This window comes from Lipophrys pholis (genome assembly GCF_963383615.2).
Source record: "Lipophrys pholis genome assembly, chromosome: 5".
In the NCBI taxonomy this organism is placed as follows: domain Eukaryota; kingdom Metazoa; phylum Chordata; class Actinopteri; order Blenniiformes; family Blenniidae; genus Lipophrys; species Lipophrys pholis.
In genome coordinates, this window is record NC_137628.1 from 748,199 (window position 1) to 874,025 (window position 125,827).

At 46.8% G+C, this 125,827-nt stretch overlaps 7 protein-coding genes across 8 annotated transcripts; 5 read left to right on the forward strand and 2 right to left on the reverse strand.

Moving 5' to 3' along the window:
- Positions 1–15,733: 15,733 nt before the first annotated feature.
- ddt (D-dopachrome tautomerase) lies at positions 15,734–24,217 on the reverse strand. The gene is made up of 4 exons (XM_080462999.1): positions 24,113–24,217; positions 22,567–22,789; positions 16,903–17,078; positions 15,734–16,086 (listed from the first exon to the last, which is right to left on the reverse strand). The coding sequence occupies exons 2-4, from the start codon at positions 22,672–22,674 to the stop codon at positions 16,014–16,016; spliced, it is 357 nt and encodes a 118-aa protein (XP_080319125.1). The 5' UTR covers positions 22,675–22,789; positions 24,113–24,217; the 3' UTR covers positions 15,734–16,013.
- A 2,506-nt stretch (positions 24,218–26,723) lies between these two features.
- Positions 26,724–30,202, reverse strand: chchd10 (coiled-coil-helix-coiled-coil-helix domain containing 10). Its single transcript, XM_080463009.1, has 4 exons — positions 29,981–30,202; positions 28,455–28,683; positions 27,007–27,148; positions 26,724–26,922 (listed from the first exon to the last, which is right to left on the reverse strand). The coding sequence occupies exons 1-4, from the start codon at positions 30,019–30,021 to the stop codon at positions 26,903–26,905; spliced, it is 432 nt and encodes a 143-aa protein (XP_080319135.1). The 5' UTR covers positions 30,022–30,202; the 3' UTR covers positions 26,724–26,902.
- A 7,728-nt stretch (positions 30,203–37,930) lies between these two features.
- LOC308109754 (uncharacterized protein) lies at positions 37,931–59,251 on the forward strand. Its single transcript, XM_080463554.1, has 9 exons — positions 37,931–38,348; positions 41,022–41,152; positions 41,503–41,691; positions 49,487–49,544; positions 50,528–51,293; positions 54,114–54,376; positions 56,347–56,423; positions 56,522–56,795; positions 58,198–59,251. Exons 1-9 carry the CDS (start codon positions 38,060–38,062, stop codon positions 59,145–59,147), a joined length of 2,997 nt encoding a protein of 998 aa, XP_080319680.1. The 5' UTR covers positions 37,931–38,059; the 3' UTR covers positions 59,148–59,251.
- A 1,343-nt stretch (positions 59,252–60,594) lies between these two features.
- LOC308110262 (uncharacterized protein) lies at positions 60,595–69,499 on the forward strand. The gene is made up of 4 exons (XM_080464461.1): positions 60,595–60,961; positions 62,917–62,993; positions 67,190–67,304; positions 68,264–69,499. The coding sequence occupies exons 1-4, from the start codon at positions 60,709–60,711 to the stop codon at positions 69,265–69,267; spliced, it is 1,449 nt and encodes a 482-aa protein (XP_080320587.1). The 5' UTR covers positions 60,595–60,708; the 3' UTR covers positions 69,268–69,499.
- Positions 69,500–77,031: 7,532 nt separating this feature from the next.
- On the forward strand, positions 77,032–97,848 carry LOC308110261 (uncharacterized protein). 2 transcript variants are annotated; one of them, XM_080464460.1, is made up of 8 exons: positions 77,032–77,523; positions 80,076–80,176; positions 80,244–80,361; positions 80,945–81,060; positions 88,355–88,448; positions 88,751–88,857; positions 94,483–94,849; positions 95,913–97,848. In XM_080464460.1, the coding sequence occupies exons 1-8, from the start codon at positions 77,232–77,234 to the stop codon at positions 96,485–96,487; spliced, it is 1,770 nt and encodes a 589-aa protein (XP_080320586.1). In that variant the 5' UTR covers positions 77,032–77,231; the 3' UTR covers positions 96,488–97,848. The 2 variants fall into 2 exon arrangements, with proteins under 2 accessions (XP_080320586.1, XP_080320585.1); XM_080464459.1 differs by having other exon boundaries at positions 77,045–77,523; positions 88,730–88,857; positions 95,913–97,844.
- LOC308110494 (uncharacterized protein) lies at positions 88,865–89,532 on the forward strand (the record flags this gene model as incomplete). Its single annotated transcript, XM_080464803.1, has 2 exons — positions 88,865–88,896; positions 88,983–89,532. The coding sequence occupies 2 exons, from the start codon at positions 88,865–88,867 to the stop codon at positions 89,473–89,475; spliced, it is 525 nt and encodes a 174-aa protein (XP_080320929.1). The 3' UTR covers positions 89,476–89,532.
- Positions 97,849–105,615: 7,767 nt separating the features above from the next.
- On the forward strand, positions 105,616–121,109 carry LOC308110263 (uncharacterized protein; the record flags this gene model as incomplete). Its single annotated transcript, XM_080464462.1, is given in 5 exon segments — positions 105,616–106,026; positions 106,153–106,379; positions 119,393–119,607; positions 120,227–120,916; positions 120,918–121,109. Coding segments are annotated over 5 exon segments (1,326 nt in total). The 5' UTR covers positions 105,616–106,024.
- Positions 121,110–125,827: the final 4,718 nt, after the last annotated feature.

Sequence of the window (125,827 nt, forward strand, 5' to 3'; positions counted from 1 at the left end):
TCACATTTCTACTGATTTCTCTAGTAGAGTAGAGGCATAGCTGTGATGGTTATTGTCTGGATGAGTATTGTTATCCTCTCTGACCAATGATATCAAATAATCCAGAGTGTAGATACAGAGATTTTCCCTCTACGGCCCGGTTTACACGACAATAAACACGAGTGTATCCTTAAAACTTTCTTCACTTTTGGGGAGTCCGTTTACACGGCACCGGCACACTGTATCCGCAAAGTTTTTATACAGCTCCAAAGGTGGAAAGATTCTTTCACGGTCGCTATTCCCTCTTGCAGAGACTGATGGAGGCTACAGAGCCTGTTACTGCGCATGCGCCTCTCTCCGCCTCCATCCCCTTCCTTCTGCTCGTCCACTTGTAAACAAACATGGCAAGTAATGACAAGTTCAAGCAGTAGCAGGTGGTCTTCTGCAAGACTGTGGCTGCATTGCACATGCACTAGCAGGAGGGCCATGCATGCCTCAATAATTATAGGCATCTGAAGAATTTGCAGCCACAGTGTGGATAGTGAATGGTAGGCTAGGAGTAGGGGACGGCAGTGACTTGGAAACAGTTTGCCATCAGTTATTTTCTAAGTGGGTCACGGCGCTTTCAATCGGGCCATCGAGCCCTGGACCTGTTGCAGTGGAAAATACCTGCAACACGCTCCCCAACAAAAAGTCATTTTCCATTTGTGTGTGTGTGTGTGTGTGTGTGTGTGTGTGTGTGTGTGTGTGTGTGTGTGTGTCCTTTCGGAGGAAAAAGAAGGAGCGCCCGGTTCTGCCCGGACAGAACGTGGGTTCTCTAAAGAGATTGATGTGAGGCATCACTAGAAAAGCCACAGACAAGGTTCTAGAGAATGTCTCCTGATTAGCATATGATAATTGGTTATGCTTCGAACGTTAATAACTTTAGTTCATTTGTATACATTTATATTTTGCCAGTTAGAAATCAATCAACTTAGATCATTTTAATCATGGACATTTTTCATAGAACTGTTTGGTGTGACAATGATGCAGCTGAAGAAGGTTTATGCATTTTGGTAGTATGTCCTTATTTTCGTCTGTCTGATGTGTTTTTGTTTTTAAGGTTTATGTTTTATTTGTATTTTAAACTGCCACAGGGTTAGTGTTCTCCTACTCGTCATGGTTGGTTGGATGGTTGATGGGGGTGTGAGAAGATCTTCCTGTTGTATGACATGACTACAATACTCCTATTTTCTGTCCTTCAGCCTTTATTAGTCAAAGAAAAGGAATTTTTAAGAACTCTGCCGCCACTTGTTCTGGCAACGTCGCTCGGTCCCCCAAGGTTGCTTGGCCTTCCTACACCACTCGGCCTGCCGCACTTTCTTGAACTCCCGACGCCCCACGGTGTCCTGGAACTTCTCGGCGTGCTGGAACTTCTCGGCGTCCTGGAACTCCTCATCCGTCTGACGCGGCTTGGCCTCCTGAAACTGGTTGGCGCGTTGACGCTGCTCAGCCTTCCGATGCTTTTTGGGCTTCTTGGGACTGTCGGCCTCCTCACGTTTTTCGACTTCCTGACACGGCTCAGCCTTCTGATGCTGTTTGGCCACCTGAGGCCCCTCGGCATTCTGATGCCATTTAGCATCCTCAAGGGATTCGGCCTCTGAAAGGTGTTCAGCCTCCCAAAGGTGTTCACCCTCCTGATACCATTCAGCCTCCTCACACGGTTTGACCGCCCGAAGCCGTTCAGCCTCCTGATTCTGTTCAGCCTCCTCAAGAAGTTCGGCCTCCCGAAGCCTTTCGGCCTCCCGAAGCCTTTCGGCCTCCCGAAGCCGTTCGGCCTCCCTCAGCAGTTCGGCCTCCCTCAGCAGTTCGGCCTCCCGAAGTTGTTTGGCCTCCCGACGCCGTTCGGCCCCCTCGCGCCGTTGGGTCTCTCGACACAGCTCGGCCATCCGACGCTGCTCGACCTGTCGACAATTCATGGTTTGCTGACGCCTCTTGGTTTGCTGACCCCTCTTGGGATTCTGACGTTGTTCGGCTTTCTGAGGCTTCTCAGCCACCTCACGCTGTGCAGCCTCCTGACATTGTTCGACCTCCTCGCGCCTTTTGGCCTCATCACGCTTTTTGGCCTCCCGAAGCCGTTCAGGCTCCCGAGACCGTTGGGCCTCTTGAAGCCGCTGGGCCTCCTGAAGCTGTTGAGCCTCCTGAAGCTGTTGGGCCTCTTGAAGCAGTTGGGCCTCCTGAAGCCGCTGGGCCTCCTGAAGCTGCTGGGCTTCCTGAAGCCGCTGGGCCTCCTGAAGCCGCTGGGCCTCCTGAAGCTGTTGGGCCTCCTGAAGCCGCTGGGCCTCCTGAAGCTGTTGGGCCTCTTGAAGCAGTTGGGCCTCCTGAAGCCGCTGGGCCTCCTGAAGCTGTTGGGCTTCCTGAAGCCGTTGGGCCTCTTGAAGCAGTTGGGCCTCCTGAAGCCGCTGGGCCTCCTGAAGCCGCTGGGCCTCCTGAAGCCGCTGGGCCTCCTGAAGCTGTTGGGCCTCTTGAAGCAGTTGGGCCTCCTGAAGCCGCTGGGCCTCCTGAAGCTGTTGGGCTTCCTGAAGCCGTTGGGCCTCCTGAAGCTGTTGCGCCTCTTGAAGCTGTTGGGCCTCCTGAAGCCGCTGGGCCTCCTGAAGCTGTTGGGCTTCTTGAAGCAGTTGGGCCTCCTGAAGCCGCTGGGCTTCCTGAAGCTGCTGGGCCTCCTGAAGGCGCTGGGCCTCCTGAAGCTGTTGGGCCTCCTGAAGCTGTTGCGCCTCTTGAAGCTGTTGGGCCTCCTGAAGCCGCTGGGCCTCCTGAAGCTGTTGGGCTTCTTGAAGCAGTTGGGCCTCCTGAAGCCGCTGGGCTTCCTGAAGCTGCTGGGCCTCCTGAAGGCGCTGGGCCTCCTGAAGCTGTTGGGCCTCTTGAAGCAGTTGGGCCTCCTGAAGCCGCTGGGCCTCCTGAAGCAGTTGGGCCTCCTGAAGCTTTTGGGCTTCCTGAAGCCGCTGGGCCTCCTGAAGCTGTTGGGCCTCTAGAAGCAGTTGGGCCTCCTGAAGCCGCTGGGCCTCCTGAAGCTGTTGGGCCTCTTGAAGCTGTTGGGCCTCTAGAAGCAGTTGGGCCTCCTGAAGCCGCTGGGCCTCCTGAAGCCGCTGGGCTTCCTGAAGCTGCTGGGCCTCCTGAAGGCGCTGGGCCTCCTGAAGCCGCTGGGCCTCCTGAAGCAGTTGGGCCTCCTGAAGCTTTTGGGCTTCCTGAAGCAGTTGGGCCTCCTGAAGCCGCTGGGCCTCCTGAAGCAGTTGGGCCTCCTGAAGCTTTTGGGCCTCCTGAAGCCGTTGGGCCTCCTGAAGGCGCTGGGCCTCCTGAAGCTTTTGGGCTTCCTGAAGCCGTTGGGCCTCCTGAAGCCGCTGGGCCTCCTGAAGCAGTTGGGCCTCCTGAAGCTGTTGGGCCTCTTGAAGCTGTTGGGCCTCCTGAAGCTGCTGGGCCTCCTGAAGCCGCTGGGCCTCCTGAAGCTGCTGGGCCTCCTGAAGCCGCTGGGCCTCCTGAAGCAGTTGGGCCTCTAGAAGCAGTTGGGCCTCCTGAAGCTGCTGGGCCTCCTGAAGCTGTTGGGCCTCCTGAAGCTGTTGGGCCTCCTGAAGTCGCTGGGTCTCCTGAAGCCGCTGGGCCTCCTGAAGCTGTTGGGCCTCTAGAAGCAGTTGGGCCTCCTGAAGCCGCTGGGCCTCCTGAAGCTGTTGGGCCTCTTGAAGCAGTTGGGCCTCCTGAAGCCGTTGGGCCTCCTGAAGCAGTTGGGCCTCTTGAAGCAGTTGGGCCTCCTGAAGCCGTTGGGCCTCCTGAAGCCGTTGGGCCTCCTGAAGCCGCTGGGCTTCCTCAAGCCGTTGGGCCTCCTGAAGCCGCTGGGCTTCCTCAAGCTGTTGGGCTTCCTGAAGCCGCTGGGCCTCCTGAAGCCGCTGGGCCTCCTGAAGCCGCTGGGCCTCCTGAAGCCGCTGGGCCTCCTGAAGCCGCTGGGCCTCCTGAAGCCGCTGGGCCTCCTGAAGCCGCTGGGCCTCCTGAAGCCGTTGGATCTCCTGAAGCAGCTGGGCCTTCTGAAGCCGTTGGGCCTCCTGAAGCCGCTGGGCCTCCTGAAGCCGCTGGGCTTCCTGAAGCCGCTGGGCCTCCTGAAGTTGTTGAGCCTCCTGAAGCCGTTGGGCCTCTTGAAGCTGTTGGGCCTCCTGAAGCCGCTGGGCCTCCTGAAGCTGTTGGGCCTCCTGAAGCTGTTGGGCCTCTTGAAGCTGTTGGGCCTCCTGAAGCTGTTGGGCCTCTAGAAGCAGTTGGGCCTCCTGAAGCCGCTGGGCCTCCTGAAGCTGTTGGGCCTCCTGAAGCCGCTGGGCCTCCTGAAGCTGTTGGGCCTCTAGAAGCAGTTGGGCCTCCTGAAGCCGCTGGGCCTCTTGAAGCAGTTGGGCCTCCTGAAGTCGCTGGGCCTCCTGAAGCTGTTGGGCCTCTAGAAGTAGTTGGGCCTCCTGAAGCCGCTGGGCCTCCTGAAGCTGTTGGGCCTCTAGAAGCAGTTGGGCCTCCTGAAGTCGCTGGGCCTCTTGAAGCCGCTGGGCCTCTTGAAGCCGCTGGGCCTCCTGAAGCCGCTGGGCCTCTTGAAGCCGCTGGGCCTCCTGAAGCCGCTGGGCCTCTTGAAGCCGCTGGGCCTCCTGAAGCCGCTGGGCCTCTTGAAGCCGCTGGGCCTCCTGAAGCCGCTGGGCCTTCTGAAGGGAATCCTGACGCTGGTGTGAATAGAGAGATAAATAGAGGATAGAGGATAAGATAGGAGAAAACAGGTAGAGGATGGAGGATTGACTCAGACCAGCACTGGTGAAGGCTTAGGTCTGAAATGCATGGCCCGCCACTGCAGAATGCACATATACAACCTACTGTAAACGACAGTGCTATAGCGGATAGGCACTGTTGCAGCAGGAGCTCAGAAATACCCCATCATTTATTTAAGGGGGTATGAAATGTTCATTTAAGCATTCATAATACTGGTCTAGATTCTGTCTGGACTTAACATACTCGTCATAAGTTGTATTTCCAGCTAATTATTCATATTCTAAACGGTACTTACCTGTGGGACATTGGTGGACTGTGGTCCCTGTGGGACATTAGTGGATTGTGGTGCCTGTGGGACCCAGTACTGAGTAGGCTGCGGCACCCAGTACAGAGCGGGCTGCGGGACCCAATACTGAGCGGGCTGCGGGACCCAATACTGAGCGGGCTGCGGGGCCCAATACTGAGCGGGCTGCAGGACCCAATACTGAGCGGGCTGCGGGACCCAATACTGAGCGGGCTGCGGGACCCACTGAATGGGCAGCGGGACCCAATACTGAGTGGGCTCTGGGTTGATGAAAGTCGTGGTTTCCATTGTGGTCATGCTTCGTTGACGATCTGGTCGAAAGTTCATTGAATGTGTGAAGTTGATGTGGCATGTGAACTTAAGTTGATGTGGCATATATATACTTTTTTATCATCAAAGACCAAGTTCTGCTTTGATGTCAGTGATTTCATCATTCTTTCATCTTGGACGCTCAGCCTCTGATATGAGTAATTGGGAGCCACATTGTGATGTCATATGCAAATTAAACCACGCCCCCAGCCATAATGAAACTCCCTTGTTGCCACAATTCAATTCAACTTTATTTATATTGCACCAAATACGACAGTCATTTCTAGGTGCTTTTAACAGAGAAAAGAGAAAAACCCAACAAATCCACATGAGCAAGCCGATTTATTTGTGACTGTGGAAAGGAAAAACTCCCTCTAACAGGAAGAAACCTGCAGAAACCAGACTCAGAGGTGGAGGCTTTCTGCTGACCGGTTGGGGGGAGGGGCTAGAGGAGAAGAAAGGATAGAAGAGACAGAAAGATAGATTGAGGGGGAGATACAAGCATTGGAAACCCACCCTGGTTCGGGTAGGGGAGGTAGAGAGAGAGGTAAATTGAGGCACAATTACCTGAAAAAGTAATCTGATTACTGATTACTAGTTAATCCTTTATAAATGTACTTAATGAAGTTAGATTACAAGTAAGTACTTTTAGTTACTTTCAGCAGCTGCCGACAACACTCCCCACTGTCTCAACATCAAAATGACAACCGGTTTTGCCAAAAACTCTGTGCTGATCACTGCCTGGCCTCCTGCACCATGTTTATGCATATTTAACCTTTGACCTACATTATTTGTTGTATTTGTATCTGATTCACACTTTTATTATCAGATTTTTGCTATTATTGGTATTTATTTACCCGGTGATGTAATTGTAGTCAGTTGTGGCAATATCTATCTTTTTATTTACTAGCCCTGCCGGCTCTATGCAAACTTTTAATCGCATATATACTATTGGCTTTCTGCCAAAGTATCTTTTTACTGAGGAAATAAAAATATTTGAATTGAGAAATGTTTTTGTATCGAAGCTATTATCTTTGATATTATATCAGCAGTCACAAGAGATCTTTATTGTGCATTTGGGGGTGTATAAGACATGTGACCATATTAAGATTGTCCCTCTCAGTTTGGTGTTATAGTTACCTCTTGCACGCAGCAACGTAAACCTTGTGGAGTAGTGACAGGCATTAGTGTGATGTTTAATGTCTGTGGATACTGGAGAGTTTTCCTATACCTTGCTGTGTTCCTGCATTGTTTCTACGGATTCACAACAATACGGTCGGTGTGTGTACAGCTGCATGATGTCACATAAACATCGAGTTAGAAAGTCAAACATGTGAGAGGCGATGGGGAGTACTCAGACGCCAGCACTGACTCCTAACATGGGACAATATGGAAGCTGGCCCTGATCATGTGGACTTGGAACAGTTAAGAGTTGCATGGCTTTACTTTATTGTACATACACTGTGTGTACTGCCAAACAGCCAGTCAGAGTGAGGTTATTTATGTATTTATACTTCTTTAATCCCAGTTTGACACAGCAGGGTCTGATTCCACTGCTTTCTCACCCCGCCTGTCTCCATCCAGAATGGCATCACTACCCACCAACACACTGTGACGCCTCACGACACGATGCACCATCACTTTAAGAGCCTCTCAGCCAAGTCATGCTTCCCAAATACTGGCCACAGACAAACACGGTGTTTGTGAAATTGCACATGATTTTGTAATGTTGATCCCTCTCACCTTGTTTCAGCTCAAGGCCATGTTGCTATCTTCCCAAGAATTAGTTTTCCACACAGGGGCTACTTCTTTTTTTTTTTTCATGTTTTTGAGATGAGGCTCAAATTGGTTGAGAGAAGTCAACATGAAGCGTGATGACTTGAATTGGCTAAACTTTAGAGAAAATGGGGGTAGCTCAGCACAAATGTGCATGCATGCCCGTGCATGACACTTTGACCCACAAGCCAAAACAGAAGCTTTAATAAAGAACGAGGAAACGCAGGGGGTTGTTTCCTAGATCTGCCGAGATTGCAGAACATATATTTTTATAGTTTTCTCTGACGAAAGCCTCAAGCCTCATTTGTGGTCTTTGGCACACTCCGAGTGGTCCTGGACCATTTTGACTGGGAATCAATTCAATTCAATTCAATTCAATTCAATTTTATTTGTAAAGCGCTAAATCACATCAACAAACATCTCAAAGCGCTCTTACAATGATAGAGTACAACAGGACCCAACTAAACCCTTCCAAAGCAAGCAGGTGTAACAAGCAACAGTGGCCAGGAAAAACTCCCTCGCATGGAGAAGTTCAAGAACTCCCTCTTCAGGAAGAAACCGTGGGGCGGACCCTAGACTCTGGAAGGACGGCCATCCGCCTTGACCGGTTGGGGGGAGAAGTACATGGGATAGGACAGGGAGAGAGAGGAAAGAAGAGGGAGAGAGAGAGTGGCAGACAGGCCAGATAAGTACAAATACTAAGAAAAGTCTATGATGAGCGTTGGTCTGATGATGAGCCAATCTCAGTCTGGAGTTTAAGGGCCGTGCCGTTGCGGTGGGGTCCCGGTGCTGTGGTGGGGTTGGGTAGTAGGACCGTCGTAACTCCACTCTGTGAGTCTTGGGTCTGATCCCCTGGATCCTGCTCCCCTCCTGTCAGGATCTGGTGGCTCCAGTAATGTTGTTACACAGAGAGAAAGAAAGAAAGACAAGAAACAGAACCTCCAAATGTAGAGTTCCTCCCTTTAACGGGAGAGAAAAAATCCCCTCAGCAGTCTAGGCCTATAGCAGCTCAACTTAGTGGTCCTATTTTATTCCTATTTTATTCCTAAGGATAAGCTTTATCAAATAGGAATGTTTTTAGTCTACTCTTAAATAAACTAATGGTGTCGGCCTTTCGGACCGAGGCTGGTAGTTGATTCCAGAGTAAAGGAGCCATATGGCTGAAACTCCTGCCTCCTGTTTTACTTTTATGGACTTTAGGGATTACCAACAGTCCTGCATCCTCAGAGCCAAGGGCTCGTGGAGGGTGATAAACTTCTAGAAGTTTCTCGATATAGGACGGAGCCTGGTGATGAAGAGTTTTATATGTGATCAGAAGGATGTTGAATTCTATTCTAGATTTAATTGGAAGCCAGTGTAAGGATGCTAAGACTGGGGAGATGTGCTCTCTTCTTCCAGTTCTGGTTAGTAAACCTGCAGCAGCGTTCTGCACTAGCTGTAAGGTCCTAACAGAGGAGTTTGGACATCCTGACATTAGGGAGTTACAATAATCTAATCTTGAAGTCACAAAGGCATGAATAATTTTTTCTGCATCTTTGAAGGACAAGAAGTTTCTAATTTTTGCAATATTCCTTAGATGGAAGAAGGCTGTCCTGGAGACATGTTTAACATGGGAAATAAAGGACAGATCCTGATCAGAAATAACACCCAGGTTCCTAATATCACTGTTAGAGGTTAAGGTAATATTATCTAACCTAATCAGACTGTCTGAAAAGTAATCCCTGAGCTTTTTAGGACCTAGGATTAGAACCTCAGTCTTGGATGTGTTGAGCATTAAGAAGTTGATAGACATCCAGGACTTAACGTCCCTGAGGCAGGACTCTAGTTTAACAAGTTGGTCGGCCTGATTGGCTTTAATTGATAAATATAGCTGAGTATCATCTGCATAACAATGAAAGTTAATGCTGTGTTTCCTAATTATATTTCCGAGTGGCAACATATAGAGATTAAACAATATGGGTCCGAGGACGGAGCCTTGTGGTACTCCACACCGGACCCGTTCATGCATTGAAGATTTGTTATTTACATGAACAAATTGAAACCGGTCAGATAAATATGATTTAAACCAGTTTAAGGCTAAGTTTTTAATGCCGACGGCATCTTCTAATCTCCTTAAAAGTATATTATGATCGACAGTATCAAATGCGGCACTAAGGTCCAGAAGAACTAAAACCGATAGAAGACCTCTATCTGAGGCCGTTAGAAGATCATTAGTAACTTTTAGCAGTGCAGTCTCTGTACTGTGGTTCATTCTGAAGCCGGACTGAAGGTCCTCTAACAGATTATTCTCGTGCAGATAATCATTGAGTTGTTTAGCGACTACTTTCTCCAGAACCTTTGACAGGAAAGGAAGGTTGGAGATGGGCCTGTAGTTTGAGAGAAGGCTTGTGTCTAAGTTTGGCTTCTTAATGAGAGGTTTAATAACTGCTAGTTTAAAGGATTGGGGCACATAGCCTATTGTTAGAGACTGGTTAATAATTGCGAGTATAGAATTATTAATTAGTGGCAGTGCCTCTTTCAGAATTCTAGTAGGAATTGGGTCCAACAGGCTAGTAGTTGGTTTAGCAGAAGAAATAAGGGAATTTAGTTGGACTAGTTGTATTTGCTGAAAGCATTCCAGATGACTGTTAGGTTTAACCAGTTCCTCTGTTATGGGGCTAACGGACGGTAGGGTTTGATGGATGTTATCCCTAAGCGTTGTAATTTTATTTTGAAAGAACTTCATGAAGTCCTCACTACATATATTGATAGGAATGGTGGGCTCAACGCTATTTTGGTTCTTGGTCAGTTTGGCTACAGTACTGAAAAGAAACCGAGGGTTGTTTTTGTTTTCCTCTATTAAGGATGAGTAGTAATTAGTTCTACTTCTACTCAGAGCTTTCTTATAAGTTTTGAAGCTATCCTTCCAGGCTATATAATCTAGGTCTGTTTTTGTTGAACGCCAAGTTCTTTCTAATCTACGGGAGCGTTGTTTAAGCTCGCGGGTTGATGAGTTAAACCATGGGGATGACTTTTCCTGTTTTTTCATTTTCATTTTTTGAGGAGCTATGTCGTCTAGCGTTGTTTTTAGCATATCTGTCAGACTGTTTGTTAGGTATTCAATGTCTGAGCTAGCAACAGTATACGGGTCAGGAAGATCCACTACTGATTCTATAGCAGAGGGAATTCTTTCCTTGAATTTAGTTACTATGTTATCAGAGAGAGACCTGGTTAACACGGCTTTAGCCGGAGGTTTATAACTATTTAGAACAAAGTCAAAGGTTATTAAGAAGTGATCTGACAGGAAATCATAGTGAGGAGAGATGGTCAGATGCTCTATATTCAAACCATAAGTTAGAATAAGGTCTAAGGTGTGTAGATGTTTATGGGTAGGCCCGTCTACTACCTGAGAGAAACCTAGAGAGTCAAGTGTAGATTTAAAGCTGCACTGAAACTATCATTTTCTACGTCAACATGAACATTGAAGTCTCCTACCATGATAACCTTATCTTTAGTCAGGGCTAGATCTGACAAAAATTCAGAGAATTCAGTTAGAAAAGTTGAATAAGGTCCAGGAGGACGATAAATGATTACAAATTCTACAGAGTTTACTATTTTATTTGACGGGTGTCGCATGGTCATGCTCAGACTCTCAAAAGAACTAAAGTTGGGTTTTGGGTTCATGTTAATTAGTAACTGAGAGTTAAAGATGGCTGCCACGCCCCCTCCTCGACCACTTTCACGAGCTATTTGAGTGTTAAAGGAGACATATCATGCTTTTGAATCCTTCCTTTTTACATATAAATCATACAGTTGTGGTCTATACAACGCGAAACTGCAATGCTTGGGTCTGAATTCCTCATTATTATAGCTCCACAGGCCCCTTTTCTACCCCTTTTCTGATGTGCTTCTGAGAGCAACTGGTTTTGGGGCGGTCTCTTCAAATGCAAATGAGACACTTCATACCCCTCCTCGTCTCCAGGTTGCAGAGGTGATACTCGGTTCAACGCCACCCTGTTCGGCCATCTTTGTAGTTTGATAGAACAGATACAATTATCTAGCGGCGCAGAAACTTTATATTCACACATTATTTACAAAATGTCAACAAGGGAAGATTTGTCCATCCAGCCATACATGTTGGAGCCAGAGTCGGACCCGGCGGAGCCAGATGAAAATGACCATGATGCACCTGAAGAACAACGTCTTCATATGGATGTAACGCAATGGTGTGTTACTATATTTACACTAACTTCTCCATCCATGCCCACTACTACAAAACTGCCTGTATTACAACGACTATTTAACACAGAAGTTACATTATAATCTAAAACGAGCACACAGCGCTAACATATGAAGACGGTGCAACTGCTAATGCTAACAAAACAATGACAGGGACGTCTTATCATCACACTTTTTAGCGTTATATACAGCTTACCGAAGTGCTCTGTTCGTCGTCTCCATAGATAGAAGGAACTGACCGCTCAATCAGACCAAGTCTTTCGGCAAATCCTTCTTTATACTGACGGAGGTTGCTGAAGCAGTCGTCCTTAAAGTGATTCGCACACACAAAAATGACCTTACCCACAGATGTGGGTACATTTCTGTGAAAAATAAAACTCAACCAGGCACTTCGAAAAGGTTCTGATGCTGGGAGACGGTGTAACGAAGCTTGTGGGTTACTACATCCAACAACCGAACATTTCGACTTATCCTCTCGTAACTTCGGTTGGACTACAAAATCGCAGCGAGAAACAAAAATGGCGGATTGCTCGAAATGTCGATGTCCTAATTTGGCAGTTCCGCTGAGAATACTGTGACGTCATTGTTCAAAAAACGTAATAGAGAATAGAAAAATCGAAACCGATCGCAAAATATGACCAAAACAGAATATAAAGATATCAACGGAGCACCTGAAGAGACTACTTTGAACTTTTCTGTACTTCTAAACACTCTAAATATACAACAAAATGCATTTAAGGGCTAAAAAAGTGGATTTAGCATGATATGTCCCCTTTAATATGACTTGGAGGGGAGGCTTCATTTAGACTAACATACTCATCTTTACGTAGCAGGTTTCTGTTCATCCAAAGAGATCAATGTTGTGTTCGGTTATCAGATCATTGACTAGAAGAGCTTTGGATGATAAAGATCTAATGTTTAGGAAACCACATTTAATTTTTTTGTCTTGATTTTGTCTAGTTTCACACTTGATACGGATGAAGTTTTTGTAGTCATTAGAAGTTATTTTCCTAGGTTTAGATAGTTTTATACTTGTGGTGGTCCGAGGGATAGACACAGTCTCTATGGGATGTTTAACTAAGTTAGCTATGGTTGGTGACTGCCCAGAGGGAAACTCAGAGAGGCGTGTAGGACTGCGACTCTGTTGCCTGGTCCCCACTCTGCTACGTCAGGATGGAGGAGCTAAGCTTTTAACTCTGTTTCTAGATAAGAGGTACGCTCCATCCAACGTGGGATGGATGCCGTCCCTCCTGATGAGACCAGGCTTGCCCCAGAAGGACTTCCAATTATTAATGAAGCCTACCGAGTTACTGGGACACCACCCTGACAGCCAGCGGTTAAAAGATGACGTGCGGCTAAACATCTCGTCACTGATGAGGTTTGGGGGGGGGGGGGGGGCAGAGAAAACTACTTCGTCTGAAATGGTCCGCGCGTATGTGCACACTGACTCTACGTTAGCTTTGAGGACCTCAGACTTCTTCAGGCGAACGTCGTTTCCACCGCAGTGGATTACAATCCGTTTAAATCTCCGTTTATTCTTGGTCATTAGCTTTAGCTGGGACTCAATGTCGCCTGCTCTGGCCCCAGGCAGGCAGCTAACTGTGGCCGCTGGTTGTCCTAGGTTAACGTGTCTCACTATTGAGGAGCCAATAACCAGCGTGTCCTTCTCAACCAGCGTGCTGCTGAGTGGGGCAAACATATTGGAGACACTGACGGAGGCCTGCGGGGTGTAGCGGGGGGGGGGGGGGCGGTAGACTTCTTGCTGCTACGTTTACCCCTGGCAGTCACCCACCCAATCACTGATATACTGTGCATAATTCCACTGAAACTTTGAAACCATCACAAAGTGAGTAAGTTTGTTTAATCCACCTTCCAATCACTGTTACCTTAACGTTTCTTTCTCTAAAAGTATATAACTTTGTGAGTTTCAATTATCTGCACACTGAACAAAGCGACTAGGTTTACATGGCAGGTTTTATGGGCCTTGATACTCTTCCGTCAAGTTGAAAAATACAACCTGATCTAGTTTGACAAGACATTATGCACTGTTCATACACCTAATTGGTTCTGATTATTGAAAGTAAACTGAACTTAATGTGTAAAGTCTGGAGAGTGCACCAATAAGTCCTATTACATCACAATGAACTACTACAAACTTTGTGGTTTGACACAAGGGATCTCACCATGTTCACCTTGTAAACCTGTTCTAGAGTGTTGTAGTGTTCAGCTTTCTGCTCGTTTTCACTCCCTTTTCCAGTTCTTGGCTGGAGTTTAGGGTTTCCACCATTTAAAATGCACAATACAATGACGTTCATCTCCTGAATATAAGAAAGTCCATAAGGTCTGCTATATCACAAATAATTACATTTTTAAACGATTGCACTAATCTCATTAATAACATAGAAAACCTATAAACATGATTTTACTTCTGGTGTTTCTATACTAATGTAAACACACTGTTGTATTCCGCATCAGTTATACTTTTATTTAAATTATTTGATTATTTAAAAACATAATTAGGAAGCAGTACGGTTTGGCTCTATCGTCAATATTTTAAAGAAAATTTTTTGAAAAGTTCACACTTGTAGCGGTAAGATTTCTCTCTCTCTCATAGGTTCACACACACCCTCTCTCACCCTCTCTCACCCTCTCTCACCCTCTCTCACCCTCCAGAGTAGCAGTGACGCGCCTGCAGGGTGACTAGTGAACCCGGGCCGTACCACCAGGCGGGTTAAATGGTTTGGGCCCGGAAGGTTTCAGTCACGTGAACAATGTTATTTTGTTTTTTCTTTAAAACTTATTGCCGAGTTTACTGAGGGGTTAATGTGGGAGGGCATAATCCTGTCAGTAAGGGGTAATTTGTATTTAACTATGGCCAAGGTAAATTGGGGAAAATCTATTTATTTATGTATTAGGGTTGGTTTGAAAAAAAAAAAAAAAAGAACTTTGTCAGCGAAAGGTTCCGCCCAGTGGGAGGGGCTAAGCAGATAAAACGGGCTGCGCTGGGCCTGATGGGGGAGTTGGACTCTGGTTATATCCTTGTTGTGCTACATATATTATTTGCAGTTATCACACTGATCCAAATACTTTATAACTGTTTTTGGATTAAACCAGCCTGAGCTGCTCTATCTAGACAGTAAGATGATTTTCTAGATTAACCAGCCTGAGCAGCTCTATCTAGACAGTAACATGATTTTCTAGATTAACCAGCCTGAGCAGCTCTATCTAGACAGTAAGATGATTTCTTAGATTAACCAGCCTGAGCAGCTCTATCTAGAGCAGCTCTATCTAGACAGTAACATGAAGCAGGAACATGAATTAACAAAGAGGCAACAACAAAAGAGGAACATTATTTTTAAAGTTTGAGCAAATGATGACAGAGAACAAGCAACTTCAGAAGCACCTTTAGTGAGGAGTGGAAGTGTGTGTGTGTGTGTGTGTGAGTGTGTGTGTGTGTGAGAGAAAGAGAAAGTGTGCATGCGCGCTAAAGAGTGAACTAATACACTTTTTCACACCTCGCCATGTGGCAGCTACAATTATTTCCCCCGTTATTCAGCTCAATTTATGTTCTTTACCTGCCGTAATCTCCACCAGCGGTCTAAATGAAACACCTTTGTGACCGTGACGTTAACATGAGCCCTACTGTACCTGTTGGCTCCGCTCGGCAGGAAGCTTTCGGCTCAGGTGCTGGAGGATTGAAGAAGTGCTGTTATGGAAAGCTAATTCTGTTTTACAGTACACGCATTGCGTCCTATTTAATTTATACCGGTCCCACACTTTTCACCGTTGACGTCGTTTTCTTTGCTCTCCCTGTCGCTCGTCTCCGCCGGTCTCCTTCTCCATTTTGAATTCCGCGCTTTGCGCGAACATGACATCAGAAGCGGAAGTGGCCTAACCGAAGCATCGAGTCAGAGAATGTTGCCTCGAGGCATTTTACTAATCGAATTACTCGAGGAATCGTTTCAGCCCTACATTAAAGTGTGGAAAACATGCAAAAAAGTAAGAATTCAGGAAGAGGGCAAAGACTTTTTCACACCACTTTATGTTCCAGGTGTGTTGCCTGCAGATTTACTTTCCCTGGAAATACCTGAAATGTAGAGAATCTGCTTCACATTATAAACCTGATGTGAGGCGAACAATGTGACAGTGAGTTTAAAAGTCTTCACTTGGGTTTGTGCGAGATGTATGAGATATGACCGCTGTGTTTAACTCTTTCTAACTGGTTGATTCTTTTGCGGGGTTTGTTCTGACGATAACAAAGCTTTATTCATCACGTGCAGAGGACAGAAAAGTCTTTCATCACAAATCACAGCCTGTGTAAACGGGACCTCGACTCACCGAACGTGCAGATTATTACTAAACATCAATAAGAAATGACCACATAGACGCCAACAAACTGTCTTTATTTCACCCAGAGCTCACGGGGGTCAGCAAAGTTGATTCAAAAAATGAAATTAGCGTCTATATGTTTATGAAATCAAGTGAATGAATTGTGTAAATTCTTGCATAGAAAACAGTGAGAAATCCTGGGTTGTAGTTTAGGAATGTTATTTTTACCATCTTTTATAACCATGGGAGTTTTAGTCAGTGGGACTTCATCTGATATAAAAATACAGCCTGTGTTCTTGAGAGCGTCGCCGCTGCAGATCTTCAGACACTTGGACCTTTACAGGAAGCTCATAACGGTTCCCATCTTTCCCACCTGGTGAGGCTGCACGGCGTGGAACACGATGACGATCCTGCCAACGACATCACAGCCACAATCACACACAGCGACTGACCGCAGGGCGGAGCCACATCACGTTACCCGACTCTCAGCTCAACAGTCAGAAGTGGATGTGTGGCGTCTATTTCACCTCCACTTCTCGGTGTTTGACGTCTGTGGTGACAGTGAATAACGGCGTGAGCTGCACTCGTCTCCCAAGTGACCTTTAGCTAAGCCCCGCCCCCGAACACAAACGAACCAATAGCATTCAACTACAAACTGCCAGGACTTGGACATTCTCAGCTCCGTATAGAAGCATTAGATTTGGCAAAATTGTTGTTGTTTTCTGGACCATTTAAGTCATTTAAGATGCAGAAATGGTCAAACGCTGTGCCTGAGGCACGTGTAACAGTGATACCAGGAATCCTGAACGTTTAAACAACAGGCTTCACTTCATCCCATTTCCAAAACCCGGACCAACGTCTCCTGTGGACGAAGCTCTGTGTCAGACCACAAACTCAACACCACAACGAGAAACCAGGACGTCCACATTGGTTCCAGTAAGACAACGTCTTCTATAAATCTCAGCAATCCGGTCATATCATATGAATCACATGATGCTAGCAGTGATGAGCTTCCTGAAGCTAGCCACCTAGCTTCCCTGATGAACGGTGATGTTCGCCGCTGATATCAACGTCAGCTAGCTGATCAAGTTAGCGAGGTGGCTAAGCACTAAACTGTCTCACACCTTTTGCGTTGTGGTTTCTACACCTAGAGAGCCGCCTTGTAAGTTGCGACGGCTCGTACGAGTTAGCGATGGTAAGTGAGGAAGCCGTGGGACCGAGCTCACCGGTCTTCAGTCAGGTCCAGCTCCTTGGTCAGGAAGGCGAACAGCTTGGCGCTGTGGCCCTTGTTCTTCTCGGCGGTGTCGGTCACATCGATGGCCGCCACCGACAGCATGACACACGGAGAGCAGGAGCCCCCGATCAGCATGGGCAGGCCGGGCTTCACCACCACGTTCATCCTCTGGAAGACAGAAGCACCAGGACGGAGGTCAGACAGAAACTAAGTGACCTCCCAAGATTTCACACATTGATGTGAAACTTAAAGCCAAAACACTAAGAATTGTCGAAACATGTCAAATACCAAGTCCTGTAGCTTAGCATTAGCACTGGAGATGGCCTCTCTGTCCTCTCCTCCTGCCTCTTTCTTTTGCTCAGTTTGTTTGTTTTCTTACTCACTGAGTTTAGGCCCCTTCATATTCAGCCTCCCTTTTTGAACCCATAAGAACAAGAAGAAAATTCGGCAGTGACGTCAGCCAGCTGCCGAAAAAAAAGCTTTTTCTGCAGGACTGTTCATCCTCCGAGAAGAAGCTGCCGAACTTGTGGGCCACGCCCCCTCACAGCAGACCACGCCCCCTCACAGCAGACCACGCCCCCTCACAGCAGCCACACCTCTGTGATGCGGCGTTTAAACTTTTCAACTGCAGTTTATTTCTCTCCTCCAGTGCTTTCAGAAACACATTTCTCTGAACTGTTTCAGTAATAAAAGAGTTTTTGTCCGAGCGCCATGTTGGTCCGGTTCTAACTCCAGGAGCTGACAGCCGTTCGTGATGCGTTCAGGTGCATCATGTAAGCCTGCACTCCGACATTTTAACGAGCTGCGGCGCTCGTACAGTAGCGATGTTACGAGCTAAATATGATTAAAATATGACTGATAGTCATGAGCGAACTGGAACACGCATGAGCAGCACACGGCAGAGCAGAAGGTCCGGCAGTGCGGCTCCTACAGAGTTCGGCCAGGACGGTTGGCAAAGCCAAAACTAATTTCTTCGGCCAGAAGGAGCTGGAAGAAGGAAATGACGTCATTGTGTTCGGCAGGACCCCGCACTGCCGAACTTTCTTCTTGTTCTTACGGAGTATGAAGGGGCCTTTAGCGATCCGGTTCTGCAGCCTACAACCGTCCCAGCAGATGTTCTGCAGTGCAGGGAAGCGTAGTTCTCAGCCCCCAGGATCTTCCCACCATCGCCCGTTCACGTGTCAGACTACTTTTCCACACTCAGCCACACACCCGCTGAGGAAAAGACTCGGCAGCTCCATAGTCTAGAACTTTAGAGTATCTCCGATAGTGGGATTGGAAGTTGATTGTCTGAGCTTCCAGCTCTGACCCGTCTGTAGTGAGTGGAAATGTGTGGTGAATTGATGAGAGAATCCCTACCCCCTACTCCAAACAGGGTTTCAATCCTCACCCACAATCTGTCTGTCTGTCTGTCTGTCTGTCTGTCTGTCTTCCTTACCCTCTCCTCTCTTTCTATCCTCTAACCCCGACCAGAACAGGAGAACTCCTCCACCCGGTTCTGCAGCTTTCTTCCTCTTAGTTTGGTTTTTCAGTCTTGCATGCTTGATCAAAATGAATTGTTGGGTTTTTCTCTGTAAGCGTCTTGAAATGAATGTTTATATATATGTATACTGTATATATATAGAAATAACACTGACTGGAACTGGTCTGTGAGGATGTTAAGCCCCCCGACACGACTCCATGATAAATATTGTTTGTAGTTTCTCACACAGTCCCTCTTCTGGAACCTCTGCCATTTCTGTTATTGCCTTCTAATCTCGCCGTGGCGTCCGGAGCTTCCTGCACTATTGCAACCTTTGGTCTGTATCTATGAGCTTCCAGGAGACGTAACAAACGCAGAACACGTCCGAATGGTTCTGTTTGTCTCCGTCTGTGTGGCCAACCTAAAGCATCAGTAAGCCTTTATCACGATCGGCTGATAAATCCGTCCATCAAATGTGAAAAATGCCCAATCAAAAGCTTATTTCATTGGCTACAGGGATCACATCACTCCTGGGGCATTCCAGACTAATCTAGTAATAGCAATTTTCTAAATAGTAATTCAATCATTTTACCAATCAACTACAATATTTTCTATATTAAAATGAATTGCTTAAACACAAGATTATATGGCATTTGTGTGAAAATGTGACTGATTCTAAAAAGATCCAACAGAAAACAACAAATGTGACCAAGACAAAGATTGATCCGTGTAGTTATTGCAAAAGAAAGTAGCTTGTGTAAAGATTCCTGTGTCACAACTGTACGGCTTAAAGTCAGCGGAGATTGTATTGTTGACTTTTGCTATGCGAGCAGAGAAGGTTTGAATATCAGACCATAAACCGGCTGGACTGCAGGAGTGGCTGCAGAGGAAGGGTACAGGAGGAATGCTGTGATACGTAGAGCAGGGGTCTGCTCTGACGGGGTCAAATTAGATTCACAGATGTCAAAGAAAACTAACTAGACAAAAACTGCAATTTGTTATACTTTAAAGGAAAAACAGAAGGGAACTATTGGACCAGAGGAAACTACAAGAAAGTAGATTGACAAAGTCAATCAGTGTCACCAGTGTGACACTGATTGAAACAAATGAGACAATCAACCAGACAGATCTGGATTTTTCATCCTGAAATGTGTGTGAAGACTTTTGAAGAAGGCTAATCTGAAGGGACTGTTTCTGCACACAAATGGTTGCTTTGTTAACAGGGCAGGTGAGCAAACTCTGGGCATGTGATGACTGGAAACAAGGGAATAGAAAACCTCCCAGCAGATCTGGAGCCAAACTGCCAAAAGGTGGGGGGTGGGGGGGGGTGGGGGGGGGGGGGGCAGAGGAAAGGCGCTGCAGGGGGAAGTTTAAGGGTCAAGAGACTCAAAATCATTTTAATAATGAGCCGACGGTCATCTTTAGTTTGCCTAAGGTCCGGTTCACATGACAACGACAGACCAAACACATTCATGTTTTAGCATTTTGGTTTCAAGGTGTCCTGTTCAGACAGCAACACACTGGATGTGTGGGAAAGCAGCTGAAATCGCTGCACAAATGTACTTACAGATCCACTCAGGATCTGTAAGTAACGTGTCTCCACAAATGCAAATGATGGTGCAGTGAGGAGAAACGTTCACTTTGTTGGAGAAAAGCTGTCAGATTTCAAATAAGCAGCACCGACGCTCTGGAGTGCTCTGGAGTGCTCTGGAGTGCTCTGTTGTCCATACGCACACATGTTCTGAGTTCTACTATGATGGTACTTCATGTGCAGAAGGTTCCAGGAACGTGGAGTTTTCTCTTTACGAGGAGATGCAGTGTTTCTCAAAGCCATTTTTGCTTTGTCATAGTTTGTCATAGTTTGTCGTTTTCACTTGGAAATGCAGAAACGAGGCCTTAATATTGTATGTATACTACGTATTGTTAAAAACTCTGCACTAACCCTTTTTTAAAATTCTTTTCAGCTTTAAGGTCGAAGAGCAAACCGTTTAAAAAGTTGTGCACATTCAATGACGCATCTGAACTGAAGGTAAACCTGCCAATGTTAAAGAATTTCCCCAGGATGAATAAAGTGATTCTGAGGTTTTGATTCTGCTCCACTTTCTCTCTGGTTTTGGATGTTTTGGACAGAAGGAAGTGAGGAAAGCAGCGCTCCACTTTCTTTTCTTCTCTTTTCTTCTCTTTGCACTCCGGTTTCTCTGAGGCGGGGAGCTCGAGCGCTCCGACCCGAGATCCGCAACTGAATAAGCGCTTCATGATCGACCTACACAACTTCAAAATAAAAGTCAAAACAACGTATTTTCAAAACAATCTTCTCCCAACCGAGCGTGTACTTTAAAAAGAATACCGGAAGTGCATGTGTAAATGTGAGAGTGAGCATGTGTAACTGACTCAAACGACCCGGGGAAACTCTGGAAACAGAAATAGAGAGCATCACTAACAGAGCAGCAAAGAGCAAGAGTCTGGAGAGAGAGAGGAATAAAAGAGAGGGAGAGACAATGGCTGCTGCTACATCCACAAGGCTGCAACTTGTAGAAAAAACAGGTACTAGAAGTACTATATGAAGTACTTTGGCTTCAAAACAAAAGAGCACGGTGTCTCCATCAACACTGAAGCTCCACTGTGTAAACAGTGTTAGAGAACACGTCTGGTCCAGAGTGGAAACACTACTAACCTGCTACACTACTAACCTGCTACACTACTAACCTGCTACACTACTACCCTGCTACACTACTAACCTGCTACACTACTAACCTGCTACACTACTACCCTGCTACACTACTAACCTGCTACACTACTAACCTGCTACACTACTAACCTGCTACACTACTAACCTGCTACATTACTAACCTGCTACACTACTAACCCGCTACACTACTAACCCGCTACACTACTAACCCGCTACATTACTAACCTGCTACACTACTAACCTGCTACACTACTAACCTGCTACACTACTAACCTGCTACATTACTAACCCGCTACACTACTAACCCGCTACACTACTAACCTGCTACACTACTAACCCGCTACACTACTAACCCGCTACACTACTAACCTGCTACACTACTAACCTGCTACATTACTAACCTGCTACACTACTAACCTGCTAAACACCTGGAGGACAAACACCCAGACCTGCATAAGGAGGTTAAAGAACGACAAGTAATAATTTATATACCCATGAAAATATAGCTCTTGAAAAAAATGTAAGCTATTATAAATATAATAAATAAGATAAGATATCCCTTTATTTAAGTAATATAAAAGAATATAATATGAAAGTATTTTATTTGAGCCATTTAATGTTATAAAGATTACTGTATAGTAACAAACCATTTAAAAACACTGGTCCTACTTAAGACAGGCTGATCTAACGACATTGTTTGTGTCTTTTTATTTGGAAAAGTATCGAAAAGTATCGGAAGTACGAACTACATTCTGGTATCGGTATCGATACCGCATTGTTGGTATCGGTATCGATACCGCATTGTTGGTATCGGTATCGATACCACATTGTTGGTATCGGTATCGATACCGCATTGTTGGTATCGGTATCGATACCACATTGTTGGTATCGGTATCGATATTGTTTGTTCTCCTTCCAGTTGCATTTTTTAGTTCTGCCACACAAACTATTTTATAGGAATTCAGTACTAATTCTATGGAAAGATACGACTTCCAGTAAAAGTCGTGATGAAACCCTGAGAGAGAAGCTCCATGCAGTTTGAAGGAGGTCTGAGGTGAGGCTGAGTCTCAGCTGCCTCACCTGCTAAAACTCAATGACATATCTTAAACAGGAAACACGCACAGCTTTCACAATAAAAGGAACAGAATTCATACAGATATTTAGAGTTACAAACACTTGTTTTTCATTCTCAAAAGCTGTGGTGCTGTCACGTGTCCCTGGTGTGGAAGTGATAAGCACCAGTGCAGTTTGTATTGTTGACTCAGATCTAGAAGAGAAGGACTCGTGAATTATTAACAACACAGCCGCGCCGCACCGCACCGCACCGGAGCCCCGGAGCCCCGGAGCCCCGGAGCCGCACCGCACCGCCCCGGGGGCTCCGGGGGCTCCGGGGCTCCGGGGGCTCCGGGGGCTCCGGGGCTCCGGGGGCTCCGGGGGCTCCGGGGCTCCGGGGCTCCGGGGCCTCGGCTCTCCACCGAGCGAGGCGGCGGACAGAAGTTACTCACGTCCTCCGGTTTTCCCAGAGCGGCGGCGGCGCAGGAGCTCAGCTTCCTGACGAAGTCCTCGGGGAAGGAGGCGGCCGGCAGGTTGGAATGGAGGTCGATGAAAGGCATGATGGACGCTGAAGACCCGCTGAGAGAGAGAGAGAGAGAGAGAGAGAGAGAGAGAGAGGGAGGGAGCGAGACACCGGGCTAGACGGAGAGAGGAGGGGGGGCTTCCGAGTCAGACCTTCAAAGTAAAATGTCAGACAAGCAGAAAACAGTTAATACAACTGCTACCAGTATAATAATACAATATTAAAGGCGACTGGTCATTAGGTGCAAATAGGGCTGAGCGCCACCTGGTGTCATCAGAAAGGACTGCATGCGAAGTGTGCTATTAATTCTTTAAGATTATCTACAATATTTTCTTGTCTGTGAATAAAACTTCCTCTTATTAAGCACATAATGACTGTGTGAAGACTCTACTCCCTGGTTACTGGTCTCCTCTTGCTGTTTCAGCTTGTTTTCTCCTGATCTACACTGATGGTGCAGTGGTGGAGCTCGCCCCCATAGACATAAACACTAGACCATAGACATAAACACTAGACCATAGACATTAACACTAGACCATAGACATAAACACTAGACCATAGACATAAACACTAGACCATAGACATTAACACTAGACCATAGACATTAACACTAGACCATAGACATAAACACTAGACCATAGACATTAACACTAGACCATAGACATTAACACTAGACTCCGCGCAGCCTGTCTCCGCCCACCGCTCCTATACGTCAGAGCGGCCGCCATCTTGTGAGGGGCAAGTCTGCCCCGTCAGCCTAAACAAGTCTCTGTGACAGCGACGTGTTTTCTGAAGAAAACCAGGCATATATACATTTACATGACTGTGAAGAATCATTGCTTTCTGATTTAATTTTTGTGGAACGAATTTAGATTTTTTTTAACATATTTACACACAATAACATATTTACCTATTATTCTTTCATTTATTTTTACATATTTACCTTTAATATTACATAACAAATAATTGTTAGATATTTGCCTATTATATATTTATTTATTGTGACACATTTATCTATTATTCCATATTATATGACATATTCTCTTTCAGCTCTTCATTTATTAGATTTTTCCCTCTCAGTTCCTCCAGAAGACCCCCCACTGTGCTCTTTGCCCTCCGTTCTCCATCTTTTCATCCCTCTTCTCTCTTCTCAGACTCTCCACCTCGGCCTCGCCGTTTGGTTGCCAACTATAAATCCCAACAGCGGGAAACCTTCAAATTTGCAAAAAGTTAGTCAGTAGCCATCATATATGACCACAGTTCACTTGAAAGCAACTGATTTCCTTTGAAATGTAATATTCTACACACTGCAACTAAAATAGCCTCCGTTAGATGAACCCAATAGACCTTGATATTGTTGTTGTTTGAGGGCGAGCTTAAGCCAGGGAATAGAGAGAATTTTCCACCTCATCTATGTCCCAAGTTAATGTTATATGAGCTAAACACAACAACAACAACAAAAAATATGTTTTTCCTACCTGTGGAAGGTAATCCCACGCAGTCGATTGTCCTTATTTTGTCTGTTTGTACAACCAAAAGCAGAACAGTGATGCAGTATCGTTTCTGAAGTCCTGACAAATGCCCCTCCCAAGATGGCGGACGCACTGACGTATGATCCTGCCAGTCGGTGAGGCGTCAAGTGTATATGTCTATGGTCTAGTGTATATGTCTATGGTGTATATGTCTATGGTCTAGTGTATATGTCTATGGTGTATATGTCTATGGTCTAGTGTATATGTCTATGGTCTAGTGTATACAGTATGTCTATGGTCTAGTGTATATGTATGTGGTTGTCACAAATACCAGCTTGTCAGCAGCTAAAGCTAACAAACAGTTAAGAATCTAAATTAATTAGGTCGATTATTTATGAGTACAAGTTTGAAACACATTCTTTAGCAGAGAAAATTAAAGTAGGTAGTTGAAAACTGTGTGACGCAGTGAGAAACACTTTTTAAGAATCTCATTCATTTGAATGTTTACCGGTGGTCGAGCTGCCGTCTTTGAAACATCATGACCTGGTTTGAATCCTATCATTGATTTTTTATTTTTAATAGAATTTTTTATTTATTTTTTTAGATTGGCTATTTCCAAGGCTCAACATTTTTACGTGATCAACGCCTATATGGTTGCTATGATGTTGTCGCTAAAAGGTAGTGCACACACTTTACTTTGTAATTCAGTATTGTCACGAGACCTGAAATAAAATCTTGCCCCACCAAGTATTTACATCTAGAAACGCCACTAGATGCAGGGAATTCATTTTGGCAATATTGGCGGTGGCGCTGCTGAGCCATTTTCACACGTGTAATTCCCTCTAAATATCACAATTTTCACCGGGTTTAATGTGCATGCAAGGTTTCGCAATAGCGTTAGGGTTAGCGTTAGCATTATTAGGTTAGGGTTATCCTAACCCTAATAATCAATCATCAATGATGATAACGTATATTTGCTGTACGAAAAGGACAAAGAAGCAAATTTGTTATCCAGCCCTTTCCGCTCTGTTGAGGTACCTAGCACCAAGTAACGGGTCTGTGAGGAGGAGCAACAACACAGCTGTCTGCTGATTGGTCGTGATGATCGCCACTCTCGACTTGCACGCAATATTTTGAATATTTCATCGGCCGTAAACCCTTCCGTTGTTGTTTAAATACGCTGCTTTGCATTTTGTTAACTGGGTTTATTGAAACATTGGCGCGCGAGACAACCCTGCGGTCTTTCAACGAGGTGCAGACGCTCCTCTCAGTAACAGAAGAGGAGGAGATTCGGCAGGAGCTGGACGCTGCTGTTCACTATGAGAAAGTTTGTGCTGTGTCACAGAGAACGAGGCTCAAGGCTTTACTCGGACAGCCAGAGTTCAGTAGCGGTGCCATATTTTTTTTTTGCTGGTGCTACAGGGGAGCTCCATCTTTCAGTGACGGTGCTGGAGAATTTGGGGACGTCTAGTTTATTTTCTACTGTAACGCCGACAATATGCACACACCGCACCGAGCATGTAACAGTCATAGCAACTGTTTATACTAAATACAGTAAAGGCTCCGATATTTAAAACAATATTATGCCACACAATACTAGGTATTTAGCCAAAGTGATGAAGATGAAAGGTTTACCAGCCTGCCATCTAAACTCATCACTGAATGGAACCTTTAACAGCAGAATGTCACTGATGGAGCCTCAACAACAGCAGTAAGCAAAACACACAGCAGGTTTTCATTTGGGCCTCACACACAGTTTTCTCCTGCTGCCAGTCACCAAAACCTCCACTGAAAGAAAAATATTTGGTTCAACGGATATAATGACATATTAACAAGCACTCCATAGAGAGAACCAGGAGTCAGAGTTCAGATCTCAAACATCATCCCTCACCATGAGACGTCATGATAAAACGAGATGTTGGTTGTTGTGGTTTAGAGTGAAGTCATCAGTGATTTTGTCACTTTGTTTTGCAGAAAGCGCTCCATGTTTCATTACTATTAGTAAGTTACGCAGTCACCAGGAAAAATGTGCTCGTAATAACATGAAGTTGTATGTTCAAAGGTTAATGCATGGGCTGCAGCGATTGGCTGAATCACGTTACACTGCTTTTTAGTCTTTAAAAAAAATACATAAATACATGTTCTATTGTTGCATTTATTAATTAATCAGGCAACAAATTATAATCGTCAGACATGAGGGAAGTTTGTTGACACCAAGTCCAGCATGTTTTCTCTCAGCAGCCACTTTTGTGTTTCCAAATCCAGTTAACTGAAAACGTCGTCTCCCTTTGGTCCTGGTTGTCTGACCTGCCATCGCCACTGGTAATACTTAGATCTGATCACTCCTTACATGCTCTCACTGCCTCCAGTACCAGAGGCAGGATGATGATACTGCTACCATGTTTATCAGTATGCAGGCTGGCCACCTTCAGCTGTGCTGTCCTTACCAGTCCTGTGGAGTTCGACCTGCTTCAGCACCATGTACAGATTCTGTAAAAACACTACTCAAGTACGCATTCTTCCTTCATGAGGGCTACACGTGTGTCGCGTTAAAATACATAAATAAATTGTCATGTTAAGAAACATTGTGACATAAAGAAATAAAGGGAAAAATAAGGAGATAGCAGCTATTTATTACAAGATCATCACTGTACATTATCCAAAAGCAATCCATACAATTCACAGTCAGTCAACTGAACAGAGCATGATGCTCACTGCCTGACGTACAGCGTACCACGTCTGAATCAAGTCTACAAGATGAGCTCCACGTCTACATGCAGTCCTCCAGGATCTCCTTCAGACCAGCGCCGTCACGCCTGCAGGGAAAAGGAAGGTGAAGGTGAAGGTGAAGGACGTTCAATCAGTGACTCAGACGGCAAGCACATTGAGCGCCGACTCACTGTGGGAGGACTTGCACTGTTTGAGGACCTCGTTGAAGCCTTCACACAGAGTCAGGTCCGTCTGGTTGGTGGCACAGTCCAGGAACTGTTTGACCTCAAAGTGGCAGGGGCCTGACTGGGCTGCAGCAGGCCGGGGGGGCTCCTGGGGGGGATGACCGAAAAATGACATATTGGAAGGTTTTTGCACCGCTGATGATTTTCATCCTGAAAGTACTGACGGGACACAAGGTTTTCTGAAGCCTGAATTTGTTAACAATACGTGTGTTGGTGGAAAGAAAAGAGCATCATGGATCCTGAATTTGTTCTTTTATTCCCCCCTTGCTTTTTTGTGCTTTTGCCTCGAGATATGAAATGTAATGAAGTGAAAAACGTTGTTTTATTATGAAAGTGACCGGCTTCAGGGCACATCTTGTGCTGCAGCTTCCCGTCTGACTGGATCAGAACAGATCTGTGTGAATAACAGACGCCGTAGCGTCGATCCTGGTGGAAATGTTGTTTCAATGACGGTGACTCACACGAGAACTGACCCTCTAAAGCTGGACCCACATGACTTCAACCCTGTTTGAATGTCAAACTTTGTAAAGGAATCACAGGTTAACGTCCTCTGAATTCCTCCATCGTTACTGTTGATGATCTCCTCCCACATGATCAACCGTTAACGTTTCGCTTGATGTGCTCATTCATCAATGACATTTCTCATGTTGGGACGGAGGCGAATGGAAAACCTGATGTGAACTAATGCAGTCATTCAAATTCAGGTTTTCCCTTCTCTTTCCAGACTTCCCTCTCTCGCCTCTTCCTCCATCACAACGCTCACTAATCCACACACACACTCACGTCTACCCGGTGCAGCAGGGCTCCATCTGATTGGTCAAACTCACCGACATGCAGAGCATGAATGCACAGTGCACGGAAACATGTATCACCATTCAGTCTTTACACGGGCCGTGCATGTTTATTATGAATTTCGATATAAGCTGTTATTTTGCATTAACTCTTTATTGTCATCGTGTGTTACGAGGTGTTGTTGGGGAGGATTTAAGAGGGAAAAATCATTTAACAGGAAACCCCCTGACCACAGCTGGAACAGCAGATCGTGTCCACCTCTGAGTCTGGTTCTGCAGGTTTCTTGTGGAATTGTTGTATTTTCTCTGTGAACGAGCCTTGAAATGACTGTCGTATAGAAAATATATTGAATAGATTGAAGCTGCATTTTAATGGCAGGTAGCAGAGGACTAAGCAGTAATAAAATCTATACCGAGCCAAATAGTTCTTGGAGACACTTTAGCAGAAAAAAAACCACGTGAATGCGTCTATAATATATATTTAGTGATGTTGAAAAGAAGGAGTTAGTTAGTCTGAGAGCGAGACCGAAATCAATCCACTGGAATACACGACCAAAACAGAAGAAACCTGCACATTGCAGCGGGACACACTTGTCTTCGGACCTGATATGCAGGCTTGGCCGGCTCCGAGCTGCTGCTGCTGCTGCTGCCTCCACCGAACGCCCCCGTGAGGGCGCTGCCCATCACGTGGCCCACCGCCGAGCCCACTGCCACGCCGGCTGCTGTGGTGGCCATCTGAGCCATGAGGCCGGGCCCCTGGGACTGAGCTGGAGCCGGGGCCAGGGAGGCAGGAGGAGGGGCAGCAGGGGCCGGAGCGTAGGACGGAGCCGAGCTGCAGAGACAACAAGACAACGGAGCACGTTAGGGGTCTGCTGAGGAAACGGAAGGGTTTGTCATTAACGCACACCGCAGGTGAAAACTACTGCAGCTTCCCGCCGCCGCCCGCCGAGCTGCTCGGATCCAGAGCAGCTTCTTCCATTAATTGTGCCTCGACAGTCGGTCGGTCACGTGGACGTGCCTGAGAGCCAACAGCCCCATCGCATTATAAATGATTACGAATTGAGCTCATCAAAACCCACAGAGCTTCAGGACTTTTCTATTTCACCTTTAACTCATCTTTTTAATGGGGCTCACCAACATCGTTGATGCCTGCTTTTATCTTTTTTATTCGTTTGGTTTTATGCTTTTAGAATTTTTACAAGCAGCACTTTGAGATGTTTTTTGATCAATGTAAATTTCTTACAAATTAAATGTATTAATATGTTAGTACTCTTGACCTCAGTGTTTCCTTTACTGTTGAACTGGACAGCGATACGTCACAAGGCGTCTCCAATAGTTTTTCACTTTAAGTCTTTTCCTTTTGTAGGTTTGGAACCTTAAACCTTTTCTATGTTTAACAGCAGTGAAAGAAATTTAACACCAACAAACTAAAAAACCTTTTTTTCCATTAGAAATTCTAAAACCACTTGCGAAGCAGCAGCAGGAAGGAGTTCCAGTCTTGTTTGGATTTACTTTTTTTACACCAAGCCTTCTAAAAGGCCCTGGATGAATATTTGACACTCCTATGTTCGGTCATTTACATGTACCACAGTGAGTATATGGATTTTAATACATGTTGTACTCCTTTTAAATCTCAGTTGTAAAACGTGTGCAGTGGTCAACTGATTGTAAACTAGAATGTTCAGTCTTTTCTGAAGGTTCCATGTGGGTCACAGCTCCTAACTCCTCTCCAATCAACACTTGAGTGCCTTTTGTTGTTGTTGTTGTTTCCCACCTGGACATCAGCACCTGAAGTGAAGTCTTTCAAGAAGCATTTCAATGTGGCTTTATTTCTATTTGAAAGATTAAAGCCTGGGACCTTAACCAAACCGCCTCCTCCTCCTCCTCCTCCTCGTGTCCTTCATGACGCTGACGTAACTCCTGCTCACTTACGACGCACCAACAAATAAAGCCCGAATGAACCGCATTAAACGCGTGAATCACGCGGATAATCACCAGACTGCGGGAAAACCTCTCCGTGCTTCACTTCCATGTGTTTGTGTGTTTTCTGAGCGTCGTTTCTGCTCGGTTTTAGCACTTTTAACGGGCACGTGAACGCCGCGCGCTGAAGTAACGGAGCGTCTGTTTACCTGCTGGGAGCGGACGGACGGCTGCGGCTTCCTCTGGCCATGTCTCTCGGAACACACCGACTGGGAGGAACGGTCGACGCTTCTGGAAAGTGCTGTCTGCACACACACACACACACACACACTTCTACACACACGAGCGCGTCTCTGCTCGGCTCACCGGCGACTGACGCTCTTCGTCACGCTGACCTTGCGTCTGACAGCTGGAGATCTCGCCACTGACCGGACGCACATCTCGCGAGATGACATCGTCACGAGGTTTAGTCAGCCCCGGATGTAGTGGAAGACAGCGTGCGTCCGAATAGTCCTTCCTGTCTCCTTTCCTATCCACTTTTCCTTAAACCCTCAGGATGACGTCCCGGGATGTTAGGAGGCTTCCTAAAGGGGTTCAGGAGATGTTTGGGTCTCACTCCTGCGCATTTATTATATTCTGTAATGTTATGTTATGTCGTTAAATGTCAGGGGTTTAAGGAATAAGGCCCCGGCTTGCTCAGTTGGTAGAGCATGAGACTTGAAATATCAAGGTTGTGGGTCCGTGGGTCCGTGTAGGTCCGTGTAGGTCCGTGTAGATCCGTAGGTCCGTGTAGGTCCGTGTGGTCCGTGTAGGTCCGTGTGGTCCGTGTAGGTCCGTGTAGGTCCGTGTAGGTCCGTGTAGATCCGTAGGTCCGTGTAGGTCCGTGTGGTCCGTGTAGGTCCGTGTGGTCCGTGTAGGTCCGTGTAGGTCCGTGTGGTCCGTGTAGGTCCGTGTGGTCCGTGTAGGTCCGTGTGGATCCGTAGGTCCGTGTAGGTCCGTGTGGTCCGTGTACCTTCCGGGTCCGTGTAGGTCCGTGTGGTCCGTGTAGGTCCGTGTAGGTCCGTGTAGGTCCGTGTGGTCCGTGTAGGTCCGTGTGGTCCGTGTAGGTCCGTGTACCTTCCGGCCATTCGATTTTCGTTTTGGTGTCGGAGAACGAAAAACCCGAAACAATTCGATTTTCATTTTTTGATTTGATATCGGGAAACGAAAAACGGGAGACAGCTCGTCTCCCGTTTTACGTTTTACAATTGAAAATCGAAAAACCCTCAGCATTATGGATTGACCTGAGGAATGAAACAGACAGATAGACACTTTATTTATTCTTGAAGGAAGAGGAAATCATCCAGGAGTTCACAATCCATAATTCATCCATTCCAGATAATAGATTAAAAGTAATAATCAGCTCTGTTCAGATTGGAGGGAGGTGGTGGATTTACATTGATATATTTCTGAATGGCATCATTCTCCTGCTACCTTACTGACAGGCCACAGTATGTCAGGCTGAAAGACACCACGTCTGACACTGTGATCAGCAGCACTGGACCCCCCCCCCCCAGGGCACAGTGCTGGAGACCCCCAGGGCACAGTGCTGGCCCCTCTTCTCTTCACCCTGTACACCTCGGACTTCTGTTACAACTCCGAGCTGTGTCACATCCAGAGGTACGCTGATGAGTCAGCCATCGTTGGACTCATCAGGGAGGACAGACAGGAGGAGGATCAGAGGCTGCTGGGGGATTTTTCCGTCTGGTGCCGCAGGAACCACCTGGAGTTCTACACCTCCAAGACGAAGGAGCTGGTCATAGACTGTGGGAGGTCCAGACCAGTCCTACTGGAGGGAGAGGAGGTGGAGGCTGTTGACTCCTACAAATACCTGGGACTGTGGCTGGACAACAAACTGGACTGGTCAACACACACCAGCCACCTGGACAGGAAGACACAGAGCAGGCTGTCCTTCCTGAGGACACTGCCGTCCTTCAACATCTGCAGCAAACTACTGTGGATGTTTTATCAGTCTGGTGTGACCAGTGTCCTCTTTCACACCGTGGTGTGCTGGGGACAGCACATCCAAGAAGGACACGTCCAGACTGGACAAACTGCTCTGGAGTCGGCATGAAGCTGGACTCTCTGGTGACGGTAGCAGAGGCAAGTACAGTGAAGACACTGCTGGACATTATGGACAATACCAGACACCCTCTGCCCACCGTCATCAACAACCAGAGGAGAATGTCCAGAGAGACACTGCTTCGTCCTAAATGTGGGACTAACAGACTTAAGAAGTCCTTTGTCCCTCAGGCCATCAGGCTGTACAAGTCCTCACTGGGGGGGAGGAGGGGACAGAGGACAGAAGGGAAGTAGCAGGAGCCGCTATCCACCTCCTCCATCCTACATCTCATGTACCATAATGCTAAACTGTGCAACATCTAATGGTCTCTTCACTGCAGATGATCCTCCTGGTTAATAATAGTGTCTGTAACCACCGAGCAGTTTAACCTTCGGCCACTTTCACTCCTAGATTCTGTTAGAGGCTGATTCTGTTCACCACTTCTATATCTAGTTAAGTTAAGGTTAGTTAAGAGTTTATATTATTTTATATTTTTTGTACTAAATCTTGGAAGGAGTTTTACTTACTCATTTTGCCATTTCTATATCTAGCTAAGTTAAGGTTGGTTAAGAGTTTATATTATTTTATATTTATTGTACTATATATTGCTAGGAGTCTAATTAGAGTTGGGAGTTCAGGAGCGCAAGGAGCAGCTGGGAAGGCTTTAAAAGAGAGAGAAACTCCAGGGGGGGCGGCCAGAGCCTCGAAAGGCAAAATCAACTTGTTGTGGCTAAAATAATGAATTTAAAAATTGGCGCTGACTCTGCATCTTTGTGCAAGTAGATCCGGGAACGAGAGTCTCTTGTTACATTGGTGCCCAACTAAAAGAACCAAACTGCAGCAGCCAGCGCAACCGGTGGTAATAACCCACTATGATGTATATACACGGCACACAGGAGCAGCCAGCTGGGAACCGGCAGGGTCTGGAGGCCCTTCTACAGCATTCAGAGAGGCAGACCGGGGTGCTAGAGGGACTCAGGGACGCCACCTCAGAGAGAGTGGGAGGTGGCTCGAGGGAGGCGCTGCGAGGGGAGCCGACACAACTGATGCCCATCAATGTTTAATTGTGTCTCTCCTTCCTGACAGCAGCAGCTGGGAAGGCTTCAAAAGGGAGAGAAGCTCCAGGGGGGGGGGCGGCCGGAGCCTGGAAAGGCAACATCAACTGGTTGTGGCTAAAATAAAGAACTTAAAAGTTGATGCTGACTCTGCATCTGTGTGTGAGAAGATCCGGGAACGAGAGTCTCATGTTACAGTTTTATACCAGGGTTCAATAAAATGTGATCACAAGAACAAAAAAACCCACAAAAAGTTGTTCTATTTTTGAACAGTTGAAATCAACACTTACTCTTAGAAATGTGTTCAGTTGGACGTTGCTGTACCAGATAAAGACAGCTGTTAAAGGATTTTTTTTATGTCTTTCGATAAATCACAGAAACAATTTGAATGTTTTAGTTTGAACAATTGGTTGAACAATAACAAAATACAACTACAATACAATACCTATGGGCCCAATAACTAAGAAAAAGAAAAGAAAATGCCCGTTCGAAAATGTCTGTGGTGGATCCAGTCACAGTCCAAGTCAAGTTGGTAAGTCGGGGAAATAGTCAGGTTAAGGTGAATATCTAATGTAGGCTCTCTTTGGTGTCGGTCAGTGGGACTGAGTGCGAGGTTAACATCTGTTGAGTAACCTTCTTTGCCCATTGATGTTCTCAACATATCTAACATTACTGGGCCAAGTTTGACCCAGAAAGTCACATACAGCTCAGGAGGTATCCCATCAAACCCCGGAGAGGTATTCCTTTGCATAGCTGCTGCTGCATCCTTCAATTCTTCGGGACTCGACATTAAGGTTTGTCCGAACGTCTCAGGCTAGTAAAAGCTTTGCTCGGGCAAGTGAATCATCTGCCCACCTTGCCCAAACGAGCTCGTGGTTTTTAGGGATGGAGCCGATCCGATCCAGTATCGGGTTCTGATATCAACATAATTCACGGATCAGAAATTTCTGATCCAACCTGCAGAGGTTCCTGATCCATGATCCTGGTCTGCTCCATGATCCTGGTCTGATCCATTATCCTGGTCTGCTTCATGGTGCTGAAATGATCCCCAGTGTTTCCCTGCTGCTGCTCTGCTCGCTGGCTGCAAACTGTGGACTGGATTTCCTGAAGGGAGGCGGGTCTCAATGAGACCAGGAGGAATGAGGCAGGAAATCCAGTCCACAGTTTGCAGCCAGCGAGCAGGCTAGGGAAGTAGCACTGTGCTATCCAACTTTTCATGGCAACATGTTGCTGTTTGGACGCATTTTAGTCTCACAACACCACAAAGCAACACAGCAACGTGGATGTTAGCAAAGCAACGCAGCAACGTGGATGTTAGCAGAGCAACACAGCAACGTGGATGTTAGCAAAGCAACGCAGCAACGTGGATGTTAGCAGAGCAACGCAGCAACGTGGATGTTAGCAAAGCAACGCAGCAACGTGGATGTTAGCAGAGCAACACAGCAACGTGGATGTTAGCAGAGCAACACAGCAACGTGGATGTTAGCAAAGCAACGCAGCAACGTGGATGTTAGCAAAGCAACGCAGCAACGTGGATGTTAACAGAGCCGTTGTACAGTGAGGTGGCCGTTCGGCAGCCAGACGTCACCTTTTAAAACTTTAGCTCGCCGAGAAGAACGGCGCAGACCGCGGCATCAAAACAATGAACAGCAGCTCCTCCGCTATAGCAGGCGATTCACACCTCCGTGAAGCTGCGTCCTACTCCGAGGAAAAATCCCTGAAAATAGTCCCAATGGTTTGTGCTGCGTTGCTAAATAATTTCCCCGGGAATTAATAAAGTGATTCTGAGGTTTTAAAAATAGAACTACTTTATTATGAGATGATGACATCACTCAGACCCCCACATTGTCCAAATGGAACTAAAATACTTTGTTCTGCTTCCTTTTCTGACCTTCTACTAACCTCAAGTTGTCTTTAGAGAGAATACATGTATACATTAGTACATTTTATACTTTACTGTAGAGAGGAGTTTATAACAGCCTCATTTAAAGTCAACAATAATGATAATAATAATAATATTAAAGGGGACATATCATGCTAAATCCACTTTTTTAGCCCTTAAATGCATGTTGTTGTATATTTAGAGTGTTTAGAAGTACAGAAAAGTTCAAAGTAGTCTCTTCAGGTGCTCCGTTGATATCTTTATATTCTGTTTTGGTCATATTTTGCGATCGGTTGCGATTTTTCTATTCTCTATTACGTTTTTTGAACAATGACGTCACAGTATTCCCGGCGGAACTGCCAAATTAGGACATCGACACTTCGAGCAATCCGCCATTTTGGTTTCTCGCTGCGATTTTGTAGTCCAACCGAAGTTACGAGAGGATAAGTGGAAATGTTCGGTTGTTGGATGTAGTAACCCACAAGCTTCGTTACACCGTCTCCCAGCATCAGAACCTTTTCCAAGTGCCTGGTTGAGTTTTATTTTTCACAGAAATGTACCCACATCTGTGGGTAAGGTCATTTTTGTGTGCGCGAAGCACTTTAAGGACGACTGCTTCAGCAACCTCCGCCAGTATAAAGAAGGATTTGCTGAAAGACTTGGTCTGATTGAGCGGTCAGTTCCTTCTATCTATGGAGACGACGAACAGAGCACTTCGGTAAGCTGTATATAACGCTAAAAAGTGTGATGATAAGACGTCCCTGTCATTGTTTTGTTAGCATTAGCAGTTGCACCGTCTTCATATGTTAGCGCTGTGTGCTCGTTTTAGATTAGAATGTAACTTCTGTGTTAAATAGTCGTTGTAATACAGGCAGTATTGTAGTAGTGGGCATGGATGGAGAAGTTAGTGTAAATATAGTAACACACCATTGCGTTACATCCATATGAAGACGTTGTTCTTCAGGTGCATCATGGTCATTTTCATCTGGCTCCGCCGGGTCCGACTCTGGCTCCAACATGTATGGCTGGATGGACAAATCTTCCCTTGTTGACATTTTGTAAATAATGTGTGAATATAAAGTTTCTGCGCCGCTAGATAATTGTATCTGTTCTATCAAACTACAAAGATGGCCGAACAGGGTGGAGTTGAACCGAGTATCACCTCTGCAACCTGGAGAGGAGGCGGGGTATGAAGAGACCGCCCCAAAACGAGTTGCTCTCAGAAGCACATCAGAAAAGGGGTAGAAAAGGGGCCTGTGGAGCTCTAATAATGAGGAATTCAGACCCAAGCATTGCAGTTCCGCTTTATATAGACCACAACTGTATGATTTAGATGTAAAAAGGAAGGATTTAAAAGCATGATATGTCTCCTTTAAAGCAAACAGAGCTCTGCTATCAGAATCGTATCAGCAGATATACAAATTGGGGTATCGGGATCAGAAGTGAAAAAAGGTGGATCGGTGCTTCCCTACTGCCATGTAGATGAGCAAGTTCCTGAAGCTGTCCCTCGATCAGACACCTGAAATAAGAACTTTTGATTGTTCATGAATTGTGCTTTAATACTTGTTTTCAAAAATATTTTAGTGACAAACTGGATCCACATTTTGACAGTTTGTGTTCTACATTACTGGACTCTGTCATGCATCAGTTTTGTGTATTTTTATTGGTGTACTCTAGTCACTGATTAATATAATTTAATGTATGATACTACAATGTATTTTTTGCCTAAAACTAGTCACTAATTCTCTAGTATGGACAAAATTTTAATTCTTCCCTTTAACTCGTTAATGCAGTACTTGTATATAATACAGACAGTTGTTTTCATCTATTCTAAGGTAATCGACATCACTGTGTTAATGTGTAAATAGATTAAATATGTAAATGAACTCTGATAGGCTAAATGTCTAAATGTTTCAGTACTATGTCAAATTCTGCATGGATACTCTCATGGAAAGAATTAACACTTCTTTCCATGGATACTCTCATGGAAAGAAGTGTCAATTGTAAAAATAATTTGTGAAATCCTAATATGTTTGTCTAGTCATTTTTAATTGGAGTCAAATATACCTCAAGTTTATGCAAAAAAGAATTGCAGAAACATATTACAATGTATTTATTGGTCGAATTCATACATTACCCAAGCTTATAAATTTCCATAAAAATTCAGGCAATTAAAACGGCGTAAAGTAAAAAGTTGAAAGCATTTGCCTGAAGTGCTCAAAATCCTTAATGTCAAGCCCGGTTCTTGCAAGGAAATTGGAGCATCCAGATTTGCAGCATCGCCTTCTGTGAACTTCGGGAGGTCGATCTGATCAAGGAAGTTAGCGTACCTATCATTATCCACTTGAATCCCTGACTGATATAGTTTAGCATAAAAGGTTCTGAAAGTTTCATTTATTTGTTTAGGATCAGTTGTGATATTACCCGTATACGACCTAATAGATGGAATATCTGCAAACGACTCACAGGTTTTGATTCTAGAAGCCAAAAGATGACTGGGCCTTGAGTCCTACATACATGTATCAAGAACTCTGACTGTTGTTTAAGAATATCATTTATCTCCTTCTTCACAATATCACGCTGTGTTTCAACCTGGAATAATTTCTTTGCAATATCAAATCCAGTCTGGTAAAGTCTGCTTCTAAATTTTGTAATGTAGCAGCTCTGGCCTTGTCTTTGAAGAAAATAGATTAGTAGAAACTGGATCAGTAAACAGGATTTAGATTAAAACCCATTCTGCTCCATACTCCCATTCAGTAGATGGCGGTAATGCACCAAACCCTGGTTGCCAACCGTCATAAAACAGAAGAAGAAGAAGAAGAAGAAGAAGAAGAAGAAGAAGAAGAAGAAGAAGAAGAAGAAGAAGAAGAAGAAGAAGAAGAAGAAGAAGAAGAAGAAGAAGAAGAAGAAGAAGAAGAAGAAGAAGAAGAAGAAGAAGAAGAAGTAGTAGTAGTAGTAGTAGTAGTAGTAGTAGTAGTAGTAGTAGTAGTTCCACCTCTGGACGCTGTTCGACTAATGCTGTTCCATTCACGGACGCTGGGGGCGCTGCAGTATTCAGCGTCGTGTAGTGTGCTTCCTGTTTGTTGTCATACCAACACAGACTTGCCAGGCTTGTGTTTCAAGTTGTTCTCTGTTATTATTGGAACATAAAACCACAGCGCGATGCGTTTTCGATAGCGGAGCCCAGTTGCTCTCACTGCCTGGAGAAACAGCCGGCTGTGGTGCACCAGAGGCCGCCGTGAGGGAAGCCATGTCGTCCGCCGCGGACTTCCACTCTCAGATCGCCTCCATCATGGAGGTGCTGGCGAACGCCGCCGTGGCGGAGATTTGCAAGGTGGTGGACGATGGATACGCGGTGGTCCAGCTGGACATGTCCCGGAGCCAGAAGGAGAACGAGTTCCTGCGGCGGAAAGTCAAGCTTCTGGAGCTGCAGATCGCCCGGTACCGAGCCGAGAGGGTGAAGGGAGCAGAGGGCGGAATGGGCGTCCGCTTCCCCGGAGTCCGCCTCCTCCACCGGCAGAACAGAGACTCAGCGGCCGGTAGGTGTGCACCGATCCCCGGGACAGCAGTCCCCCGGCGCTGTGGTCTGATCAAACTGTGCAGAACTTCACCTGACCAACACCGAACTAGTTTAAACCTGAAGCTCAACTTGTCAAAGTGTCAATCAGCCGCTCAGGGTTTCAAACACTTAGAATTTAGTCTTCAACCAAAAGGTTTGTCAAACCAAATGCTGGATTTCATCGTCTTTTCCCCCTGATGACTTCTAATTGTTAACAGATCATGATAAGAAAGAATCTGGCAGCTTTTGCTCCCCTGACCGTCACACTTTCACTCTTATACACTCATAGTGGTTTAATAAACGAGGTAATAATTCTCCCCGGGGTCACACAGCGGTGTATTGCTCCTCTGTGAGGAGGGATGGTCAACGGGTAAGTTCAACTCACACTTTTTTCTCTTTATTATGATCTATTCTCAAAAATGCAAGAAGAAGAACATGCAAGGAAAAGTCATTGTCCCCTGGCTGCGGCCCCTCTGAGTCACCTTGTGGCCCCCAGACCAGACCGGCCCCACATGTTGAGAACCACCGCCGTCACTGATTCTGTGAGGCATCGAACTGAGAATGTAAACTCTGAAATGCCCCAGCAGATGGTAAGAGCAGTTATCAACGGCAATAACAATAATGATAATAACTCCAGCTTCCTATATGGCAGCTCTGGATTAACATACTCAGGATATCCCTCTGTTGCCTGGTTAACTTACCCAGACATGCGTGATGCTCATAAGCATTAACACAAAGCAAGTTAACAGACCCAGAGCAGGCGACTTCACCATAGAGGAGCATTTATTGTCTGACAGTGTGAAAAGTTCAAACACATCCACCAGGCTAAAAGCAAAACTGTTGCTGCAGGCAAAACAAGAAAACTGCTATTATTATACAATATTACTTCATTGGACAGTATAAACAGGCGGCATGGTACTGTGATCACTTAATATCACTTTATTACTGCAGAAATGTTCCAGGCAGAGCTTCCTCACTGATCCTCTTTTAGTTTAGATTTTCCATCGAGGTATTTTGAGGCTAAATTTCCTGTGTGTGTGTGTGTGTGTGTGTGTGTGTGTGTGTGTGTGCGTGTGCGTGTGCGTGTGCGTGTGTGTGTGTGTGTGTGTTTAGTGTTGGAATATTTTTTCATTACCATGATGAGTAGATGTACATTCCATATATTCATGTTTCTGCAGTTCTGTCAGAGTGACAATTATTATTAACCTCATTAATCCAGATCAACCCCTGTGGAGCTGAACAGACTTGGAGTCAAGAACAAAAACCTAATATGATGAGGCTTTATTTTATCATGTCAAGAGGATCACTCTGATCGTTCTCCTCTGCTCCGCTCATCTCTCAAACTGTTTTGTATTTGGTGCCATATAATTACTTGAATTGAATTGAAACAGTGCACCAATCAGGATCGTCTAAGAAGGGGCTGGTCGTTTTCCAACAGATCTGATTGGTCAGGAGGCGGAGCTTTCACCTCTTATCAAGAGCATAACCTGGTCCGGAGCAGGATGGATGGATGGATGGCTGGATGGATGGATAGATAGATAGATAGATAGATAGATAGATAGATAGTCATTCTGACAATTACATCAGAGATGCACTGCAGAATGAAATGTCGACGCAGGGTCCTTGGTGATCCTCAATGCCCTTGACAGGCAATGTTTTTCTGCCAAGTTCCCTGTTAGTGGCAATGAGACCCCAACAATCTTCTCAGCGGCTCTCACCACTCTCTTCAGTGCTTTGTCTTGGGAGGCGGTGCTGTTCTCATTCCATAGAGAGGTGCTGCTGGTGCATGGGGTGTAGGTGACGTATGGGGTGTAGGTGACGTATGGGGTGTAGGTGACGTATGGGGTGTAGGTGATGTATGGGGTGTAGGTGATGTATGGGGTGTAGGTGACGTATGGGGTGTAGGGGACGTATGCTGGTGTAGGTGACGTATGGGGTGTAGGTGACGTATGGGGTGTAGGTGACGTATGGGGTGTAGGTGACGTATGGGGTGTAGGGGACGTATGGGGTGTAGGTGACGTATGCTGGTGTAGGGGACGTATGCTGGTGTAGGGGACGTATGGGGTGTAGGGGACGTATGGCAGTGTAGGTGGTGTATGGGGGTGTAGGTGATGTATGGCAGTGTAGGTGGCGTATGAGGGTGTAGGTGACGTATGGCAGTGTAGGTGGCGTATGAGGGTGTAGGTGACGTATGGGGTGTAGGTGATGTATGGGGTGGAGGTGGTGTATGGGGGGTGTAGGTGGTGTATGGGGTGGAGGTGGTGTATGGGGGGTGTAGGTGATGTAGGTGACGGGTGATAAATGAAGCAATAAAGAAAGCTGACTCGGCTCCTTTTTCACGGCTTCATCAATTATTTGATTTATTCCTAAATCCCCTTGAGGGACATTTCTTCCCTGAACTGACCCGTCGGCTGCAGCCACACAGCGCGGTGCTCGGGAGGAGCTGCTGGTGGTCGAGGGTCTCGGGGACTCACGGTGCCCGTTGTTGGACTGTTGGAAGGAACCAGATCCAGATCCAGGTCCTTGTTGCTGTGAGGCGAGAGCGGGAACCACAGCGCCACCATGTGGCCTAATGATTTGTGCTTAGTTTTTGTGAACACAGCATGTATCCACTTTGTGTACAGTGTCTCTCTGCTGTCCCCTGTCCTGCCAGGACCCCCACTGCAGAGCAGGACCAGGTTCCTGAACCGGGGCCCTGCAGCTCAGCAGTCAGCACACAAGACTCAGACCATCAAGCTGGACCAGGACCCGGATCAGGAGGTCGTCACCACCACCAAAACTGAGGTAACAGTCCCTCGACACACCGACGCCATCACAGACATCTCACAGTGCCGCAGGGTTCGAACCAGCAGCCCCTCTCCACCCCTCACGGGGAATCACAGCTTTACACTGGTATTCAGGGACGTGGAAAAAAACATTATGTCATTTTCCTGCAGACCGACTCTCGTATCAGCGTCGCGCCGCCGTCAGGCCCCGACATCTTTGTGTCATTTTAACAGAGAAAGTCGGACTTCAGAACTTCTGAGAGAAAGTCCGATTTGCTAAAAGGTGGTAGAATGAGACGCTGGTCTGGGTGACGGAGGTCTGGGTTTGAGGCGGGCAGAAAATGAAAGCTGACGCTGGTTTCCTCTCAGTCTGCAGAGCCGGAGGAGGAAGAGGAGGCGGAGCTGCTCATCGTGAAGGTGGAGGGAGCCACAGACATCAGCCCTGTCAACCACAAGGCGCAGAGCACCAGAGGCGGCGTCAACACCGTCATGTCTGCCCCCGCCGTCCTGAAGGTCTCCAGCCCCGGCCGGGCGGGCGGATGCCACAGCGAATTGGAGGTCAGTGGATCTGACGCCGCCATGACACCTGCAACTGACAGCAGCAATGACTCACTGCACAGTCCCCGGTCGCAGCTCACACGCAGCCACGTCATCGCCACTGCGGACGCCACGCTGCTCTGCAGTGACATCACGCGTGGCGGGAAGGATCCACAGCAGGCTGCGCTCGCCGCGTCCAAACCCCCCCAGTCAGACGTGATCGTCATCGATGGAGGAGAGCCGTCGGCGTGGTCCGACACCGCCAGACGAGAACGGACTACATCTCCCATGATTCAGTGCGCCAGGTTGGAGTCGGACCTCCGCTCGGTACAGCCCCCCTCCCTCCCCCCTCCGGGAACGTCCTCCAGCGACCTCCACCTGTCCTTCTACCGGGCCGCCACCATGGAGCGGCCGTACGGCTGCACCAGCTGCACCAAGCGCTTCTTCCTGGAGTCCGACCTGCACAAGCACATGGCGCGCCACAGCCGGGAGAAGCCCTACGCCTGCGCGCTCTGCGGCAAGAGCTTCGTGTGCCAGAGTCAGCTGGACATCCACCGCAACGTGCACACCGGCGAGAGGCCCTTCAGCTGCAGCGTCTGCAGCCGCCGCTTCTCCCACCCCAGCAACCTCAAGAGGCACCAGAAGATCCAGCACACGGCGCGGGGGCAGGGGGGCAGGGTGGCGCCGCCTCAGACTCTCAGTGTGGCCCTGCTCAACACGCAGCCCAGACCGGGACTCTAACCGGTAACCTCGTTCCTCACAACACCGGGACTCTAACCGGTAACCTCGTTCCTCACAGCACCGGGACTCTAACCGGTAACCTCGTTCCTCACAACACCGGGACTCTAACCGGTAACCTCGTTCCTCACAACACCGGGACTCTAACCGGTAACCTCATTACTCACAACACCGGGACTCTAACCGGTAACCTCGTTCCTCACAACACCGGGACTCTAACCGGTAACCTCGTTCCTCACAGCACCGGGACTCTAACCGGTAACCTCGTTCCTCACAGCACCGGGACTCTAACCGGTAACCTCGTTCCTCACAACACCGGGACTCTAACCGGTAACCTCGTTCCTCACAACACCGGGACTCTAACCGGTAACCTCGTTCCTCACAACACCGGGACTCTAACCGGTAACCTCATTACTCACAACACCGGGACTCTAACCGGTAACCTCGTTCCTCACAGCACCGGGACTCTAACCGGTAACCTCGTTCCTCACAGCACCGGGACTCTAACCGGTAACCTCGTTCCTCACAACACCGGGACTCTAACCGGTAACCTCATTACTCACAACACCGGGACTCTAACCGGTAACCTCATTACTCACAACACCGGGACTCTAACCGGTAACCTCGTTCCTCACAACACCGGGACTCTAACCGGTAACCTCGTTCCTCACAACACCGGGACTCTAACCGGTAACCTCGTTCCTCACAGCACCGGGACTCTAACCGGTAACCTCGTTCCTCACAGCACCGGGACTCTAACCGGGAACCTCGTTCCTCACAACACCGGGACTCTAACCGGTAACCTCGTTCCTCACAGCACCGGGACTCTAACCGGGAACCTCGTTCCTCCGTGCACGAGCCCAAAGAGCTCGGAACAAGAAGCTGTTTGGATGGCAGGAGGTCAACTTGTTAAAAAACAATCATGTGATGAAGGTTTGCTCTTCTTCTTCTCACTGTGACACAACATCAGCCTCATAACTCCTCCAATGTTTCTTATTCAGGAACTTTAAAAACTCACAGAGGAACAGAGCGGCGATGCGTTGGTCTCTAACTCTCCACCAGGACGACCATCTGACCACCGTTTCAGTTTTGGCACTTTTCCACTCGTACCTACTCGCCTCGCCTTTTCCCGGTACCTGCGCAGCAGAGGTTCCAAGCGAGCTGAGGCGAGTAGAACATGTGACGTCAGAATGTTCACCCGCCATTTTTAAACCCGATCACAACAAAAATGCTCGCAAACAGAGATGCACAAAAATGAACTCTGGAGCAGCGACAAGCTGCACACGTTTTTTTTTGTCTGGTGGCGACCAGAGGATACGGGTAGCCACGGATACCACCGGTGTTTTGGATTAACTGGTTTCCTTGTTAACTGGTGACTGACTTCCTCAAGCGTCCCCTTTTCACAGCAGATGTTAAAAACCTGACCAGAATCCGAAGCCGTCCTGGTGAACGTCGTTTAACCGCATTTCCATTAAAGTTTAAAGTATCGTACCGTTTGTTTGTCTTATTTTAACATCAGCTGCTGCTAACAGCAGGTGGCAGAAGTCACCAGTTAACAGGGGCACCAGTGAAACCGAAACACCGGACAGTAAAGCACAATCATAACGATCCACATTTTGTAATATTATTAATTTGAACTGATATCCAACGCGGAGTTGTAACTCCAGTCTAGCCAATGCATGTTCACTCCACATCTGCAGATACGGATTCTTTCGGGGGTGATCACTTGCGTACGATGGGGAAAGGCTCCAATGACTCGGCCCACTCCGGTGGTACTGTATTGGAACTGAAAACGAACGAAACTGAGTCGTGGCGAGTCGAGAAGGGCTGAGTAGGTACTAGTGGAACAGCGCCATTTGAGCAGACCCCAACCGAAATGTGGGTCACGTTTCCTCCGCCGAGGGGAGGGTTAAAACGTAGGCGAGGTTTAGAGCTCCGCAGATATGTGATGTTGCAACAGTAATCTCAGCCGGGGCGACAGAACTGGACCTTCTGAATCTTCTGTTGTTGTTTACATCCTCCGCTTTGCACGAGTGGTTTAGTTCTTTTCTCTGTATTTATTGCAGCCACAGAGTTGCAGCTGCAACTTCCGTGTAGGTTCCGAGAGAGCGAACGTCGCCCCGGCTTTGTGACACCGGAGCCACTCCGGTGTCACAAAGCCGGTCGGTGCCGGTGACGCCGGTCGGTGCCGGTGACGCCGGTCGGTGCCGGTGACGCCGGTCGGTGCTGGTGACGCCGGTCGGTGCCGGTGTCGCTCCGCTGGTTGTGACGGCTGCAGCTTCCGCATGGAGGCAGAGATCGCGGACGCAATGCCAGGACAGACACCGGGGCTCAGACCAGCTCCGGCGTCCCAGCGCACCGCCAGATTCTAGCATCAGGGAACCGGAGCTCCAGAGTGGCGCGTGGCGGTTCACGCAATGGAGCACCGGCCAGCGACTCGGTAGAGCGTCGATTACCGCCGTAGTGTCTGCTCCAGAGTCCCGGTCTCCGTCATGCCTCGCGTCTGCTCTTTAGGGACCAACAGGAAAGTCGGGCAGCAAAAAACTAAACCAAAAAACCAGCCAGTGCAAAGCTGAATATGTTAAGAACAGAGGATTCATACAGCCGACGTATTCAAATATTGAGGTTGTGTAGTAAATCTCTGACCAATCAGCAAACGGCTCCTCAAAGCCGGACCTGTTCCATCGTCCTGAGGAGGGCAGACCGGGGATGGTTGTAACACTTTTTGCTTCAGCGCTTGTAACTCACGGAATTTCTGAGCTCGAGTTCTCAAACTTTCATACGAAGTACTCACAGTACTACAAATGGCATCAATTCAAACCTCTGCAGAATATCACAGACAGCGTGAGTTGATGTCAAATACATGGTGTTCCTTTGTTACACCCTACCCCACTACCGGGGTAAGTTGTAACACATGCTGGGGTAGGTTGTAACACATGCTGGGGTAGGTTGTAACACATGCTGGGGTAGGTTGTAACACATGCTGGGGTAGGTTGTAACAAGTAGACAAAAGAAGCATAAACAGAAGACAGGCCATGTATTATGCAAATACAAATACAAGAACAATGTCGATCCGTCCTGAACCAGTCAGGCCCGGCCATCTGCTTCTCATCTCATGATTGTGGGTCTTTTATGTTCTATATTAAAATGCAAACTTTCTGACCTAAAACAAAGTGAAATAGAAAACCTGAGTACAAAGACACAAACCATTTTTCAATTTATCTTGCTCCTACGCTAGTATTCAATTCTTCTCTGGTCTAACCAGATAATAATAATAATAATAATAATAATAATATTACTGACGAGCCTGGCATACGCTTAGTCCATAATCCATAAGTCCATAAAAGATAGTCAGCCGACATTTCCTCCTGCTCCTCAGAGAACTTTGTTGCTGCTCCAGTAACCCCCCCCCCGGCATTGTTTAGCTTGCTGTATCAGCATAGTGGTTTGAAATTAGCAGGGGAAACATGCATCATATATTACCTGAGAAACTACAATTAAATCTAATGTAAGTCATATAGTTTTATGTGCAATAATATAAGTACTAAACAAAATATAGTCTTGGTCAGAAAAATGACTTTCATACCTCACATAACCTGCTCCCAGCCTTGATAATCAGCATGTGGGATCAGGGAGGAGGTGGGTAGACACTGATAGCATCACATGACTCCTTTCTTCTCCCTGATTGGTGGAAGTGGTGGTGTTACAACTCTCCCCATGTTACAACCATCCCCGGTCTCCCCTACCCCAACGGAGGGGGGGGCGGAGAAACCTCCACCTTTGGAGCGGTATTTTACGGAAAATCCCAAATTCTTGCGGTGGGAACCCGAACCGTAACGGACCGTACCACTCCATTCCCACACTTTTTGTGTGGTGGAAACACGCCTTTAGAAACATCTAATAAGTTAAGACTAAGAAAAGTCCAACTGAATTCAATGAGATGTGAAAACAACAGTCTCGGGTGTGACGAGTCACAAGATGATCAATAAGATGCTGAAACGCGCTGGACTCGCCACTGATCTGGGTTTTAGACGCAGTGAGGAACCGAGTTGCTGAGTTTCTGTGATGTTCTTTTTTTTTTAAAGAGTTGTGAAAATAAATGAGTAAATGAGTTTTTCCAGGTCTGGATGGTTGAGCGCTTTTCGGTTTATTTCTTGATTTAATTCTTTAGTCTGACTCTGACGTGATCTGGAACGATCCATCCAGCTCACAACTAACAGCCTCAATAAGTCGAGTAAACTTTTCTTAAACTGGCATCAAAAAGTCCCATTGAGCCTTTGGTAGTTGTTGTTCTTGTTTAGAAACGATTGAGTTTTGCTCTCTGAGGACCAGACGTCACTTCCTCTGGAGGCGGGTCATTAAAGCGACCGGGACACTGTGAAGCAGCTCTTCAGTTCAATGTGACCGTCGCTGCCTCAAATCCACTTTGTTCTATCTTAGCTGGGTTGTTTTTTTAAAAACGTTTGTCGATACAACTTCTCTGCTTTTGATTGCTTGTTTGGGTTAAAACTATTCAGCTCCTCTGAAAGTTGTTATTTGATCTTTGAGTTTTTATCCCATTTCTTTATTTCGTGTTCCGTGTTCACCTGTAAACGCTGGAAGACGAGTGAAATGTACTGATGTACTGAGGAATACAGAAGTTGTATCTGACTGCTTGAGTTTTTGGTTCTTGTCTTTGTTCCATCCTGCTGAAATGTTTCAGAATAAGAGCTTCGCGATGAGCTATGAATAGCTAACTGAGCTGTAATCAGCCTGCATGGCTCCAGCCAGAGCAGCCAGAGTCGTTTCCTCTCGAAGAAACACTTGATAGAAACACTTTTCTCAGGTTCTTCTTTGGGGTCAGAGGTCACGGGGGGATTAGGGTTTGTCTGATGGTCCCACATGTGAAATGAAACCACAGTAAGACACTAGAGGAGACCTGGGAAACTCTCAGTGTTTTTATTTTGAAGGTTGGTGAAAGTGGATGTGTCCTCCAGTGTTTGCATTTATTTTGAAGAAGCTCAAACACCAGTTCTGGTTTCCTGAGTCACTGGGTGCCTCCGAATAGTCCCTCCTATCTCCACTTTAATCAACCCTGTGGATGACGTCACGGGGTTAAGGAAAGGTGTTAGGAGGCTTCCTAAAGGAGTTAGGAAAGGTGTTAGGAGGCTTCCTAAAGGAGTTAGTGAAAGGCCATCACGTTGGTGTGACAGTGGGACAGCACTTTCACTTAGTGACGTCATAATAATCAGACGGCAGCGAAGCTTAGTGACGCCTTTGGTGGTGAAAAAACTACAAATTTCCCAAAAAAAGACTACAAAACGTGAATTTCCACCACTTCCCCCTGTGACTCTAACCTCTGATCTAAAGTCAAATATCTCAGGTTTGAATGTAAATCAAAGGAACCCTCACTAAAGGCTGCCAGGTGAATAAAGAACCAATCAAAGTGAGAACAGGCTGCACTAAACCTTTACTGTTTGTTTTACAACATCCAGAACATTCCTAGTTAGGATCTGGGTTCTAGATGATTTCAAGTGGTTCTAGGCAGATTATTGCTTTGGTAACTTACATGATCTGCTCCTTTTTCAGTCATCCTGAGTTTCCCTGAACGCTTCGCTGAGCGGGTTCCTTTAAATGTTGTCGCTGGAAGGAATTGTGGGGGAACATGATCTGGTCTCCTTTGATAAAGGAACCATCAGTGGTTCCTAGGCTAAAGGAGGTTCTAAAGGAAGCATCAGTGATTCCTAGGCTAAAGGAGGTTCTAAAGGATGCATCAGTGGTTCCTAGGCTAAAGGAGGTTCTAAAGGAAGCATCGGTGATTCCTAGGCTAAAGGAGGTTCTAAAGGAAGCATCGGTGGTTCCTAGGCTAAAGGAGGTTCTAAAGGAAGCATCAGTGGTTCCTAGGCTAAAGGAGGTTCTAAAGGAAGCATCAGTGGTTCCTAGGCTAAAGGAGGTTCTAAAGGAAGCATCAGTGGTTCCTAGGCTAAAGGAGGTTCTAAAGGAAGCATCAGTGGTTCCTAGGCTAAAGGAGGTTCTAAAGGAAGCATCAGTGGTTCCTAGGCTAAAGGAGGTTCTAAAGGAAGCATCAGTGGTTCCTAGGCTAAAGGAGGTTCTAAAGGAAGCATTGAGCCTCCTTTCCTTACCTTATTGAGAATTTGAACGCTCCTTATCATGGCCGCCACTTAAACACTTTCAGGGTTTAGGAGAAGTGGATAGGAAAGGAGAGAGGAGGGACTATTAGGACACACCCACTGTCAAAGGCCAGCCGGGGGCTTCTGGGTCAAAAAGGACTTCCTGGTTCAGAACTCCTTCGTCTGCTGACTCGGCTGGACGGCGGCTCAGTTCACCAACTTCTGACATAAAAGTGGTTAATTGTTCTGCTGGTATTGTCTTGGTCACAGGATTGTTTTATTTGTTCGTCCACTTTAAATAGCTTTAAGTTAGAGTTGCTCACATATTAGCATTAACCTCAGAGCAATAATGTTCCTAATGCCACAGTGAAGGTCAGTGTCTGACAGGCTGTTAACGCTGAAAGGTGAATTCTGCTGGAGCACAAATCCTCATGTCACACATTCAGAGTGCAGTGGATATCCACTGCAGGACGGAGCATTTCACAGATGTCTTGTCTTACATTTCACACATCGTGAAATCTTAACCATTTCCATTCCCCCTGCACAATATAGCACCACTTATATCGACACGTGGGATATGCACGTCGCTAAAGACGGATTTACTGTGATGGATTATGATTTCAGGCACTGAGCATTCCTGCTCCGAGTCGATCGACATAAATGTGGATATAGCAGAAAAAAGTGATGTGTCGTGATTCACAACAATTGTGAAGTGACAAACACAAAAATCAATGGAAAATGATCAGAAACAAAGTTCAAGAGAATAAGAGGATGGCAAGAGAAAGAGCAGAGTTAGTACTAATCCCACAACATAGGCATGACAGCAAATACTTAAATGTTTCATGTGCGTCCACCAACTATAAGGAGGATTTATTAGTTCTTATTTATTCCGTTCAGGAAGACAGACGTCAGGTTGTTGGAGCGTCGCTGCGTCTGTTTGCCCCTAAACTCCTCCCTCTTCTTTCCAGGCTCGGAGGTGTGCGACCGGCCCGAGCAGACAGGACCACAACCTGGACCAGGAGCAAGGTATTGTCCCGGTTTCTGGACTACTGCGGTTCTGTGGCAGCGTTCTGTTGTAACACAGTGACACCTGGTGGTCATAGAGGGGATATTCTGACCTGATCGTAAAGTCGTGGGACTTAGAACTGACCTGTAGTCTGATAAATACGGTAGTTTGTAGGCCTGAGAGACTGGATTGATACTTAAATATTGTGATATTATTAGTTTGCTGGAGGTGTTGATTCCAAAGATCACGGTTTAGAATTTTAACTTATCGCAGGAATTTCTTTTTCTTTCCATCGTTCGTTTGATGTTTTCCAAGTGTGTTTCTACCATCATCATATACAAGTTGATATATAACTGGAGCGGGCACGGCCACCATCTTGGATGAGGACTCGCTTCTCCGATTGAGAAAATCTGGGTTTCAAACCATTTTCATAGTTTGTTTATGACTTGTAGTTCTAATAACCCAAGATGCCTTTCAAATTAAAATACTTTACGTAGATCGCAACAATATAAGAGCTTGAATTTTGACTGTATATGATCATTTTTCTTTAAGCTGCTAAAAGCTTTTCTTTCTCCTTTCTATATATATTTTTTGACCATAAATTATGAAACTTTTAAATCATTGTGGTCAGTTTCAAGTTTTCCAAAATATCTTATTATTTAGAAATGGAGTGTAGTGTCCAGAAAATAAAAACAAAGTCTGAAGGTTCCTTGAAGAACAGCGGGGGGTGAAAACACTGATTTTAAAGTTAGTTTGCTGGTTGGAATCCAACCGCTGTGACTCCCTGAGCAAATCTGAGGAGGATCATCCAGTGTCAAACCGAAGGAGAGCAGCGTCGGGGAGGAGAACCTTTCATCTAAAGTCCGTCTGCTCCTCTTGTATCGGGAAAACATGTCGTCACCTCCTGATAGAAGTTTGGGTGTTTGTCGTTGAAGATCGCTCAGTTCTCACTTGCTCATCGTCGCAGCTCCTGATGTTTGTAACCGTCAGTGTTTCTCTGCAGGTGAGGCGACGCAGCAGCAGCAGCAGCAGCAGCAGCAGCAGCGTGAGGATCAGCCCACCTGCTCCACCTTCACCGCGTCACTCGGCCCGGCCACGCTCGGTTTCCCTGCTGGCCCCGAGCCTCCGCAGGGCGGCGTGCAGCCGGAGAGCTGTGCGTCGCTGCGCGGCGTCGGGTCACTGTGGCCAGACGGAGGAGACGACGGAGGAGACGACGGAGGAGACGACGGAGCAACGCTGCTGCTCAGCGAGCCTGCGGGCGACGCCATGTTTGACGCTGGCGCAGAATACAGTAGCTCCATCCCTGTCTTCAACGTGCTGCCCGTTGCCATGGGAACGGCGGCCTCCCAGCAGCAGCACCCGTGGCACCACGGCATGAGCAGCCCGGCGGGTCCGGAGAGCGGCTCCGCCCTGCCTCAGCTGCAGCCGCCCTTCCTCCCCTTCGCCTGCACCTTCTGCTCGCGCCGCTACGCCCACCAGTGCCAGCTGCGCATCCACGAGCGCGTGCACACGGGCGAGAAGCCGTACCACTGCGCCCAGTGCGGGAAGAGCTTCGGACAGTTCTGCAGCCTGAAGCGCCACCAGATGGTGCACACGGGCGAGAGGCCATTCCCCTGCCCCCACTGCGGCAAGCAGTTCTCCACCTCCACCAACCTGAAGGTGCACCAGAGCGTGCACACCGGCGAGAAGAGGTTCCACTGCAACAAGTGTGGAAAGAACTTCTCCTTTCTCAGCAACCTCATCCGCCACCAGGCGCTGCACGCCGCCAAGTAGCCCAACGGAACCTCCGTCTCCGGGTGGAGTCCGGGCTCGGTGGCCTCGGGGTGGAGGTTACATGTTCTCCCTGAGACCTTCCAAAGACATGAAGACCCTGACGATGACTCGGCAGTCTGCAGCCCGACTGACTGAATGAAGCAATCTGCTCATCGTTTCAAAACGTCACAAATATAATTCAGCATTTCAAATCCGTCGACTCAACGATTCAGATCCTCCAGTCAGAAGGACAAATGATCACGATGGAGATTAAACACAGTTTCATGTGTTTAAAATAATCTCAATGTGTTTCAGGAGATTTTAGGATCAAATAAAGTTAAAAATGAAGAAGCAGTCATGATATCTCAAAGTTTAAAGATGGATGCTAAATGTCATTCCAGAAGCAGCCAGAGCGGCGACTTCAATAAGTTTCTTACTGGACGTGACATTTTCAGGAATGAACTAAATAACAGGTAGAAACTGAAGACGAGACACCGGCCCAGAGCAGCTCGGTGTTCATGTGTTACAGAGGTAAAGTGTTCACACGCCCCTCCTCCACGTGCACAAGCACCGCGTACTGACTGACACACAGATTGGAGACACTTTTTTTACAGAATAAAAACTAAATTAGTTTTTAGACCCTCGGTATTGAGGAGAAGCAGCTCATTCAGCCGTCCGTCTGTTGTTCCTCCTCACATCCTCCAGTTCCATCAGGCTGGTTCAGGTCCTGGTTGGTTCAGGTCAAGGTTGGTTCAGGTCCTGGTTGGTTCAGGTCTTGGTTGGTTCAGGTCAGGGTTGGTTCAGGTCCTGGTTGGTTCAGGTCCTGGTTGGTTCAGGTCAAGGTTGGTTCAGGTCCTGGTTGGTTCAGGTCTTGGTTGGTTCAGGTCCGGGTTGGTTCAGGTCCTGGTTGGTTCAGGTCCTGGTTGGTTCAGGTCAAGGTTGGTTCAGGTCCTGGTTGGTTCAGGTCTTGGTTGGTTCAGGTCCTGGTTGGTTCAGGTCCTGGTTGGTTCAGGTCCTGGTTAGTTCGAGTCAGGGTTGGTTCAGGTCCTGGTTGGTTCAAGTCAGGGTTGGTTCAGGTCAGGGTTGGTTCGGGTCCTGGTTAGTTCAGGTCAGGGTTGGTTCAGGTCCTGGTTGGTTCAGGTCCTGGTTGGTTCAGGTCTTGGTTGGTTCAGGTCTTGGTTGGTTCAGGTCTTGGTTGGTTCAGGTCCTGGTTGGTTCAGGTCAAGGTTGGTTCAGGTCCTGGTTGGTTCAGGTCTTGGTTGGTTCAGGTCCTGGTTGGTTCGGGTCCTGGTTAGTTCAGGTCAGGGTTGGTTCGGGTAAAGGTTGGTTCAGGTCCTGGTTAGTTCGAGTCAGGGTTGGTTCAGGTCCTGGTTGGTTCAAGTCAGGGTTGGTTCGGGTCAGGGTTGGTTCGGGTCCTGGTTGGTTCGGGTCAGGGTTGGTTCGGGTCCTGGTTGGTTCGGGTCAGGGTTGGTTCGGGTCCTGGTTAGTTCAGGTCAGGGTTAGTTCAGGTCCTGGTTGGTTCAGGTCCTGGTTGGTTCAAGTCAGGGTTGGTTCAGGTCTTGGTTGGTTCAGGTCCTGGTTGGTTCAAGTCAGGGTTGGTTCAGGTCCTGGTTGGTTCAGGTCCTGGTTGGTTCAGGTCCTGGTTGAATACTTTCTGAACCACTGAGTCTGGTTTCACGGTCACCATGACGACAAATCCAGAGCTGCTGTTGTTTTTCATTGTGCCGAAGTGAAAGTGACGCATTCTAGAATCGCTTCTTTTTACTGCTTCAGTGTCAAACTAAACCCAGCAGGTGGCGCTGTCCATCACTCATACTGAATATAGCGGGCGGACAGTTTCAAACGGGCATCTAACGAGTTAAAACCCTTAAAATTGTAGTAGAATTGTTGTTTTTATGATCAAGTTTAAACTTGGAAAAAAGAAAGTAGAAAAAATATATTTTAGAAATTGTGTTCAAATGTGATGAGCTTCTGGAAGCAGGTACAATTACCCCATGCCTTACTGATATTTATTAACTTTTACTTTGATACTTTTAACAATACTCACTTTTATATTTTTTTTATTTTTATGAAACTACCAGTCCGTTAACTTTATCTCAAACCAAAAGTCTTTTAACTTTTGCTTAAATTTCTCCTCCTTCAGAATTAAAGTTTTTCAGCTCCGGCACTCACACTTGCATTTTCATGTCACAAATACTTTTGTTTCCCCGAATCAATAAATCACTCAAACTTATTTTGTGTGCCACTTTTCATAAAACTCAAAGTGGATTAAATACAGTAAGCACAAGAAAAAACAAAGACCAAAAAAGCAATAACGATACAGAAACATTAGCATGGATAATCACAATTGTATTAGAAAAAAATATCAAAATCACGAATGATTTTATTTTTTTTTACAATGAAATGCAAATTAAAATAGCAATGTGAAATCAGGGGAAGAGGAAGAAGTCGTCAAAATGGATTAGAAAACACGAAAATGTCAGATATATTTTATTACAATATATATTGCATCCATTTGTATTCACATTGACCACAGAAGGTGATTGAAATATTCGCAATTATTAATTATCTCGGTTATTTTAACTACTAAATATGAAGACTTCGCAGATGTGCCGCTCCAGTTTCGTGCAGTAGGTGGCGCCACAAACCGTACACCTACCTAAAATCCTCTACACGAAGAAGAAGCAACGCGGATGTAAACAAGCCTTCACAGGGTAGAAGAGACGCTGCAGATGATCCATCATCCAGATGATCCATCATCCGGAGGGGGGTCGCTGCTGGACCGATGAGATAAACCGTGAAGAGAGGCCCAGCAGCAGGCTGCTAACCGCGCGGTAACCGGTAATGGCCGAAGGGATGGCCGCCTACACGAACCTGCACTCTCAGTTGGCCTCCATCATGGAAGTGCTGGCCAACGCGGCGGTGGCGGAGATCTGCCAGCTGGTGGACGACGGCTTCGCCGGCCTGCGGCTCGAGGTGTCCCGCTGCCGGAGGGAGAACCTGGCGCTGAAGAGCCGCCTGCGGCTGATGGAAGTCCGTGGGGAGCCGCGGCCCCACAGAGAGCCCGTCCCGCCGCTGCTCATCACCTGTACACGGACAGGTGAGCCGCGGTTCCGCTCACCGGAGTCCAGCCACCGGCCACCGGCCACCGGCCACACGTCTTCACCAGCTTCCAGCAGCCCTACTTCATATTGTATCGGATACTGGCAGGGACATCCGGGCGCTACCTCTATATCAGACAGGGTTCTGGTGTTTCGGATCTCCTGGTTTCCGTGTTAACTGATGACCGACCTCCTTTCGGTGTTAATAGTTTATTTAGGGAGCTGGATCTTGAGGAACCGTTTAGAGCCGTTCAGAAGACTGGTTCGCTGTGATATTCATTCATTTTTTAGAAGTCAACTAGGAGTGACTTGTTTTTATCAAAGAAGCAATCACTTGTAGCAGTTATGAGATATGATATGGATCAGAATAATTTAATATTATACATCCCACCAATATATACTCTATTTGTGGGATTTTTCAGAAATATAGATTTTAATTGGCCTGAATATTACACTGAATACATCAATTTTAACCTCTATGATATATAGATAAATAGAGTCCTGATGTGCTTCATATCATGACCAATCTCAAGGATGATAACACAAAGTTTGGGGGCCGTGGTACGTGAAAATATAATGCTTTAAACTTCCTGTTAGCGTGATGAGGCCCTATTACTATTTCAGAATTCACAAATGTGGACGTCTTCAGACTGGGCCTGGTGTCCAGCATTTGAAGTTTAGGGTTAGGGTCAACCCTAACCCGATAGTCGAACCTCAGACACAGGAGGAACAATTGGGATTCTATCCTGGCCTTGGAACAATGGACCTGCTCTTCACCCTCTCACAGAGTCTCGAGGAGAATTGACCAATCCAGTCTACATGTGTTTTGTGAACTTGGACACGGCCTACAACAGTGTTCCCCCAAGATGTCTCGTGGGAGGTGCTTAGGGAGTATACTCGGTATACACTGGAACGGCTGCTGCTATGTGGTTCTGTACTCCCGATGTGTGAGCTGCACCTGTATACTCGCTCACGGTGGGCACTGGACTCCGTTAGGGTTGTACCTTGTCACCCCTTTGGTCACCCCCTCGTCAAGGCGTAACCAAGGCCAGGAGGGCATCACGTAGGATCTCTGCTTTTTGCTGATGATGATGTCCTTCTGTCACATGAGGACCTCCAGCGTTCACTGGAACAATTCACTGAAATGAGAACACGGAAAAAAGATTGACTAAGGGCGTGTTCACATTCGACTGTTTGGTCCGGATCAGAGTTCTCTTCAGGGTAGAAACATTTTGTTTGGGCGATGAGAACACGACCACGAACTCTGAAGAGATCTCTGGTCCCCTTGAGGTACTCGGTCTCGGTTCCTTTACAAACGATCTTTCTAGCGAGCGAGGTGAAAGGACGGGGGAGAGGACATGAAGTAGTGTCCAATGCATTCTGGGTAGTAAACAAACAAATAAACAAACAAAGCTCCCTGTGCCAATCAGAAGAATTAGACACAGAAAGAAAAAACTGGAAAATATCTTGCGGCCAGATGTGGAGTAGTGAGGAAGAATTAGTGAGGAAGACTCATTGATCTCTGGTCTGAAGACTTTATAACACAGTTCTCTGTCCATTAGCCATGAGCTAACTAGCCTAGCCACCACGGCCTAAAGCGGCGGGACTTCCAGTTCCTGTCCGGACCAATCAATGAGCGGAGCTTCTTCTTTACTTCCTCTCTGGTCAGTGTTTGTTTTGGGCGACAGCGCCCCCAAACCAGCAGCTGTTGGAATTCCGTAACATTTTCCAGGCGGTTTGCTCAAATCTCCAAAGTGTATGTGAACGCCACCCGAACCAAATCAAGGTGTGAGAATTCTTGGCCCCTCCCTCCCAAGTCCCGGACTATCTGAATGTGAAAGGCCCCTAAAACAATGTCTGTAAAAAGTACTAAAATCTAAGTAGATCAGATGTTTGAGGTTGTAGTCTAATGCAGATTTTTACATGTTGATGAACTTGTGATAACAACCTCCTTGTTTTGTCTCCACAGACCATCAGTTTGGAGAAGAACATGACCCTGCAGTGCTGAAGTCCACCAGTCGGGAGAGAAACCCTGATCAGTCAAAGGTCGGCTTCTTTTCCCTCTCATCCCTCTCCTCTCAAAAATGAAACAATATTCAATTGGAAGTAGTCACTCAAACTGAAGACATTTTTCTGTGTGTCAGCCGGCGGGGCCAGGAGACCAGGAGGTCATGTTGAGGGCGGAGCCAGGAGACCAGGAGGTCATGTTGAGGGCGGAGCCAGGAGACCAGGAGGTCATGTTGAGGGCGGAGCCAGCAGACCAGGAGGTCATGTTGAGGGCGGAGCCAGGAGACCAGGAGGTCGTGGTGAGGGCGGCGCTAGTGGAGCTGGAAGCACTGGAAGTAAAGAAGGAGGTGATGGAGGAAGATCTGACAAGCTGCCGCCTGCTGCAGGAAGACGAGACTTTGAGTTGCAGCGGTACGTACACACGCCACCGTAACATCAAACGCCACAAAGGAAAGTTGTACATGAAAACCAAACAGGAAGGTTTTGCCAGCAGGTGATGCTGAAAGAACAAAGTGAAATCTGATCAACACAGTCTGGAGCTGCAGGACTCCATCGGATTGGTCAAATATGTCGACAGTGCATGGAAACCTAATTCATCACATTTATCACTCACCTTTTCACACGGGCTCCCAAGGTGCAACTTTTCTTTCACGCTCACGATTCCCCCCGGCAGAGACCGCCGGAGGCTGCATTGCACTGTTATTGTGCATGTGCACCTCCGCCTTGGTAAATAGTTCTACTCATGAGCAAGTAACAAACATGGTGGCCTTGACAGTGGTGTGACTCCCAGTCCTAGTTTCATCGTCCATATTGGGAGTTTTCTAGTTGAGACTCCTCGTCATCCTCTGCTCCCCTCCGTTGGGGGAATGTTTATGGTGTATTATTCTCTGCACGCGCTACATGGTTCTCATCGTTTTTGTCATTTCCATGTAAACGAAGATGTTTTTCAGAACATTGCCGAGTAAATTCTAAACTTCTCTGAAACTAACAAGGTGTTGTCCACTTGGAACGTTGTCGTCTCATCGGGGCCAAAACTTGGTTGCGTCACTGAAACGTTCAGGCAATTCTCATGATTGGACATGGGACACGGGACACGAGCTCCCCCTTGGTCACTCAGCAGCTGGCCACATTAGATGAGGGTGTCTAGTGTTGAAAAGCCAAAACTCCCCCTGATTCAACGGTACACTGATGATTTACATCCTTCCCATATCTGAGACACGGCTGCCACGACGCTCTTAAACAGCCACGTAAATCTCATGTGATTACCATCTATTGGCACGAAGGACGGTTTATCATCATGTCCCGTGTTTCACGATTCCAAAAATCCCATCGTGTGTCTGCATCATCCAGGTTGAGCCGGATGGCTCATCCAGCTCGGTGTCAGCATGCAGCAGCAGCTCTGTGAAGGCTTAATGGTTCTGAACAGTTGGGAGAAGATTTGTACAGGAAACTTCAACTTATTGATGATTATTCAGCAGTAAACGACTCCAGTGAAGGGGTTTCTGCTGCTTTACGGAAACACGGAAACACGTTTCACTTTCATCACTAGAAGAGTTGTAACTACTGGACACTCCATTAAAAACAAAAAAATCATATCTGTTTTTCATTACATTTATAATTGTTTATCTGTGATTATTTTTATTGCATGCAAGATTTCTGTGATCTGGTTTTATATGACACTGATAAAAGTCTGGACAATGTTTCCTGTAAACATGTTTTAATAAGTTTAGTGTTCTGTGATGTTGAACTCGTGCTGTGTTCAGGCTCAGAGGAGTTTCCATGCAGGTCAACGTCTTCCTCTCTCCTGGTTTAGGTGCAGCTCGGTCTCTCTGTGTTGCTGAGAACATCCGTCCTCCCAATGCTCAGGTCTCCACAGACTGTGCTCCAGGGGAGGGGGCGGGTCTCTACCCTACTGCAGCAGTGGACGGCCCGAGACGAACCCCAGCAGGGGGTCTGTGTGCAGAGGACACGGGGCTTTCAGAGCTGAACTCCGGAGAGAAGTGTGCCGACTGGACGGCTGCTGTCAAGCTGGAGGCTCAGCCGTCGTGGTCTGAAGCTTTCAGCAGCCACGGAGCGCCACCTTGTGGCAGCAGTGACTGTCCCAGCAGCACCGACGCTAAAAGTCTCCCCGGGGGCAGCGAAGCAGCACAGATGGACCCCGGCTGCATGGACTCGTGCTCATTCGATGACCTCTTCTCCTCCCCGGAGGTGGCCCTGTCCCTGGCCCCCCCTCACAAACACGAGCCCCCGCCCCCCTCGTCCTTCCCGTTCCTGAGCAGCTCGGGCCACTCCTCCACGTCGGAGTATGCGAGCGGGTCCTCGGAGTGCAGCAGCACCGAGCGCTCCTTCAGCTGCCAGCAGTGCAGCCGCCTCTTCTCCACCTCCAGGGACCTGCTGGTGCACCAGCGCACGCACGCCGGCCAGCGCATCTACCACTGCCACCTGTGCAGGAAGCCCTTCCTCCACCCGCACCAGCTGAAGACCCACCAGAGGGTGCACACGGGGGAGAAACCCTTCAGCTGCGGCCAGTGCGGGAAGCGCTTCTCCCAGTCCAGCCACATCAACAGGCACATGAGCGTGCACACGGGGGAGAAGCGCTACAGCTGTGGCCTGTGTGGGAAGCGCTTCTCGCAGGCCTGCAGCCTCAAGGTGCACCAGGCCGTGCACACCGGGGAGAGGCCCTACAGCTGCACCAAGTGTGGGAAGAGCTTCTCCGTGCTGGGGAACCTGGTGCGCCACCAGAGCGTCCACGTCGGCAAGTGAGCAGCGGCGTCTGGCGGTCTGCACTCAGACCGCCAAAGCACAGCAGCTTCAGCAGCTCTTCACACACTGCCGCCCCCTACTGGGAACACGGACAGTTTTGTAATTTACCTCCCACAGGAGGCATTTTCTGGACTATAAAAGTCACACTTTTTTAAATGTTTAGAGATTTATATTGAGAAGAGACACTGTGGCGCAGTGGTTAGCGCTCTCGCCTCGCGGAGACGTGCTTCAAATTCCGGTTCAAATCCCGACCAAGGCCTTTTCTGTGAGTTTGCATGTTCTCCAAAAAACATCCACTGTGGGTCCCTGGGCAAGACCCTGTCTGTGTGGCTACCAACCGATGGGTCATTTTGGGAAAGAAATGTCCCCTCTGGGCATTAATAAGGGACTACTAAATAACTCTATATCAAAATATACAATACATACCATGTTTGACCAGTAGATGTCACTGTATGACTACAGGAAAAACCTCCATTTCTACTGTATTCACTTGACAGAGCACGAGCAATGCCTCCAAAACAAAACTCAGCAGAAATTATCAACAAAAAATGTGTTATTAAAAAATGCCTATATCATGTTTTTATTCTTCACGGTGCATAATTTGAAAACTGACTTTGGAAAAGGTTTGTATTGCTTGTTGATTTGATGACTCAAAAACGTGTTGAAGGACTTTTGATCAAATTTAACTGATAAAACGCGAAACAAGAAGTGATTTAATTTTGGGAGCGAAGCGGATCATGTTGTGGATCCAGGAGAAAACTTCAGCTTTTCATGTAATTCTTAATGGCTTTTTCAGATTGAATTGAAAAGGCAGACTAATGATGAGACATTTGGATCATATTCTAGAGACTGAATCCATAAGAAAACGTGAAGATCCAGACTGGGACCCAGATTCAGCACCTTTATTCACACAGCGGCCTGCATTCAACAACATTTTGTTTTCGCAGTTATTCCAAAAGTGTGTTAATTGGAAGTAATTTTATGAAGTCAGACAAGGTTGAATCACGATCATAAAGGTTGAATTTAACTTCAGGAGAACTTTGTGTTTATATCTCTGGAAATACACAAAAATAATTAAATGCAAAATAGCTGAATTTGCTTTTTGAAAAGGTAAATTTGCAACCAAATAACAGTTTAATTGATTCCGACAGCAATTTCTATTTTTTTTTTTAATTCCTAAATTTTGTTTTTATCTCTAAGAGAGCATGCACCTTTCCCCCCTCTCTTAAAGAGTACACGTGTTCTCAGCAGTGCACCAATCCTAGTCACACTTTGACACTCACTAATAGAACAATCACCCCTCCTATCAGACAATGGAGACTTAGCACATCACTGTCTGTGTATATGTCTGTGGTTTAACCCCCCTCCTCCTCCTCCTCCTCCTACCTGGACGGGACAACACGGTGACATCATCATCAGGCGACACCAGCACCGCCTCGGAGTCACAACAGAGGCGCGCGCGGATCGGCTGGATGTACCCGGACCCTCAGCGGCGGCGCCCGGACCTGTCGACCCCCGTCTTCCGCCGCTCCGCCTGCAGAGCCCCCACAGCCCCGCGGTGATGGCGGACCCCGGCGGCTTCCAGGCGCAGATCGCCTCCATCATTGAGATCCTGGCCAACTCGGCGGTGGCGGAGATCTGCAAGCTCGTGGACGACGGCTACGCGGCGCTGCGCGCGCAGATGGAGCGCGAGCGGCAAAGGAGCGACACGGAGAAGGACGCGCTGCGGCACAAGCTGCGCGAGATGGACGTCAAGGTGCGCAGCTACGAGCGCAAAATGCGCAGGCGGATCCATCACTTCAGGCCGCCCGAAGGTAAACATGAGGCGCGCGGGCCCGCGGCGGACCGCCGCGCCGCTCGTGAAACGGCCGCAGCCTGTCGGACAGTAACAGGTGTTACGAGAAATTCTGCTTTACAGCTGAAGTGAATTGAAAGACGAGTTGAATCACTGCTGCATGTAACATTTGTTTTGCTCGTTGCTCAGACGATAACATAACAATCTGTAGGCGTGAATGTAAAATGACGCCATGCGCTTCTTCTTGGCATGTGTTTGGAATCTGAAACCTTAAATCTTCCAAATCATCCAAAATTCCAAACAGTAATCTGTGTCCCCATGGCCTGTGTATGAGGCACCAGAAGGGAAGAAAGGCTGTCATCTTCCTCACTTGCTTCACTTTTCAGTGGAGCTGCAGAGTCTGAACTTTTCTGGAGTCTCTTCTGGCTCAGGTTCTGCTAAAAAACGGTTTTGGTTGAAAAAAACAGTGTTTCTACAAGCTGAAGGAAAAACGCTCATTAATGTGTTCTTTTATTGATGAGGAAACAAGAGTGGAATTAATCACACAGTTTCACAGATAATTACCTTCAGCAGAATACCTGGAATAAAGTGAGATCTGGGGCTCAAGCACCAGTCTGTCCTGGAGGACCAGGCTTCAGATGGTCCAGAGCCCAGAGTCCAGGAAAACTTTGGTTTATAAGCATTTCTTTCACTCCTCCCTGCACATATGGTGTGGAGATCAAATGTTGTCTTTATCGAAACTGACTCTATCTCGTGTTCTGTCCCGAGAAGCTTTAGACATCACCATCGTACTATCTTCAGACCAGCAGGATGTCAGCTCGACATAAGTTACAAACTGGTGTTTGTAGTTGCTTCCTCCCATATATGGTCGTGTTATTAACAGTCCTGAGCAGAAGTGAGACAAGCTGGTTATACTGGTACGTAAGCTAGTGCGTTGATAACTCAGAACACCTATTTCTTCCTTTAAAGCTATAGTGACAGATCCACCGTAAACATTGGCACGTGGTACCAGAGAGCTGCGTGGTCGGACTGGACGGACAGCCAGTTCTCAGTAGAGCCGCGACAACGCAGCCGTCAGCTGATCGGTAGTGAGGATCGTCACTCTCGACTTGGCCGCAATATTTAACTATTTCACCGGCAGTAAACCCTCCATTGTTTTTAATATACGCCGCTTTGCGCTCACTGGTTGATTTGGTAACTGGGTTTATTGAAACGTCGGTGCATGACACAACATCACTGTGTTTTAACGAGATACAGACGCTCCTCTCAGTACCAGGAGGAGATTCAACAGGAACTGGACGCTGCCAGTTTAACCTGAGTCACAGAGAACAACTCGGACGGCCGCCGGACGCTTCCATGTTCTTCGCTGGACGCATCTCCGAGTCGTTCGCAACCCCGCCTACATTTTTACCGTACTTTCTGTGGTGGGACCACGTGACAGAGTCGGGCCTGGGTGCGTTTTGCTGAACCATAACCTCCCGCTCCGACACGTACTGCGCGGGGGAACAGCGGCTTTTGAATACAATATTGTTGGACGTCTGACTCTGGGAAATTGTTGAAAAACTGTATAATATGGGGCCTTTAATCTCCTGCTCCTACTTCTAACACGTGACAGTTACACCCGTGATAGACACACGGAAATCAAACGGCGTCTCACTTTGTTTACATTTGTACGTCGTACTTCAAATAGAATTTAGTTGGAAGAGCAAAACTATTATAGTAAAGACAACGTAAGTTTATAATCCATGTTCAAAACTGTTATGTTGCATTTGTGACATTTAAGAACTGCAATGAGGAACTAAAGACACTTTATTCCAAGTTCAAAATGACAGTATTTTAAATATGAAACAAAAATTGTAGAACGAATTAAAAGCAGGCAAAACCTGTGATGGTGATGAGCGATAGTGTAAATACACTCTGTTATCTGGAAGAAAAAAACATCAGAAACACATGTGGATATGCGTTATTCTTCAGGAGTGGACGTCCACCTGCCTGGCGCCCTGCTGCTTCCTGCCCCCCCCGAAGACAAACCCTTCCACCAGCCTCAGCAGGTAACATGAAACCGTCTGACTCCACACAACTAGTTCTGTTCAGTCCAAGACTGTATTGGCTCGTCTTCTCTTCAGTACTCTTTCAAATTAAACTTCTTTTGTTTCCCCGAGGTTGTGACAATAATAATAATAATTACTTTTCTTTATGAAATAGTGACTTCAAATGTCTTTTGTCTTAACGAAAATAAAATAAATGAGCTCCTCTTAAGACAAATCTCAGATACTGGCTGCGACATGAAGGATTCTGCCAGAGGGGAAATCAGAGGCTCCACCTTTGGGTTTTCCCTCCATCAGCTGAGTGGACAGTTTTTAACCTGTCGTCTTGCCGCTCTCCGCCCTGCACCTGACGGAGGACGTCCAACACGTAGCAACGTGGGGCTTTCGTCAGGGAGGGGAAGTGTCTTTGCTCAAAACCAAACTGGATTGCTGGTTGTTCACGTCGTAATACATTTGTTATTCCACCGATTTAATTCGTCACACGCTAGTATAGATTATTAATTCCCGCGATGCGTCGTTACGTCCCTGGTCACACACACGGGTTTTTAGTTGTTTGGCTCGTCACGTGAACTTTATTGAGAAGTGGCCTGGACATCAAAATATAGCCGTACATACCATGTAGGACCACTAGATGTCGCTGTGTGACAACAGAATACTGCTACAGTACCACTGAAGTACCACAGTACCATTACTGCTCTATCTGACTGATGGCAGGAAAAATGTGTCCGAAAAGAAAAATATCTCAACTCAGAGTTCAGACTGTGAGGAACTCATGCGAGACGAAGGAGGAAAGCAGAGAAAGTAAAACACAAATTGACAGAAGTTTGTAGAAGCAGCTGAAGTTCCGTCTGGACATGGACAAACCAGTGAAACTTAACTGGACGGATTTTTCTCTTCATGTCACATTTTTTTTACCAAAGCTGAGTTATAGTCCAGAAAATAAGGTAAATAAAGTCAAACATCAAAATATATAAAAGTGGATTTTTAAATATCGAATCTCTCTCATTTAGATCAACTTGTGGATTCAGACCTGTTGTTTTTTTAACTTTTAGATCGATTATTGTAGTGACATTCTTTCCTGAAATAAAAATGTTTATCACACAGGAACATCTAAAAATATTAGAACATCATGACAATGTTCAATATCTGTTGTCGCTCATTTCAGAAAGTCAAACCCAGATATGATCTCGGCTCATGACACACAGAGTGGAATAGTTCAAGCCTTCATTTCTTGAAATGATGATTCTGGCTGACAGAGAGTGAAAACCCAAAATTCAGTGTCTCAGAAAATTAGAATATTACTAAGATCAAGAAAAAAAGGATATTTTAAACCAAATGTAAGGCTTCTGAAAAGTCTGTTTATTTCTCTGCACTCAGTACTTGGTTGCTCCTTTACCATGAAGTACTGCGTCTTAGGGGCGTGGCCAGGAGGCCATCAACCTGTGGTACTGCTCAGGTGGAATGAAGCCCAGGGAGCTTTGATAGCAGCCTTCAGGTCATCTGGTGTCTCTCACCGTCCTCTGGACAATAGCCAGAGATTGTCTCTGGGGTTCGGCTCAGGCCAGTCTGCTAGCGCAGTAACACCAGGGTCACTGAAGCAGCTTCTGGTACCTTTGGTACCTTTGGTACCTTTGGTACCTTTGGCAGTGTGGGCAGGTGCCAAGTCCTGCTGGAACATGAACCCAGCATCTCCATAAAGCTCGTCAGCAGGAGGAAGCATGAAGAGCTCTAAAGGTTCCTGCTGGACGCTGCCTGGACTGTGGACTTCAGAAGACCCAGTGGAGGGACAGCAGCAGAGGACATGGCAGCTCAAATCATCACTGAGGACACTTCACTCTGGACTTCAAGCAAGGTGGATTCTGACCCTCTCCACTCTTCCTCCACCCTCTGGGACCTGGAGTCCACTCTTCCTCCACCCTCTGGGACCTGGAGTTCACTCTTCCTCCACCCTCTGGGACCTGGAGTTCACTCTTCCTCCACACTCTGGGACCTGGAGTCCACTCTTCCTCCACCCTCTGGGACCTGGAGTTCACTCTTCCTCCACCCTCTGGGACCTGGAGTTCACTCTTCCTCCACACTCTGGGACCTGGAGTCCACTCTTCCTCCACCCTCTGGGACCTGGAGTTCACTCTTCCTCCACCCTCTGGGACCTGGAGTTCACTCTTCCTCCACCGTCTGGGACCTGGAGTTCACTCTTCCTCCACCCTCTGGGACTTGGAGTTCACTCTCCCTCCACCCTCTGGGACCTGGAGTTCACTCTCCCTCCACCGTCTGGGACCTGGAGTTCACTCTTCCTCCACCCTCTGGGACCTGGGACCTGGAGTTCACTCTTCCTCCACCCTCTGGGACCTGGGACCTGGAGTTCACTCTTCCTCCACCCTCTGGGACCTGGGACCTGGAGTTCACTCTTCCTCCACCCTCTGGGACCTGGGACCTGGAGTTCACTCTTCCTCCACCCTCTGGGACCTGGAGTTCACTCTCCCTCCACCGTCTGGGACCTGGAGTTCACTCTTCCTCCACCCTCTGGGACCTGGGACCTGGAGTTCACTCTTCCTCCACCCTCTGGGACCTGGAGTTCCAAATGAGATCAAAATGTTCTTTCCTGTGAAAAAAGGACTTTGGACCACTGAGCAACAGTCCAGTTCTTTTCTTTAGGCTCCCATGTCTAGGACTGGTCAGTGCCTAGTGGCACTTGATGCGCTGACTCCAGCCTCAGTCCGTCCTTGTGAAGCATTTTGCTGGACAATCCTCTCCAGGCTGCGCTCCTCCCTTTTGCTGCTGCACCTTTTCCTCCCACACCTTTTCCTCCCAACTTTCTCTGAACATGCTGGATCCAGCACTGTGAGCAACCAGCTTCTTTATCAAGGACCTTTTGTGGCTGAGCCTCCTTATGGACGGTGTCAGTGACTGTCTCCTGGACATCTGTCCAGTCAGCAGTCTTCCCTATGATTGTGTCCCCTCCTGACCCAGACTGAGACCATCTAAAGCACACGTGTCGAACTCCAGGCCTCGAGGGCCGCAGCCCTGCACGTTTTGCATGTCTCCCAGCTTCAACACAGCTGATTGCAATGAGCAGCTCGTTATCTGGCTTTGTGCTGAATGTGGTGATGAACCATCAGGACATTCAGGGGAGGGAGACATTGAAAACGTGCAGGGCAGCGGCCCTCGAGGCCTGGAGTTCGACACCCCTGATCTAAAGGCTCAGGGAACCTTTGCAGGGGTTTTGAGTTAATGAGCTGATGAGGGGGAGACACCAGGACTTTCCAAAACGGAACTTCTTCCACAATATTCTAATTTCTAGAGACACTGAATTTGGGTTTTCACTCTCTGTAAGCCATAATCCTCAACATTTCAAGAAATAAAGGCTTGAAATATTTCACTCAGTTTGTCGTGAGTCTAGATCATATCTGGGTTTGACTCTCTGAAATGAGTGACAACAAATATTGAACATTTTCATGATATTCAAATCTTTTGAGATGCACATCTGCAGAATAACAGAAAGATTGTAAAGCTCAGAAAAATCTGGATCCAAGTTATTTAACCCTCGGGGAAACCGTTTTTGGGATACTCCTCGTGTAAAGGTGACGAACGTTGAAAATCCGACAGACTCAAACTGGTGTTGAAGTTAAAGTGTGAGAAAAGATGATGAAGTGAGCAGGAAATGTCCAACGTGTGTCAAGAAAATAACCAGGAAGACGTTCCCAAACATCTGAAGGCAGAAAAGTAAAGACGGCCAACATGAATCTCCCTTCTTATGGTGTCAAGAGGAAAGATGTGCAATAAATTAAGATTCTCAAAAGTGTCTACAAAGTAATTATCACATTTTATTTGCACAACCCCCCCCCCCCCCCCCCCCCCCCCAACACACACACACACACACACACACACACACACACACACACACACACACACACACACACACACACACACAACTGCTAAGACAAAAATGTTTGTCTTGATTTCATAGTTCACTGTCTTCTGATTGAAGGACATACCGTCAGTTGCCTCTTCCAGTGCCATCTAGTGGTGACTGTCGTGTCTGTTGCTATAAAAGTATCTGTTTTTAAAAAAAAAAAAGCTTTGTCTCCACAATCTCAAGATACATTTGGATCACATGACCAGCTTGTGTTGGTTTCCCCAGAAGATCCAGTCGTTTCCAGACGTGTGCAGGTTGAATGTTCATTCCTCACTGTGTCCAGCAGGACGAAGCCACGCTGCTGCCGCTGGTCAAGCAGGAGAGAGAAGAGGAGGACGAGTGCAACCTGGACCTGAAGGTGGAGGTCAACATCCGAGCCGAGTGCAGCCTGTCGTCGGGTAAGCTGCCTGCTCGGTTTCCTTTTTCCTGAACTCTGTTCATTGATCCTCTACGAGGAAACGGCCTTTTCTTTCCAATGAAGCCACGTAAGGTTCTAACAGTGACAGACTCATCACATTTCTGATCTAAAAAACATAAAAGGAAAACCTTTACAGGACGTGGAGGACATGTGGTGGTCAGGAGGCTTTTTCATAGCCAGTCTTCAAAAACACCACGACATCTTGCTGATCCACGGATTTGAAATTGAAATTGGTCGTTTTTGTGAAACGTATAAATTCTTTGAAGTGAGGTTCTGCTGTGTAGTCCTCGCCTGTGTTCATGAAGTGAGGTTCTGCTGTGTACTCCTCGCCTGTGTTCATGAAGTGAGGTTCTGCGGTGTAGTCCTCGCCTGTGTTCATGAAGTGAGGTTCTGCTGTAACTCCTCACCTGTGTTCATGAAGTGAGGTTCTGCTGTGTACTCCTCGCCTGTGTTCATGAAGTGAGGTTCTGCTGTAACTCCTCACCTGTGTTCATGAAGTGAGGTTCTGCTGTGTACTCCTCGCCTGTGTTCATGAAGTGAGGTTCTGCGGTGTAGTCCTCGCCTGTGTTCATGAAGTGAGGTTCTGCTGTGTACTCCTCGCCTGTGTTCATGAAGTGAGGTTCTGCGGTGTAGTCCTCGCCTGTGTTCATGAAGTGAGGTTCTGCTGTAACTCCTCACCTGTGTTCATGAAGTGAGGTTCTGCTGTGTACTCCTCGCCTGTGTTCATGAAGTGAGGTTCTGCTGTAACTCCTCACCTGTGTTCATGAAGTGAGGTTCTGCTGTGTACTCCTCACCTGTGTTCATGAAGTGAGGTTCTGCTGTGTACTCCTCGCCTGTGTTCATGAAGTGAGGTTCTGCTGTGTAGTCCTCGCCTGTGTTCATGAAGTGAGGTTCTGCTGTGGCAGCAGTGAAGTTCTTGATGGTTCTGTTTTCTTACAGCTCTGGAGCCCAGTGAAGACTACCCCCCAGCCGACAATGTCCTGGACCCCTCCCTGTCCACCTTGTCGGCGCCGCAGCCCCCCTCCCCCCCCTCGGACTCCACGGCGGACCAGACCGGAAGGCCTCGAGCCAAACGTAAAGCCTGCACGCCGCCGGGCCCCGACGCCGTCCGCAGAGAGCTGGTGACGGATGGCGTGCCGAAGCCGGAGATCCAGAACGACGACGACGACACCGCAGAGGCAGAAGTCCACCCCTCCTCCCAGCTGCCGGCCCCCCCAGCTTCGGACGAGCCCAGTCCAGAGCGCCTCAACAGCCTGGGCCTGGACCTGGCCTGGATGCAGGAGCGTGTCAGCCATCTTGGCGCAGCCTACGCAGTGGCTCAGCTGGGTCTGGGCAGCGTGGAGAGCGGACACCCCTCCGCCTCCTTCCCCTCGCAGGGGGTGGACAGCTTAGATGGCCCCCCAACCATGCTCTTCGCCGGCGGCGCCCACGAGATGGCGGCATTCGCCGCCTCCTTCGACATGGCCGCGGCGGCGGCTGCCGCCACCGCTGCTGCCGTGACTGCTCCGCCCCCTCCTCCTCCTCCGCCCCCTCCCCCCACGGCTCCCTCAGCCCCCTCCACCGTCCAGCGGCGGCCCTACAGGAGCGGCATGGCCACCAAGGAGCCGGTGGTGTGCGCCGTGTGCGGGCGCGTCTTCCCCAGCGCCGCCACCCTGGAGCTGCACCAGCGGGTGCACACGGGCGAGAGACCCTACACCTGCCCCCACTGCGGGAAGGGCTTCGCCCAGCCCAACAACCTGCGTGTGCACCTGCTCATCCACACTGGCGAGAGGCGCTACCGCTGCACGCTGTGCGGGAAGAGCTTCATCTCGTCCAGCCACCTAAAGCGCCACCGCACCGTGCACACGCAGGAGAAGCCCTACAGCTGCTCGCGCTGCGGACAGTCCTTCAGCCAGATGTGTAGCGTGCGGAGACATCGGCAGCAGTCTCAGTGCGGCCTGTAGCACCCCCCCCCGCCCCCCGATAGACTCCATGTTTGTTCCAGATCATCGCGCTGACGTCTGGATTTAGTTTCACTCCTGGTGAGTCGGAGTGAAAGTGCCTGAAAACGTCTGGATGTCTGGAGATTCAGCGTCTCGTCCCGTCTGAGGCTCACATTCTTTTCCTTTTGCAGCGACCGAGACATTCACCACTAAGTTAATCACATATTAACCTAAAAAATACAAACGAGAGTCGAAACGAAAATAAATCTTTCACGTTGCACTTTATTCCATGTGAAGCTGTTGGGCCTGCAGGAGCTCTCTGCTGCTTCCCACTGCCTCACATGTTCACTTCAATCGTTGAGGAATTGCAGTTCGTCATTATTGTAATGTTCACACTCTCCAACGTTCCTGATCCAGATGGTAGCAACCAATAATGAAGGAATTCTGTCCATTTAAATGTAATTAAGACAATATGCGAATGTGATCAAGTATTTATAAAGAGATGAAATAACTGCAGTCAGTAACAGAATAATACAGAGAGGACTGCATTCCTTGGAAATAGTTTTTTTTTTTACAGTGTTTATGAATTTTACTAATTAAAAAGGCATAGTGGACATCATATTCATTAATCGAGGATACATATGCAGCACTCCATGGCTGTGGAAATCTTTTTATATTCTTACATTATTGGCTTCATTCCATTTAAAGTGTCAGGACTTGTTCTGTTGCTGGTTGCTACACTCCTGCCGTCACGTCTGAGTGAAATGTTGACATGTAAACCGTCCAGATTCTGTCCCTGCTGCTGTGACTTGTTGTTTTAGACTCGTGTCACTGCAGCGTGCGGGTGAAATGATAAACGTCTGAGGATAAAAGTGCGGCCTGTTCGCTGAGCTCGGTTATTGTGAAGCTCAGTCCAAACCCCGGTCAGTGGGAAGGTGCTGCACCCGTTCCCACCAAGGTATCCCGTTTAAAAAATACTGCACTCGTAGAAGAGATCTCGATCTCAATGCGTTTTAATTTCCTGGTTAAATGAAAATTAGTTTCCAGCAGAAAACTTGATCAGGCCAAGTTGTGAATGAACACCTTGAGGTTTAGCGTCAGGACTCCTCCAGTGCACACAGAGCACTTCACTTTTTCCACATGTTGTCATGTTACAGCCTTGGATCAATTATTTTATTTTTTTTTCCAAAATTCTACATAAATACCTCATAATGTCTCCATGGAAAGTTTTTTATAAACGTATTAAAAGTTTATTAAAAAAAAAAAAAAGAAATCACAAGTATTCACAGCTTTGGCAGCAGTTCAGCCTCCAGCTGTTTGAACATGAAGCCTCGAGCTCGACACACTGAGATTCCTGCAGTGGTTCGTTCCTCTCTGCTGCTGAGCCACTCACAGACCTTCAGAGTCGTGCTGAAGCCTCCTCATATCTCCGCTGGGAGCTTCAGGTCGTTGTCCTGCTGAAGGAGGACCTGCTGCTCCAGTCGGACGTCCTGAGCGCTGTGGAGCAGGTTTTCATCCAGGATGTCTTTCACTCCATCATGACTGGTCTCTCCACAGCATGATGCTGTCTCCACCATGCTTCACTGTAACAATGGTATTGTCCTGTGACATCTGGCCTTCATGACAGAGGTTTTTAAAATGCACCTGAAGGACTCAGACCGGGAGAAACTAGTTCATCTGGTCTGAGTCCTTCAGGTGCATTTTAAAACTCCAGACAGATTGCCACGTGTCTTTTCCTACGGAGCAGGCTCCGTCTGGTCACTGCATCCTACAGTCCTGAGTGGTGGATTGCTGCAGTGATGGTTGTCCTGCTGGAAGCTTCTCCCCTCTCCACAGAGGAACTCTGGAGCTCTGGAGCTCTGCCAGACAGAACCTGGTGTGAGTTCAGGACCAGATTTAGCACCAGTTCTTTGTGTTTTCACCACCAAAGCCCCGGCCTATCAGGTGCTAAGCCGGCCTCACGGCGTTGCCGGGCCAGAGCGGGATCTGACGTGTCATCAGCTGGGGGGCGGAGTTATCGCGACCTACGAGGCGGAAGAGACGCTGAACCGGCATTCTGAAATCGACAGCGAACATCGCCAAAGTAAGATGGACGTGAAAAAACAACAATAGCGCGACGAGGAGACGCAATGTTTTCTGGTTCTTTGGTCTGCGTTCGAGCTGCAGGCCAAACTAGATGGAGCGACCCGGACCAGACCACGTATCAGGGAATACAACGGAACATGGCTGTGGCGGGGTACGTTAGGACTGTAGCAGATAAAATATTGTGCCACAGAAGTGTTTGGGGCTACGCATGCAGTGAGTCTGTCCTGAACCTCGGCTGCTGACCAAAGAGCCAGAAAACATTGAATCTCCTCGTCACTCTATTGGTGTTTCTTCACTTCCGTCTTGCTTTAGTCCGGAGCCCCAGAGTGGCCAGAGAGAATTATTTAAAAAAAAAAAAGCATATTATATTTTTCAACATTTGAGCGTTACAGAGTGACTTTCTGCTCCTTTCACTTTATTTCTGGACGTGTCTGAATCAAAAGCTTCAACATGGAGGAATGGAGGTGTAGAATGATAGAATGGAGGTGTAGAATGATAGAATGGAGGTGTAGAATGATAGAATGGAGGTGTAGAATGATAGAATGGAGGTGTAGAATGATAGAACGCTGCTCTGCAGCCGTTTCCATGGTAACCTAGGTAACCACTCTGATTAAAGTTCTCTTTCACATGAAGCCATTAAAAGGCTCATTTTAGCTCTAAACACTCCAAGTTTCATTTACAGTAGTTTGGTAGTTGCTGATGAACCAAAAGTTTCGCTTCATTATAAAGAAGTTCTGTGGGTAGAAAATAATATTGGAGCGTCTCGTACAGCCTGAGCTCAGTTTCAGCTTCATGGCAAATACTGTGAATACTTGTGTATACATTCTCAGTTTAAAAAAGAATTTACATGCAAACCTTTCAAAAAGAAAAGTCCAGGTATTGTGTGTAGAATTCTGAAGGGGGAAATTAATTTAATCTCTTTTGAATCTATTTTGATAAAAGGCTTTAAGATAATGTGGAAATAGTGAGGTACTGTGAATACTTTTCAACGAGCTGTAATTGTAGCAAAAACTCAATATACGTTGAGTATACTGAATATACTCAATATACATATACGTCAGGTTTAATATCTCAAAGAGCGTGGATATCAATGTAAATTTGGTTTCAGATGTTTTCAAAATTGTTTTTGTAAAGTGTTAAACCTAGTGAGTCGCAAGAACCGTGCAACAGACCAACGTCCACAAACGGGCCAACCGCTGCCCACATCTGGATGTGAAGCATTACAAAATAGGGAAAGATTTGATGAAACAACCAGTTTAAAATCTCTCTGAATCCTAACAAAGTGCTGAGAAAAGACAGAAACTAACTGAACTGGGAACAACCGCTCGCTACACTGACTTAGCATCAGTCACACGTTCAACTGTTTGTTTTGTTTTTAATTACTGCCAAGAGCAAATGAAAATGTAGGAAATGACCGTCTGAAAAACCTGAGAGAGACTTTCAGCTGCTTTACTGTCGCTACAAAGATCTGAAGCCTCCAATACTGATGTTAGTCATCACCAGAGCACTACGCCTTAGTTAGCAGCTGTTCGCATTTCAGTAGCTCGTCGCTAACCAAACATTTCACGACACATAAACTGAAATTAGCAGTGAAGAAGAATTATTTATGTGAATGTGACGGTCGGTAAATTAGTCTCACCTAAAGTTACGCGTGACCTTCGTCCTCGCTTCAGCTTCTTGTGCCTGTTTGGGATGCTAGTCCGACTCTTGGCGCTCCAGCCCAGAAGAGGTGTGATCTTCACTTTTACGTCACTGAACCAAAATGTAGGACGTGTTCACTGTTTGGTCTGGACCTCAGTTCTCTTCAGGGGAAAACTATTTCTTTGGATAGACTCTTTTAAAACCACAGGTGAATGCAGGAAAATGTATTTTTATCTGGCTGACAGGTTTCGGCTGCGACTGCAGCCTTCCACAGAGCGTCATCTAACGTGTGATGACGTGTCGGTCTTTATCAGGTGACCCACACGTCATCACACGTCAGATTCTGTCAGGCCGACCACGCCCCCCCGTCGCCCAGTGGTCTCTGGAGGATGGAATCCCAGGTGTGTGGGTTACCTGATAAAGACCGACGCGTCATCACACGTCAGATGACGCTCTGTGGAAGGCTGCAGTCGAAACATGTCAGCCAGGTAAAAAAAAACGTTTTCCCGCATTCACCTGTCGTTTTAAAAGAGTCTATACATATGTAATTAGAACGACAAAATGAACACAATTCAACAAAAAAACTGTTTTGGGGCAACGAGAACACTCCCACCAAGTCTGAACCGGAGCAAACAAGAGATCTCTGGTCCCTTTGCAAACGATCTTTGTAGCGGGCGGGGTGAGAGGACGTGACGTAGTACGCAATGCATTCTGGGTAGTTAACAAACAAACAAACAAAGCTAATAAAGGTAAAAAAGAATTGAGTCCTGGACTATTCCGATGTGAAAGGCCCCGTACTGTCCTTCCCTTGTGTCTGTGGGGTTAACCTGCGACGTTAGCTCGAGGCTACAAGAACTTTGGAGTGGTTGGGAACTACAATGTTTAAACACACACACACACACACACACACACACACACACACACACACACACACACACACACACACACACACACACACACACACACACACACACACACACACACTGTGATTGGAAGTCGTGCTAACTTTGTCCTCCTCGATAATGTTGCAGAGATTTAGAGAAAGGTCGATTAAATCCCGGGCAAAAAGCTCGTTCTTCCACGTTTAATGTTGCTGGATCTGATCGAAGACAAATGTTAATTATTCCTTGGAACCACAGTAACTAGTAACTCGCTTCAGGAAATTCCCTTTATTCTGACTTGAAATGATTCATAAAATCCTTGGCTCTATTCTCGAGTTTATAAAGATTGTGTCTTGCATACATGTTGTATATACAATTTCAGAATCCCCTCAGGTAGACTCCTGTTTACCTTTTTCAACCTTTGTAACGGAGGACTAAAGTTAGCATCATCTACAGATGCAACATATACAGAGAAACATCTACCCATTGTTGTCTTTGCCAAGTTAGGCTTACTATCCAACCATAAACAGGAAAGAAACACGTTGACTCTTCCATCAAAGCACTTTAAATGTTCCCACTGCAGTTCTGTCGAACCGTGGGCCGAATCTAGAGTTTGTCACACACATTCCCACCACGTCGTTTATGAGTGGCCTTCTCGCAGAGGTGGAATTAAATCCTACGCGTCGGCACTTGGTAGAGTAAATCTTGTAGCACAGGCCTGCTCCTCCACATTGTGTTCAAACTACCGTCATTACATTGTGCTGACTGCAAAATGTTCTGTACTGTTGTCCGGAGACCACACCTCGAGGGTTGTTCCGGGAATCGAGTATTTTACTTTATAGATACAAAAAAAAAAAGCATTTGAAGCAGGTCTGCAAATAAATCTCTCTTCCTCAAGTGTTTACAGGTGGAATCCTGCAGTGTGACTGTTTTTGTAATGTCAATCGTTCTTTGTTCTTGATAAGTCTCAGAGAACATAGCTGTGTAAAAAGAGGTAAAGTAAAACGTATACTGTTGTGTTCATATGTGTTGGTGTTTGGATGTAATCTGCACTATAGCTGTAGGGGACGCAGCTGAAACCAATATTTTGCCTTTGAGTATTCTTTCATGACTGTGTTAAAAAAAAATTATATGGGTGTCATTAAATATATAAAAGATTTGCAATGAGCCGGGCAGTACTGTGGTCATTTTAAATCGCCTCTGTTTTGTTACTCATCTGACATTTTCTCCCAAAATTCTGATTTCTTTACCTATGCACGTATCGGTGGCGGGCCGTCAGGGCCTGCAAGGCGTTCTCTGCAGGCCTAAGAAAAATATCAGAATCACAGACTGATTATATTTTGTCCATGAATACTTCTTAAATAATTCCAAAACAGTCTGCTTCCTCTCAGAGCTTCTCCCCTGTCTGCGCTGCTTCCAGATGCGTACTTCCACATTAAAGCTTTTAACCAATCACATTTCAGCCATCACCTGTTGCCAGGGTAAAGAAATCTGCCTGAGGCCTTCAGGTTCAATTCTGCAGGCGTCTGTACCGTAAAACAAGTGTCAGTTGCTGCTGCAACCAATCAGATTTTGATATTGACGATTCAGGGCCTTCTAGCAGGTCCAGGGTGATGTCAGAATATTCAAGCCCTCTGATTGGATCGTCAGAGAGTTCACGCTCCAGCCAGCTGACTGCATCTATAGCGAGCTGCATGAACAAAAGTCTAGTTGTGTTGATTTAATAGAAGTTTTGTCAACCGACAATGGCTAAAGGAGAAGATGAAGAGATTTGGTTGCAGATTTATTGTCAAAACAATTTTCAAGACCGACTTTTCCAAGAAGTCTTTGAACGCACCGCAGCGCTCCACGCACACTGAGGTCCGGTGCAATTTACTTGTACTCACTACAACTTGCTTGGCAGGATTCAGGATTATGTTATCTGACTGTCATATTCTTTTCAAGACCGTGAAAAGCTGACGTTTGTCACCCTCGTCAACCCACAGAAGTTTCGTGAATAGCAGCCGCTTTTTTATGCAGCTGCAGCAGAAGGAGAGATGTGAACTCAGATTCTTTTTCATCTGTAAAGGTGTTTATTCTGGCTACACGAGTATCTATCTGTGACGCAAAGGCTCTTTATGCTGCATTTCTGCATTATAACTTGGTTTTTGTAGCCATAAAAAAGTTATTGAGGGGTGGATTGACTCAGACCAGCACTAGTGAAGGCCGAGGTCTGAAATGAACGGCCCGCCACTGACACATACACATAAACAACCAGAGCAATCTGAGATTTCTGACGTCCGCCAAAGGTTGACCTGGACTCAGAAAGATTTTATGTTTCTGGATCACCTCCAAAATGTAATGCAATCTTCCATTTCCTAATATTTATCTGTGGTACAAATATTGACAGAATCTGTAGGAATTAACCGTCCCCTGGGAGGACCGCATGTAAGAGGCCATGAGCGCAAACGGCTCGAATACCACAAGCTCACTGAGGAATGCCGGCTGGATAGCTCGCTCTGAGCCAATAGAGGTTGGACGTGGAGGCTTTGCAGCCGGCTCCCTCTGCAAAACCTACTCTATGCTTGGCATCACAGGAGTTGTGAAGAAGAGAGCCATCAGATCCAGCATAGAGGCTGCAGAGGGAGCTTCCAGGTGGATCTGGATCTAAAGGTCCGAGAAGTAGGCTGCTGGGACACAAGTCGGGGTCTGATCAGCCACGGCTGGGTCGCCTGAAGGAGAGTGTCTGATGTTGAGAGACCCGAAACACCCAATGATTTCAGGAAACATCACTGATGATGTGTCCCAGAGCATCCACGGATGTATCTATACAACTGTGGTGAAAATAATGACAAAATCTGTGCAGTAGTTTTGACGTAGGCCTAACCTTGTTAACTTGTAACGTACAGACAGACAATGATTTTATTGTGTCCTTGGCGGACGTAAAAAATACTCTTTTATTCATAACAGTGGCAGAACCCACCTCTACCTCTGTCATGGTCAGTCTTCTCCAACTTGGAGTCAAAGCTGGAATAAGATTTTTTTACTGTTAAAACTTGTTTATATTGGAACTGGGTTGTTATTTTTAGAGTATTTTTATAAGTACGCGTATTCTTTTTAAAGTCGCTGTAACCTGTTCGTTCTAGGTATCGGTGTGCCTGTGACGTCATAACAAGCCCGCAGAAAAAGAACGTCTTCCGGTCGTGGGAGGAAGTGACGTCACGCGTGAGCGTTCAGGAGGGGTTAGAGAAGCTACATTAGCTTCCTTTTGTACCCGTTGTCTCTTTCAGCCCGGTGTATCTGATGTTGTGACCCGTTCCTCCACTCTTCACAAAGCCGACGGAGGAGACGACATTTCTTTGATTCCAGGGAGCAGCCGGAGAGCCGAGAGGCGGAACCATGGCCAGCCGCCTGGCGTTCCAGACCCAGCTGGCCTCCATCATGGAGGTCCTGGCTAACGCGGCGGTGGCGGAAATCTGCAAACTGGTGGACGACGATTATGCGCTGGTGAGCTTACAGATGTCCCAGTGCCAGAGAGAGAACAAAGCCCTGAAGAGGAAGCTCCACCTGCTGGAGCTGAAGGTGGCCCGGGGGGCCGCGGAGCGGAGGCTCCGGGACAGCGCCATGAACAGCCGACCCCGGGTGCAGCTAACCGCCGTTGACAGGCTCCGAGACGCGACGCCCGCTACTGGTACGAGTTAAACACACACAGAACGCAATGCAGTGTGTCTCATGTAGGCATAACAGTGCAAACAACCCAAAAAAACTATCGTGGTCCGACTGTGTGAAACCAACGACCAGTGTTTCGGTTCGTCTGGTTTCCGTGTTAACTGATGACCGACTTGCGCGAGCTTCGGAAGTTGTTGTACCCAAAGATACCACGTTGTTACCGGCATTTGCATTTATGTAACGATAGGGCAGCTCTATATCCGTATCACAAAACACTCATAAATTGGATCTAATTTAGGTTCCACGCGCTGGGCATTCATGCTCTGCAAGTCAACATATTTGGCCAATCAGATAGTCATGCTGCCCAGTCCCAAGCTACCTACATATAGTATACCTACATAATAAAATAAAAAAACATCCTTCTTTGCTGCGTTATCCCACCTCAGTCATTAATTTCAATCTCGGTTCACTTTGGGTGAAAGCAGGTTACTGTTAGACCGGTCAGCAGTCCATCATAGGTCAAACCCACACTCACAACCAATGGGAACAAACCAGCTGTTAGGGTCAGACTTTTAGCGTTCACCACTGGGCATGGTTGTCTAGGAACGTCTCAAGACGCGAAATACGTTTTAGCATTTATTAAGCAAAGATGGCAAAGTGCAATGTTCAGCGCTGGAGAACAGGACGAACCCCAGAGCGTCAGACTTTCCATTTCAAACGGTCTTCTTCCAGGTTGCGTCCAAACCCACGAGAAAGCACTTTTTTATCGTGCTTTTACCAAATCTATTTTATCTTTTTCACTGGTGGCTTCGTTTGGAAACGTTCATTTAATAGAGAGGAACTCTCTCAGTCAATTAATAAAATGGCCCAGTCGGCTGATTGGAGAGTCACAACTGAGCTTTCAGTCGCTGTACAACAGGCAGCTACAGCGGCTGGCCAGCTCCACCTCTGGAGATGACTCCATCCCCTGGTTAGAGTTCCAGCTCCACCTCTGGAGATGACTCCATCCCCTGGTTAGAGTTCCAGCTCCACCTCTGGAGATGACTCCATCCCCTGGTTAGAGTTCCAGCTCCACCTCTGGAGATGACTCCATCCCCTGGCCAGAGAGTTTCAGCTCCACCTCTGGAGATGACTCCATCCCCTGGCCAGAGAGTTTCAGCTCCACCTCTGGAGATGACTCCATCCCCTGGCCAGAGAGTTTCAGCTCCACCTCTGGAGATGACTCCATCCCCTGGTTAGAGTTCCAGCTCCATCTCTGGAGATGACTCCATCCCCTGGCCAGAGAGTTCCAGCTCCATCTCTGGAGATGACTCCATCCCCTGGCCAGAGAGTTCCAGCTCCATCTCTGGAGATGACTCCATCCCCTGGCCAGAGTTCCAGCTCCACCTCTGGAGATGACTCCATCCCCTGGTTAGAGTTCCAGCTCCACCTCTGGAGATGACTCCATCCCCTGGCCAGAGAGTTCCAGCTGAAGACGAGCCTCAACATGAGCAGCTTTGTTCCTGCTGCCATTTCCTTTTTAAATCAATCTTGAAAGCTCCTCCCTCTTGGGTCTTCTTATGTAATGAATTTTGACCAGATTTTTTTAATCTATTTGTTGTTCCTTTTTTAACTTTATCAACAAGTTGTCGTAAGGATCTTTTGGTGGCTCCTTCTATTTATTGATTTATTCACTCTCTAACCTGTCTGTGAGTGCCCGTCTGTCTGTGTCCCTACTGTCTTTTACTGTCCTGTGTTTTAATATATCTGAATGTACTGTCAGATGCTCGCTCTGCTGCACAAAAGAATCTACCTAAAGGTATCAATAAAGTTACCTTGATCTTGACCTTGACTAGGCTGGGCTTTATGCAGTCGGTCAATTTGAGGAATGACTTCTCCTTGCCAGCCAGAAAAAAACATCCCATCAGTTCCTGTGTGAAAATATTCTGTGGCGGATTGTTGTTTTTCCTGAGTAATCTGTGGCCTTGACTGTGTCACACTGTTTTAGCAGTTTTAATAACGAATGTTTTTGTTCTATTGTCCGATAAGAAATGGATGGCCAGACGTTACCCAAGTGCCTTGAACAAAGGCACTGAACTGTATTCTAGTATTTGGGCCCCCAATAGCATAGTAGCATAATTACTAGTATAAGTTTATGGTCATTAGTGTTATACGTGTAATATTCTTCACAGCAGAACCAGATTCAGAGGTCAGTACTGCGTGCTGTACTGGTTGGGGTTGCAGGGGAGAAGAGAATCTGAAAGTAGAGACACAAAGCAGGTTCTTCCTTTTTCACTGTCGGAGATCCTTCAAAATGTAGAGAGAGGAATATTTACTGAGTGATAAAGGAGAGAAGGTCAGTGCAGTTTAAACTGAGAGCCGCTCAACTAGAAAATAGTCCTTGGTGACCTGAATAATAGAAAGCTAGAAGTAGAATATGAAGCAGAGCTTCTATTCGTCAGGCTCCTCTCTTTGGGACTCGTGTTTAGTTAGTGAGGTTACCTCAGTCTCTGTGTTTGGAGTTGGGACTGTAGAATAGAACACTTTGATTTGTGTGGATTGTTGTGACATGACAACTGTCTGATTGCTGTGCAGGTGGTGTATTTGAGCGGCAGGTGGAGGCGTCTCTGTGGCCGAGCAGAGCTGCAGGAGAAGCTCCCGGCGAGCCCATCCTCTCTGAAAGCATGCAGAGTCAGGTGAGTGGGGCTCTGATGGTTTTCATTTAGAGTTTGGGCTGCTGGTTGTTTACAAAGTAGTGTTCAGTCTCCAGATGTGGAGCTGGTGGAGCCTGAAGCACTGCTGGTGAAGGAAGAGAAGGTGGAAACAAACATGTCCCCGGTTGAAGAAGCTGAGCAAGACGTGCGCCTCATAGGAGACGATGGTGAGTACAAAGCTGTGTGTTTGGTTCACTCTGTGTCCAGGAGACATGTGGAAGTCCAGGATCTGATTGGTTATTGAAAATGTGATCGATTAGACGATCACACAGTTCTGCCTCCCTGTGGAAGAACTCTGGGTTTCCTCTGTTTCTCAGGTGAAGGTTGTTTAAGTTTGCACCTCCCGGGCTCGTTGGTTAATGTGACTTTATTAAAACGTAGCACCTGAACAAGACAGACCGTTTTTATTCTCTTCACTGTTTTTTTTAAACGACTATCAAGATAATGTAAATTCCTCCGTTCTTTGAGAGTTAAGTTGACCGACAGTGGAGAAAGAACTGATTAAGAATAACTGATCTTTTGACTCAAAAACAAAGTCTTTCAGTCATTTTCATTACTTCTAATGAGTTTGTTGTCAAACTGTTTTCAACCGCTTCATGAAAACCTGTACACCAAATTCTGAGAATTTTAAAATATCAAAAAAACATTCAAAGCTTTTTTTCTAAAGATAAACTGTAGCTGATCAGTGCAGTGATGTTTACTGTGCATCACAACACACCCGTGTTAATGGAGTCTTGTTTTGTCCCCCAGGAGTGCTGGAGTGCGCCCCCCGTGGAGCTGCAGCTCAGAGACTCACCTTCCAGCCTCAGGACTCTCAGAACCAGAGCATGAAGCGGCGTAGCGACGGCGGCGGCAGAGGAGTGGAGGTCAGTGGCTCCTCTCCTCTCCTTAAGTGTGAACTTAGTGACTCTGCTGAGGAAGCTCTGAACCCACAGCAGTACGTCCATGAAGGGGACACGTCGTGTGACTTTAACAAAAACACAAACCCGCCTGCCGCAGAGTTCTTTAGCCAGCCTTCGGGCGCTGACGCCGACGCAAGGAGGCCATCTTGTTCCTATTCCATGGCCGCCGTCGATTTCCCGTCGACCTCCTCCAGTGTGAACGGCTGGAATCGTTACGACGGCGCTTTCCCCGTGTCTCAGCCCTTCGGCGACAGTAGCGCGGCGCCCAAAGAGGCGACCCGAAGCGGTCGGGAGCGGCTGTTCGTGTGCAGCTACTGCGGCAAAGCTTTCAACAGGCCCAAGAAGGTGGAGATCCACCAGCGCGTTCACACGGGGGAGAAGCCGTTCCGCTGCTCCACCTGCGGGAAGATGTTCTCAGAGGCTGGGAACCTGAGGAAACACCAGAGGGTCCACACGGGGGAGAAACCGTACTGCTGCAGCCTGTGTGGCAGAGGCTTCGCCTGGATTCGAAATCTGAAAACTCATCAGCTGAAAAGCCACCCTGAGGTTTGCTTTGAGGAGGAGGCCTGGACTGCCAAGTGAACCATCTCTGGTCACCCACGGACCTTCAGACGGACGGATCATTCTGCAGGACCTTCATAAAGTCACCGTCACATGGAATAAGACATTTTGACTTCTCTGATGTGGCTCCTGGTGGTCTTTGCTTTTTAAATACTCACTTTGGACCAGAAGAGAAGAATTATTCAGTTCTGACTTTAAAGTGTGGCTCGTCGTATTTTTAGCTGCAAAAATCCAAAATGATAAACCTTGTAGATGTTGATGTTCTTGGAAATGACTATTCTCCATCTATTGCCCCCGATTCCCGCATGGGTAATGTTATTTAATTTACATGTTTATGGTCTCTGCATTGTTGGGAAGCTTCGGGAGCAGCAGGACTCCATCCGATAGGTCCGATACGTTCCCATGCAGAGTTTCAGTTCAGACGGTCTTTTATCAAGAACTATGACTTGGCAACATATTGTGCAGGTTCAGTGATGTCATTTATCATTATCTTGCATATAATTGGCAGATTTGACCAATGTTTATTATTCATGTGCAGCACAGTGAGGGGAATCTGGTGAATTAGTGTTTGACAAGCAGCCCGCCTTATCAATTAGTGGAGAACTTATTCCACTAACGTTTAGAAATCTAAAACTTCCACTATCACTCACTAAAAATGGCCTGACTTAAGTGTGAGGTAACATCGGTGTCTGGTTGGTTATAGCAAACTAATGGGGCTCTGCGCTGTTGTAGTACCTCTTTGTACCACTAGATGAGATGATGCCGTGAGTCGTAATTCAGCAGTGGAGAAAAAGTTTGACTGAAGCAAAAGTCGCTGGCGATGCATTTATTTACTCAAATCTTTAACATTAAAAGTAGTGAATCTGTGTCACTACTCAAACAAGTGAACACGCGTTGAGCATATTTCTGTACTTTTAGCACATTAAAGGCTAAATATACGATCCATTTTTTTTATTTGTAGACATCAGATTGTTCTCACTGGTGTTTTCGTGTTTCTGAGTCTTTAATTGTTTCTTTTTTCCACTGAGCTGCTGCTCTGTGCTCGTTTGATTCAGACTGATGTGGTCACTAACTGAAGCTCAGGAAGAGACTGGAGTGCGTTGGTCTACGTTCACGCCGCAGGTCTTGACGCTCAATTCAAATTTTTTGCTCGGATCCTTTTTTTTTTGTTTTTTTTCGCGTGATCATTTCGGATCATCTACCGTGTGAACCTGATCGGACCAGATTCATGATTTGGGCCGAGCGCAGAAGATGACGCAAACTCACACCGAGCACGCTATTTACACATGGCATGCCGGTCAGCACCAGCGTTGCCAGATGTGACTTCACTGTTTTCAGCCCAAACAATGTAAAACTCACACACCTCAATGAAAACCAGCCCAAATCTCAGCCTGTGTAGAAATCATGTTAAAACTATTAGATGTGTAATAAAGAACATGTCTTAAACACACAAATACATGGATTAAAGTTAAAAGGTAACGGTGTCGCTCCCCAAATGGGGGATACCGCCATATCTGGCAACGCTGGTCAACCCTTGTAGATTCAGAGATACGAGCCGACAACATGAAGAGGGAAAGGAGGAGAAACAGAGCACAGCTTCTAACATTTTGGCGGAGCCGCTTTCTCCGGCGTTTATTCGTGACGTCAGTCACACGTTTATGACAAAGCAGCCGCACGTAGAGAAATATCTGGATTGGTGCCACACATGAACGCAGCTTTCACACGACCACAAAACAGATCGGATATAAATCACTTGTGAGCAAAATATCCGAGTGGGTTGCTTTTCCCTGCAGAGTGAACGAGGCCCAAGTGATCTGACTCCATGATGATGCAACGTTCATGTTTGAACTGAAGTGGATTGGAGCGCTGGTGGAAGTGAAGCGTCTTTTAAATAAAACTGCATATTAACGGAAATTCAAATGTACATTTTTTGGGGGGGGGGGGGGGGGGGGGGGGGGGACTTTTTACTGGTTGAGGCCTGGAACCAGATGATCCGGTGTTTTGGCGCCGCTGCTCTACACCACAGCTTATAACGGCGCCGCGTTACTCTGCTATGACTCTTTCAACGTACAATATATTTAGGACTGCAACTAATGATTATTTTGCTCATTATTATTTTTGCGAAGTCTTTTTTTTGTTTTGTTTTTTTAAAAAACATTTTTGTTTAGTCTTTATTTACCCGGGTAACTTAACAACATGAAGAAAAAGAAAAACACGAGAATTGTTAGTTTTGAACTGACGATATCTAAATAAAATACACGAGTGCTCCCACACTTTGGTTGACTTTTCTCTCTGGATGTTTCTTGGACCTTTGGGCCTCCGCCTCCTGGCTGCTAGCATCGACTGTTGTGGCTCATGTGACACTAAACAAGGCTATTGACAGCTATTGACGGTTCACTCAGGCCACGTTTGCATGTACCCAGGTTTTTAGAAAAACAAACTTTCCCTCTACGTTTACAAAAGAATCTTCACTGACATGGACCTGCAATATACACCTGCTTCAGAGCTACTGTGAGCAGCCAAACCTGTAGGGGGCAGTGTGACGAGAAGCACGAAGTCATGCTTGCCAATCAGGGTCCTGGAAAAAACCTGACGTTACTAATTGTGACATAAATCTCCGTCTCGGTGAGATGCAACCGGAGACGCAGGGTGCTTCTGAATCGTCCCTCCTTTGTTCTGTCCTTTCCACTTCACCTTAACCCCGTGGATGACGTCACCGGGTTAAGGAAAGATGTTGGACTCCCTAAAGGAGGGGGGGGGAGGCCAGGCCATCATGTTGTTGTGACCATCGGACTGCACTTTCACTTAGTGATGTAATAGTAATGCGACGGTGGTGCAGGTTTGTGGCGTCTGCCGTGGTGAATTATTTTTTTAATTCCCAAAAAAAGACTACAAAAAGTGAATTTCCACCACTTCCCCCTGTGACTCTGATCTAAAGTCAAATATCTCAAGGTTTGAATGGAAATCAAAGGAAAAGAGGAACTAAAGGGAAACGGCTGCCAGGTGAATAAACAGGCTGCACAAAAACTTTTTGTTTTACAACATCCAGAACATTCCTAGTTAGGATCTGGGTTCTAGATTATTTCAAGTGGTTCTAGGCAGATTATTGCTTTGGTAACTTACATGATCTGCTCCTTTTCAGTCATCCTGAGTTTCCCTGAACGCTCCGATGAGCGGGTTCCTTTAAATGTTGTCGCCGCAAGGAATTGTGGGGGAACATGAGCTGGTCTCCTTTGATAAAGGAAGCATCAGTGGTTCCTAGGCTAAAGGAGGTTCTAAAGGAAGCATCAGTGGTTCCTAGGCTAAAGGAGGTTCTAAAGGAAGCATCAGTGGTTCCTAGGCTAAAGGAGGTTCTAAAGGAAGCATCAGTGGTTACTAGGCTAAAGGAGGTTCTAAAGGAAGCATCAGTGGTTCCTAGGCTAAAGGAGGTTCTAAAGGAAGCATCAGTGGTTCCTAGGCTAAAGGAGGTTCTAAAGGAAGCATCAGTGGTTCCTAGGCTAAAGGAGGTTCTAAAGGAAGCATCAGTGGTTCCTAGGCTAAAGGAGGTTCTAAAGGAAGCATCAGTGGTTCCTAGGCTAAAGGAGGTTCTAAAGGAAGCATCAGTGGTTCCTAGGCTAAAGGAGGTTCTAAAGGAAGCATCAGTGGTTCCTAGGCTAAAGGAGGTTCTAAAGGAAGCATCAGTGGTTCCTAGGCTAAAGGAGGTTCTAAAGGAAGCATTGAGCCTCCTCTCCTTCACTTATAAAGAACTTGAACGTTCCCTATGATGGCCGCCACTTGAAAACTTCCGGGGTTTAGGAGAAGTGGATAGGAAAGGAGATAGGAGGGACTGTTAGGACACACCCACTGAGGATTTCTAAATCTCCACTCTGGCTGGACTTTTCAGGAATCGTCGTTTGCATCTTAAATGCAAGAAACGTGTAAATGTGGCCTTAAACTCTGGCTGTGCTGGTCGATTCCAGCCACTGGTTGCTCAGTACTGCCACACTGTGGTGGCTGCTAGAAAGCCAATTATAAACCAATGACTATGACTAAATTAGGTGACAACCATTTTAATAATCGATTGGTTGTTTTGGCACTAAGTATATTGGTCATCCAGTAAGTTTAGCAGCAGATTTACTTCACTTCTAAAATGACGCCACCTGGAGGATTAAATTCAAAGGGAATGAGACATTCAATGCCTTCATGACTTTGTGTTGTTGGTATGGAAAATACAAGCCAAGTCTACAGACACAGTTCTTCCATTTCTTTGTCTGCGGCTTAGTTACACAATCAAGTCATTTAGTTTAACTAATTTGCACATTTCCATAAGTTTTAAACGCCACTGTCAATTAAAACAGTCTTGAGTGTGACAGTTTGAAATGAGCAGTTTTTACAGGCGCTGTGACGTTAGTGAGTTTTATCTGCAGTTCAGCATGAAGGAAGAGATGTAATCAGAGCTGGAGGTTCCTCTTTGAGCATCTGAGTTTTGTTCTGCAGCCACTTCTGTGTATTAGCTGCCATAGACGCTCCGTGCTTCAGGTACAAATGAACAAATTCAGCAAGAATGCATTAGATCAAAAATAAAATCAGCCGAACAAGGACAGCTGCTTCATTTATGAGCATATTTGCCTCAATATCACCTGACAGCCAAATGCTTGAACACAGTGCGTATTATTTTAACTGGTCTTGATCATCACAGAAATAAATAATCCACCAAGAGAGACTCTGAGGACTAAAGCAGACCGCCGCCCTGAACTAATGTAGAACTGAGGCTCCGTCCAGACATCTCAGGCGGTGCGACGCCATCGTTCTGGAGTACAGTGGCGACACGCGGCTGGTCACACTCCAAAACCGTCTCAAGTGTCCTGCTGATCATCCAGAAACACATCGTTCCTCTATAGACTTAGACATTATGACATCGTTCATTAAAGTCAACATAAGATCCAGTTTTAGTTTCAAAACTACATTTTATATGAAACATTAGAAGCTGTTTGTCTTTTTTTCTTAAAGGTTCAAGGTGTTTTGTGGCTCCAGGTCAATTTGATTTGGTGGAAAATCACAAAACTGTCTCTGGTCCCAGAGGTTGCAGAGCCCTGGACTAAAGCTTGATTCCAGTGGGAGAAATATTTGTTTACATCCTTATTTATCCATCATTTAAACGTCACTTTGACTTTCTCAGGATTAAACCTGTTTTACTTCACAAACTAAAAACGACGAGGATTTTTGAGACAAATAAAGAAACAAACAAACAAATAAGTTGTTCTGCATTAATTTGCTTCTGTTTGTTCCCTTTGAATTAAATTGTGACGTTTGTACACGACATGAGTTGAACGACGATTATTCTTTCAGATGATTTTTTTTCTTTTACAACATAAATTATTTGATCCACTGCTGAATTGTAAGTTTACTCACTTTGATAGAAATGGACAGACTCTAGTTTTTATGGTTGTTTGCTGATTATGGCAAAAGACAATATCGGTTGAAAATGCATTTAAAAAAAAAAAACACCCAATAAAATGTTGCGTGAAATAAGTCTTCAACCCCTGACAACTCATCCAGAATTCTGACCTCCACAGACTGGCTGGTGCCCATGTGGCACACAGCTGTGCTATAATCAGTCAATTACCAATACTCTGATTATAACCTGTTGTGTGTATAAAGCACGTCTGCTCTACTAATCAGTTTCTTACATTACAACTTCTAAAGCACCGTGGGCCAAACCAAAGAGCAGTCAGACGATGTTGGGGACCAGACTGTAGAGCTGCACTCAGCTGGGATGGGTTTAAAACCCTCCAGGGGGAGGCGTAGGGAGACGGTGACGACTATTGGCGCCATTATTTCCAAAGTGGGAAAACAAACAAAAGGACCATCATCATGTCCTCGGTCTGGAGCTCCACGCAAGATGTGGCCTCGTGGGGTGAGGAGGGCGATGGAAAGGTGAGCGGACAGCCTAAAAGTACACGGCAGGAGTTCGTTAATGATCTGAAGGCAATGTCGACCAAGACGAGCGTTGGTACCACACTGTGATGTGGTGGACTGAGCTGTTGCACTGTCCGCCGGTCGCCCTGCTCAAGAAGGAAGATGTTCAGGTCTTCAGTTGACCAGCGAACATCTCCACTCAGAAGGTTGGGAGGAAGTGCTGTGGTCAGACCAAACCAAAGTCAAACTATTTGACAGGAACTCGACCCGCCGTGTTTGGAGGATGGAGAAAATGTGACTATGACCCAAAGAACACCAAATCCACTGTCAAGCATGGAGGTGGAAACGGGGCGACGTTGCAGTATTGAGGAACCAATGAACGGAGCCACGTACCGTAAAACCTCCTTTCCTCAATAGCAACGCTGAAGATGTGTCGTGGTGGATCTTCCAGTGTGACAATGACCCAAAACGTCAACAAAGGAGCGGCTCAACAAGAAGCATTGTAGGTCAGGCAGCGCCATCGCCATCGCCAGTCTCCAGACCTCCACCCAATGAACCCAGTTTCCATGCAGCCAAGAAACATGAAGGATTTTGAGATTGCATTTTCGCCTGATATTCTGTCTCTTGCCGTAATCATTAAACAACCATATGAACTAGAGTCCGTTGATTTCTATCAAAGTGGGCAAACTTCTAAATTCAGCAGGCGATCCCGTAATCTCCCTCGGTGTACTTGAGTCTTCCTGGAGTCTCGGGTTGTGTGATGCGGCGCAGTAACGCCCGAGTCCTCCTCTGTCTGCAGAAGTCGGAGGAGCCAGACGTGGTGCTGGTGAAAGTGGAGGAGGGGGAGCCGGCGGCGGGGGCTCCCAACCAGACGGGCCTCAGCATACAAGAGGGTGAGCAAAATATGCAGTTTAACAATACTTCACATGTAATCTCAAAGATGAAGGTTTGGAGAAAAGTCACATTTTCTTTCATTAACAAGACAAAACCGTTCTAGGTGTAAAGTTAAATGTATACATTTGCATGAATATCTATTTTCTAATTGTTTTTATTCCATTTGTCTTTTTTTCTTAGATTTTTTTTTGAAGAAAACTGAGATTGTAATTAGGCGGATTAAGTTTTGAAGCTCGTGATGTTTGTGCTCTTCAGACCGACTGACGTGACGTCCTATCAGTGTCTGTGTCTCTGCGTTCAGGACTGGTGGAGTCGAGCACGGACGACTACCAGGGCGTGCTGCCATTCGATGAATCATCGTCCAATCAGCTGTCCGACCTGCAGGAGTCTGGGCGGGGCTTCTCAGAGGTCAGCTATGGCCATTCTTCGCTGTGGACCAATGGGGGGGTTAGTTTTGACGTCGGCGGTCCCGGGCCGTCCTCGCACTGCGCCCCCTTCTCGTACATCTCCGACTCGCTGCTGGGCTCCGAGAGGGGGCGGGCGGGGGAGGGGGCGGCCGAGAGAGGAGCGGCGGTAGAAAGCCCTCCGGGATTCTCCACGTTCCCCTTCGAGCAGCCGCCGCTCACCGTGATCGACCTGTCCGGCGAGGGCGGCTCCCCTCACGCGTCGGGGCAGATCTCTGTTCAGGTGCACCAGCAGTTCCGGGACCCGGGTCCGAGCCACGGCGAGAAAGGCGCCGCTAAGAAGCTCTGTGTGTGCAGCTTCTGTGGGAAAGGCTTCCGCTCCCCGGCCAATCTGGAGTCGCACATGAGGACGCACACCGGGGAGCGGCCGTTCGGCTGCACCATCTGCGGCAAGAAGTTCTCCCAGTTCTGGAACATGAAGATCCACCGGAACATCCACACCGGGGAGCGACCGTACCAGTGCCCGCTGTGCTCCGAGTGCTTCTCCGACCCCAGCAACCTGAAGAAGCACCAGAAGAGGCACCACCTGCAGGACCGGGGCAACCCGCCCGCCAACTCGTAGACCCAGACGGTCATACTTCCTGTTTGTGGCTCTGAAACACCTTGAAAAAAGTTGTAATCCTCTAAAAGCAGCAGCACATTGAAGCTCAACACGCTGCAGCAGCTCAACACGCTGCAGCAGCTCAACACGCTGCAGCCGCCTCACTGTGTCTGTCGGGGAAACATCCAGTGTTCAGGTTCTCCTACGACACGCCACAGTTTTTTAACAGAAAACCTCCAGTGAATAGAATCTGTGTGACTCGGCCGTCGTAGAGGAGCCGGTCGACACACTGAGTCTGAGCTCACAACAACGTCTCCACAGGTTCCTGCTGAAACTCCCTCAGCAGCGAGACACCCTTTTAATTTACTTCAGTGAAGGAATGTTCTGAAGGTTCTGTCAGTTTGCACCTTTTATTACCAGTTTAGAGGACCTTCAGTTTTTCAGTTTCATGCTCCAGCAAACAGAACGTTCCAGCACACAATCAGAGGTAACGTCTCACACTGTAGGTTCTCGTCTGTCCTCAAGTCCAACATGAAAACTTCAGAATTAAAGCAAAATGAGAAGATGAAGGTTAGAGCAGCGAATCAGAACCACGCAGCTTCATTCCTCCTTCAGTTCTTCACCTTCTTGTCTCACTGGAGGCGTCAGTGTTGATGGTTCTAATAGACTTTATGACATCAAGGTAGTGCCTTACTGTCACTGAGTCCCACGCCTTAGTGAAACTCTCCAGGTGGGGTTAGTGAAGCTCTCCAGGTGGGGTTAGTGAAACTCTCCAGGTGGGGTTAGTGAAGCTCTCCAGGTGGGATTAGTGAAGCTCTCCAGGTGGGGTTAGTGAAACTCTCCAGGTGGGGTTAGTGAAGCTCTCCAGGTGGGGTTAGTGAAACTCTCCAGGTGGGGTTAGTGAAGCTCTCCAGGTGGGGTTAGTGAAACTCTCCAGGTGGGGTTAGTGAAACTCTCCAGGTGGGGTTAGTGAAGCTCTCCAGGTGGGGTTAGTGAAACTCTCCAGGTGGGGTTAGTGAAGCTCTCCAGGTGGGGTTAGTGAAACTCTCCAGGTGGGGTTAGTGAAGCTCTCCAGGTCAGGTGGGGTTAGTGAAACTCTCCAGGTGGGGTTAGTGAAGCTCTCCAGGTCAGGTGGGGTTAGTGAAACTCTCCAGGTCAGGTGGGGTTAGTGAAGCTCTCCAGGTGGGGTTAGTGAAACTCTCCAGGTGGGGTTAGTGAAACTCTCCAGGTGGGGTTAGTGAAACTCTCCAGGTGGGGTTAGTGAAACTCTCCAGGTGGGGTTAGTGAAGCTCTCCAGGTCAGGTGGGGTTAGTGAAGCTCTCCAGGTGGGGTTAGTGAAGCTCTCCAGGTCAGGTGGGGTTAGTGAAACTCTCCAGGTGGGGTTAGTAAAACTCTCCAGGTGGGGTTAATAAAACTCTCCAGGTGGGGTTAGTGAAACTCTCCAGGTCAGGTGGGGTTAGTGAAGCTCTCCAGGTGGGGTTAGTGAAGCTCTCCAGGTCAGGTGGGGTTAGTAAAACTCTCCAGGTCAGGTGGGGTTAGTAAAACTCTCCAGGTGGGGTTAATAAAACTCTCCAGGTCAGGTGGGGTTAATAAAACTCTCCAGGTCAGGTGGGGTTAATAAAACTCTCCAGGTGGGGTTAGTGAAGCTCTCCAGGTGGGGTTAGTAAAACTCTCCAGGTGGGGTTAATAAAACTCTCCAGGTGGGGTTAATAAAACTCTCCAGGTCAGGTGGGGTTAATAAAACTCTCCAGGTCAGGTGGGGTTAATAAAACTCTCCAGGTGGGGTTAATAAAACTCTCCAGGTCAGGTGGGGTTAGTAAAACTCTCCCACCAATCATCAGTGACACTCTGCACACGTTTCAGTACATTTTCTCTTTCCTGCAGTCGTCAATATTTCTCTTGATACTAGTGAACTCTTTAACGTCTCCTCATGAACATGAAGGCGGTCACCTTCACAAAAATCTGGTTCTTTTAAAGAATTTGTTCTTCTCGTCAAACAAGTTGCTTCATCAGTCTCATCGCTCCGTTTCAGTCTGTGAACTCCACTGAATGACAAAGCAGAATATTCCTCCACCTCACAGTAAAAAGCTACGTTACCGCTGAGATATAATCCCAATAAACCATGTTCTCTTCCTGACATCCTGCAGGACCTTAAACATGTTTGTTTAATCCAATGACGTCACACTGGATCCCAGATTGTCTCTGATCTCTGCAGTCTGGTGAATAAGGCTCATATTTAGAGAATGTAGGTTGTTTGACGATGTCTTTCAAACTGAACGTCATCATCAACTCTGTTCTCGTTACCTGCTTCTCCAAACCTTTTATTAATAATAAGGAGCTTTTAAACTGAATGGTGAGACGAAAGTCTCCTCTTGGTAAAATGTATAAAGGTATTTTAATCCTGTTCTTCCAAACGAGGCGCGTTCAGACTGATCTGAACCCAGAACAAGTAGAGGTGTCTGCTGTGTCTGCTCCTGACTGTTGTGCACAGCAGCTGTCGAAGGTTTGAACAACACTGGACACGTCGGCTCTCCAGAAGCAGGATCAGGCAGCAATGAGCTTTTTCTTTTTCTTCAGTCCGCCAAGTTTCCGGCACTCTGCACTCTCTGGTTCTAGTTTTGATTTTAATTCTGCTGTGGAGACTTGAATGATGAATACAGGAGGAATGTAGTTCGAGTTTTGTTTTTGGTACTGTAACAGCTTTCTGTTGTTGCACAGTGACATCTAGTGGTCACCAATGATATAAAGTGATTTCTAAAATGTTCTATATGTAGTAGTTGCTTCTGAATATGTGAACAACGACTCATATGACCAGTGAAACAAGAAAAAGATAAGCTTTTAGTCCAGACAGTCTGATTTGCTTCAGGTACAGTTTTTCCATTCAGGTGCAATCAGCTTTAAGTTTTTCGATCGTTTGAGGACACTGGGCTGGCTGGGCTTCCTCTTTGTTACCTTAAGGAAAATATACTTGCAGTATTTTCAGTTGAAGATGATCCGTGAACGTTGGAAAGCTGTTTGAATCTACTCGCTGAAGAGTCGCAGACTGAGAGCGATCCTGAGGTCAGACTGGACGCTACAGTGACTCGCCGTCACTCAACGCTTCAAGTTACATAGATTGTTCATATCGGACCGTTCGTTTCCTTCAGATAGTCGGCAAGGTTGTTGAGTTTGTGTCCTTTGTGTGTGATTGTCTTTTCTCAGCTGCAGAGCCGTACGTATAGAGTTCAGGATCATCCTAGTTGAACGAAGGTGAAGAGAAGTATTCGAATCATAGAAGCCTGATGTGCTGAGTGAGCTGCTGTGTTCAGACCTTTGACTGCTTGTTTGTGCTCAATGTAATACAAACTTCATGTATTGTGTCACAATTTTGTAAAATCTTGCACAATGTTTGAAATGTAACTCATTAAAACTTTGTAAAAAAAAACAAAAACAAAGTGCGTTTGTGTTTTTCTTTCCCATCCTACAAAATTGTGACACAATATCAGCAAGTCTGCAGGCTGAAGCACAATCAGTGTGTAGGGGGAAAACAATCTGATTCAGGGAATGAGAAAATGTCGTCACACTTCAGGTAATAAGTTTAGTTCCAGTCAGTCAGACGTTTAAACATCCGTTCAGCGGCGTCAGCAGCAAGGTTGGAGAGTAAAGCTCCAGATATTACTGACTCAGGTTCACAGCAGGGTGTTCCTGGTGGGTGCAGACTGAACTGAGCTTCGTGTTGAGCGTCGTGACTCGTCCAAAGACGGAGGCTCAGGACAGTTTCCAGCTCGAGATCGTCCAGAAAGTCTGTGCAGCCCGATGATCGGTACGGTGCAGCTCCAGTCTGGACGTACAGTGATGAACGGGCGACTCTGTCAGATGAGCTTCTGCCTTAAGTTCCTAGTTTAACCCCATAAGAACATGTGCGTCATAGTTCTTACAGGCGTTTGCATTGAGATGAGAGCTCAGAGAGAAGCTGACTCAGCTGTGTACAGAGGCAGAAAGCTGATGAGGACATAAGTGCTTGATGTAATCTGATGGATCTGATGGATCTGATGGATCTTGACCTCTGGAACAGTCAGAAAGCGTTTTACATGATTCACATGCAGTCGTGCCGACTTCTGAACGCCACTGGGAGAAACCTGGAGATCAGCGTTTTCTCCGAGGACACGTTAAACATGAGCTCACTACCAGATTGGGAATCAAACCACCAACATTGTGACCAGAAAGATCGAATCTTCCCACTGATCCACTGCCGCCACTTTTAGGAGGAACGACGATCCTTGAAACAAAAGTCTGTCCGACTGGAGTGACTGACTTTCAGAAGCTTTCAGCAACACGCGTCGCAGCCTCACGTCCAGAAAGAAGATGCTGATTCAGGTTTTCTGTGTGGAGTCTTCATGTTCTTCCTGTACATTCAAGGGTTTTCTCCAGGTACTGTGACTTCCTGCCAGAATCCAAACACATGCATGTCAGGTGACGAGGTTCTGCCGCCAAGATCAGCTCCAGTCCTTCTCAGCCGTGGGTGAAGTCAATAAAGCGTGATGACTCGGCTTTTAAATAGCCTGTGCATTAAAGCTTAAGATCACAACCAGGAGAGTCTAATGGCCACAGTGAAAGATTGATTTTCTGCTCGGACAAACTGAGAATTTATTCCTCCATGATGACACAAAAGCTGGCGATGTTTTGGGTTTTAAAGCGAAATCTGGCTTGAGGGAGAGAATTTGATTGTGTCAGTAAGTCTTGTAAGCAGTGGTCCAGCCGCTGGTCCAACCTGGAGATGGCAAGACTTTTCTCTGATTGCCTTCATAATAAAACGCTGTCGCGAATTCGACCCGTTTAACTATCAATGACTTGGATCTATTGAAAAGTGAAAACAAGCTTCTCTATGCTGGTTGGATGTTTCTAACCGAGTTTGTCTTCATTGACGAGAGGAACCCCGGCTGTAGAACAGCGTGGAGGACGGCTGATTGGGAAAAGCTCTTTCAGATGTAAATGGCACCTGTGAGAAGAACCGTGTTCTGAGGCTGATCTCCCCTCCTCTCCCCCCAGCTCAGCCAGGAGGGGTCCAAAGACTCCAGCAGCATTGTGTCGGTCCAGCTGAGGGTGGCAGACACCAACACGCCTTCCAACCTCAACTCGCAGCAGCAGAGATCCTCCAGCAGCAACCCTCTGGGCTCCGAGTACTCCCTGTTTGAACTGGAGACCTTCTTCACCCGCTGGGCCCCTGATAGTGACTCAGCAGCGCCCCCTAGGGGCCCCTCATGCTCTTTCTCCACTGATGATTCCACGGATTGTGATCAGGACGGAGTTATTGTGGTGGAGACGGAGCAACAGCCCGACCTCGCACCGCAGCCTCCTGCAGTCCGGCTGAGTGGAGCTCAGAGCGTCTCGGCAGCCGGACGCTCTGCGTCACAAGGTAAAACATTCTGCTGCTTTTCAAACCCTTTGTCCTGGTCTTGTTCCTGCGTCTGTCTGGACGGAATAGGAAATTAAACCACTAACTTCTGCCTCAGACCCGAGGAGGCCTCGGTCCTCTGCTGTGATTGGCTCTGCTCAGAGTCAATCGTGTAATCAGCCAATCAGATCAAATGTTCTTGTTTATTAAAAAAAACAAAAAAAACACACACTTTCCTCAAAGATCAACACTGATATATTAATCTGAAGACAAGAGAATTAGAAATACAAACTATCAGTAGACTGGAATGAATCTTGGTACCAAAGGTTTCACTTCTACCATCAATCAGTCTTTGTCTGCTCTCGGCCTTCATGGGGAGGATTAGAACAAAGTAGAGCAGACGTCCCTGCTTCATCTGGACGAGGAGCGGCTCCACTTTGAGTCGGTTGAGGTCTCATCACAATGTTCCGCTGGGGACAAAACTCATTTCAGTCGCTTGTGTCCTCCATCGCATTCTTTCACTCAAGATCCATCGTTCATGGCCGCAGGTCAGCCAGGATATTAATTCTAGGGAGGAATTTGTCCGGCCTTGTTCATTTGGAACTGTTTTGGTTCCGCTACCCGCATCACATCAGAGGTACTGAGGTTCCTGTAACCACACATCAGAGGTACTGAGGTTCCTGTAACCACACATCAGAGGTACTGAGGTTCTTGTAACCACACATCAGAGGTACTGGGGTTCTTGTAACCACACATCAGAGGTACTGAGGTTCCTGTAACCACACATCAGAGGTACTGGGGTTCCTGTAACCACACATCAGAGGTACTGAGGTTCTTGTAACCACACATCAGAGGTACTGAGGTTCTTGTAACCACACATCAGAGGTACTGGGGTTCCTGTAACCACACATCAGAGGTACTGAGGTTCTTGTAACCACACATCAGAGGTACTGAGGTTCTTGTAACCACACATCAGAGGTACTGAGGTTCTTGTAACCACACATCAGAGGTACTGAGGTTCCTGTAACCACACATCAGAGGTACTGAGGTTGAGAGTGAACTTATTGCTGTTTCCCTTCACCAGGTGTGTCTGAAGGCTCCTCAGTGTCGACGGCCTCTCGGCCTCCGTGGAGCAGGACTCTGACCACCAACTCTCAGGCTCCACAGCTGCTGCCGCAGCACCAGACCTCCACCAGCAGGACTTTGAGCTCCGCCGGGACTCCACAGGATGCCGCACCTCCCAGGGGCTCGGCGGCCTCGCTGGACGGTGTGGAGGTGGCCCTCGCCGCTCAGTACCGAGCCGACCTCCTGGCTCGCCACAGTAAGAGTCATGCTGCCGCCATGACTCCCAGCGAGCGTCGCCTGAAGAGATACGTGTGCCGGACCTGCGGGAAGGCCTTCTCGGGGCTCTCCAACCTGGAGGCCCATGAGAGGGTCCACACGGGGGAGAAGCCGTTCCGCTGCGACACCTGCGGGAAACGCTTCTCGGAGGCGGGGAACCTGAAGAAGCACCAGAGAGTCCACACCGGTGAGAAGCCCTTCAGCTGCCAGCAGTGCGGGAAGAGGTTCGCCTGGATCTGCAACCTGAGGACGCATCAGCAGTCCGCCACAGGCTGTGCCGCCGCCGCCGCCGCCGCCAGGCCCGTCACACACTGCTGAGTGGACGGCCACACACACTACCGCTTCTCTTCTTTAATCCTGAAACACTGTGCCACTGTTAGCTCTCAGTCTACCGAGTGCAGCTCTGTAGACCGTTACCAAAGTTTTACTCTTCTATCTAAACATGTAGTCACCGAGAGGTTGAAGCCTTCACGACGAGCTCCAAAATGTTCCTTCACTTTGTGTGTTTATCACAAATGAGAACAAAATTTTGCCTTGAAAACAAACCCTGACATCAAAATGATCTTTTCATCGTGACAAATTCCCCACAAAGTATTTCCATTCAGAAAGATGCAGAGATTAGAGTGAACCACATTAACAATCATTAAGGTGAACAATGTCAAAGAGGTCATATGATGCAAACTTCACTTTCCAACAGTAATAATCGTCCCCATACCTGGACTGACGTCCCAGAAGTGAAGACAGTCTGTCCTCTCGGTCCCTGGCTTGTTCCAGGTTTTAAAAAGTGTGTTGCTCCAAGCAGCCAATCAGAAATCAAACCCTATATAGTGTCATCGGGGGTTTAGCCAATCCCAATCAAGGTAGGCCCTCCCTTTGACTCCTCCCACAATTAGGCAGTTCTGCTCTGGCACATGGCACCACGAGAGGAAGTACTTCCTCCTCTTCCCAAGATGGGGCCTGTGTGGGCGGAGCCAGTCCAGCTCACACAGACACAGCAGATTCTGAATGCAGCTCCTGTGATCCAATATTCAAATGAGGAAAATCAAGGAGGAGCTGGATTTGGGGCAATAAACTTGGAATACAATGTGTTTGGACCAACGAGACCATGTGGAAGTGTTGCTGTATAATTCGACCCTTTAAAGACACGAAAACATTTTTGAATCTGTGACTGCAGCTTTACTTTTTTAGACTTTTTGTCAAATGACTAAAACAAAAAAACTGAAAAGATGGAAAAGCACATATGTAAAGTTTGAAGCCTCCAAATGTTCAAACAGGTTTGTTTCACCTCTATAACGTATTTTAATACCCAAGAAGACAAACTGCTGATCTTCCTGATTCTTATTTATTACATACCACACGTTTTCAGGACTGTTTTGGTCGGACGTGTATTTTAACATATTTTGTCGTACTGTAATAAACAATTTCTCTGGAAATGACTCCCATCTGAGTGGCAGCAGTTATTCCACCCAGACGTCCTGAGCATTAAGAGTCCCGCAGACCGGGTGTGCTGGTTACAACTACAGGAAGACACGTTTTAGGATTTATACCCTGGAAGTGTTTGTCTTCACTGGAGAGTTCTGGGGAATCACAGAGGATGCAGAATTCAGGATTTACCAGACTGTGATTCATCAGACCAGAGGATTTTTATTTTTTAATAAAACTTAAGTCTATATCAAATCAACTTGTGTCCAATAACTTCTGTTAATCTGTGTTCACAGAAATTGTTTTGAGCCTATGCAGTGATTTAAGATATACGACTATTTCAGTTTCTTTCTTTATTTCTACATTCTGTTGTGTTGTTTTCTTATTCATTTATGCAATTCCAAATAGGAGATGTTTTTAGGATCATCAGTAATGTCCCCTGAATGCGTTTGAATATATCAAGACTTTCATAAAAATATCTTACATTTTTGAAGACATACAACATTAGTACAAATAACTAAATGAGCCTCGAGAAGCGGTAGTGTTGCAGCATTTATTTATTAGTACATACTCTCTCAGGTCATTAGGTTGGTCAGACTTATCCAAATATAGCTGCAGGGAAGAAGAAGCACAACCCACATACTCTGCTGCTCATCCCACAAATGCATCTTCTTTATAAATACACTGTCAGGATATTAAAACTAAATAATAATGATGTTTTGCAGAGGGATCATGACAGTAAAAAAAATGATGATGCGAGTACAACTTTTCTTCTTTTCTTTTATTTTTTTGTGTAGTTTACAGATCAGATCACAAGATAATAAAAGCCGGGGGTCTGAAAATATAGAACATAAGTCACAGCATTGCACAATAATTTGTTTCATAATTGGAATTCCACTTAATTTAGATAAGTTCTAAGTATTAGTATACCAATGTGTCGACATATTAATTTTTTTGGCTTGATTTCTTCCCGGAAGGAAAAAATGATGAACGTAGCGAAAGGACCATTACAATAAGCGGCTGTTCCTGCTCATTGTTAAAGGAAACACATGGTTAGACAAAAAAATAAAATAAAAATAGCAGAGGATGGTTTCGATCCATCGACCTCTGGGTTATGGGCCCAGCACGCTTCCGCTGCGCCACTCTGCTCACATGGCGGCCGAGAGTCTTTCAGCATATATAAATGTTAGGAAACGCTTCGGTGAGTTTCCGTTTGGTTTCCTATGCAGAGTTTACATTTAAACACTCTAAAGAAAGTTCCTTCCTTCCTTCACCGCTTTTACTCGATAGAAAAACTCCAATCAATTCGTGTGTGTGACGTCATAAGTCCGTGTCAGGAAGACAGAATGAGATGAATCCACATGCGGTTTTTTTTTTGCCCAGAAATGTTTACAGTCGAGCAAAAAAGCTCCAATTTATATCAACGTCTTTCTTAAATCTGCCTTTTATATCAGTTCTGGTGAGATGAAACAACACAGGGTCAAGTTGTATCTTAGACTGGAGTATGGCTCTAACTGATTTATTTTTATTTACAGAACGATTGGATGGATCGATTTTTCCTGCAGGTTGGAAGCAAACAGGTCAGTTTGTGGACATCAAGTCTCTTTTGGCATTTAGAACTTAAACATAGACCAGAGTGAACGACTCTAAACACTCTCCAGGAGATACAGGACTATTATGTATTTCAAGAAATTCTACATACATGATCAAAACTTACACTATAGTAAATAACCCACCGATATGTAGTTTCCAAACCTCCATGAGAAGAGAGCTGTGTTCGTACATCCTGGTCTTTCCATTTAAGGCAGAAAATGATGCTTGTAGGTGAGAAACCTTAAGAAAAAGGCCTGGAGATAAAAAAGTAGAGCGTTTAACATGGACTTTATCAATGTGACGATTAAACACAAGACACAAAGTCAATGACACATTTTGGTTAATATACATAGAGAAATGATATTCCAGATGGAAATGGGATTTCTAGAGATTTAGTTTTTATTTAAGTCATCTTGAATGGATTATTTAAAGAGTGAATATCCAGAAAATCCAGGATTTTATTGTGAGTTCATCATGACTGACGTCTTATCTTCACGTAAAACATTTGGATGGATTTCACTGAAATAACACGTCTCAACTGCTTGAGCGCAAAGAGCTTCAGACTGTTGATCACATTCACACGCCGGCGGCGGCGGCGGCGGCCATTCGACATGAAGAGGTCATGAAGGTGGACTCAGGGTAGAACTGGACAACAGCTACATTAATCTCTATGGAATTAATCCAGAAATAGTTCAAATGAGTTGAAATGTGGTGTTTTGTGAAGACGGGCTGATGATCATGATGAACTAATGAAGCAGCTTTCATTGAGGCTTGTAGGTTAACACCTTAGACACCGTAAAAGTTGTTTTAAAGAAGTTCCTTCTGAGATTAATTAAGTATTTCTATTCTATTGCTGCAGCAGAAAACAATTCGATTCAATTCAGTTCTGCAGCATGTCAGACTATAAACTTCACTGCTTTTAAAATGTGTTTACATATTGATCAAAATACAAACGCTGACACACCCATTCTTGGTTTTCTTTTGCAGTTAAACTCAGAAATTTTCACTTTGACAGATGATTTGACATCTAAATCAAACTCAATGTACCATAACTCTCAGTTTGTTGAGTAAAACACTTTTTTTTTAAATATGGGATTATTAGACGAGAACTCATAGTGGTAAAGGAAAACTGCAGCACAGCAGGACGTGGAATTAATGGAAGCCTGTAATTCTGCTGAGTCACCAGTGTGCTGCTGCTCTGCGTTGTCTTTTAATGGTTGGTATAAAATATGAGGACCAGATCTTAGGTCTGCATCATTTTAATCTCCGTTCACACAGAAAACTTCGACTTTCCCACTCAGCCTCAGAATCGCCTCAACTCACGGAGAAACACAAAATGCATTCAAATAAACCAACGAAGACCAAAGAACAACAAACAAACAATAACCAGCAGCAACGGAACAACAGAAACACAGAACTACATTTCCCTCAATCCGCTGCGACGCCCCGGCAGTACACTGAAATAATACTTTAAAAGAAATGCTTTGGATGTATTTAACATTTTAACAGCAAAATACATAAAAGACACATCCAGAGATCATATCTATTTTATCAGAACACAATATACAACATAAAAGTAACAAAACAAACAGCCTTTTTCCTTTATGACAAATAATAAAAACAACTAGCGCGGAGGCTAATAATAATAACAATAATAATAATAATAATAATAATAATAGTAATAGTAATAGTAATAATGATAGTAATAGTAGCAGTAGTAGTAGTAGTAATAATAATAATAATAACAACAACAACAATAATAATAATAGTAGTAATAATCCCAATAATGATAGTAATAGCAGTAGTAATAATAATAACAACAACAACAACAATAATAATAATAATAATAATAGTAATAGTAATAATGATAGTAATAGTAGCAGTAGTAGTAGTAATAATAATAATAATGATAACAACAATAATAATAATAATAATAATAGTAATAGTAATAATGATAGTAATAGTAGCAGTAGTAGTAGTAATAATAATAATAATAATAATAATAATAATAATAACAACAACAACAATAATAATAATAATAATAATAATAATAATAATAATAATAATAATAATAATAATAATAATAATAATAATAATAATAATAATAATAGTAGTAATAATCCCAATAATGATAGTAATAGCAGTAGTGGTAGTAATAATAATAATAACAACAACAACAATAATAACAATAATAATAATAATAATAATAATAATAATAATAATAATAATAATAATAATAATATTTTTTATTTACATTTAAATGATCTCAAAGTGCCACAAGAAACATTTAAAATGTAAGCTAAAAAAAACAATTAAAAAAACTGTTAAAATCGTAGGTATTACAAAACTTTCTATCAGACTCAATTCCAAACAGGGAAACCTTCTGGTAAACGCGTCACAAATCAAAATAAGATTGATGGACTCAACAGGAGCAGTAACAGGCGGGTTGAGCAGGAAGCTGATGGAGGCCTGTGTGGTGTCTTCTGTCAGCAGCTTATCTTTATAAACTGTGTTATTAATTGTTAGCTCTGTGTTGTATATGCTGGTGCTGAGTACTGGATCTCTGGTAGGCCGCCTGGACACTCATGTGTGGTGTTAATTAATGGTTTGTTTATGGGTGTGGAAGTATTTCAGAGGTTATATTGTGCAGCCAGGCTGACATGTTTACATTTAGACATGTTACGTCACGCAGGAAGTTTGGGTTCGATTCCGAGTGGAGTTGCATTATTATTTTTTTTAAACTGACGTTCATATGATGTCTGGACAAGACATTCATGCAATGTCCTGGAGAGACGTAGAAAAAACTTTCATTCCATGTTTTGGACCACTTTCTGCTCAGTGGGGGGATTTTATGTGCTGACATGGGCTTGTAATAATGGATGTGGTTTGAGCAAGTCGTCAATCTGAGGCACGCGTACACAATGGAGGATTTTAGTGAAATGCAACTATTATATCTAACAATCTCTTTTCCTTTGAAAGCACAGAATTATGACTTCATTAGTAAGTTAATACATGTCATACAACACAGAAGGGTTCCAGCAGTTGCCACACCCATATTATAACAATCATAATAATACCCTGATCCAAACAAGGAGGAGACACATCGCAGGGAGAACCAAATAACAACAGAAACACAAAAACTCCAGTTAGAACCACACTGAGCCCAGAGGGAAAGTCCCAGACATCACATCTCCCATGTCATTGAAATCCCACATGACAGCGCCACCGGCATCCCACAACTATAACAGTTTAAATGTTTGAGACTAATAATGACCAACATGTTTCTTTGGTTCACTGATTTGATGATTATGCAATGCAGAGAATTAATAAAAAGCTGTTGAAGACAGTCAATCTTACTGTGGAGAGAGGAGACGTTGACTGAAATATTAACTGTTTCATCTGTTACAGTCATGTGTAATTTAGTTTTTTACTTATTCTTTAACACTTTGTTGGGGAGTAACCCCAACGAAATAAAGCTTTCAGTTAGAAGCCTTGGCATAGTTTGAAATTGACCGCGGTAGAAAAGAAAAAACATTTTTCGCAGGCCCCAGCGAGATTTGAACTCGCGACCCCTGGTTTACAAGACCAGTGCTCTAACCCCTGAGCTATGGAGCCTGTGATGAAAAGAGGTGACGTCACTTTACACTAAATACATATGTACCGTTCTCAAGTCGTCTCAAGTTCTCCTACTGTATTTAAGCACCAACAAATCCTCGTCATATTCATCGCGTCGCTCTGTTGGAACGATACGTTCACGTGTCCGCCATATTGGACCGGGAAGCACTTATCGGTGGGAAGATCAACCTCCGGGGTTTGTCTGGGATTCAGCGCAACACATTAGCATGACATTGATAGACTGATAATGTGTTTATTTGGTTTATTTGTGTGTTTTTTTTTCCGACAAAATGTGCGTATATTTCTGCTTTCCTTTGCCGAATCACTGAAGTTGATTGACGTGTGTTTCCACCAGGGGGCAGCACGAGATCTCCTTCTCTCCTATACGACGGCTCACACTGAAGACTGAGATTTATTGACTGCAGCTCACGAGAAACGATGTTTCACGTTCCGGTCCGCTCGCGCTCTCAGTCAAGAACAAATGGAAGTGTGAAAAGAGTGCAGGATGATGGGAATGATTAAAATGTTTTGGGCTCTTTCTGTTGGCTCTGTGTCATGGCTGACATTTCTGGGCGTGTTGATGAGGGCTTCCCCCCCCCCGGAGAGAGAGGCTCCGGGGGGAGAGAGGCTCCGGAGGGAGGGGGGGGGGGCACTCACAGTTCTGCTGCCTCCATGCGAAGATGGACGCGAAACGAGAAGAGGAGACATGGAAGACTTTGCTTTACTGCAGGAGGAGATGCAGCGTTTAACTGTGTAGAACTTTCAGCTCAACTTTCCCGGAGGAGGAGGAGGAGGTTTGGGTCCAGTGGGACAGGAGCACCCCGGCAGGGAGCCGTGCTCGAGCCCAAAGGCTCAGTTCATTCATGACGAGGTTCGCTGAGGTTCCGGATCTGGTTCCAAAGCTTCTGGACTCGGTGGACGAACCCAGAAGATCCCATCAGCAGGTGAGAGCGAGGATCTCTCTTCTTGTAACCACACGGTCTGGACTGGAATGAATACTGCAATCTGCAAATACTTCTGAGTATCGCTCAGTGCTGTGAAAGTCGTTGATTCTTGTACAAAATGTTAGTACTGTTTCATGACACCAACAAAGTATTTTTATATTTTATTTCTTTTAAACAATGCTTTTACCCTTGAGTACAATATAATAAATATATATAAATATAATGTACTTGTACTAAATCGTCCAGTACATCATCCCGACACCTAAAACGTTCTTTTACTTCTTTTTTTTTCAGTCACATGTAACTGGGCACAATTTAAACACAGTGAAAGTGTTTTTTTTCTCGAGTACACGCTTTCAGTACTGTGTCCTGACACTTCAAAAGTACTTTTTAAAAAGGACTTCTCAAAAACGTACTAATCAAATATGATTGTTCATATGTTCAAAACAAACAAACAAACTGAAAACTGGCAAAGTAGTGCAGTACTCAGTAGTGCAGTATTTAGTAGTGCAATACTCAGTAGTGCAGAGCTCAGTAGTGCTGTAGTGTAGAACTCAGTAGAGCAGTACTCAGTAGATCAGTAGTGCAGTAGTATAGAACGCAGTAGAGCAGTACTCAGAGCAGTAGTGCAGTATTCAGTAGTGCAGTAGTGTATAACTCAATAGTGCAGTACTTAGTAGATCAGTAGTACTCTGTAGCAGCAGTACTCAGTAGTGCAGTACTTAGTAGAGCAGTAATACTCAGTAGTGCAATATTCAGTGGAGCAGTAGTACTCCGTAGTGCAGTACTCGGTGGAGCAGTAATACTCAATAGTGCAGTACTCAGTGGAGCAGTAGTACTCACTAGTGCAGTACTTAGTGGATAAGTAGTACTCAGTGGAGCAGTAATACTCAGTAGTGCAGTAATCAGTGGAGCAGTAGTACTCAGTAGAGCCGTATTCAGTATTGCAGTAGTGTAGAACTCAGTAGTGCAGTACTTAGATCAGTAGTACTCTGTAGTGCAGTACTCGGTGGAGCAGTAATACTCAGATGTGCAGTACTCAGTATTGCAGTAGTGTAGAACTCAGTAGTACAGTACTTAGTAGATCAGTAGTACTCAGTAGAGCAGTAGTACTCAGTAGTGCAGTACTCAGTAGAGCAGTAATACTCAGTAGTGCCATACTTTGATCAGTACTAATCTGTAGAGCAGTAGTACTCGGAAGTGTAGAACTCAGTAGAGCAGAAGCTGTAGAGCAGTGGTACTCAGTAGTGCAGTACTCAGAAGAGCAATACTCAGTAGAGCAGTGTGCAGTAGTGTAGAATTCAGTAGTGCAGTACTTAGTGGAACAGTAGTACTCAGTAGTGCAGTACTAAGTAGATCAGTAGTACTCAGTAGTGCAGTACTCAGTGGAGCAGTAATACTCAGTAGTGCAGTACTTAGTGGAACAGTAGTACTCAGTAGTGCAGTACTAAGTAGATCAGTAGTACTCAGTAGTGCAGTACTCAGTGGAGCAGTAATACTCAGTAGTGCAGTACTTAGTGGAACAGTAGTACTCAGTAGTGCAGTACTCAGTGGAGCAGTAATACTCAGTAGTGCAGTACTCAGTAGAGCAGTAGTACTCAGTAGTGCAGTACTTAGTGGAACAGTAGTACTCAGTAGTGCAGTAATACTCAGTAGTGCAGTACTCAGTAGAGCAGTAGTACTCAGTAGAGCAGTACTTAGTGGAGCAGTAATACTCAGTAGAGCAGTACTTAGTGGAGCAGTAGTACTCAGTAGAGCAGTACTTAGTGGAGCAGTACTGCGTGTCTGTGTCTGCAGCCTCCTTTGTTCCAGTGTTGTGGTTGAGCGGTCGCGGGTTCGAGACCAGCCGGACCAGTTTCTCTCTCCGTGTTTACTGCCGAGGCTGCGCTGCCGGAGCCACTACTTGCTCCACATTCCGGCTCGTTACGCCCCAAACTCCGGGAGAAAAACCCATCATACGGTGGCTATCTCCACGCTGCTTCTGCCTCTGCACGTTTCTGCTGAGACGAGCCGCCGAGGCGGTGTTTCCACCCGGCGACGGTTCCTCCAGCAGATCGGTACAAAGAAGCAGGCAGGCCGGCTGGAAAACAAACGACTCCCCGGAGGAGGGAGGAGGCTGCCGGAGACGACCCGGGCCCGGCTTATTGTCCGCCGTCCCGAGGCTTTTTTTTTTTTATTAGCGCGAGGACCGTGATTTGTTTCCCGGGTAGCCATGCGAGCAGCTCGGGTCTTCGTGGAAGAATGCGCCGCGTCCCGCCGGCGTTAGCTCCGCCGCGGCTCCATGTAAGAGCCCGAACCGGCTTGGTTTGGCCTTTATGAACCGATCACGAGGGAGGGACGGAGCGGCCGGTGGGGAGGTCAGTTTAATGCCGTGTTTGGCCTCATTTTTCTCCCCGTGTCTCCTCGCAGGGCCACCGCTAACAACATGCTCCTGGCCTCCGCCGTGGTGGTGTGGGAATGGCTGAACGAGCACGGCCGCTGGCGGCCCTACAGCGCCGCCGTCTCCCACCAGATCGAGGCGGCCATCCGGAGCAGCGACCCCCGCGGAGGGAGCGTGGTCCTCGGCCAGGTGGATAGCCGGCTCTCGCCCTACATCATAGACCTCCAGTCCATGCACCAGTTCAGACAGGACACAGGTAAACCGAGCACGGCTGTCATGTTGGGAGCAGAAACCTCCTCACTGTCGTCTTTATTGTCTGCTTCCTGCAACCTGGAGGCACCGTGGACCCTGAACGCACCTGTGTGTGTGTGTTTCACCTCTGTGTGTGTGTTTCACCTGTGTGTGTGTGTTTCATCTGCTAAATCAGGCTCTGTAAGCTGTGAAATAACAATAACATGGTTTGCACTAGTCCTTCTCTCCTGTGATCCTGCTGTTGTCCAACAGCAGTCTGCCAGATGTTGGCACTGGATTTATTTGGGTCAATTTGGGGGAAAATATGCAATGTTGGGTAATACACACACACACACACACACACACACACACACACACACACACACACACACACACACACACACACACACACACACACACACACACACACACACACACACCATCTGTGTTTTCATTGTGTAGTAGTGCATTGACTTTGTATGTCTGTGTCATCATATAAATCCAAATGTGAATGTTGAGTTGTTCTCGATCATCTGTTCCAGCAAACAGCTTTGGAGGTTTACGTTTAGTTTGTGTACGAGAAAACTCCCGCAGCGGCTGGTTTGACTGTTCTCACTTGCACTGGGAGGACTTTTGTTGACAAACGAGTGTGTCATTACAAAATGTTATTTCTGAGATTGATGCACAAGTTGTGTAATATTGAGTGACACTACCAGCAGGAAGTTCTCCATTAGTTAGCCCACAGATTTAGGTTGTTATGCATCACCACAGCATCGAGTAGGGAAACTGTTTCTATAGGTTTAGCTGAGCAGCAACAGGTTTAACAGAGCAGCAGCAGGTTGAGCGGAAGCAGCAGCAGCAGGTTTAGCAGAGCGGAGCAGCAGCAGGTTGAGCGGAGCAGCAGCAGATTGAACGGAGCAGCAGCAGGTTGAGTGGAGCAGCAGCAGATTGAGCGGAGCAGCAGGTTGAATAGAGCAGCAGTAGGTTGAGCGGAGCAGCAGCAGCAGGTTGAGCGGAGCAGCAGCAGATTGAACGGAGCAGCAGCAGGTTGAGCGGAGCAGCAGCAGCAGGTTGAGCGGAGCAGCAGCAGGTTTAGCGGAGCAGCAGCAGGTTGAATAGAGCAGCAGTAGGTTGAGCGGAGCAGCAGCAGGTTGAGCGGAGCAGCAGCAGGTTTAGCGGAGCAGCAGCAGGTTGAATAGAGCAGCAGTAGGTTGAGCAGAGCAGCAGCAGCAGGTTGAGCGGAGCAGCAGCAGATTGAACGGAGCAGCAGCAGGTTTAGCGGAGCAGCAGCAGGTTGAGTGGAGCAGCAGCAGGTTTAGCGGAGCAGCAGCAGATTGAGCGGAGCAGCAGCAGCAGGTTGAATGGCGCAGCAGCAGATTGAGCAGAGCAGAAGGTTTAGCGGAGCAGCAGCAGCAGCAGGTTGAATGGAGCAGCAGCAGATTGAGCGGAGCAGCAGGTTTAGCGGAGCAGCAGCAGGTTGAATGGAGCAGCAGCAGGTTGAATGGAGCAGCAGCAGAACAGTAACAAATCTAAAAATGTAGAGCTTGATCATAACCTGGCGCGGACTGAAACAGATTGTAGTATTTATCAGTATACTGTAAATCATTGTACAAGCTCCAGGAATTTTCCAAGGAAAATGATTAAATCTAAATATGTAAGAAAATAAATCTAAAATATAAGAAAACATTTTTATTTTGTAAACCAAAAAGAAGTATTTTGGATAAAAGTTCAGTCTGATCTTCAAAAACTGACTTCAATCTCAAAATATACATTAGTTTTGTCCCAAAACTCAGGACGAGGTAATATTTTGTCAAAACAAGCAGAGAGAGAAAACCAGAGTCAGGCTCGTTGATCACGTGAAGATTTAAACATTCTATTAGAAAAGAGACGGAAGTTATTATGATCCGTGTGTGTGTGTGTGTGTGTGTGTGTGTGTGTGTGTGTGTGTGTGTGTGTGTGTGTGTGTGTGTGTGTGTGTGTGTGTGTGTGTGTGTGTGTTAGGAACACAGCTGCTACAGATCGTCATGCAGCACACCACACACACACACACACACACACACACACACACACACACACACACACACACACACACACACACACACACACACTGCAGCCTCCTCCCAAAGAAAAGACACACAGACCTTGATTCTGTGTAAAGAAAGGAATATCTCAAGGGCTAATGAGCACAGAGTTGCCCCCCCCCCCCCCCCCCCCTCCAATAGACTGAAGTCCCCAAGGCCTTCTTAAGGTTTTTGCTTCGACATGGGAGAGATACAAAGATAGCTGTGTGTGTGTGTGTGTGTGTGTGTGTGTGTGTGTGTGTGTGTGTGTGTGTGTGTGTGTGTGTGTGTGTGTGTGTGTGTGTGTGTGTGTGTGTGTGTGTGTGTGTGTGTGTGTGTGTGTGTGTGTGTGTGTGTGTGTGTGTGTGTGTGTGTGTGTGTGTGCGTGTGTGTGTGTGAGTGGTGTGAGTGGTGTGTGTGTGTGTGTGTGTGTGGTGCGTGTGTGTGTGTGTGTGTGTGTGTGTGTGTGTGTGTGTGTGTGTGGTGCGTGTGTGTGTGTGTGTGTGGTGTGTGTGTGTGTGGTGCGTGTGTGGTGCGTGTGTGTGTGGTGTGTGTGCGTGTGTGTGTGTGTGTGGTGTGTGTGGTGCGTACGTGTGTGGTGTGTGTGTGTGTGGTGTGTGTGTGTGGTGTGTGTGTGGTGTGTGTGTGTGTGGTGTGTGTGTGTGTGGTGTGTGTGTGTGTGTGTGTGTGTGTGTGTGTGTGTGTGTGTGTGTGTGTGTGTGTGTGGTGTGTGTGTGTGTGGTGTGTGTGTGTGTGGTGTGTGTGTGTGTGGTGCGGGCATGAATCTGTGCGTCCGTCTGTCGTTTGGAAAACTGACTTTTGCGTACTGACCCGACTAGGAGGAGTTTATACCTGCAGGTGTGTTTGCAGAAGTACGGACTTGCAAGACGTGTGAAAGCCGTTTCTTGCCAGTTGCATTGTGGGTAATTTGGCTTCCCAAGTCTCCACAAGCCCGCTCTTGATGCGTCCTCGATAATGTGGGCGGAGCAAGTACACGTCATACTGCATACTCGGTGAGATGTGTACATAAGATTGGATCAGTACTCGGTGTCCGAATGGAGACGGTTCACAAATACGCGAGAACTAAAGTACGTACAAGTACACATGTTGAGAAACTACCTTTGTTTCAAACGTAAAACAATATGGCCGCTTCCAGTGAAGCTATGCAAGAGAACAAACATAAACGTTGGGTTGTACTTCACTCATAAGAGCACAGTTGATTAATTAATGAAATCATTAACTCAGCGCTACTTATTTGTGGCCTTGTTTATTTATTTCCTTTTTTTTTTTTTTTAGATAGAAATCAAACGTGTGATTTAATATTTTGGCTCATTTATATAAATGTTTCAGAAGTGAGCGATGGTACGAGTAACACGCATTACAGTAATTATTGTCCTGAGATGAATCACGGAGTGGACGTGGAGGACGTGGCTGTGATGTGGTACTCGTGGTACTCATGGTACTCGTGGTACTCCCGTCTCTGGTGGGACGGTTGGAGGTTCATATCGTCTCAACCGGGTCCAGGAACTAGACCTTTGTTACTATTTGGCTTCACTCCTGTTTACCAGAGGCGGATCACCTCATTAATCCTGAGCGCCGTCCTCCTGAAAGAAATGAAATGAAAATCAGTTTCTTTAAAGACGAGGTCACGTCCACATTCTAGAGCATCTTCCTCCCACTAACTAAAGTTAGAGAGTCAATCAGTTGTTAAACTGACCCGCATGGCGCCGACGGCCCAGCTAATGCTAACGCTACGATAGCACACTATTAACACGGGGACCTCACCACGGAACCAGTTACTGTTTTATTTTCCCCTCCTACTTTTAGAGAAGTAACTCGGAGCACCAGTAACTTGCACGGCACCGTTTACCAGGGAGGTTTGAAGACTTTTAATTTGAAATTTCAACACAAGCAGCTGAGTGGTGTGACGAGCTTCAGAAGAAGAATTCTGACTGTGAGCGGTAGTTTGAATAAACGTGCGCCGCTGCTCTGTGGCCAGAGAGTGTCGGTTTGTGAAAAGAAGATGGAGTAAAAGTTTTTCAGGATGAACGCTGCTCATGCTTTTACTTCACGAGGCGTTTAAAGACCCGACTTGTCATCAGTTCCTTTCTCTCAGCCTCTGAGGGCATCGTCTTCAGCAGCTTGTTGCTCCTCTCGGCCCAGCTGCTCCTGCTGAAGGAGACACATTCCCAGACCCCCACAATGCCCTGGGGCGTGAGGGTCACGGCGGAGGGCGGGTGGGGGGGGTGGGGGGGGGCGCTCCCCAGAGACACCCGGGGTGGGGGTGGGGGTGGGGGCGGGCTCTGGTGAATGGAGCGGAGGACGAGGAGGGGGCGGAGAGGCATCAGACATTCAGGCTGACTTTTGTTTACTCGCACAACAAACGTGACTTTTGGAGCAGGAAGTAGAGTGTGAGTGTGCGAGCGCCGCGGCTCTGTCGGTGCGTAGCGGCGGCTCTGTCGGTGCGTAGCGGCGGCTCTGTCGGTGCGTAGCGGCGGCTCTGTCGGTGCGTAGCGGCGGCAGTAAGAGGAAGTAAACACAGGAAGGTTTCAGCCGAGTGTGAATCCAAACAGTATAAAGGTAGGGCTCACATGGCAGCAGTGAGGACTGCTCAGTAGAAGACCCGGGGCGATACAGACATTAATGTAGAGGACAAGAGGAACTAAACGGTTAAAAAACATGTCGTCTTCCCACATTCAGTATTTTCTGCGATTGAGGCAACATTCAGTTTGGGTTGTATTTACTCCAATGGAGGGCTGGGCGATTCGGCCCAAACAGAAAATCTGTTTTTTCTTTTCTCAAGACATTTAGAAACGTTTTGTCCGAAGTGCAGCTTTATTGCTGTGATTGTCCTCAGAGTTCAAATGCATGGAAACGATCCCAAAATACAAAGTAAACGAGGCTCCGTCATTCAATAGATTCAAGCTTTAACTCGAATGAGCTAAATAAAAATAGTTTTCAGCTACAAATTCGGTAAATGGATTTTCTTGCCCCGCCCTACTCCGATCTACTGACGCTAGCAGCAGGAGGGGCAGGAGGGGCAGGAGTCTACATCTAAATTTCTATGTGGTCTGTCTTCTTCTGCATTTTTGGTGTATTTGGTGAGTCACAGCGCCCCTAAAGGCCTGGCATGTGTACTACATGCCCTGAAGCCTCGTGTTGAGCCGTGTTCATAGTGAGGTGAGGACGGATTGTTTTTTGAACCTCGGGGAGAAAAAAGATCATTTTGGCTCGTGTGGATGTGGCCTAATGTTGTTGTCCTGTCACTCTCTCTCTCTCTCTCTCTCTCTCTCTCTCTCTCTCTCTCTCTCTCTCTCTCTCTCTCTCTCTCTCTCTCTCCATCTTTCTCTCTCTCTCTCTCTCTCTCTCTCTCTCCATCTCTCTCTCTCTCTCTCTCTCCATCTTTCTCTCTCTCTCTCTCTCTCTCTCTCTCCATCTCTCTCTCTCTCTCTCTCTCCATCGCTCTCTCTCTCTCTCTGTTGTCCCTCCGTCTGGCTCTAGAATGCAGAGAGGGCATGACTTGCAGGGCATCGACTCATTCTCCGCCTGCACTCGTATTGTGGCGCAGTGTTTAGCACGCTCGCCTCACAGCGAGAAGATCTTGGTTCAAGTCCTTCCTGGGACCCTTTCTGGGTGCACTTTGCATTTTCTCCTGGTGCGAGCGAGGGTTTCCTCACACGAGTCCCAAAAAAATGCAGTTGCGAGGCTTTCAGTTTTTTTGTCAAGTCGTCAAAAAAGCGACTCGAGTCCCAAGTCACACTGCCTTGAGTCGTCATCTCTGGGTTAGAGCTGCAACCCACTTGGGTTTGTCCTCTCTAATTCCAACATCAGGGAACTGGAGCTGCTGGAACCCTCTGACAGGGTGGCAGTACAGCTTCTATGTTTGTGTAATGAGTTCAGATTAGAGCTGTACATGAATATGTTGTTGTTAGAGCGGTTCACTCCATTTGATTTGTCAGTATTATAGCTGCTGACACGGGACTTTTCCTCCTGAGCCGGTCGGTGATGCTCCGTCTGTCCTCTGCTTCATCCGGGGAAGGATTCAGCGATCAGTTCAGCTGATCCTCTCCACCTCAGCATGTCGGCGGTCTTTTCTCCTCCAGCTCTGCCTTTTCTCTCTCTCTCTCTCTCGCTCTCGCTCTCGCTCTCTCTCTCCCTCTCTCTCTCTCTCTCTCTCTCTCTCTCTCTCTCTCTCTCTCTCTCTCTCTCTCTCTCTCTCTCTCTCTCTCTCTCTCTCTCGCTCTCGCTCTCACACTTTCTAAATGCTGAAATTTGACTTTGAGTCCAACACTCGAGGGACGGGATGCTTTCAAGGTGAGACAAAGACAAAAAGAGAGATGCGAAGGATAAAACGGGGTTAACGGGGAGAAACGATACCGGGAAGAGGAAGTCAGACAGGGAGGAAGAAAGAGGACTGAGGAGCACAAAACATAAAAGGACACGTCAGAGTGAAAAGTATTACAGGTGTATTTGATGACTTGTTTTCACAAAGGACGGATATTTTCCACTGGGTTCTCTGTTTGCTCGATCCTGACACGTACAACTTTTGTCTGGTGATGAATTTTCATCAGGTAATCTTGAACTTCCCTGTGGATTAAGTGTCTGTCTGAAACCTACAATTAGATTTATGATGTGCTAGTTAGTAGATGTTATAGTGTTTCAGACACCTTCAGATATTATTTCCTCCTCTCATTAGAACTTTATTTTGGCGAGATGTGGTCTTTTTTCTCCAATCCAGAAAATGAATTTGGGCTCAACAAGATAACTGACGTGAGCGCAATGCAGAGTATTTGAGTACTCGTCAGACTACAGCGTCTGTACTGAAGTTAACGCGAGTGTTTAGCGGAGTGAGCCGCGGCGGGACGGACGCGGTGGTCCAGTGGTTTGCTGTGCGGTCCCTCTGTGGTCGCGTCATAAATCACAAGTTGGAAACCAGCAGCCAGAAGAGATAAAAGAGCCGAAAGGGTCAAAGCTGTGAGACTCTGCGGGTCGGGTTACTGTTACTGTGAGGCCCTGAGGGACACACACACACACACACACACACACACACACACACACACACACACACACACACACACACACACACTTCTCGGTCTGAATCCTACGAACATTGAAAGCCTGAACTTTTCTCATGGCGACATGAAGCGGAGAGCAGGAAGAGGAACGTGCGGCCCGGCGGTCACATGAGAGGGTTTACAGCAGAACAACCCGGTTGAGCCAATAGCAGCACTGAAAACAACCACCGCTGTTTTAGTTACTGTTCCTTTTTTATTTTCTCATGTATTAATTCAGGACAAAGCCCTCGGGCCACCGCGGGTGAAAACATGCTATTGCTAGTTGTGAAAACGTGTGAAGCGTACATACAGTGACATAACTCCGAGGGAGAAAGCAAAGCGGGAAACCATCCCAGACTGAACAACGACAAGGAGTTTGGTCTACGTCAATGGAAAGAAGTGACACTTGGCCACCCCGGCTAGCTCAGCTGGTAGAGCATGATACTAACAGTCTCTAGGTAGAGGGTTCGTGTCCCACGCCGGGCGCCACCTTCCTGTGGGATCACCTCCTGCAGGAAGGTTCTTAATGGTGCGATGTGATCTGGGTGACGGTGCTCAGACTGTCACCACCACCACCCGGGAACGGATCAGAGGGAGAAGATGGATGGATGGACACTGGATGGATGGACACTGGAAGGATGGACACTTGATGGATGGACACTGGATGGATGGACACTGGATGGATGGACACTGGAAGGATGGACACTTGATGGATGGACACTGGATGGATGGACACTGGAAGGATGGACACTTGATGGATGGAGACTGGATGGATGGACACTGGATGGATGGACACTGGATGGATGGACACTTGATGGATGGACACTGGATGGATGGACACTGGAAGGATGGACACTTGATGGATGGAGACTGGATGGATGGACACTGGATGGATGGACACTGGATGGATGGACACTTGATGGATGGACACTGGATGGATGGACACTGGATGGATGGACACTGGATGGATGGACACTGGATGGATGGACACTGGATGGATGGACACTTGATGGATGGACACTTGATGGATGGACACTGGATGGATGGACACTTGGCCAGAAAGATGTGGATTCTGGGTTCTTGAGCACTAAATGGTGGAACAAAGACTGCTGGATGGAGAAATTAAAGTGTGAGATCAAAACATTGTTTTGGTTTGTGTAAATATTCTTCAGTCCTTTGCTGCCACTGCTGGTGAAAATCTGTCATTGCTGCGTGAGGATGGTGCGATGTCGAGCAGCGATTCTCAGCTGGTGGGTCATGACCCAGAGTTGATCGCGGCAGCTGCTCAAAAATATATAATACTGTTGGGCTGGTCTTTTATTTTGAAAAGCCTTTCTTTTCTTCTTTTTTTGACAGACGTGCGTCAGAGACGTGCAGCAGTCAAACATTTTTCATGGTAACCATCATTCGATTGAAGCTGATTTAAAGTTTGTGTTGACGCTCAGATGCAAGATGGCAAAGTGCAAATGTGACCTGGAGGATTTAAAATATCGATTTTCATATATTGAGGATAAAAACTAAAGGAAACCCCAGAGTCGGTTCTGGGGTGAAGTGCTTGAGCATGAGAGCACGAAACCATTCAAACCAAAGCGCCATTTAGAAACCAAGCATGAGTCGCTCTGTTCTGTCGCCACAGACTCTGAAACTTTATAGAGACTAAAGCCCGACTGTCTCGTTAACTTCCTCTGATGACCTGGTCTGTGTGTGTGTGTGTGTGTGTGTGTGTGTGTGTGTGTGTGTGTGTGTGTGTGTGTGTGTGTGTGTGTGTGTGTGTGTGTGTGTGTGTGTGTGTGTGTGTGTGTGTGTGTGTGTGTGTGTGTGTGTGTGTGTGTGTGTGTGTGTGTGTGTGTGTGTGTGTGTGTGTGTGTGTGTGTGTGTGTGTGTGTGTGTGTGAACAATAAAGTCCAGATGGCCACGCTCTCCTTCCACCTGCTTCAGCCCTCTTTGTGCCTCCTTCCCTTCACACACTTTCACTTCACTCACGTTTTCACACACACTCACCATATCAACATTTGCCCTCAAGTCTTTGCCACACACAGTCCGCTCATTCACCTGTGTGTGTGTGTGTGTGTGTGTGTGTGTGTGTGTGTGTGAGAAAGAGACTTTGTGAGTTTCGGTCCTCTATCGACCTGTCCTGTGTCTACCTGTCCTGTCCTGTCCTGTCCTGTCCTGTCCTGTCCTGTCCTGTCCTGTCCTGTCCTGTCCTGTCCTGTCCTGTCCTGTCCTGTCCTGTCCTGTCCTGTCCTGTCCTGTCTTCACCCGTCCTGCACTGGATGGCTGTTTGCAGCTGGTGAACCAGTTCTGAGAATGAGACTGTGTCGCAGTAAACATCCCCCAAGCCTGGAAGCCAGCATTAAGAAGCTGCATGAGACGGACGATCAGTACTAACAGAAGAACATGTTTCAGCATAGTGAGGAGTATCTTTGATCGATGTGCTGGATGATACACCTCATTGTTTTCATTCACAATAATCATTCCCAATATCCATGAAACTATTATACATTTGTGTTTGCGGCTTTTTTCTAAATACACGTGGTCCTTTGAAGGATAAGATCAATCCACAACATTTAATAAACAGAATGTGATTACTGGTTATTTTGTCTCATTTCAGCCTCACATTTATTCTCCCTCTTTGTTGACGTCTGTATGGTCATCCCCCTCTGCTAGAAAGACACACACACACACACACACACACACACACACACTCTTGGCCTGGCATTAACTGAATAGGCTGTTGCCCCTGGCGACAGAGGTAATTTCTGGTTGGTTGCTTCAGGGACCCTCCTGCCACCGCTCTGCCCCCCCCCCCCCCCCCCCCCCCCCGAAGAGACAGAGACACATTGTTCAGCTTATTTATCAGATTTCTTTCATTCACTCAGCTCAAATTGTTTTGTTTTGCACGTATGTGATTTATAAAGTGTCCATCGAGGCTTCGGACTGTGTGACTGGCTGAGCTGCAGCCCTGCAGATCACCGGAGGTTAGATTTATGGTCTGTTTATGACCACGGTGGAACCAGCCTGGTTCTAGGGCCGCTTTACAATAGTTGTGACCTGGTTTTAAACAAAGTTTAAACTAGCTGCAGAGAACTCCTCCGCTCATGTAGAACAGTCTGTTATTTCTGTGTTGGATGTGGAGAGTCAGTCCATTGTTTGTGAAGTTGAAGTAAAATAAAATTGATAAAAGGAAAAGGATGGAGTGTGTGAGATGTTTTTTAAACTATTTCATACTCTGAATTGCTTGAGCTTAAGATTCTTAATTGCTTGCTTAAAAGTATTGTTGTATTTCTTTATGGTATAATAATGCAAGTATACCCTTTTAATGATAAATAAACTTTTATTTCTTAAGAATATTTAAATTTGGGATTGTATTATGAAAACATCTGTCCCTCTCCTCCTCAGGGGGTCTCATGCTGCTCTCAGGTGTGCCAGGTGCCCCCCCCCCCCCCCCCCCCCCACACACACACACACACACACAGAGTGATTGACAGGCGGTGTTGGTAAAGTTCAGTTTCTACATGAACCAGTTCAAAGTTCAGTTCACAAATTTTTATATGAACGAGTTCAGTTCATAGTTCTAAATTCAGAGTTCCAAAAATGAACTAGTTCATAATTCTTTAATTTCAATATGTTGCTTATATATATATATATATATATATATATATATATATATATATATATATATATATACGAGCTTTGGAGTTACGTGATGCACCTGAACGCATCACCCAGTATCAGCAGCATGAAGCTTGTTAACCTTTAAAAAGCCGAGTCGTCCTCCGCAGGGCTCAAAGCATGTAAAATAAATTTTTTTTAAAAAGCAGCGGCTTGTCGTCAGGAAAGTAGAGTAACCATACGAAGATGAAGTATTAATGGTGAGACAGAGTCTGAGGTAGAGCTGCTGTCTTCTACTTGTTTTTGTCGTGATGCTTCACATGTTGATGACGTAGGAGGTGGAGCCACTCTGGGGGCTGCTGTTGCCAGATCGGCTGTTTTCCCCCCGACATGTTAAGGCCCGTTTACAGTGAGTCTTACTGGGTTTTCACTGGAAGGATCAGGAATCTGGCAACTCTCTGAAACAACATTAAACTGAGAGAGCTGCTCACTAACACCAGAATGAGAGCCGCTCACTAACACCAGAATGAGAGCCGCTCACTAACACCAGAATGAGAGCCGCTCACTAACACCAGAGCCGCTCACTAACACCAGAATGAGAGCTGCTCACTAACACCAGAATGAGAGCCGCTCACTAACACCAGAATGAGAGCCGCTCACTAACACCAGAATGAGAGCCGCTCACTAACACCAGAATGAGCGCCGCTCAGTGACGTCTTTGGTCAATGAAACATTCTCCAGCCTGGAAAACTGATCCAGCTCATTTTTAATTATCGTGCAATTAATTGATTTATTGATTATCGCCACAGGCCTATCTCTAATACATTGTCAATACCATCCTTTGAGAGAGTCCTCATCTCACACACACACACACACACACACACACACACACACACACACACACACACACACATATTTCCAGCATTTAAATTTTGCGGATCATACCAGTTTGTTGATATCTTCGGTCACGGAAACTCACGAAGATTGCCGAGACAAGATCTCGATTTGCACTGGAAAATCGATTACTGGTCAGTTTCACAACATTTCAGATTATCCTCATGACTTGGATCTGGATTAGGTCTGGCTTTTTTGGGGGGCTGAATCAGTCCAATGTTGATATTTTCATTGGAGCTGCCATGACGCCATCTTTGATATCCCAGAAACCCTTGCAGCAAACCAAATGTTTTCCGAAGGTGATGTGATCGGTTTGGGAGATTGCGGGTTGGAAATGAGAGGTGATGGTCTTGTTTTGGTGTGTTTGTTTATTCTCTGTGCAGAAGGATTCCTTTTATGGGAAGTAAGTACCACTACAGGTCGGCCATGTTTGTTTACAAGTGGATGAGCAGAAGGAAGAGGGGGGGGGGGGAAGCGCTCATAGCCTCCATCAATCAATCAGGAGGGAATAGAGTCCGTGAAAGAATCTCTCCACCTTTGGAGCATAGATAAAATCTTGGTGGATACAGTGGATCAGAACACTGGTGTTGTGTAAACAGACCCCCCCAAATAGTGAAGAAGGTTTTGCGGATACACTCGTATTCGTTGTCGTGTAAACGGGGCCTCAGTGTGAACGTTTTCCAAGCTGTGCCACGGAGAATGGAGGCGCACGGCTTTACTCGAACATCTGAGCCATGCCACCGGAAATACGTTCCACTGGTCCAGCGTTTACTGTCGCGCAATGACATCGCATACCTGCGTCGTTACGCTGCATTCACCAACGCCACCTACATTTTAACCGGACTCTCCGCAGTGGGAACACAAGTTGAGACTGGATGCACTTTGACTAGTCTTGGAGTCTTAAGAGCAGATTTAAAGTAATAAGTCTGGCTTAAGACTAATTATAAATTAGTTAGTTATGACCTGGTTATAGACCAGTTCAGGGTTGGTTTCCGGTCTGACATCAAGTTTTGATTAGTTCTAAGCTGGTTTAGGAGTAGTTTGAGAAGCCAATATACTCTGGCTGGTTTAATTAGTTTAATCTGAGGCTAGTTTGCTCTCATGTGGGACCAAATTCGGACGAGTCATAATTTGGTTCAGCCGGATTCTGAACCTTTTTGTGGTTGTCTTTATGAAGTCAGTGTAGAACAGCTTTGGACTACTATAACACAATTAAAGACTCTTTGAATTGTTTACAGACCAGTTCAGGGGTGGTTTGTTCTGGTTTAACATCAAGTTTTGAAAAGTTTTTGACTTGTTTAGGACTCGGTTTAGAAGGGTTCATGTATTGACAATACTCCAGGTCACCCAGTGCATTGTAGTTGGTTTGAAATAGTACCATTTTATTTAGCATTTGTGTGTGTGTGTGTGTTGTTCAGGGACCATCCGTCCGGTGCGGAGGAGTTTCTACGACCCCTCTTCGGCCCCGGGTCAGGGCTGGCAGTGGGAGTGGGAAAATGACGCGGGATCGTGGACGGCGTACGACATGGAGGTGGCCATCACCATCGAGAGCGCCCACAGCCGACAGCAGCCCGGCCTGGACCTGACACCACTCGGCTTCTGCTACCTCATCGACTTCCAGAACATGACGCAGGTTTGTCTCCATCTCTGTAGTGCTGTCAACAAAGCAAGGGAGGGGCAGCATTGAGGAATCTAAACTATAAAATGTTTTCCTTTTTAAATTTTACTGTACTGCCTCGGGGAAATTCCTTTACCGAATTGACCCATCGGGCGCAGCCACACAGAGCAGCCACACAGAGCAGCCACACAGAGCAGCCACACAGAGCAGCCGGCGGAGGCCCAGGGTCTTGCTCAGGGATCCACGGTGTTTTTGGGACTTGTTTTGACTTATTTCACATTTTCTAAACTACATAATTCCAGGTGTGTCCGTTCATAATTCTGATGCCTTCAATTTGGATCTATGAGGTAAATACTCAGAAACTATAGAAAAAACCTTGAATGAGAAGGTGTTGGTGTTGGACTGGTTATATATATATATATATATATATATATATATATATAAAACTTAATAGAGTAAATAATAGCTGTACAAAATTGTATTGTGCACTAATACATGCTGAATTAATACAAAGGACAGAGAAGGGATGTATAAAGAATGAGAGCATATATAACAGTAAAAACCAGAAGCAGACAAAAAGTTGTGTTAATGTAGGAAAAAGGGAGGTGAACACACATATTTCTGCTTTCTGCAGGTGAACAGACAGAGTCAGAGGTGTCGGAGGATCCAGAGACGAGCGGACGTAGCCTACCCTCTGGTCTCTGGCCCGCTCCCCGTCCCCAAAGGAGGAGGTCTAGGAGGAGGGGGGGGTCTGACGGGGGCCCTGCTGGGAGTCGGGGTGTCTGGTACCAGCATGGGGATCGGAAGCTCCATCTACCCTAACGGAGGCATTCCGAGCACCGGGCTGGGGCAGCCCTGCTCCTGCCAGCAATGCATGCTGGTCCTAAGTGTGAAGACCAACACCGCAGGAGGGGGAGGGATCCAGACGCTGGGCCGGCGTTCGTTAACCATGCAGCGGTCCAAGAATTCGGTACCAGCCGCCTCCAAACCTCTGAGCCCGTCGAAGTCGGCCACTCTGGGTCGAGGTCTGCAACAGAACTCCAACTCTAACTCCAACTACTACCAGACACTACCGCACGGACTCGCCATCTCCAGGAACATCGCCTCGCCCCGCAGGAACGCTCAGCTCTTCGCCCAGTCGCTGGCCGCGCTCACTGCGGGCACCTCATCCATGGCCATCTCTGCGTCTTCCAGCAGGCCGCCGCCACCGTCCCTGCCGCCACCTCAGCCCCCGTCATCCATCCCCCCATCCATCCCCCCCAAACACTCCTCATCCTCGTCGTCCTCCGCCAACGAGCCGGTGCCCACTGCCACGCTCGTCACCCCCCGCCAGCAGCATCACCACACCCCCTTCCCCCGTGCCTTCCCCGTCACCAATGGTGATGAAGCCGCAGCGCACGCCGTCCATCGTGTGTCACGCCCCCTTACCGCAGCGCTCCAGCCTGGCCGGGTTGAGCCGGCCGGCGCTGCAGAGGATTGCTATGGCTCAGTCCAGGGCACTCATCGCCTCAGGGTGAGTGATCAACGCACAACATTGACGGGCTGTTCATGGGAGTCACAGCTACCGTGGTGACAGGCTAATGCTAATGCTACTTACAGCGAAACTTCTTTCCTGCAACTGTCAGGAGGACCAAGTTATTCATTTACTAATGAGGCTGGATTAGTGAGTGCTAAAGCTGCTCTCACTGAGCCTCACACAGCCTGCAGCTTAGCACAATGCTAATGGTCAGTTAATTGAGGCAGAAAGTCTTGCACAATGCTAAAGCTAGCAGTTGCCTTCCTACAAAGGTTGCAGAAACACTGCCACTTTGGATGATGCTCATTTCAATCATTCACACAGTTAACAGAACAGAAAAAGCTGCTTCAGATTATACTAGTGCTCATAGTCAGCTTGGTTTGTAAGGTTTGAGTGCTAAAGCTAACTGTGAGCACTGCACAGGTTTCTGGGCCTGGTAATAGTAATGCTGAGAATTAACTGAGTTAGCAGGGGAAAGAGTAGAACACCCTGCAGGCTTGGCCCAGTCTGGATCTTTGGTCCGGTTTGGTTAGCTTAAATAATATTAAGTGCAACTTCTGTTTCGCATATAAATAGATTTCATCGTTTGCACGTCAAAGACCTTGTGTTCGTCGAAGGATCCAAAGTTTGGATAAGTTCTCTCCCGTGTTACAGGTTTGACTTTTTCCCTGTATGGATTCTCACAGTGTTATTAGCAGCATTTGCGCAGCCAAGATCCACGAGTCAGAAACTTGGTTTTATCCATTAGATCTCTATAAAGTGTAAAGAGCTTCAGCCTGCACTAAATGACTCGTTATTGTCTGAACTGTGAGAATCGCTCCGAACATCTGCACGCGTTGGAACAGGCAGACAAACACGCACACACTTCTAACGCCACCAAGAAACGCCCCACGGCATGTTCGCATGCTCCATGTCGTCCCCACGGGCAACAAGCGAATAATTGTGTGTGTGTGTGTGTGTGTGTGTGTGTGTGTGTGTGTGTGTGTGTGTGTGTGTGTGTGTGTGTGTGTGTGTGTGTGTGTGTGTGTGTGTGTGTGTGTGTGTGTGTGTGTGTGTGTGTGTGTGTGTGTGTGTGTGTGTGTGTGTGTGTGTGTGTGTGTGTGTTTCCCCATCTGTGAGGTGGCATCTGTAGAGCAGAGGGGGTCAGAGGTCACCAGGACCTCCTCGCTCTCAGAAGAGATGTAATGCACAATGGAAGCACGCATAGTGAAGAGACGTAGCGCCGCATGCTAATACTGTGCTAATATGTTGACTGGAGTTGAATTTCCACAGCTGCAGGAAGGATCTGAATTTCTAAAAACCTTCAACAGGAGGAAAAGTTTCAGTCAAAAAGGCTTAAACTGGAACTCCTGGGAAAGTTGTGAAATCACTTCCAGGCCTGGAAAAGGTGTTTAGATGAACAGATCTGAACTGGGAATGTGTGTGACTGTAGCTGCAGTGCCTCTGCAGCAGTGCTCTCATTAGCATGTAGCCTGGATCACCTACTCAAACATCTGGATATGAACCTGCACAGGACTACAGCTGCCATTTAGCCACACTCAGGATAATTTGACATCATTTACCCCGAGACGCTGCGATCTTGCCCAGTTTGAGAAACCGGCACACCTTCAAGGAGGATCAGAAATCCAGGAGGTCTGAGAGGCACTATGGAGCTCAGAGCCTGAGTTGTGCTGTTGGTATAGAAGTTAGAAGCCTGTCATTACTTGCTCTCTAAAGAATAGCTGTGCACGACACTGTCTCACCCTCACCACTGTCTCACCCTCACCACGGTCCCAGCCTAGCCACTGTCCCACCCTCACCACTGTTCCACCCTAGCCACTGTCTCACCCTCACCACGGTCCCAGCCTAGCCACTGTCCCACCCTCACCACTGTTCCACCCTAGCCACTGTCTCACCCTCACCACTGTCTCACCCTCACCACTGCCTCAACCTCACCGCTGTCTCACCCTCACCACTGCCTCAACCTCACCGCTGTCTCACCCTCACCACTGCCTCAACCTCACCGCTGTCTCACCCTCACCACTGTCTCACCCTCACCACTGTCCCACCCTCACCACTGTCCCACCCTCACCACTGTCCCACCCTCACCACTGTCCCACCCTAGCCACTGTCTCACCCTCACCACTGCCTCAACCTCACCGCTGTCTCACCCTCACCACTGCCTCAACCTCACCGCTGTCTCACCCTCACCACTGCCTCAACCTCACCGCTGTCTCACCCTCACCACTGTCTCACCCTCACCACTGTCCCACCCTCACCACTGTCCCACCCTCACCACTGTCCCACCCTAGCCACTGTCTCACCCTCACCACTGTCTCACCCTCACCACTGTCCCACCCTCACCACTGTCCCACCCTAGCCACTGTCTCACCCTCACCACTGTCTCACCCTCACCACTGTCCCACCCTCACCACTGTCCCACCCTAGCCACTGTCTCACCCTCACCACTGTCCCACCCTCACCACTGTCCCACCCTCACCACTGTCCCTCACCCTACTCTGCAGTTCATACGACTGAAAGCAAACTGCTCAGGCTGTGATAAATTTTCAGTGCCTGGAACCCTCTGATCAGACGGTTTTCTCATGTAGATTTTCCATAGTGCCGCCTCCTCCCCCCCTCTGTCGCCTCCTCCCTCCTCCTCCCCCCCCTCTGTCGCCTCCCCCCCCCCCCCCTCTGTCTCCTCCTCCCTCCTCCTCCCCCCCCTCTGTCTCCTCCTCCCTCCTCCTCCTCATGCTGTCTCCTCCTCCTCCCCCCCCCCGTCTCCTCCTCCCTCCTCCTCCTCATGCTGTCTCCTCCTCCTCCCCCCCCCGTCTCCTCCTCCCCCCCCCCCCCCCCCCCCCTGTCTCCTCCTCCCTCCTCCTCCCCCCCCTCTGTCTCCTCCTCCCTCCTCCTCCTCATGCTGTCTCCTCCTCCTCCCCCCCCTCTGTCTCCTCCTCCCTCCTCCTCCTCATGCTGTCTCCTCCTCCTTACCCGTGGCGTCTCAGTGGTCTGGGCCCCTCGCAGCCTCATTGTTGGTCTCCACAGTAACCTTTGTTGGATTAGCCCAGGCTGGGCTGCATTAGCAGCACAATACCGAGCCTCAGCTAGTCTTCAATCTGAACCCCCCCCCCCATATATTTTTTATTTTCCCTTCCCACTTTTCTGTCCTCGTATGTTTGTCTCTCTAGATTTTGACAAGCTTTTTCTATCTCCTGCTAAAGTTTGAGGCTTGTTTTTTTGATTTATTTTTAAACATCCTGTTTAATCAAGCCTTGGCTCAGCCTCACACCTTCTCTTTGGAACACCAGGTTTTAAGTCATTGGAGTCGGGATGCATCGATGCATCGCGAGACTCAAAAATCAATACAAACATGACAAATTAAGCAGGGAGCAGATCGGGACAGATCGTTTTGTCTCAGACAAGGAATCTGTCCCAATTCGCTCTGTTTGCCACATCAACAATTGGGAAATTCTGGTCCCAGACCAGGTCCAGCGCAATCCTGGACATTTCCAAAAAGTTTGATATGCTAGCGGCTGATTGACACCAATGCAGGTGGCTATGCTAACGGCTGACTGATGAAGTTGGCTTCATGCTGGATCATCACGGTGGGAAAGAGATTGAAATGCTGTGCGTCTGCACAGTTGCTCGTCCTGATACCGACTGACGAGGGAGAGATCACGTGATATGCCGGCTGAAAAACAGTCCACAACAGTCCTCTCCTCTCCATTTGGGGCGAGCTGGTCCAGGACCCGGGCAGAGCGCTGGACTACCCAGGAGGTTTTTTCTTGCCCGGTCCTACAGAATCCGCTTTGTTTGCGACTCACGTTAAATCAGTGGGATAAAATGTGTCACGATGCAAACAGCAGAGGGCGCAGTCTAGTTTTTTTCAATTGTTTTTGAGCATAGACGCTTCCCGTCCGCGATAAATGTTCCATGTCGCTACATGTTCAACGTCTAATGTCCTGCACAGAGCGGGGAGCAGAAAGACGATCGGTGCAGACCATGGCAGAGTTCTGTCTGTGGCCTCGGGCGAGTTCTGAATACAGGAAGCTCCCTCCAGTTTCAAATCAAGGTGTGGCAGCATTTTGGCCTTCTGCAGACCCCCACATTGTCCAAATACAACTAAAATAGTTTGTACTGGTTCCTTTTCTGACCTGATACTAACCTCAAGTTGCCTTTTGGGCGAATACATGCATGCAACAATAATGATCATGATATTTAACCAAACAGCTCTGGTATCGGAATAATATTGGTATCGGCAGATATCCAAATTCAGATATCGGGATTGGATCGGAAGTGAGAAAATCTGTATCGATGTATCCGTCTTCTGTGCTGGGAAAATGGAAATGGTGAGAAAATAATGGAGAAAACCAACATTGCACAAGAGTGATGCCCGACAAACGGTCCAGCCAATGAGATGCACCTTGTAACTCGGCATCCAGTCGACCTCCACAACCAAAAAAGGGATTAGCCTTTAATTGTTCATTGAGAATTTTCTTCATAGTTTAATTTATGTAAGATTTTTTTTTAATTGACTTAATTTATATTCTTTTTGTTAAGACAAAATATATTTTAAGTTATTCCTTAACAAAGATATTGCTTAAGTGCCCGTTAAGGCCCTTCCATACTTTCCGATTGTGCGTCCGCAGAACCTTCTGACCCTGGCACACCGGGTGGATGACGATATTTACGTCACATGGACCAATGTGGATGTGGAAAGTATAGATTACAAGTACAGTC

Bases quoted from the DNA above. Each gene is read 5' to 3' on its own strand.
- ddt (XM_080462999.1), bottom strand. From the start codon at position 22,674: ATGCCTTTCATCGACCTCCATTCCAACCTGCCGGCCGCCTCCTTCCCC. The intron at 17,079-22,566 runs GTGAGTAACTTC...TCTGTCTTCCAG, and splicing joins CTCTGGGAAAACCGGAGGAC to AGGATGAACGTGGTGGTGAA. The intron at 16,087-16,902 runs GTGAGCTCGGTC...TGTCGTTGGCAG, and splicing joins CTGGACCTGACTGAAGACCG to GATCGTCATCGTGTTCCACG.
- chchd10 (XM_080463009.1), bottom strand. From the start codon at position 30,021: ATGGCCAGAGGAAGCCGCAGCCGTCCGTCCGCTCCCAGCAG. The intron at 28,684-29,980 runs GTAAACAGACGC...TTGTCTCTGCAG, and splicing joins CGTCCGTCCGCTCCCAGCAG to CTCGGCTCCGTCCTACGCTC. The intron at 26,923-27,006 runs GTGAGTCGGCGC...TTTTCCCTGCAG, and splicing joins ACAGTGCAAGTCCTCCCACA to GCGTGACGGCGCTGGTCTGA.
- LOC308109754 (XM_080463554.1), top strand. From the start codon at position 38,060: ATGTCGTCCGCCGCGGACTTCCACTCTCAGATCGCCTCCATCATGGAG. The intron at 49,545-50,527 runs GTATTGTCCCGG...GTTTCTCTGCAG, and splicing joins CAACCTGGACCAGGAGCAAG to GTGAGGCGACGCAGCAGCAG. The intron at 54,377-56,346 runs GTGAGCCGCGGT...TTGTCTCCACAG, and splicing joins CATCACCTGTACACGGACAG to ACCATCAGTTTGGAGAAGAA.
- LOC308110262 (XM_080464461.1), top strand. From the start codon at position 60,709: ATGGCGGACCCCGGCGGCTTCCAGGCGCAGATCGCCTCCATCATTGAG. The intron at 60,962-62,916 runs GTAAACATGAGG...GTTATTCTTCAG, and splicing joins TCACTTCAGGCCGCCCGAAG to GAGTGGACGTCCACCTGCCT. The intron at 62,994-67,189 runs GTAACATGAAAC...CACTGTGTCCAG, and splicing joins CCTTCCACCAGCCTCAGCAG to CAGGACGAAGCCACGCTGCT.
- LOC308110261 (XM_080464459.1), top strand. From the start codon at position 77,232: ATGGCCAGCCGCCTGGCGTTCCAGACCCAGCTGGCCTCCATCATGGAG. The intron at 77,524-80,075 runs GTACGAGTTAAA...ATTGCTGTGCAG, and splicing joins AGACGCGACGCCCGCTACTG to GTGGTGTATTTGAGCGGCAG. The intron at 80,362-80,944 runs GTGAGTACAAAG...TTTGTCCCCCAG, and splicing joins GCGCCTCATAGGAGACGATG to GAGTGCTGGAGTGCGCCCCC.